We start from the raw sequence: 144,179 nt of genomic DNA, 5'->3' as shown, positions 1-144,179 counted from the left end.
TGGTGAGTGGGTTTTCTTTTTGGTGTTTGTTGGGTTTAAATCTGTACAGCTGTATCTCATGTTCAACAATAATGTGCTCCTGAAAAATTGTATGTAAATTGCATTTTAAAAAATGGAGTCCATTTAGAGTAATAGTAATCAATTTGCATTTATGTGACTTTTCAGTTATTGAGTTAATGAACTATATACTGAATGGTTAAAAGTTCCTTTGGAGTTTCTCACCTTTGGTACTACCAATATTTTGGGTTGACAAATTATTTTTTATCATAGGGGTTGTCTTGTGTACTGTAAGATGGCTAGCGGCATCCCTGGCCTCTACCAAAAATGTCTCCAGATATTGCTGAACGTCTCCTGGAGGGCAAAATCACCCCCAGATAAGAACCACGACTATAGGATAAAGTGTATAAATTTTAAAAGCGAGATTAGGTAAGAGAAATACTCTTTTAGTGTCTTAATGAGTAAAATAACTCTCAATTGCCAAAATTTTCTTTCACTGCAACTAAATAAGTATGTATTCATATTTCCTCAGTAACAAAGTTCAATGATAACAAAATCAGTTTGTGTTATACAGCATCACCCTTCAATTTCAAAAAACATGCAGTAGTTATTTGAACAAATTACGGCCATCAGTCTAGAATAATTGATCGTCTAATAAAAACAAAAACTCCCTCCATGTGTCATCAATTTTATCATTCAAATAGTCACAGCCCAACTGTAAGAAATAATGAGATTTTTAGTTCCCTACCACGCAACTTTCTGAATGGCTTGGAAAGTAGACTTACACTGGAATGAGAGTTGATGGCAAGGGTCCTGTGCATAGTCTTATTCTTTCTCTTGTCTTCCTGCATTTGACCTTTCATAACCAGAACTTCCTGATCCCTAACTCCTAAGAAAATAACATTTCTTCTTGAGATTAAATGGTGATTCCTTTGATGAATCAGAAAACTTATCAAAATTTACCGTTATGACTATGAAGAACCTAGAAACTACCTAGTCATTTGGGTAGTTTACCAAAACCCAGTAATTGCTTGCATTTCAAATTGCATTTAATTATTGGAGAACTACCACAAATTTTTCTCCTAAACGAATACTCCATTATTATGAGACACCTGGTAATGCAAGTTTTAATATGTTTACTATAGGCCATGAAGAAAGTGAACTCTGTAATACCCAGCTTGATGGAGCTAATGGCAGAAGACCAGTTAATAAAACTAACACATTCCAATTGTTTGATATAAGAGGTTGTTGGGAGTGTGACTTTTTTTTTTTTAAAAAGCCATTTAATTACATACCCTGATGTCTTCACTCAGCCATTCCCTAAAATATATTTTCCCAATTTCAGCATATACCCCTTCTCTACTCTCAATTAGCTATTGCATTGAGCCTTTGCTTCCAAGCCCCATAAGTAATAGTAACTTAATTTTCCAAGCCATAAATCAGGTAAACTTATGGTCCATAGCACGTGTTCCATTTGTTTTTAATCAGGGGCAGCCTGGTACTCAGAGGTCGGAAGCTTTAATTCAATGGGGTCCTGTGCCTTTTTGGAGGGAGAAATCTTTTGGCTTCTTAGAATTCCCTTTGTGACTGTTTTAAGTATCCTTTTGGCAAAAGTTTGAATATATAAAGTATCTCATACAGAATCTTTTAATTCACTCACCTATACACACTCCCTTTTACTTCAGCTCTAAGATTAAAAGAAACATTTAACAACATTTTTATACTCATGTATTCTCCTGATTTTATCTATTGTACTTAAGAAAAATCATACAAAAGAGACACAAGAGAAGAGAGTTAAGAGATGTTTGATTTCTGGAAATCATTTCAAGGAAATAGCTCTAACAAACAGCAACATCACTGAGATCGTTTAGGTTCCATATTGTCTTGAGAAAAAAGAAATAACCACATAAAAACGCTTAGAGTTTCTAAAAACTCAGAGCCCCTAGCACACCATTTTATGACTGAAAATCATCTTGGAGGTACTTCCTATAACCCCCTCATTTCACCCACAAAGACAGTGATACCTAGAGCGGTTATAAATCCAGATAGTGGTCACAGCCTATTACTGCCAAGCTAAAATCAGAGCTCCATTCTGCTGTTATTCTATGCCCTTTTATATTGTCCTTTTAATAAAATAATAGCTAGTAAGTATGTATTTAGTCATTTATACATCCACCTAATATAAAACATCCAAATATTTCAAAGTTTCTTATTTACCAACCTTTACCATTTCATCTAGACATATTGTAGTAAAATTTTAGAAAGAATCAAGAGAAAAATATCCAAAGCTATCAGATAAGGAAAAAAATAAAGATTACCTATAATAGAAGAGAAATCATATTGACATATGAGTCCTCATCAATATTGGACAGAAGAATACAGTAAGCACTTTAAATGCTGGAAGAAATTTAAATTTTAAAATGCTACAGGAAAATTTATTTTAGCCTGTAATTCTCTACCTAGTGCTATTATTCAAGCATGAGTTTGAAAGGAAGGTAGCTTTCTACATATGAGTAAGAAGACAAACTCCTGCAAACACTCTGAAGGTATTATAAGAAGATATGTACCAACAACAAGAAAGGTGAATCCAAGAGAAACTAATGAGATAGAAGAACTAAAGGTTAGCAATGATACTAGGAAAATGCGATGTTAAGTTTAATAAGCATTCATTGAAAAAAATCTGGAACTACATTTTCAGAAGATATCAATGAGGAATTTACTGAAGGGTAAAATGGCAGTATGAAAGAGTAGAAAGATTGAAGTAGCTACATTTGTAAACCAATTCGTAGGGTAAATTTGTGGACATTATTAACATTTAAAATGGACATTTCCTATGAACTAGCAACTCTTTTTCTCAGATGTTAGTTACCCTTAAGAAAAACATGCCTATGGCCAGGTGCGCTGGCTCATGCCTGTAATCCCCAGCACTTTGGGAGGCCGAGGTGGGCGTGTCACGAGATCAAGAGGTCGGGACCAGCCTGGCCAACGTGGTGAGACCTCGCCTCTACTAAAAAAAGAAAATACAAAAATTAGCTAGGCGTGGTGGCACATGCCTGTAGTCCCAGCTACTCAGGAGGCTGAGGCAGGAGAATCGCTTGAACACAGGAGGCGAAGGTTGCAATGAGCGGAGATCTCACCACCGCACTCCAGCCTGGCGACAGAGCGAGACTCTGTCTAAAAAAAAAAGAAAATAAAAGAAAAACATGCATATTTGCACAAGGATGTAGAAAGCCCAAGGATTTCATAGCAGCAATTGTTCCTAATAGGAAAAAAAATTTTAAGCTATCTTTCAGCCAAGGAGGATAGCTAAAAAATGGAATATAGCTTGTCATTGAATCCCTAGTAGTAATTAGAAAATCAAAAAGAAAAACCAAAACAGCACAGAAAGATCTGACTCTGAAAGACCTTTGGGGTACATTTTTTTTTCACTGAAACATTCACGTTGCATGCATGTGCCCACAGAATATATAAAGCACTGAATCTGATGTGTGTCTGTACATTAGTTTTTACACTAACTGTCTTATTTTACATATGTATGTAAATACACAGAATTACATGTGGATTAGCCACTCTTTAACATTTTCCAGACCAAGTGTGTTTTTCTTTAGGGCCACTGAATGAGGCATTTGTTTATGGATTTGTTCATTTTCCTCTGATATGTATCATATATTTATTGAACATCTTTTATATGCCATGTCTTACACTGGGACCTAAAAATGCGGTTTATGCTCACCTTGAGCTTACTTTATATTACAGGAACCAAACTATTAGCTAAAATTACAAGAGTTCACAATAGGATACATATAGGCAAACATCAAGGAAAAAAGGAGAGGAAGAAGTATCTCTATTTGAAGGATTATGGAATACTTTACAGAGCAGATGGCCAAACAGGTTGACCTTTGAAGCAGTAACACTTTGTCAATACCAGAAATGGAAGAAGAACATTCTGGAAGGAGTCATATAGACCGTGTAATGGAATAGTGACATGGATGTTCATAGCCTGGGTGGGAACATGTAAATATTCTAATGTCTGTGAAAAGCATTTGTTTAAAATTTTATATTTCATGCTACAGAGCAGGGCTCCCCCACCTTTTTGGCACCAGGGACTGGTTTCAGGGAGGATAATTTTTCCACCATTAGGCATTAGATTTCATAAGGAGTGCACAACTTAGATCCTTCCCATGCATGGGTCACAATAGGGTTCGTGCTCCTCTGAGAATCTAATGCTGCTGGCCTCTGATCTAACAGGAGGAGGAGCTTAGGCGGTAATGCTCACTTGCCTGCCATCATCTCCTGCTCTGCGGCCCCGGGGGGTTGGGGACGCCTGTACAGAGAATAGGGAACCACTAAAGACAAAAGGTATGAATATAATTAGATGTTTGTTTGCAGAATGGTAACTTGATAACATGAAAGACAGGGATATTAGAGGAAACTAGAACATGGCAAAGATTTCTTAAGAATCCAGGTGAAAGTGTCATGAAATTGGAGAAGAAATTGATGCAATTCACACTTCACAAGGATGAACTTGAAAAAAAAATGTTCCCCTGTAATTTGACAGTTTTCAAGTGATTTCTCAATTTTGGTTTTTGTGTCTACTCTATCATTTTCCCTTTTGTCTGAGTTTTTTTGGAGGCTGTGGTATCCAATAGATTAAAGAAATTTTACTGTGAGAATAATGAGTGGCCCAAAAGCCTGAGAGATACAGTTGTAGATTTTGGTGGGGGGGGAGGATCACGCATACTGGGAGCAAATGCCAGCTTGAATAAGATGCTTTCCAGGTTTCCAGAGCCCAGCGGTCTCTAACCCCAGTTGTAACAGCATCCAGGGAATAACCTCCCCGCCACACACACAGATGCCTTAGACACAGGATGGGGACTCCTGTAACTGGTTATATTTGGCCTCCAAGGTCTCACTGCAAGTTGGCAGAGGCTGTGTCACACACATAGAAAGACGTGTCTGTGGCATGATCCTCTCCAAAGTCCTGGTCTCAATGCGGGTGGTGGTGGCTCAGTGGAGGACTTACAGGGAGCTCTGGAGTCACAAGGAGGAAGCTCTGAAGGGGGCTGAGGTTTAGTTTGTGTTAACACCCTCAGTTTTGGCTACTGTGGTTACTTTACTAAACCTCAAAAGGGTGAATTAGAAGGCTGGAAATAGTATAAGAAGAGACCTCCTGGAGACGTAGCTTCCCATTCCTCGCCTGTACGCGCAGACCCTGATCTGGATGTGTTGAATTTCTTTTGTGCAGTCCCAACTTCTGGTCTATGTTGTGCCTGAACGACAGGGAAAACATAAAAATAAAGCTATTCTTTATTATAGAGAATCAGCTGAATGCCTTATGACCTTTTAACATAGGCCAAACAATTTATTTAAAAAGGTCAGTTATTGGTGCTGTGTGTGTTTTGTTCCTGCATCCCAGGAAGCTCGCTCCCCTCTGGTTGTCTTCCTTTGCAGGGGAAGAGGGGGAGCCCCATATGTGTGTCCATGTGACGCCTCTGCAAGGATATGTTCCCTTTGCATGTGGCTTTATGTCAACACATTGGCCCGACACTAGGGATGATGCCAGGATCCAGATGGGTGGCAGGGAGAAACAGCTGACAGGGCAGTCATCCCACCCACTTAGAACTCACTTTTGTGGCCGGGAGCGGTGGCTGACGCCTATGATCCCAGCACTTTGGGAGGCCGAGGTGGGTGGATCATAAGGTCAGGAGATAAAGACGATCCTGGCCAACATGGTGAAACCCCATCTCTACTCAAATACAAAAAATTAGCCGGGCTTGGTGGTGCACGCCTGTAGTCCCAGCTACTCAGGATGCTGAGGCAGGGGAATCACTTGAACCCGGGAGGTGGAGGTTGCAGTGAGCTGAGATTGCACCATTGCACTCCAGGCTGGTAACAGAGCAAGACTCTGTCTCAAACAAACACACAAAAAACCTCACTCTCCCATGACTCCTTGATCCTCTGCTGTCAAACGCACTAACACACTAATTCTTTCCTTCCTTCCTTCCTTTCTCTTCCTACTTCCATTTTTGCCTCCATTTATTGCATTTCCTGTTGCTTTTTTTTTTTTTTTTTTTACTTTCCTCTTTCCTGCCTTCCCCTGTCCTCTTAGTGTAGACACTGAAAGAGTATGAATGACCTGAGTAGTGCATCGATTTCTGTTGCTTACCTGTGTGTGGGTTTTAAAAAGAATGTGAGTTAAAGCATGTGTGTGTGTGTGTGTGCACGCATGTGTACAAGAAAGAGAGATCATAAGAGTGTGAGTGCTTCTGAGAGATGTTAAGTGGCAAACAAAATATACTATTAGAAACAGCCTGCGCGCGGTGGCTCATGCCTATAATCCTAGAACTTTGGGAGGCTGCGGTGGGCAGATCACAAGGTCAGGAGATCGAGACCATCCTTGCTAACACAGTGAAACCCGTCTCCACTAAAAATACAAAAAATTAGCCGGGCGTAGTGGCATACTACTGTAGTCCCAGCTACTCGGGAGGCTGAGGCAGGAGAATTGCTCGAACCCAGGAGGCGGAGGTTGCAGTGAGCTGAGTTTGGCGCCACTGTACTCCCGGGCGACAGAGCGAGACTCCATCTTAAAAAAAAAAGAAAAGAAAAGAAAACAAAACAAAACAAAAGGGAAATGGTCCTATTGGCAGTTCCACCTTCCAAGGATGCTCATATTATTTACGTTGGGGAGATAACATTTCCATATCATTCCTCTTTGCTTACAAAGACTGCTGGGGAAGTTTTGGCCAACCTAAGAATTTGACCACGGTAGAAAGTAACACCACCTTTGTTTTCTAGAACAACCTTAGTGAGTGTTGGGACAGCTAAAGTGGGCCAGGTGCCTTTGAAGTAGGGGATGGAGGGCTGCAGTGTTTTGCAGAAGAAATGAATGGCCAGCCATGAAGAAGAGGAAGCTTTAGGCTGGCCATGAGAAAAAGAAGGAAGTCAAAATCAGAGGCACAAGGCAAAGAGACAGCCAGTGAGAAACTTCCGAATGTGGATCGGCCAATGGAATTATTTTTGGTTTTGTTTTTGAGATGGAGTCTTGCTCTGTTGTCCAGGCTGGAGTGCAGTGGCGTGATCCCAACTCACTGCAACCTCTGCTTCCCAGGTTCAAGTGATTCTCCTGCCTCAGCCTCCCGAGTAGCTGGAACTATAGGAGTGCACCACCATGCCCAGCTAATTTTTGTATTTTTAGTAGAGATAGGGTTTCACTATGTTGGCCAGGCTAGTCTTGAACTCCTAGCCTCAAGTGATCTGCCCGTTTCAGACTCCCAAAGTGCTGGGATTACAGGCATGAGCCACTGCACCCCACCACCCCACCCCTGACAGCCAGTGGAATTTTAATGAAGTGAAGTGCTCAGTGGGTTACTCTGATACCCTGTGATGAAACTACTTTGTTTCACTGTTGCAAACTTGTTTAACTTCAAACTTCTGTATGCACTGATCATACAGAACTGGCTCCAGATAGTGGTAGTTGGAGAAAGTCAAGTCGAGAGGTTCTAGGTTTATATTGGGCGGGGACAGGAGAACACCCATATGAGACGTAAATGAAATGGAACATTCTGCAAGATCAGGAACTTGGAGAAAGAAGTGACTATGAGAAGCTTAAGTTCCTTTAGAAAGCCCACATATTTTAGGAAAGAGGTCCCTTGCCTGTCTCTAAAGGTAGGGTATCAAGGCAACTTATGTAGATACTCATGGAAAGGTTGGCTTTACACCTTTGTCACAGTTGACAAAGCTGAAGGACTTGGGAGATCTGAGAGTCTAAGGCATAAGTCTCTCTCTCTCTCTCTCTCTCTCTCTCTCTCTCTCACACACACACACACACACACACTCATAAACACATTCTTATTAAACAACTGACCTGATATTGATGGGGAGTCTTATTCACTGTTGCCAAATAAGTTGATTCCTGCTGCTACTCAACCAGAAATGCTGATATGGACAGAGTTGCAGAGTTAAGAGATGACTCCACTGGACACTAAGGACTGGTAGTAGAGACTGCCCTCTAGGACTTCAGCTTTAGGGTTATATTTGACTGCATTGGTTGTTTTCTCTGTTCCTGGCATCTTAGTAAGATGTGTCTCTTTCCATCGGATTTTCAGGGTAGTTCCTGCTACATGTCTTAATGTATGTTACAGATCCCTCAAAGCAAACGTGATTCAATCTAACTATTTGGGGGGCTTGAAAACTAGAGGAAAGAGGTTAAATTGTTTTTCTAGATTTCCTTATATAGTTTTTTGTTTTGTTTTTGTTTTTGTTTTACCATAATAGTAACAAAGTGAATGAGAATTTAGTAAAGAGAAGCCACTATCAGATCCCTCTGCCCACTTCCAACTTCCTAACCTTTTGCATGCCTGAATCTTATAGATGGATGAAGTTTTGTGTTTGCTGTACTGACCTGAAGTGAGGAACAACCACATACATCTTTGTCTTCACTCTGTCCAGCTCTCAACTGCATTGTTCCCTCACCTCTTCCTGCAATTATTTCTACACCTTAAGAATGAAAGAGTGAAGAAAGAATGACAAGATGTTCTTGTTTATCAGGAGATGGGGGTGAGCTGAGCTTTCCATAAGGTCCTGAATGGATGAGAAGGACCCAAAACATATGGAAAATATGGAGAATAGTGTATAAGTAATAAAAATAAAAATAAAATAAATAAAATAAATTGGGAATGCCAGTTTCTGGTAATGATTTGTTTTCACAGTAACTGAGAGCTCCCATAAACCTGCAATTAATCACACATTTATGGTGAGGGTAAGCTGGGAGAATTAGGGGGCTCGTTGGGACTTGGGTTATTAGTGCAGCTGCTTTTCATTGATGAGATCTGAGTTCAAATCTCAACCAATGTTACAAATGAAAATGTCATTTTGAAAGTTAATTAGCTCCATGCAATAAATACTGGTTGCTTGATTGATGTACCTAAAAATTTGTTACCCAGAAAAAAAAATTATATATATGTGTGTGTGTGTGTGTGTGTGTGTGTGTGTGTATATAGCCTGTTAAGAGAGTCAAGTCAGTCAAAAAGTCAGACATTATTTAAACAATTTGCTTTTCTTAATAGTTCAACCACCTGCAAGTAAATAGAATTTATTAAAAGAAGGTGGAGCTTCTAGTAGTCAGAGCATGTGAAAGAATGTCTGAACATAGTAAGAACTGTAGAATTTTAGAACTAGAAATAAAATCTTTAAAAGCCATCTAATCTAATCCTTGGGTTTTTTTTTTTTAATAGAAGAAGGAATAAAAACGGGAGGTTAAGTGACTTGCTTAAGTCACACAGTTAACTATTGGGGAAGCAAGGCTGGACTCCAGGTGTCCTGGCAACGCTATGTTCTCTCTGTATTAGTCTTACGGGCTCTGAATGTCGTCCTCCCTTCCCTGCTCTGGGAGCTTAGCCTCTCTCCATGGCTCATCCACATGGCCTTTTCTTCAGTGTGTTTTGTGCCTCAGAAGGTTCTGTCTTCTCATTACCAAAAAAAAAAAAAAAAAAAAAAAAAATGCAAAACTTACTTCTCTGCACTTTTTTTAAAAAAGAAGCTTCCATCGGAGTTGTCATCTCTGCTCTCCCAGGTAGAAATACATTAGCAACACACACAACTGTGTTGCCTTTTATATCAGACATGCTAAAATTGAATTCAGAACTCAGTGGGAGAATTAGGAGCCTCCTACATGAATCTAATAAAATTAGAGAAGTAAGAGAGCAGATGGCGATTCCACCTGAACCAATACTCTTAAGGACTTTTTTCCAAACCAGTGGAAAAGGTCAGCCATGGAGAAGTCCTTGGTCACGTTATTTACCTGTTTACAATTTAAACTGCTCTTGATCTTGAGATGCCTTCTATGTAGCATTTCATTGGGTGGCAACATAGCTTAACTAAAGACTATTCAAGGTGATTCTGGTGAACACTCAGGAAGAAAAGGGGAGGTATGGAGGAAGGCTCTATCATCTTAGACAATACATCTGTCACCATGCATGGGATGCTGCTAGAAACGTGGACGGTAAAGGCCATTCTGGGGAGATCTCAGACGGAAATGAAGAATGTGTTTTTGGAAGCTGGAGGAAAGGCGATTTTCTTTGTGGTAAGTTTCTCTCATAGGTAGAGAAACATTAGAAACCCACAGAACTGTGTTGCCTTTACATCAGACATTCTAAAATTGAATTCAGAAATCAGTGGGAGAATTAGGGGACTCCTGTGTGAATTGGATACAATTAGAAAAGAGAGCAGACAGCTATTCCACCTGTCCCATAAAGTGGTTATAGGTGTCAACAGATTTGGCTGAATTGTATTCTCATGTTTTGTGGAAGGTAAAACTTGCAAGTGATAGAACTGGATATTGAGCTGAGGAGATTCCTAAGCAAAGTATTGGATTGGCTTTGTTTCTCCTTACAGCTTAGAGGAAAATGTGAGAGGAGGGAGATATATTGAAAGCACTGTTAGGCAAAAAGGAACCAGTACTTGAAATTTTGGAAAATTTTCAGCCTATGTTGCAGAAAACAATAGAGTATGTTCTGAAGAGAGCAGTAAGGGTGTGGCTGAATAACCATTTGATAAGGATATTAGCATGGGTGTGACCCATAGGTCTAAGCAGCCATTGCAGCAGAAGCCAGAAACAGATGCAATCATAACAGCAGAGAAACTCCAGTTGGAACTAAAAAGGACAGAGAAAGTAGAACAGAATGAAGGGAGACGGTCAGACTTCTGAGATTCTACAAGACAGGTCCATAGAACTTTCTGGCTTTGAGCATACATTGTCCTTCAAGAAAAGGGAAGAATGACCTTTAAGGCAATTCAGTGGAAACCATAGAACTTCCGCTGCCCCCACAGGCCTGGGGGTAAGTCTGATTCCTCCTTGACTTCAGTGGGCCAGGTGTGGGGTTGAGGCCTCCTTGCAGAGCCAAAGGGGGTGGCTGTTCTATGGAGCCAGTGGGGTGACACTGTCACTCCAGTGGTACTGGAGGGCAGAGCATAGAACCAAAGAGGATTATTCTCAAGCCTCAAGATCTAATGAAATTTGCCTTGTCAGGTTTTGAACTTTTCTTGAGTCCCATCACCACTTTATTTCTTCTGATTTCTTCCTTTTGGAATGGAAACGTCTATTCTATTCCTGTCCACTACTAGATTTTGGAAGCATGTAACTTGTTGGTTTCACAAGTTCACAGCTGGAGAGGAATTTTGTTTGCCCCAGGATAAATCGTACCTTGCATATTTGCTTCAGATGACATTTATTTATTTTTTGAGATGGTGTCTCACTCTGTCACCCAGGCTGGAGTGCAGTGGCATAAACTCGTCTAATTGCAAACTCTGACTCCTAGGTTCAAGCGATTCTTCTGCCTCAGACTCTTCAGTCTCCTGGTCCAGGTACAAATGTGTAAAAGGAGAAAACAAAGGTATGATTATTTGTGGATGAGGTGATTATTTAGGTAAACATGATTCAATTAAAAATTGAAACAAAAATATGGGGAGAATTCATTTTAAATATACAGAATTAATTGTCCTTCTGTCTGTATTGCAATAATGTTTTTAGAAAGCAATAATAATGGAGGGAAAACATGATCTCATTGGAAATCTGTGTTTTATTCACCTAGTTTTTTTCTCTTCAGAATCAATATACCCATATACCAAAGACATATCCTGTTGATTTTAGAAGACACTCATTATTTCATATGTTCTTTAATTTATTCAAGAAACATTGTTGAGTGTGACTGCTGTTCAGCTACTATCATTCGGCACTAGGGAAACCATGGCAAATTCCTGTCATCTTGATGTAAGTATTAAATACAATGTGCTATCAGAGCATAAGAGAGGACATAAACTAGTCTTGTAGGTTAGGGTCACTTGATCCAAATGAAGTGTAGGGGTTATTTAAATCCATAGAGGTAAGAATAAAGGAAAAGGTACGTGTAAAGTCTTTGACGCACAGAGGAGCCTGATACTCTGGAAGAAATGAAGGCAGGTGGAGCTAGAGTTTAGAAAGCGAGAAGGAAAGTAGCCTCAGAATGTCGTTGGAGAGAGAGGAAGAGGCCAGGTCGACAGGGTAGAGTAGACTCCTGTAGCAATTAAGGGTTGCATCTTGACGACATCGAGAAGCAACCCAAGGTTTTGAGTAGACACAAGAGAGAGCAAGGAAGTGATTTACAGACATTTGGGAGACAGAATCTTTGACGCCTGGCCATTGCTTGAGGGGGTTGAATGGTGGTGCCATTTTCTGAGATAATGAACCCTGAGTGGGGGGTAGAATGGGAGGGTGGCCTGAAGCAGGAACAGGTCCCCAGGTAAATGTCTGTACCACTGTGGTTGAGAGAGAACATTCCCGTGGCTCTGACCACCCAGGTTCAAACCCATCTCAACCCCTTTGCATGAATATCTTCAACATCCAAATGGTTTTGGGGTTCTTCATTTGTAAAATGGAGATGATAATAACAGAACCTGGCTTGTGATGATTCTCTGAAATTACCCCTCTAGTGTTGAGCAGAATGTCTACTAATGTGACTGTCACCTTGTAGGTGTTCCTGGGGAGTATGGTTCACTGTGTTTAGACATATTTATTCCAAAATGTCTGCAAACTTCCTGGAGGGGACATTTAAAGGGCATTTGGTGGCTGGGTGTGGTGGCTCACACCTGTAATCCCAGCACTTTTGGAGGCCAAGGTGGGCAGATCACCTGAGGTCAGGAGTTCAAGACCAGCCTGGCCAACATGGAGAAACCCCATCTCTACTAAAAATACAAAATTAACTGGGCATGGTGGTGCATGACTGTAATCCCAGCTACTCGGGAGGCTGAGGTAGGAGAATTGCTTGAACCTGGGAGGCCGAAGGTTGCCCAGCTAATTTTTGTATTTTTCATAGAGACAGGGTTTCACCATGTTGGCCAGGCTGGTCTTGAACTCCTACCCTCAAGTGATCCACCTTGGTCTTCCAAAGTCCTGGGATTACAGGCATGAACCACAGGGCCTGGCCAGATATGTAGATGAGACTTTGGTCTTTAGACTTTAGACTTAATGCAGGAATGAAGTAAAACTTTGGGGGCTGTTGGGATAGAATAAATATATTTTGTATGTGAGAAAGACATGGATTTTGAGGGCCTGGGGCAGAATGTTATAGATTGAACATTTCTGTTCCCCCCTAAATTCACATGCTGAAACCCTAAGTCCCAGTGTGGCGATATTTGGAGATGGGGCCACCAAGGAAGTAATTAAGGTTAGATGAGATCATGGTGGTGAGCCCTGATCTGATAGAACCAGTGTTCTTATGATAAGAGACAGCAAATCTCTCTCTCTATCTCTCTGTCTCTGTCTCTGAAAGAGAAATGAGAAAGGTTATTGTGAAGACAGCAATAAGGAGGCCATCTGCAAACCGGGAAGAGAGCCCTCACCAGAAACCAAATTAACCAGAACCTTGATCTTGGACTTCTAACCTCCAGAACTATGAGAAAACAAATTTCTGTTGTTTGACCAATTCTTCTGCCTTCCCTTTCTACTGGTAAGGATTTATGTGATTAGATTGGGCCTACCTAAATAATGCAGGATATTCTTCCTATTTTAAGGTCCATAAGATTAATTCTATTTGCTGTGTTACTTTTTCCATGTAATGAATCACATTCAGCAGTTTCAGGTATTAGGGTGAGGATATTTCTGTGAGGTTATTACCCTGCCCACCACAGAGATAAATATCCATTAAAATTTTACTTTTTATGTTTAGTAATTATATATAAAATATTTAATATTGCACGTAGTTCTGCTCAATTACAGACTACTAATAACTACAAACATAACTCAGTCCGAAAAATATTTATGGTCACAGGAAATAAAACATTCACATTTCTATTTAAAATTTCAAATTAAGTACATTTTTTTGGTTGTTGTAGACAAGCATCCAATGATAATACAATTGTAGAAGCATAAAATATATTAGGATAAAAATATAGAAAGAGGGATAAAATATAAACTGAAAGAGAAAACAAAACTAAGTTTCCAAATCCTAAAGAAGAGGCTTTCATACATGAGGATGGCTGTCAAATAATAATTAGATTTACATAACACTAAAAAACTAAAAGAGAGTTGTATTTTTAAATGCCAATATTTAAAATATTGCAGCACTTTAAAGTTAAGAAAAATAATATTGAAATATGAAAGCATTTATAATTTGAAAGCACTTATAATTTCAGAAAGTTATTTTATTGGTAAATGAGCAAAGAATTGTAAAATTATTGCTTTAGAGCACATATTTTCTTTCATCTTTACTAACCCTTAATAGATTTTCGTAAAAAATTTTTTTTGCCAGTTTGACAGGCAACTATTATGTGATGCTGACTCAGTTTGTAGTTTTTGTTATTTACCTGATCATATGCTTTATGTACTTTTCAATCAGATTGTTTCTTACTTTTTATGTTGTCCTTTTAAAATGTACATATTTTTTATGTAAATGTTTAAAATGTCAATGCCTTCAAATATATCTGTACTTTCTTTGATGGCTTTTGCTTTTTGTTTCCGTTTTACAAATACTCTTCTTATCCTAAAGTAATATTTTAACACTTCCATTTGTTTTTGCTTTCTTTTTTGAAATGAGGTCTCGCTCTGTCACCCAGGCTGGGGTACAGTGGCGCAATCTCTGCTCACTGCAACCTCCACCTCCCGGTTCAAGCAATTCTCCTGCCTCAGCTTCTTGAGTAGCCGAGATTACAGGCAGCCGCCACCAAGCCCAGCTAATTTTTGTATTTTTAGTAGAGACGGGGTTTCACCATCTTGGCGAGGCTGGTCACACTTCCATTTGTTTTAATGTTTAAACATTCAATCCTTTTAAATTTACATGTTCAGGTTATGGGAAGAATCTTACTGTGTTTTCTATCCCTAATGACTAGTCAGTTATACCACAAACCATTTATTTAGTAATCTACCCTTTCTCACTGTTTAAAATACTTTGAATACCATGTATATTCTGATTTCCAGATGCATACTTCCAGCCCAAGTCTCTTTCCAGAGATCCAGGCCTTAATAGCCAAATGTCTGTCTGTCTGTCTGTCTGTCTTTCTTTCTTTCTTTCTTTCTTTCTTTCTTTCTTTCTTTCTTTCTTTCTTTCTTTCTTTCTTTCTTTCTTTCTTTCTTTCTCTCTCTCTCTCTTTCTCTCTCTCTCTTTCTTTCTTTCTTCTCTCTCTCTCCTTCCTTCCTTCCTTCCTTCCTTCCTCCCTTCCTTCCTTCCTTTCCTTCCTTCCTTCCTTCTTTTTCTTTTTCTTTTTTCCGAGATGGAATTTTGCTCTTATTGCCTAGGCTGGAGTGCAGTGGCATGATTTCTGCTCACTGCAACCTTCGGCCTCCGGGGTTCAAGCAATTCTCCTACCTCAGCCTCCCGAGCAGCTGGGATTACAGTCATGCACCACCATGCCCAGTTAATTTTGTATTTTTAGTAGAGATGGGGTTTCTCCATGTTGGCCAGGCTGGTCTTGAACTCCTGACCTCAGGTGATCTGCCCACCTTGGCCTCCAAAAGTGCTGGGATTACAGGTGTGAGCCACCACACCCGGCCACCAAATGCCTTTTAAATGTCCCCTCCAGGAAGTTTGCAGACATTTTGGAATAAATATGTCTAAACACAGTGAACCATACTCCCCAGGAACACCTACAAGGTGACAGTCACATTAGTAGACATTCTGCTCAACACTAGAGGGGTAATTTCAGAGAATCATCACAAGCCAGGTTCTGTTATTATCATCTCCATTTTACAAATGAAGAACCCCAAAACCATTTGGATGTTGAAGACATTCATGCAAAGGGGTTGAGATGGGTTTGAACCTGGGTGGTCAGAGCCACGGGAATGTTCTCTCTCAACCACAGTGGTACCGACATTTACCTGGGGACCTGTTCCTGCTTCAGGCCACCCTCCCATTCTACCCCCCACTCAGGGTTCATTATCTCAGAAAATGACACCACCATTCAGCCACCTCAAGCAATGGCCAGGCGTCAAAGATTCTGTCTCCCAAATGTCTCTAAATCACTTCCTTGCTCTCTCTTGTGTCTACTCAAAACCTTGGGTTGCTTCTCGATGTCGTCAAGATGCAACCCTTAATTGCTACAGGAGTCTACTCTACCCTGTCGACCTGGCCTCTTCCTCTCTCTCCAATGACATTCTGAGGCTACTTTCCTTCTCGCTTTCTAAACTCTAGCTCCACCTGCCTTCATTTCTTCCAGAGTATCAGGCTCCTCTGTGCGTCAAAGACTTTACACGTACCTTTTCCTTTATTCTTACCTCTATGGATTTAAATAACCCCTACACTTCATTTGGATCAAGTGACCCTAACTTACAAGACTAGTTTATGTCCTCTCTTATGCTCTGATAGCACATTGTATTTAATACTTATATCAAGATGACAGGAATTTGCCATGGTTTCCCTAGTGCCGAATGATAGTAGCTGAACAGCAGTCACACTCAACAATGTTTCTTGAATAAATTAAAGAACATATGAAATAATGAGTGTCTTCTAAAATCAACAGGATATGTCTTTGGTGTATAGGTATATTGATTCTGAAGAGAAAAAAACTGGGTGAATAAAACACAGATTTCCAATGAGATCATGTTTTCCCTCAGTTATTATTGCTTTCTAAAACCATTATTGCAATACAGACAGAAGGACAATTAATTCTGTATATTTAAAATGAATTCTCCCCATATTTTTGTTTCAATTTTTAATTGAATCATGTTTACCTAAATAATCACCTCATCCACAAATAATCATACCTTTGTTTTCTCCTTTTACACATTTGTACCTTTTATTTATCTATAACTTCCATATGATGTTAAATAATAGTGACACCGTTTTCTTATTTCCAGCCTTCATGAACGTTTTTCTAGCCAATCTGGATGATGTTAGGTATTGGTTTGGGGACATCATTCTTCAAGCTGAGTAAATGTCCACCTATTTCTAAATTACTTTTAAAAAACCAAGATGTAATGTATTAGTTCATTCTCATGCTGCTAATAAAGACATACCGGAGACTGGGTAATTTATAAAGAAAAGAGGTTCACTGGAGTCACAGTTTCACATGGCTGGGGAGGCCTCACGATCATAGTGGAAGATGAAGAAATAACAAAGGGACTTCTTACATGGTGGCAGAGGAGAGAACTTGTGCAAGGGAACACCCATTTATAAAATCATCAGATCTCCTGAGACTTATTCACTACCATGAGAACAGTGTGGGGAAACTGCCCCCGTGATTCAGTTATCTCTGCCTGGCCCCATGAGGGATTATTACAATTCAGGGTGAGTTCTGGGTGGGGACACAGCCAAACCATACCATGTAATACTGACATTTATGAAGTATCTTTTAGAAATCTCTCAAGATTACTTTTTTTTTTAGCTTGTTTTTTAAATGTATGCACTTGATGAACACTTTAACAAACAACCTAACCTTAAACCATCTTTATGTTTTTTGAATAACCCCTACTGTTACATAAATATTTTAAAACAGTCACGTTCGACTGTAGCTTAAATTTCCTTTCAGGGACTGATTCGATGTCTTGACTGAAAATATTGGAAGAAAAGTATTAACTTTCCGTAAAGGGAAATCTTTACTGTTGTCTCTTAAAATCACTCCCTGTTGGCAAAAGCACATTCCCAGCCCTTCTTCCTTCACTCTAATTTGTTTACATATGGGCTTGAAGAGATTTCTCAAATTTTGTATTCATACTAAAATGAATTCTTTCAATGAAAATGTTTAAAAAAATCTGTTTTTAAAACAGTGGTTTCAGGTCTAACTCATTGAGAACTAATTACCTTCCAGGTTTCAGGTGAGACTCATAATATCTGATTTGAGGTCTGTGTGAGTTGTTCACCTCAACTGGGAAGAGGTTTCCCTTTGTATAGAAAATCACCTCCCCCAGTTTCTGCATGCTGGGAACTCTACCTGATGGTGTGATGTGTTTTTCTGTTCTGTGGTGTTGCTACCAACAATCCTTTTTTTGAAGAATGAGCTAAGTAGTTTCCAGAGTAGCTATGGCAAATGAACAATCTCAGAAGTTTGTACCTTGAGAGAAATAAGGCTTTGCTTAAAAGAAATGAGGCTACTGATTTGAATGGAAATTCAAAGTAAACTCAGGATACCTGAAACTGTATTATTTTCATGCTATACATGCTGTCTAATATCACACAAATCGTCTAGATCATTTGTCTCCCTCATTCAGATTCCTGATCAAGATACATTTCCTGAGTAATTGCTTTCTACTCAGTTTACTCCCATAGCGTTAAGTATCATTAGGAACACTAGCTTAGAAATTATTCTGCTCAATCTTAAATACACCTAAATTTCACCAGTCCTCTCCCTTCCCAGTGTCACTGCATTAGTCCAGGCCAGCATCATTTTTCCCTTGGATTATTGTAATTGCATCTATTCTGCCTTAACTGCCTGAAGTCTCTTTCCTTTCCCTGCTCCCCTTACAATTTATTTTCTACATTGCTTGAATAATCTTTCTTAAATGCATGCCTGAGCATGTCATTCCCTGCTTGAAATCCTTCAATTATTCTCAATTGCATTCATAATACAATCCAAGTTCTTTAGCAACAGTCACTTTAAATCCTTTCTGGAACAAGGTGGGACGTATATACAACCATGGACACATGCTTCCCTGAGCCGCTTAGCAGGACATATAAGGAAGACCCTTTGGATGCTGGCCTATTCCTCTTTGGCTTTACCCTTCGCCGTTTCACCTCTCATCCTCACACACTGCAGGCCCCCGGTCTGCCTGCCTTCCTGTGGATAGATTATGCTGCTGCTCCCTCTGTGTGGAATTCACCCTCCTCCATCTTTCAAGCCTTAGCTTATCCTTAGCAGGATATAGTCTACACTGCGGAGCCTTTCCTGAGAGTGGGTTTGAGACCCTCTTCTATACTCACCTAGCATTCTGCACATTTTTCTGTTAAGCACTAACCCTATTCTTGTTCATTTGCTTGTCAATGACCAGATTGTGCATTTATTGAAAATGGGAACTAGCAGAGCATTTAGTGTTTGTTAGACACCCCAATCACATAGACAGTTGTCTTATTTATTTTAAAATACCGTACCAAATGTTTCAGATAGTGAAAAAAAATAAAATGCCATATCATTTATTCCAGGCTGTGGCTCATCTACAATAAATCAGACGCTACTTCTCAGAGACTCCTGCATAAAACCATATAGACTAATTTAGCCCAGCCCAGCCTTCCAGTCCAGGAACACTTCCTCTGATCTGTGGGCTGGTGGCCATCCCGCGTTTGCATGATGCCATGGCCTGAAGCTACTACATGTTACCATTCCTAGGGGGACTGCGGTGACTTTTCATTGACTCTACTCAGTTGTTTGCTGAAAGTAGCTTGGGGTATGGGTAATCTAGGGCTTTTGCTGTTCCGGAAGTGTTGACCATGGACTTTTCCCTATGTCAGAGTAGTCTGCAAACTTGTGAAATGGTTAAAATAGGTCTTGGGCAATTGTTTAGTTCTTCTTTTAGTTTTCTTGATGTGGTTTTTTTTCTCCTCCCAAGATCTCCGGTGCCCTAATCTGCCCCAATTTCTTTACTCTCACTTAACGTCCTACCACTTGGTCACTGCATGGGGTTTATATTTTTGCTTCCTGTAAAAATTGTCCTTTATTTCCTTGGAAATATTTAGAACAGGATAATTCATAGCAAGTAGTTGATGATTAATAAAGATTTAATGATTTGTCTTTGTGCTTTTTGCATGTCGGTCGATTTTTTTTTTTTTTTTTACTTTAACCTCCCCCAAAAAACCTTGCAATGGATTTTCAGACAGCAAAAATGGACTAAGGGTGATTTTACAGGTGATAAGACCAAGACAGGTTATACTTCTCAGCTTCCCTATTAAACCTGTCACCTAGATTTTCATGTATTCTACGTAAGTATTGATTTGTTACACAGAAGAAACAATTCAATGTAGAGCCTCTCATAGAGCAAGTTCAAGCCTACTGTAAACTGGTGGCTATATGCCAGGGTCTAATCTAGTGGAAGAAGCCTGGCAAAGAAGTATTTGAGGAGTAGGGACACTCAGGTAGTAGGTAGATACTGCCTGGCTGTCAGGGGATCCCTCTAGGATCCAGTCTAGGACCCATCCGTGATAATGACTTAGAGTGGAAAAGGAGTCCACTCTAAGCTCCTATAATAACTCTAACTTGGAAACAACAGAAATGTTCCTCAGTGGGTAAATGGGTAAACATTTAACCCACTCTAAGGAGCCATATACAACCGAGAGGCTGTTAAAGATCTCAGAGGAGGTTTTGCATTTTAGCTGTCTGTTGATTCAGATGGCAAGACTCATCTTTAAGGACAATTTAAACATTTTCCCTTTATAGATGTTTTACAGTCTGCCCCTTGGATTCTCTGTACGGTGTCTTCAGTGTAGCTAGTTATGAAGTGATTTTCCACACTGATAGGAGCTCAGGCAAAGCTTCCTTTTCTGGTTGCCAAGACCCTGAAGGCTCAGCTACATCCTATTGTCTCTCTTCTTTAGAATGGTTGAGGGAGAGGCTTCATAGAATCCTCTGGCTGGGTTGGGACAGCAAGACTCATTCCTGGGCCTTTGTTTCAGCTTGAAATACACCACAAATTAATTGGGTTGATGCAGGTAATTAAGACAGTCACTTGGATTGTGTGCCTTTCCTCTGAAAAATTTCCTTAAGTTGCCAGATCTAAGCTTGGTGTATTGAAATGTTAATGATTCATGGCGTTTAAAAGAAAAATTTTTCCTTTGAATGGGATTCAGGGCTAAGAAAGTGTTCAGACTGATTAGCACCTGTGCTGTAGACTTACATACTTCTCCCTATAATTGTACATCATTTGCCATAACATATGTCTCAAGGAGTTCATTGCCAAACTTTCTGTAGATTCCTGCTGTTATAATGACAAGATTTCTGTTCTCTCCTCTCAAATGGTCTTGTAGCAAAGAGAGAAATATTCTGGGATACTTTCTAGATCTGCAGTCAGAGAAGACTCAGCTTTGAATACAAACATGGTTTGAGTAAACACAGGCAACCAACAGTCAGTCAGTTGGAAAAGGAGTCACCAGTAAAGAGGGTAGGCTAATCCAAGTCCTTTAGCATTCTCTGCTGGTAGTTAGCATTCTTCAGCCTGATCATATTTGTGCTTATAGGTCTAATAACTTACGATATTGTCCCTTCTTCTACTAAGAAGGACCAGTGGTATTTCTGGTCTTCATTGGTCACCCATCTTCTGTGTTTTGCATTTTAACTCCTCTTTGATATGAATGCTTCATCTCTGATTCTAATTTTGATGCTTCTGATCATGAGCTAGTTGCCTGATCCTTATTCCTCATAGGTCCCTGATATGGTCTGGCTGTGTCCCCACCCAGATCTCACCTTGAATTGTAATAATCCCCACGTGTCAAGGGCGGAACCAGGTGGAGATAATTGAATCATGGGGCGGTTGCCCCCATACTGTTTTCATGGTAGTAAATAAGTCTCATGAGATTTGACAGTTTTATAAATGGGAGTTCCCCTGCACAAGCTCTCTTACCTGCCGCCATGTAAGATGTGACTTTGATTCTCCTTTGCCTTCTGCCGTAATTGTGAGGCCTCCCCAGCCATGTGGAACTGTGAGTCCATTAAACCTCTTTCCTTTATAAATTACCGACACTTGGGTATGTCTTTATTAGCAGTGTGAGAACAGACTAATACAGTCCCTTAGATTTAGAAGTTAACTTGGGAATGCACCCTATCTGACTTTGCAAAATTCCCACCATAGTAGCATGGCAGAGGCCCCTCATCTTCTTCTGACTGCTAAGTGTTCTTTAATTGTGCACCAAAGCTCTTCGGTCCTCCCTTAGAATTCAGATCACTCTTGGTTGGAGAAGAGTATTAGCATAAACATTTAAAAATAAACATTGTTGAATTATATTTAATTACAATAAATCACATTTATTTTTCCACTTTTTTTCTTAAAAAATGTCTTCTAAATGGTTCAGTAGATGGAAATGTGTTGTGACGAGACATTAAATAATAATTTGAGCTCAGCAGAGCAGCCTACTGTTACCTTAAGATAGCACTGATATTTGATATACAGTTTGGGGATTTTTAACAAATTTATATATTCATGTAAACATTATGCAAGTCAATATATAGAATATTTTCATCTTCAATATAGAGAATATTTTCATCTAAGAAAATGTCTTTATGTCCCTTATCAGCCAATCCTGCTCCAAGCAATTATTGATCTGATTTCTGTATAATGGATTAGTTTTGCTTGTTCTAAAATTTCATACCATGAATTCTTTACATCTTATTTTAGCATGAAGATTTTGAGATCCCTTTTTGTCATTGTATTTGATGGTAGCTTACTTAAATTGCATTGTATGAATATAAACAATTTGTTTACCCATTTACCCACTGAGGAACATTTCTGTTGTTTCCAAGTTAGGGTTATTATAAAGAAAGCTGCTATGAACATTCATTCATGTAGGAATCTTTTTGGAGATTTATGTTTCCAATTCTCTTGGATGAATATCCAGGAGTAGAATTCTTAGATCACAGAGTGGATACATTTTTAAATTTTGTAAGAAACTGCCAGTCTATTTTGCAAGGAGACTGACAGTGTCTCGTAATTTTTTTTTCTTCTCCCAGTTGCCAAGACCCTGAAGGTTCAATTATATCCTATTGTTACTGTCTCTCTTCCCTAGAATGATTGAAGGAGAGGCTTCATAGAATCCTCTGGCTGGACTGGGACCGCAAAAGTCATTCCTGGGCCTCTCCTACATTGCTATACGTTGTCACCAGCAATGTAAGAGAGTTCTACTTGCTCCAAATTTTTGCAACATTTACAACATTTGGTATTGTCAGTCTTTTACATTTTAGCTGTTCTAGTGGGTGTGTGGTAATAACTATAAAGGACTCCTTCTTTGTTTTAATTTGCATTTCCATTTTGTCTAATAAGCACTTTTGTATGTGCTCACTGGTCATTTATACATTTTTTGTGAAGTGGCTGTTCAAATTCTCCTTTTTTTTTTTTTTTTTTTTGAGATGAAGTCTTGCTCTGTCCCCCAGGCTGGAGTGCAGTGGCATGATCTCGGCTCACTGCAACCTCCATTTCCCAGGTTCAAGTGATTCTCTTGCCTTAGCCTCCCGAGTAGCTGGGATTATAGGCATGCACCACCACTTCCGGCTAATTTTTTTTTTTTTTTTTTTTTTAGTAGAGACAGGGTTTCACCATGTTGGCCAGGCTAGTTTCAATCTCCTGACCTCAGGTGATCCACCTGCCTCAGCCTCCCAAAGTGCTAGGATTACAGGCGTGAGCCACCACGCCTGGCCAAATTTTCCATTTTCAATTGGTGTGTTTGGCTCCTTATTATTGAGTTCTAAGTATTCTTTACATATTCTGGATTGAAGTCTTCTTTCAGATACATGAAATGCAAATGTTTTCTTCCAGATAGGTTTCCCATAAGTTGTTCTATCTCTGTTCACTGCACCTTGTTTAGATTTGTGGAATTTTACTCTGAGCACACATGACCAGAGACTCAAGCAAACCTCTATGCAGATTCCGGGTCTCTGCTGCATAGATTCCATCCTTTTTGATACTCAGCCACACACATTCCAGCCACCTCTAAACTCTGATTTTTGTCTTTTAAGCTCAAGGAAACCATTGTATTTTGCTTGTTTCCAGCACCTGATTCAGAAACTGCTTCCAGGCAGAAGGCCACTGTGATCACAAGTCTCATTTTATTTTTACTTTTTTCTCAGGGATCACAGCCATGTATCATCTCTTTGTTCAGTGTCCAAAAGCTGTTTCATATATTTTCTCCCGTTTGCTAGTTGTTTACTGTAGGAGAGCTAGTCTGATACCAGTTACTCTTGCCTTTTAGGCTGGAGGCTGAAACTTTCAGATATTACTTGGAAACAAAAGAAAATCAAATAGAAAAGTAGCAGATTGAGAGATTTTAGAAAATATAATTAAATTCAGCATTAGTACACTCTAAAGATATCTGCTCAAGGAATGACTTAAAACTTTATGCTTTATTTTTCTTACAATTGAAGGACATATTCACCCTATGCTATTGAAAGAATTATTAGTTTTCTCTTATTTTCCCAACGCATTGTGTTTCCAAAGCTACTTATATAAAAACAAACAAACAAAAAAACCCCACAAAACTAAATTAAAGTACTACAATTGAGTTGACACAGCTACTATTACTTGCACGGAAATGCCATTATTCCCCGGCTGAGCATAATGCGTCCTAGTCCTTTTTGTATCTTTCCAATTTTTCTACTTTCCACTTTTCTGCAGGCCTACCTGCACCGTATTCAGAAGTTGGAGAATCAATAAGGACCAGGTGTTTAATCGCGAAAGATAACATTTTTAATCAATTTTGAGGAGATAGTAACTATGCTAAGTGATCTATCTTATTTGATACTCATAACAACCCTGAAACAGAAGTATAACTTTGTGACCGTGAACAACTGATTTAATAATTGTCAGTCTCAGCCTTCACATCTGCACAATGGGAAAATAAACAGATAAGCAAGAGTGTGAGTCCAGGCCATCACACTTCAGAAGGTTGATGGCTTGCTAATAATTTAGGAAAGGATTCCCCTGAACCCTGACTCCTCCTTGTTTGAGCATACGTTTGCATACCTATAATACAACATATAGTATGTACATTACTTTTTCCATCAAAACCCTAATAACATAGCATAAAACAGTTTCAAAGAAAGTTTAAATCCACGAGGTTAAAAGATCAGGAAGGGTGAAAACAATGGACAAGAAATTTCTTCAACAGGTAGCTAATGGGAACTGGACAAGTAGTTTGCTAAATGACTCAACAGACTGGAGGGAGCTGAAACCTATGCACCTGTAGATAAATATGTGAATTAAAAATAAGCTTGTTTATGTTAATGAAACAGTGAATTGCAAGCAGTTGTTTCCAAGGACAGAATGAGGGAAGGCAAGAGTAAAGGACATGAAAATACTAAAAGATAGCATCTAACATTTTTCATCACATTCCAAGCCTTACCCTAACAGGAGGCAGGATTTACTTTCTGGAGAACACCAAACAAAACTGAAAGCCAGGAGTGATGTTTTTGCCCTATATGAAAAACACAGGACTAGGCTAAGGCTTACATACTGACATGTCAATAGAATACTGGATGCCATGTACGTTATCCACAAGCCAAGTTCCTCTAGTACCCTCAGGAGAGACAGTCAGTGATTCCCTGGAAAAATAAAAAGCCCCTGAGAAAGCTGGATATGCTGATATTCGGGGGTTTCCCTAAACAAAATGGTTAGGTTCCTTCCCGTTGATTCTACAATGAAGCCCATCATCTCAAAGCCTTTCTCGCAGATACAGGAATTGATAGGCAAGGATCTCCAGGCATGGACAGAAGCCTCCACTTCGACATGAAAGATGGGGGAAGAGGGTGGGGAATAGAGAAAGGGAGAGAGTGAGAGAGAGAGAAAGTAAAGCAGAGGCATAGGAATAATGCAGGGAGCAGAAGAAAATTTCAAAAATATAAATAATATCCCTAAGAAAATAGGAAAAATATTATATGCATAAAAGGACTATATAAATAATAGAGAGTCATAAGAGGATTTTGGATACACGCACCTCCTACATAATTATATATACTATATATAATTTTATACAAAATATACAAAATATCATCTACATATATATATGTGAGTCTGTCCTGTAAACTCTAACTGACCATCCTCCCCAGACAATCATATCTGTCTGTTCAACTCCAGGGGAATGCTAAGCTCCCTGGGTTCCCCCTTCCCTGTACTGCACTTTTGAGATTCTCTACAAGCAGTAAGTTGGGTCAATTATAGGGGCTTATTCTGTTGTTTTCCTTCTTTTGGGGTTCACTGTCCTTCATTGACTGATGTCTACTGTCTTTAAAACCATTACTTCATGTATTTTTGTCCCAAATTTTAAATTTGTTTCAGACAAGAAGGCAAATCTGGTTCTTTAAAAAAAATGTTTATTTTACTTTATTTTATTTATTGATTTTTTTTGAGATGGAGTCCTGCTCTGTTACCCAGGCTGGAGTACAGTGGCGTGATCTCGGCTCACTGCAACCTCTGCCTCCTGGGTTCAAGCAATTCTCCTGTCTCAGCCTCTCAAGTAGCTGGGAATACAGGCGTGAGCCACCATGCCCAGCTAATTTTTGTATTTTTAATAGAGATGGGGTTTTGTCATGTTGGCCAGGCTGGTCTCGAACTCCTAACCTCAGATAATCTACCTGCCTTGGCCTCCCAAAGTGCTGGGATTACAGGCCTGAGCCACAGCACCCAGCCAAAAATTGTTTATTTTAAATTTCTGTAAGCACATAGTAGGTGTATATATTTATATGTTACATGAGGTGTTTTGATACAAGCATGAAATGCATAATAATCCCATCATGAGGTATCCATTCCCTCAAGCATTTATCCTTTGTGTTACAAACAATCCAATTCCACTCTTTCAGTTATTTTAAAATGTACAATTAAATTATTGACCATAGTCACCCTATTGTGCTATCAAATACTAGACCTTATTCATTCATTCTATTTTTTTGTACCCATTAACAATCCCCACCTTCCCATCACACCCCCACTACCCTTCCCAGTCTCTGGTAACCGTCCTTCTACCCTCTATCTCTATGAGTTCAATGATTTTGATTTTCAGATCCTACAAATATGTGAGAACATGTGATGTTTGTCTTTCTGTGCCTGACTTATTTCACTTAACATTATGACCTCCAGTTCCATCCATGTTTTCTCAAATGACAAAGTCTCATTTTCTTTTTTTATGGCTGAATAGTACTCCATTGTGTAGAAGTACCACATTTTCTTTATCCACTCATCTATTCATGGTCACTTAGGTTGCTCCCAGATCTTGGCTACTGTGAACAGAGTTACAACAAGCATGGGAATGCAGACATCTCTTTGATACACTGATTTCCTTTCTTTTGAGTATATACCCATCAGTGGGATTGCTGGTTTATATGGTAGCTCTATGTTTAGTTTTCTGAGGAACCTCCAAACTGTTCTCCATAGTGGTTTTACTAATTTACACTCTTACCAACAGTGGACAAAGGTTCCTTTTTCTCCACATCCTCACCAGGATTTGTTATTTCCTGTCTTTTGGATGAAAGCCATTTTAACTGGGGTAAGATGATATCCTATTGTAGTTTTGATTTGCATTTCTCTGATGATCAATGATTTTGAGCACCTTTTCGTATGTCTGTTTGCCATTTATATGTCTTCTTTAGTGGAATGTCTATTCAAATCTTTTGCCCATTTTTTGATTGGATTATTAGATTTTTTTTTCTATAGAGTTGTTTGAGCTTCGTATATATTCCGGTTATTAATCCCTTGTCAGATGGGTAGTTTGCAAAAATATGGTTCTTTTTATTTCATTTTGGCTAGAAGTGGAACTCACACACATGAAACTTTGAAAAAATTAAAATTGCATAAAAAGTGGTCCAAGTCATTGTTAATAAATTCCACTCTTGTTGAAGCTCTGATGATAAAACCTTTATGATTTTCATGGACGAGAAACAACTTAGGTTTCTTCCAAAAATTTTACCTAGATAAAAATTTTCAGTTTCCTATTTATTGGTTGCTATTTTTGAAATAATTATCAAGTTAATCACATGATGTTGAAGATAAAGGAGACAGAGTCATTTGTCAAATGTCTACCTGGATGCTTTTTAGGTGAGGCATTTGCTATTGTTTAAATGTGCACTCTCTAAACCTCAGTTGTTGTCAATGTGATAGTATTAAGTGGTGGGCATTTAAGAGGTGACTAGGCTATGAGGGCTTCTCCTTTGTGAATGGGATTAAGACCCTTACAAAAGAGGCTTCACATAGCATTTGGGCCTCCTGCCCTTCCTTCCACAATGTGAGGATGTAGCTCCCACCAGGTAAATCTTGCCTTAATCTTGGACTTGCCAGCCTCCAGAACTGCAAGAAAATAAATTTCTGTTCCTAATAAATCACTCCGTCTCAAGCATTCTGTTACAGCAGCACACAATGGACTAAGACAGCATTTAACCTCTTTGATCTTTAGTTTCTTCCTCTGCAGAATGAAGTTGATACTGTCTACTTTGCTCTGTTATTATAAAGTTTAAGATACTTCGGAGAAAACTAGCACAGAGCTTGATTCATAATAATTTCCAAAAACTATTAGTTAATTTATTTTCAAGCAATTCAATCAAGGCAATATGGTGATAGGTTTATTTTGTTCTACACTGTCTTGTTGTCTTAAATAATTTCCTAGTAAATATAGCTGGCTCATGAAGCACATTATATTTCAGTACTCCATTTCCCACAAGCAACCAAGAAGCAGAACTTGGCACACAGAGAGGGCACGCCTGTGGTCAACAGATGCATCTGTAACAGTGATGCTTGGGGTGATGTGTCGGGCTATGTGTCTCAGACCCAGGCCAGGGATGAGGAAGTGTGCTGCTTTCCGCAACACCTCTCAGGCTGAGGGCCTGCAGTTAGAGACACATGTCCATGGCAGAAGATCAGCTGCTTTAGCAGCTAATTAGTGAGAGGGGTTATGCTTGACATTTGGAAAGTTCTTAAGTGAGCCATGCCAGAGTGAGAAGCTGAATAACATCCTTACGCTATCTGTCACATCGTTTATGTTCACTTCTCTTGGCCTGGCCTTAGCACACCGCATAAATCTACAGCTGCAGAAACCAAACTCTCATATAAAATTGAAGGATTTATTTTGAGGTATTGAAAGGTTTATAGCTGAAAAAGTTAAAATTTGCCGAATCGGCATTTGGAGGACTCTCCCTCATGCCTCACCCCTCTTGGCTTTCTAATACTGTTCTCTAAATTTCTGTCTCCACAGGGAGACCAGGTAGCCAGGGAGAAACAGTGACATGGAAGGAATTGTCCAGACTTCACCTACTCATGCCCTTTTGTGGCTTCATATTTCAACCTGAGTAATTCTCAGAAGCTGTCATTAGGATGCTAAGACCCCTATACAAGAAAAATATACCAGTCATTCAATTCTGCTCTGGTGCCCGTTGCATTTTGGACTCCAGGAAAATCAGTCCTTTTTCAGGACATATTTTGCAGGGCAGTCGTAAGTTCTCAATACCTTCTTCCCTGCATCTTGACTGCTTTCGTGAGATTTAGCTTGAGTCTTTAGTTCCTGCATAAAATAAAAACTGAGTTATCTCTCCTGTATTGAACGCAGAGTTTATTACTTCCTCCTTTGGAATCTGCAGACCGTCTCTAGTAACCTACATTTCCAGCTTGAGGTCTGGCTCATTTATTGTGCTAAGAGGGTTAGCTCTTCGGATATTAGAGTGCTTTCATATGGATGGGGTATCAAAGTTTAAAACTAGAAAAGTAAATATACACATGAAATACTATTGAGAGCCAGGTATGGTGGCTCACACCTGTAATCCCAGCACTTTGGGAGGCCAAGGCAGGTGGATCACCTGAAGTCAGGGGTTCGAGATCAGCCTGGCCAACATGGTGAAACCCCATCTCTACTAAAAATACCCAAAAAATTAGCCAGGCGTGATGGTGGGCACCTGTAATCCCAGCTACTCAGGAGGCTGAGGCAGGAGAATTGCTTGAACCTGGGAGGTGGAGGTTGCAGTGAGCAGAGATCATGCCATTGCACTCCAGCCTGGGCAACAAGAGTGAAACTCCATCTTAAAACATACCACTGTGGCAGAGGGTTGGGAGACAATGCAACATATTGGAAGACCAGTAAGTAGAAGCTGGAAGTCTTTATATCTGAGACTGAGTCTTCATATCGTTGACTTGTTCCATGACCTAGGTAGGGAGAAGGAGAGATATTGGCCTCCATCATTTTATTTGTAATGCATGAAATATCAAATCTGTCAATGAATAATGACACATCCTTTGTCTTCTAGGGATGTTGTGGGAAATCAAGGAGATAATACATATAGCCTTGAAAGCTGTAAAGAGCTCTAAAAATATGCATAATTACTCATGGGAATGCCAATTCCACTGTTTGGCCATTGCTGCTCTTCTCACCCTCTGCTCCTTCTTCCCAAATCATTTCCTAACCCCTCTTCCTTTTCTCTAGCCCTCTCCAAGTCACGAGATGGAAGAGTGTCCTTATATGAAGACTGCTGGAGTTTCATTGGCTAGTACTATCTTTCTTATACATTTCTGCTGCTCTTATAGCACTTGTTGGGGCGGGACTGTTGGGGGGCATAGTCACAGAATTAATTCCAGAGATGTGTTTTTGTTGGATCAACCCTGACTCCAGAGTGCAGTAGCAGCAGACCCTGACAAATGGAAAAGGCTTTTAATCTGCAAATGAAAAGTCTAAAACTGGCCCCTGGCTGCCCTCCTACTCCAGTGTTCTCTTCTGGGAATACGCCCACTTTTTAGTTGAAATACAACTATCTGGGCCTCTCTACAGACTTAAGCAGCCCCTGAACTGTGTGCAGTGGCTAAGGAGGCGAGGGCTCACTCTTACCATTTTGTAGGCATGCATGTCTGAACTCTGCAAAGGCTTGGTGAAATCTCCCTTATCCTGTAAGAAGAGAGATCCTTTTTACCTCTCTCTGCCCAATGCCAGTTCCAACAGCTGTAACTATTTCATTTTTAATTTGCTTCTTGCAGCCTTGTCTCTGCTTAATCCATTAAGACAACGTTGAATGTTCCCGGCTCATATATTTATAAAGGAAAAAAAAAAAAAAAAAAAAAAAAAAAAAAAAAAAAAAAAAAGAAGGAAAAAGACTTTGAGAAATGGCATCTAAATTGTAGCCAAATGTACTCAGAACTCTCCTAGGTTAAATTGCAAATAATTTTCTTTCAAACATCACAAACACTCTCTCTAACTTAATTCAACAAATTGGACCAAGGGGTTTCATTGCTCTCAGAAACATGATTCATTCTCTCTTTTTTTTTTTCCCCCTCTCTCTCTCTGTTCTGTTCTTCCCCCACCCCCCACTCTTTCCTTCCAGAAATGTTCTTCTGGTTGCTTTTTAGCCACACTGCATTGTCTCTAGGTTTCCTTCCTGAAGCTTCCATGAATAATTTGTCTGTTGAGAGAGAGTCATTTTGTAGACTAGCCCCATCCTTGCATTGCTGGGGGGTGGAGGAGAGGGAAAGGAGAGAGAGCTGCTTTAAATCAATCAGTTGACACTAATCTAATGTCTAATTAGTTCTGGGTGGGCGTGTGCTTTGATTATAGGAAGTGCCTCAGGCTGTGGCTGGCGTTTGAAGGGCTGCTCCACACATATCAATCATCCTTTGACAAGATCTGGAAGAAAAAAACAACAACAACAACAACAAAAGCCACCCCCCAAAAAGGCTATGTTTCTATCATCTGTTGATTATCTGTTTCCAGCAGTCCAAACCAGTTCTTTGAAACTCATCCGTTTGCTCTTAGCAATGAGCGCCTGACCAGAGAGACCAACTTTTCTAAGGTCAACTGAAACTGCCAGTGGTGTCAAATAATTACTTCCTGTGTTGCAAAATACCTAATCATATTTAATAACAGTTGTGCATTTCATTGTTTTTTAAATCTAAAATAAATGCAGAAGCTCTACTTGTGAGTATTGAGCTGAACCCTAAAAAGGAGCAATTCATTATTATGGAATTGTTCCTATTTGTAGTTTATGTTAAATGAGAGATGATGGAATAAAAGAGACAAAAAATTTAATTAAAATAAGAAATTGCTTTTTATTGAAAATGGCATGTGTGTAATTCTTTTCTGATTTTTTTTTTTCCTTTTTTGTCTGTAGTTAAATTCTGCTCTTTTCAGGGGACACAGATGGTTTAGAAATTTTCCTAGAAGTGCCCTTGGCAGATTTAAGTGCTTGCTGCTACTGTTACTATTTCTAGTAGAAAGGTAGGAGGCTGGTCTCATTCTCACTTGCTCTTTTTCTAAGACCTACTCTGCTATAACTGTGACTCAAAGTTGCAGAACGACGATTAGATCAGAATTAGTGAGGCAGTTTGATGTCCAGTAGCTTTTAAAACAAACAAAAAATTTAACTGAGGGTTTGATTTCCCTGTCATGCTTATTGGTTATGAGATTGAAAGCAGGTATTTTAAAGTAATGTTTTTATTTCAGATCTATTTGATTTGCTTTTCTGTGTGCTTTTATTTTTCTAATGATTCCAAGCTGTCAAATCTGTTGGACCCAGGGAAGTGGAATGATAGTAAAAGGTGCTACTTAAAAGAGATTTGCGTGCAAAGCCTTGTATAAAATACGATAGGAGGCTCTGCAGACTATCAGGCTTAAATCCTGGCCCTGCTGCTGACCAGCTGTGTGACCTTGGGCAAGGTACTTAACCTCAATGAGCCTCACCTGTAAAATGGAAATCATGATAGTGCCTATTTCATAGGGTGATTATGAAAATTAGATAATATGATGCACATGAAGTGTTTAACACATGGTAAGCACTCAATAAAGTGCTCAGTGTTATTGTTGGTATAGATAAGTGAGTGTTTTCCTAACAGCCCTGGCTGAGTTTAGAAATCCATAAAAGGTCTGTCTCTCTTTGGAGGCAGAGACTGGAACAGGAAGGTCCTTCATCATATTTCATGTGAGTACCAAACGCCGATACTTCTATCATTCTCTCAAATAGACGTACTGTGGGCTCACAGACACATTGCATTATTGGATGTGAAAGAAAATACTGAAGATTATTGACCCTCTTTGAGTTAAGGTATTTCTTTTTTAAACACATCTCATAAGACTAAATTTTCTTATTCTATGTGAAGAAATTCTAGTTTGACAACTTTACAAGGGAATTCACATTGGAATGTTCCCTGAAGTACTCCTGATCCCAGTGATAACTGCAAGAGAATGTCTGTCAGCCCCTTGCCCCCTCTTCTTCTTAATACAGGACAAAGCAGGGAAACAATGGTGGATGTATTATCAAAGGCGCTAGCTCATACTTCTACCTCTAAAATTTAATGCCTTCAAGTTTTTCTCAAAACTTGAAATATATATGAAATACAAGTGACTTGAAAATATCCTTTTATTTTTATCCATGTGATACATTTTAGAAGTTTTCATAAATGCTGACATGAAAACATATGCATTTTATTTTATTTTATTTTTTTTTTTTTTTGAGACGGAGTCTCGCTGTGTCTCCCAGGCTGGAGTGCAGTGGCGTGATCTCGGCTCACTGCAAGCTCCGCCTCCCGGGTTCACGCCATTCTCCCGCCTCAGCCTCCCAAGTAGCTGAGACTACAGGCGCCCGCCACCACGCCCGGCTAGTTTTTTGTATTTTTAGTAGAGACGGGGTTTCACCATGTTAGCCAGGATAGTCTCGATCTCCTGACCTCGTGATCCACCCGCCTCGGCCTCCCAAAGTGCTGGGATTACAGGCTTGAGCCACTGCGCCCGGCCACATATGCATTTTAATATGAATTATTCTTGTAAACTTAAATTTTTCAAATTTGAGAAAATGAGACTATCATGAAAGTGATTCATTCTGATTTTTTTCCTCACAGCACCTTCTTGGTAGGTGCCTACTCACCACTTGTTTTAAAAGTCCGGTAAGGAAGTTGTCAGAAGCAGAAACTTGCATTATGTATTTTCAGATTCCTTACTGAAAGACTGTTAAGTTTTATTACTCAGAATGAATTTTGAAAAGAGCAGTTAAAGGCAATAAAAACAAGTTTTAATTTGCAGAGACATGCTATTTCATTACTTGGAATTATGTATAACAATTTAAAGTAAGACGACAGGGGATTGTCAATAAAAGGTCCTGCCCGCTTACCTATTTTAAGTAATAAAAGAGTAGATAATAAAGATACACAACTAGCGTGTTTTATGATGAATAGTTTAAAGATTTGGATTCATTTTTACATATTTAATTTGTTTTTTGTTGTTGTTGTTTTTATGGGAGTCTCTTATGTTGCCCAGGCTGATCCCTAGCTCCTGGGTTTAAGGGATCCTTCTACCTTGGCCTCCCAAAGTGCTGAGATTGCAGGCATGAACCACTGCACCCAGCCAAGCTTCGTAAATGTTTAAATGATTTTTTCAATATAATGAAAATGAAATAATGGGCCGGGTGCAGTGGCTCATGCCTGTAATCCTAGCACTTTGAGAGGCCAAGGCAGTTGGATCACCTGAGGTCAGGAGTTTGAGGCTAGTCTGACCAACAAGGTGAAACTCCATTTCTACTAAAAATACAAAAAGTAGCCAGGCGTGTTGGCAGGTGCATGTAGTCCCAGCTACTCTGGAGGCTGAGACAGGAGAATTGCTTGAACCCAGGAGGCAGAGGTTGCAGTGAGCTGAGATCACGCGCCAATGCACTCCAGCCTAGGCAATGGGGTAAGACTCCGTTTCAAAAAAAAAAAAAAAAAGAAAAAGAAAATGAAATAATGCAATGAATAGTTTAACAGATCTTCAGGCCAGTTTGCATCATAATATCAAAATCTGAACTAACGGTATTGGAAGAATGTTGTTCTACTTTCCACATTGTCTTTACAACTGATCAAAATCCCCAGCAGAACCCACAAATAGCAAAAAGGAAAAGAACAACACTTGCCTTCAAAAAGACCACATCACCTTTTGTTTTGATAAACTGTGATATAAAAAGCTCAGCTAAAATTAAGACTATGCTACAAGATGCAATATCGAAGGAGCAATATTAAGTTGCTTTCCTTTCTTCAGGTGCCTTGAATGTGGTAAATAGTTCTCTGCTACTCTGGGAACACGTTTTAAAATTGTGGTGGGAGGGAGTGTGTCTAGACTGCAGAAAACACTTTCTAACCATAAGGGTTATATGTCATGGGAAAACAGTATTACAGCAGGGGTATAGAACTTCCTGCTATGGGGATTTTATAATAAGAGCCAGGCTGGTGTCATTTCACACAAGACCTGCCCGGAGGTAGGGGAATGGATAAAATGACCTTTCCTGCCTCCTCCATGGGCTATAACTGGTCCTTAATGAAAACCTGGTACCAAGGACTAGTTTGGTATGGAACAATGCTTTTAAGGCCAAAGTTTAATTTCATAGCAGAAATCAGATACTACAGATGGACAGATCACTCTCTTCTGAGATGGATAAAGTGACTTGGTTTTTAGAGCTCAACCTAAGGAGGACTTTAAGGAATATTCTCTGGGAACTGCATCCTGTGCTGGCCAAAACATTATTTGATGATTTCATGGATTCTTTCCATTTCCAGGCCTTATGATGTATTATTACTACCACAGAATCGTTATAGTCTAACATTTTAGTATCCACATGGTAACAGACACCAACCAAGGCATTTGGCCATCAAACTTCAAAATGTGGTCTTATTTCATTGCTGCACATTTACTCAAGACGGTGGCTGCTGTACTTCTTTCTTTCTCTCCTTTGAATTTGAGTGTGTTCTTATCGTCACCATCAAGATTTGTATGTAGAGTTATTCAGTTTCAGTCTGCATTCCAAGGTGGTTGTGTGAAAGTTTATTGGTATTACAACCTATTCTCTTGGAAGTTAAAAGTCCCCAGCGTCCTTGATCTTCGATCTTTTTATTTTCACGAAAGTAATAGATACAGTCTGCATGGGGATATCAAATATGAGTAGTTTCATATTAAGTTGTGTGTGTGTGTGTGTGTGTGCGTGTGTGTTTGTGTAACCAATTCACACCAATAACGCTCAATGGGCCATCCAAAGAAATGATTATGTTGTTGCCTTTTACGACTCTCACCTGGCATAACTCTGAAAAGAGATAGGATTGCTACACTTACTGTTGAAGTAGGCCACTGGGCAGGCTTTTCAGGGCGGTGGGAGAAGAGGTACAAGGAAGCTTTCTGGCTTCCTTTTTGTATGTGTTCCTGTTGAATGCCGGCGACTTTGACTTTTCTGTTGTTACTGAAACAGAATAAGGTGGCACACAATGGGGATGGCACAAAGGGAGGGGTGGTGGGCCGGTCCCCGCAACAGGTGCAGGCAACATGGCCACCCCTTTCCCACACGTATCAGGGAGTCTCAGGTGGCCATGTGTGCTCAGAAAATGAAATCGAAATGCAGATCAGGTGTCTGCCAATTAGAAGTTGGAAGCGAAAGAGCAACAAGGGGTTGTGAGGAAGGGAGGGGCTCAGGGAGAGGGGTGGTTTGTGTCCCTCTATCTTTGTTAGCCCCATATCCAAAGCTCGCATGTGAAATCCTATCTGTGTTATTTTGCTTCCAATAATCGTGCTCCAGGGAGGTTCTGAGATGGTATCTGGATGATGAACACAGAGAGACCTTCCATTGTTCCTCTTCTCCTTTGTGCAGAGGAAGCTGTTGGCTGGTAAGTGTCTTCAGGTGGGCCTGGAAAGTTCCCAGAGAGGAAGATACTGCAGGGAACCAGGCATGGGACTTCCCCACAACTGGCATCTTCTGTGCTAGCACCTCCGCCCTCTACCTCATATATCATTCCTATGTAATGGACTGATAGTGCCTGTCATATCCTTAAATCTGACCTGAAATTGTGATATTCGAGGCAATTTGAGATCAGACAAGTAGAGGACATGTTTGTGGTTAAGGAATTATTTTCAGGGGTTTGTTGAAGTGTTTCCATATGAGGCTAATACCATTTTTCTAAGAAGCACATGCAAGAGACACAATAAATATTATTTTGTTTCCTTTGGTACATTAAAAGTAAAAGATTCTGATCGTGGAAAGAAGGCATTGTCAGGGAGATTTTTGCAAGAGCAAGTAAAATGCACTGTTAACTAAGAAAGTGATTTTTTTTGTGGGGGGGAAGGGATAATTTTGGGGGTCCTATTTTTCAGACTTGAGGTTTGCATGGAGATCGCTAAGTGATTTATGTTTTAGTTAATTTTCATTTCAATTTTCTGCATAATGGGGAGAAGGAATATATTCCAGTGATTCCCTCTCCAAACTTGCTCGTTTGATCCCTGCATTATACCTCTTGCTTCAGCCACATCTAACTTGATATGTTCATTACAGGTCAAGAGCTTTCACAATGCTTTGGCATCTGCTACTCTTTATGTGGAGCCCCCCCCCCCCTTTTTTTTTTTTCCTTTTCCTCTATTTGATGAACTCTTTCTCATCCTCCAAGACTGGGACCAAATGTCGCTTCTCGGTCAAACCTTCTCCAACCCCCACAGGCATAATATAAGCCCTCTTCCTCTTTGTTGCCCTGAGCTTTCTGTGTGCATTAAGGCATGGCAATTATTTGTTAATATGGCTGTCTCCTCCCTGGGTGATGAGTCTGTCTGGAGCTGGGGACTTTCCTCCTTCTTTAATTTTCTCACTGTCTGATGTGGTGCTCCATAAATACTGATTGATGATTCCAGAAATGAATGGGACTTTCAGAGGTTAGAGTGAGCTTGACTGAAAGACGGGATTCTCAATCCTCTTTAATGATTTGCCACGGATGAGCACTAGAGCCCAGAATTAGGAAGGCAGTTCTCAGATCTTCTTTTGTTAGTAATAAGGATTTTAGGTCATCAGTAAGTGTGATATGTGATATTGAACTTACGGTCAGACTTCTTTATATGCATTTGCTTGTATATAACTAATGATGATGATGATAATATTAATTGCTGACATTTGTGAGTGTTTGACATATGCCAGGCACGGTGGTAAGCAGCTTTATGTTTACAATATCATTTTCTGCCTACAAGAATGATATGTGGTTTATACTATTATCCTCATGTTATGTGTGAGGAACCCAAGGTAGAGTGACTTAGGTCCTCACTATTAGTAAGCAGTAAAGCCTGGGTATGAACTCAGTAGCCTGGTTGCAGAGTGTTGATACTGATTATGTTAGTATCAAATGAGGGCTATGGGAAACAGTCAAGAATGTCTGACTGTACTGAGCAGTTGTAGGGTTTCAGTCTGTGTTTTCCTGCCCTACTAGAATTCCTAAGGCATCAAATACTTCCTATTTTCATATTACCTGTAATTTTTCTCTGATCTTCCAGAGTTCAGAAAAATGTTAAGTGCATATCCCGGACCAGTTTGGGTCTCCAGACTGAATGAAACCAGTCAGCTGGGATTCTGGTTGAGTCTCAGACTCAAAAGAAATTTGTGGGATTAAGTGGTTTTTCTGGAAAATATTGGCTGAAAACCACATTCACCCCAAATTGCTGTGTGAATGAAACACATGGGTTTTCTTTGTGTTTTGAATAATTCCAGTGGTGGCCTCAAGCTTCTATTTCCCTGTGTTTTTATGGAGTTAACCAAAATAGCTTTGTACAAATAACAAAAAGTATGAAAAAGTATATGCACCTTGTCATTGCTTTGCCAATTGGAAATACTCTTAGGACACATGAACAACAATAAAAAGCTGTGGCTTCAGCCTTTAAAATGCTGAAGACATGGCTTATTCCAGAATCTCTGTCTTACATTTGGTTACTTTTCAGTTTTTTTATTTGCCTATTTCAAGCATGACATTGTTCTACTTCTCACACAGAAAGTATTCAGTTATAATCTTCAAATATATTTAATTGTATCTGATGCTCAGATGTGCTACATTCTAACAAGGAGGAGAAATAATGTTGGTTTTAATTTGGTCATATTATATTTTTGTGGTTGCCTATTGGGAAATTTCTAATGTATTTCTTCATCTTGTACTTTTAAGAGATTAGAGGTTTTTGAAAGGTTTATGGAAATGCTGAAAATAAAGGTAAATCTCTTTCCTCTAAACATTACCAGGACTCATTCTAAAATGCAAAGCAATGGTCTACATCTGTATGTCAGTTATATTTTTCTGTGGCACAATGTATATAAACTATAATAAACATTTTTTTCTTATTTATTATTATTATTTTCAAGATGGAGTCTTGCTTTGTTGCCCAGGCTGGAGTGCAGTGGCATAATCTCAGCTCACTGCAACCTCTGCCTCCCAGGTTCAAGCAGTTCTCCTGCCTCGGCCTCCTAGGTAGCTGGGATTACAGGTGCATGCCACCATGCCTGGCTAACTTTTGTATTTTCAGTAGAGCTAGGGTTTCACCAGGCTGGTCTCAAACTCCTGACCTCATGATCCACCCGCCTTGGCCTCCCAAAGTGCTGGGATTAAAGGCATGAGCCACCGTACTGAGCCTCTTATTTATTACTTACTGACTTTTTTTTTTTTTTTTGTCTGGATGGCACAGCAGATGAAACGAGTTGCACTACCATGTTTGGTCTCAGATAGTTCTCTCCTTTTAACTATGTTTAATCAACCTGGATTTAGGGAGGCTATTAATAACAAGGCAGGACTTGAACATGCCTGGTAAAGAGCAGTTGCAGAATTGTTAGAAAACATTTGCTTGGAAAAACATTCTTGGTACTTTTATAAGCTTATTGGAAGAAAAGCACTGATGAAGCTTTTGTAGAATGAATCTACAAAATTTTGTAGAATCCTTGTCTGATGTAGCTAAAGACTCGTCCCTAGCTAAATTTTTTCAAAACCGCTTGCTGATGTCAATCTGTAACTTGGGCATTTTTACTTCGGTATTTAAAATACTCAAAATATTTACAAACATATCTATATATATGTATATCTATATCTATATATCTATATATGTATATTTATCTATATCTGTATCTATCTATATCTATATCTATATATCTAGCTATATCAAGACTTCAGTGTATATCAAGACTTCAGTGAGTTACAGGAGCCCAACATTACCCTGGAATATTGTGGTATATTGAGTCCATTTAAAATGACAGGCGAACAGAACTTTATATTATAAGATACTTTAAATAGACCAGGTGCGGTGGCTCATGCCTGTAATCTCAGCACTTTGGGAGGCCAAGGTGGGCGGATCACGAAGTCAGGGGTTAAAGACCAGCCTGTCCAACATGGTAAAACCCCATCTCTACTAAAAAGACCAAAAAATTAGCCAGACGCGGTAGTGCACGCCTGTAATCCCGGTTACTCAGGAGGCTGAGGCAGGAGAATCACTTGAACCTGGGAGTCAGAGGTTGCAGTGAGCCGAGTTCGCACTACTGCACTCCCACCTGGGTGACAGGGTGAGACTCCATCTCAAAAAAAAAAAAAAAATACTTTAAGTAAGTTGTCATACTCCGTTTGGGTTTCTATAACAAAGTATTACAGACTGAGTAGCTTCTTTCTCACAGTTTTGGACGCTGAGAAGTCCGAGGGCAGGGGACAGGAAGACCTGGTATCTGGTGGAAGAGGGTGCTCTCCCTGGTTTGCAGGCGGCCATCTTCTTGTTGTGCCCTCACATGTTGGAGAACAGAGAGAGACTCCTGTCTCTTTCTCTTTTTATAGGGGTATTAATCTAATTCATAAAGAATCCAACCTCATTACTTAATTTCTTCCCAAAGGCCCTATTACCAAATACTATCATATTGAGGTTTTAGCCTTCAGTTTTTGAATTTTGGGGGTTGTGGGGGCATAAATATTCAGTCCGTAGGAGCAACTACCTCTCACATGGTTCACCAGCTGATTGCAGATGCATGAGCAAAGCCAGTCAGAAGAGCCAGACTTGACCCAGAGCAGCAGAACTGTCCAGCTGACCTGTAGATCCTTGAGCAAAAATACTTAACACTGTTTTAAACCACTAAGTTTTGAGGTGGATTATTAGCATAATTATGGTAATAGACAATTAATATAGTCAAACACTAAAGATATGATTAAAGCTACGGTGGGACACAGAAATTTCACAAACCCCCTATAATATTCAACTTTACTCAGATATAGTCAAAACAGTTCTTGTTTTCAGTTGTTCATTGGCTCAATGCTTTGAATATCAGGTAATTATCCTTTTCTAGAAATTCCTATAGAATATTAGTGGAAGTTGGGCTTGGAAATCACTTAGTACAACCCATTAATTTTATAGGAAAGAAATCAAGGTCAGTTGAGTTTAAGGGCATGTTTATAGCCACTCTGCCAGTTACTTACAGAGCTGGAGCTCTACAGTTTTGCCGCTTTGTGTTGAATGTTTTGATCTTACTCTTAATGATATATTAGAAAAAGAAAAAATACACAAATGCTATATTATGTAGAGGTTGTAACTAGTGTCACCATATCTTAAAAAATAATTTGCCAGGTGCGATAGCTCATGCCTGTAATCCCAGCACTTTGGGAGGCTGAGGTGGGTGGATCACTTGGGGTCAGGAGTTTGAGATCAGCCTGGCCAACATGGCAAAACCACCTCTCTACTAAAAATTCAAAAATTAGCTGGGCATGGTGGTGCATGCCTGTAATCCCAGCTACTCTGGAGGCTGAGGCAAGAGAATTGCTTGAACCTGGGAGGCAGAGGTTGCAGTGAGCTGAGATCGCATCACTGTACTCCAGCCTGGGCAACAGAGCGAGACTCTGTCTCAAAAAAAAAAAAAAAAAAGGCCTGAGTACAGTGGCTCTCGCCTGTAATCTCAGCACTTTGGGAGGCCAAGACAGGTGGAACATGAGGTCAAGAGATCGAGACCATCCTGGCTAATATGGTGAAACCCCGTCTCTACTAAAAAAAGAAAAAAAAAAAATTAGCCGGGCATGGTGGCGGGCGCCTGTAGTCCCAGCTACTTGGGAGGCTGAGGCAGGAGAATGGCGTGAACCTGGGAGGCAGAGCTTGCAGTGAGCCGAGATTGCGCCACTTGTACTCCAGCCTGGAAGACAGAGCAAGACTCCGTCTCAAAAAAAAAAGAAAAAAAATTAAATGTTTTCCATGCTAATAACCATATTCAGTTACTGCTAGTAGCCAAATGTTTTCAGTCTTCATGTGGAGATGTCTACTGCACTTCAACACCACGGTCCGTCTGCTTGCATGTATTTTCTAAGTTATGACTGTGAGCAAATGATGGGTATTGAATAGACGCTGCTTAATGATTTTGGTGGAGAAATGAAACTGTTCCTTATAGATGAAGGCCTTATTTGCCTTGCCACTTAGACAGTTTTACACCTTGTGACATCCTCTGTCAGCATGCAGTTTCTTGCATTATTCAATGACTGTAAGTGTGTATCAGAACCTCCACACCATGCCTGTGAAACATGGCTCTGAGCAGTTTCCTACAGGGAGTAAACTGTCATTTTTCACCACATTAAATTTTATAAGTTTCAAGCAAATGGAAAATGGATTTTATTATTTTCTGTTTCTCTCTCTCTCTCTCTCTTTTTTTTGCTATGAATGTTTTATGGCTGCAAAAACAGAATTTGTGGTTTCAACTGTTCAAGTTTGATGCAGAAGGCTATGGAACCTCTTATGTAACCTGATGGCCTGAATAATTATCAAAATATTTTGCTTTCCACCCTTTCTAAGCTTCAGCAGCAGAAAAAAAATTAGTGTATGCAACCTTTTGACCACAAAATAATAATAATGAGAAAGCCCCTTTTACACCTACACTAGAGATGCTATAATTGGGGGAAAGCCAGTGCTCACTGGGCCTGGGACTGTGCCCCAGCTCTTATCAGGGACTACCTTTTGCAAGGAAGGAAACAGAATCTATGAGAAGAAAAGCCAGGGTTAAGAATAGAGGGGATAGGCTAGGTGCCGTGGCTCACGCCTGTAATCCCAGCACTTTGGGAGGCTGAGGTGGACAGATCACGAGGTGAGGAGATCAAGACATCCTGGCCAACATGGTGAAACCCCGTCTCTACTAAAAATACAAAAAATTAGCCGGGCATGGCGGTGCATGCCTGTAGTCCCAGCCACTCAGGAGGCTGAGGCAGGAGAACTGCTTGAACCCGGGAGGGAGAGGCTGCAGTGAGCCGGGATCGCTGCCACTGCCCTCCGGCCTGGACGACAGAGCAAGGCTCTGTCAAAAAAAAAAAAAAAAAAAAAGAATAGAGGGGATAGCTGGGCGTGGTGGCTCATGTCTGTAATCCCAGCACTTTCGGAGGCCGAGGGGGTGGGATCGCTTGAGGCCTTCGAGACCAGCCTGGCCAACATGGCGAAACCCCAGGGTGTGGAGGTTCTAATACACATTTGCAGTCATTGAATGACGTAAGAAACTGCATGCTGACAGAGGATGCCACAAGGTGTAAAACTGTCTAAGTGGCAAGGCAAATAAGGCCTTGATCTGTAAGGAAGGGTTTCACTTCTCCACCAAAATCATTAAGCAGGATCTGTTCGATAATCATTTGCTCACAGAGTCATAACTTAGAAAATACATGCAAGCAGACATACTGTGGTGATGAAGTGCAGTAGACATCCCCATACTACTAAATTCTACTAAAAATTCTATTTTTTGGTAGAATTTTTTGTATTCTACTAAAAATAATAATAAAAAAAACTAGCCAGGCGTGGTGGTACACACCTGTAGTCCCAGGTACTCAGGAGGCTGAGGCAGGAGAATCGCTTGAACCCAGGGGGCGAAGGTTGCAGTGAGTCGAGATCACACCCCTTCACTCCAGCCAGCTTGAGTGACAGAGTGAGAGAGTCTCTCAAATAAATAAATAAATAAATAAATAATAGAGGGGAAAAAAATGTAATGGAGACCACTTAGTAGAGATTCTTAACAACAAGGTCTCTTACCCCTTCTGAATAAAAAAAAAAAAATCACATTATTTTGATCTGAAAATATTAGGGGGTAAAAAAGTATATGTGTCGGAGTGCCCATGTGTGCATGTGTGTTTCTTTTGGCTTACATAAATATCATTTTTCAGTGACTACTGAGAACAGAATGTCCCTTCATATCCAATATGGTATCAGCCCTGACATCTCTTAAATACAGGTAAGCCTCAATTCATGAACTCTGAAATCCAGATCCAGAACATAATACCAGTAAGCCAAATTCTTACAATGAATTATATCAGTATAACCTATCAGTTATGTAAAATATTACATACAGTCTCTATAATTATATACTGCTTATTATAATTATGAATTTAATCACTCTACTTTAACTTCAGAAATTAACCTCCAATTAGAAGTAGTTTTCATTGTATATTTTTTCATGTTTCTTCGCCCTAACTTCTTTATGAGGTTAAAGATCTATGTACATCAACAAGTATATGAACTTTAAAGTAGGGAGTCCTGTTGTAATGTAAAAACTACCACCCACACCTCACATTATTACAAATGAAAGAAAAATGGAAACATTGTTTTTTTTCAGTTTCATTTTTGATTATTTTTCCCTTGGTCATTTTAGATATTCATAAATGTCTTAATTATCATGGTATACTCCTTTGGGAAAGAAAAAGAATCTAGCATGTTTTAGTTCTACTCAGAAAACAGTAACTTTTTTGCCATCCAATCCAATTTTCTTTTCTTTTTTTTTTTTTTTTGAGACTGAGTCTCGCTCTGTCGCCAGGGCTGGAGTGCAGTGGCCGGATCTCAGCTCACTGCAAGCTCCGCCTCCCGGGTTCCCGCCATTCTCCTGCCTCAGCCTCCCGAGTAGCTGGGACTACAGGCGCCCGCCACCTCGCCCAGCTAGTTTTTTGTATTTTTTAGTAGAGACGGAGTTTCACCGTGTTAGCCAGGATGGTCTCGATCTCCTGACCTCGTGATCCGCCGGTCTTGGCCTCCCAAAGTGCTGGGATTACAGGCTTGAGCCACCGCGCCCGGCCAATCCAATTTTCAACCACATTATATAACGTATCTGATACGTGAGAAGTGTAAAAGGCATTTACGAATGTTCCTGCCATGTTTTTCAGTGGAATAGAAGGTCTGTGAGAGCAGGGCATTTTCTATCCTGTTCTGAGATTTTAATAGTGGTCTACAACCATGCTACTAATCTGGCATGCAGTGGAAACTTAATAAATGTCTGCTGAATGATTAAACCAACACAACAAGCTTCACTTCTAATAAATGACATAACATTAGCAGATAATGACTTTTTTTTTTTCTGAATTAGAGATTGACAGAAAATAATAAAGTACCTACCTTTAAATCTTTCAGGTATCATGGGGTTGTTAGTTTTCAGTAGTAGAAATGGCACTGAACTTTATTTTATTTATTTATTTTTATTAGTATACTTTAAGTTCTAGGGTACATGTGCACAACGTGCAGGTTTGTTATGTATGTATACACGTGCCATGTTGGTGTGCTGCACCCATTAACTCGTCATTTACATTAGGTCTATCTCCTAATGCTATCCCTCCCTCCTCCCCCCACCCCACAACAGGCCCCGGTGTGTGATGTTCCCCACCCTGTGTCCAAGTGTTCTCATTGTTCAATTCCCACCTATGAGTGAGAGTATGCAGTATTTGGTTTGCTGTCCTTGCGATAGTTTGCTGAGAATGATGGTTTCCAGCTTCATCCATGTCCCTGCAAAGGACATGAACTCGTCCTTTTTATGGCTGCCTAGTATTCCACAGTGTATATGTGCCTCATTTTCTTTATCCAGTCTCTCATTGATGGACATTTGCGTTGGTTCCAAGTCTTTGCTATTGTGAATAGTGCCACAATAAACATACATGAGAAATGGCATCGAACTTTAATCCCAGTGATATTCTTGCAAGTTATTCAAACTCTTAAAGTCTGTTTCCTAAGGGAATGTGTACTTACTTCATGGAGCGATCCCCCCTAAAGAGATGATATAAAGAAAACAGCTATGTAGGATTCAGAGTACAATATAGGTATATAATGATATTATGGGACTCAAAAATTATCCTAAAGAGGACTAAGAGAAGAACATAAATGATACTAGAATTGATAACCACTACCAATTATTTTTAGCTAACCATCACCCAAGGCCTTGCAGTAGTGGCTCTTGCAAAGCCTCTCTTGGGTTTCAATAGCTGTATTCAGGCTATTGAGTCTGACAGATCTGGTATGGACTTGCAGCTTCATTAATTTAAGAGTTCTCTAAACTTGCATGAATTAGTTAATATCTTCATGCTCCAAATTCCCCACCTACAAGTGATAAGAATACTTCTCTTTTGAAATGTTTGCACATATGGAGTGACAATGTATAGCAGAGTGATTTTAAATTGTAGGTACTGGATTCAGATCACCTGGGTTCACATTATGACTCTTACTTAACAGTGGGGTAAACATGAGCAAGTTAGCCAGCTTCTCATGGCTTCAGTTTAGGGTGGTTTTGAGGTGATTGAGTTAATGAATAAATAATATTTACCATTTCCTTAAACATGGGACATGAATAAATTTTAGTCTCTATTTTTATTATTACTATAATAAACTATTAAATGGAAGCTATTTTAACACTTCTACTAAGCCATTCAGCAGTGGCAATTGTACTTAAAGAAGATGAATACTGTTTGTCTTTTGTTTTATTTGTTTTCAGTGAGATGCTTTTTCATATTTAGAAAATTATGCTAATGAGGGAAGTGGCTTATTTTCATGGAAGTTTCCAGAAGGTAAAGCTCTTTCAGTGCTGGGCCATGATAAAGTTCAGCCAGGGGACCTTAAAGAAGGGACTGGTACTATAGTGAGAGATCCCATTTCTTCTTATTGGATTAACCCCATGCCTGTCAAATGTAAATTCTAGTGATGAGCCATCCATGCTGCTTTGTTAATAACAGTCCTTCTATTCAGCACGTATTGAGTTTGGGGGCTGATGGAGTTTCCTTTTCAAATCAACTCTTTTGGAAATCCTTCCTAATGGAACTTTGTTCACATGGCCAGAGAACAATGCAACCAAATAAGCTACCAGCTGGAGTAAAAGAGATGGCAAAGCTAAAAGGCATATCTCATTCTGGGGAAAATTAACCTCCCAATTTTGCCCAGTAATTGATTCCATCTGACTGAGGCGTTTCAGCCTCCACTGTGACTGTCATTTGGGTAGCTGGGAAGCAAAAACCTGTAATTACAGTCATGCAACCCTGTTATCAGAGCCCGGGGAGGGCTTCCCTCTCTTCCTACCCTGTGTGATCACAGGTGAGGCTGACCAGAGAGGAGGGAAGGAGAGAGGGGCAAGCAGGCTCTGGTGATTCTTTCTCCATGGGAGAGAGCCCCCTAAGGCAACCCCAACCATGGAGAAAAGGTCAGAGGTCGCAGGGAGTCCTCTTGAGTTTTCATGATATGAACATGAAGAGGCCAGAGCTTCCTGCTTGCTGCAAATTCTTCTCTCCAGGGAGATGCTTTGCCTAGATAGAGCTAATAAAGAGCAGGGAGTGTGATTAATGGAGAATTAGAAGAATTGTTCTAGTACCACTTAAACTAGGTCATTACAAGCTGTGCAAATAATTTTGTTATGCTCAGATAGGACCTGTGAACCAACTGCATGAACATTGAATTTTACATGACACTTTATGTATTTATGGCTGTTTTTTATCTGCACAAATTTAAGAAGTAAAAGTACAATTTTCTTACATGGTCATATTTCATAGTGGAGAAGTCTGGGCTTTAAGTGTATCCATCACCTGAATAATGTCCATTGTACTCATTAAGTAATGAGATAAAATAAAAATTGGACTCGTTCTCACCTCCTACATGTATGTAAGCAGATGTTGCTGAAACTTAAAAGGATTGTTCTGTTATCACAATAAGACTAAGGCAATATTCCTGCTGCTTGTCAGCACAGGTATACATGCTTGTCTTGTTAAAGGCTGAACGGAGACTAGCAAAAGTGAGATTACCTTTGCTGTAGCTTAAATGTGTCCCCCTAAAGCCAAGTGCTGGAAACTTCATTGCCATTGTAACAGTATTGAGAGGCGGGACACTTACAAGGTGATTAGGCCATGAGGACTCTGCCCTCATATAGGGACTAATGCAGCTATTGAGAGTGTGGACTTCTTATAAAAAGATTGCCATTTGTCTTATATTTGGGAAGAGTAAACAAAATGTATTTTTTATATCAAAATGAAATATAAAGGAGTATATCTGTGTGTGTGTTAGCTACTATGAATCAACACAAGTACTTCTGGTATTCACCTAATTTCTTTTTTGGATGTTCAATATATTCATTTGTTAAAAAGAAAAAAAAAAGGGGACAGATGAAGACACCTTGCAGGGTTGCTTTGCGTGTTAAATGTGATACACGGCCGGGCGCGGTGGCTCACACCTGTAATCCCAGCACTTTGGGAGGCCGAGGCGGGTGGATCATGTGGTCAGGAGATCGAGACCATCCTGGCTAACATGGTGAAACCCTGTCTCTACTAAAAATACTAAAAAAAATAGCCAGGTGTGGTGGCGGGCGCCTGTACTCCCAGCTACTTGGGAGGCTGAGGCAGGAGAATGGTGTGAACCTGGGAGGCGGAGCTTGCAGTGAGCTGAGATCGCGCCCCTGCACTCCAGCCTGAGCAACAGAGTGAGACTGCATCTCAAAATAAAAAAAAAACAACTGAAAACAAAAAACGGATACACATGGTCTGACACACAGCTTAATAAGCACTAGTTTTCCTTCTCCCTGCTCTTCTCTTTTTAAAAATTATTTAAATATGCTATCTATCCATTCATGTTATATGTGTAAGTTTGTAAGAATTTTCAACCATAAACCAAGTATTAAATTATATCAAAGATATAAATGTATTTATGTTTTGGACAGGAAGAACATTCACAATTTCAAAGGCACATGAATGATATACAATGAAATTTTCTCTTCTATTCCCCTCCTGACACCCAGTTTATCTTTCCACAGGCAAATGATTTTATAGCTTCTTGTGACTCCTCCCAGAGATGATTTAAGTGCATTACAAACTTATATATATTTATATTTCTCTATCAATATATGCATATGCATACATATATATGTGTGTGTATATATATATGTGTCTGTACACACATGTTTCATTACATATATTTTTTTCCCTTTTTTTGCAAATATAACATTTCATGTATTGTTATGTGATTTGCTTTTTTTCCCTTTAATTTCCTGGAGAACATTCCATAGCTGCATACACGACATTTCCTCATTTCTTTTTAAAGCCATATTGCTGTATGTTGCATGGATATACTATGCTTTATTTAGCCAGTCAAGTACTACCATTAGTTTGTAATCGCTTTTTTCTATTACAAACTATGTTGAATATATGAACCTGCCCCACTGTTTCTAATATTTCCTCACAAGTGCTATTTTATCTTCTGAAGATAAAGCCTCCTGGTTATTGCAGAGGATCCAGGTAAACGGCCTATATGGCTATTTTCTATTTTACCAAAGGGGATTGGAAGGGAGAGTAGGGGACAAAGCCACAGAGTGGACACTGGGGCAAGTTAATTATTGAGGTCAGACAGCACATTGCTAGGATCGCTGGAAGGTTGAGTGATTGGAGTATGGAAAAATCCCAATTAGATGATTAATTTAGGTACTGGGTGTGCTTTTAGCCTATGGCCATGGAGTCAGGAAAAGAAACAATTACCTCTCCAAATTGCCATGCTGGGCTGATTAATTTTTAATTGAGTCTTGTTAAAGGCATGGAAAACTCTGACATATATAACCTGGAGAAATAGGCCTCAGCCAGTGGGAGCCACTCTTCCCCATAGGAACCCACAGATTTAACTGGAGAGGAGGGTGATTTAGATAAAGCCTGGAGGCAGGGGTTGGCAGTGATGTGGAGAGGACTCAGCTACTTGGGAGAGAAAGCTGGACTTCAAAGTAAAGTGTCAAAGGGACAGCCGGTCTTCTTTCTGACCTTCTTTAGCCTACCCCATGGGGCCTTGATGTGTAGAGGGCTGTTCTCATATCATTTGCTGCCTAAGATGGAAACAACTGGCACTGCATTTAATGAAGTATCTTAAATTGCATTGCTGTGTAGAAAATTTAGATGAGGCTGAAGCCCTAATCCTTGACTTCCCTTTGGCCCTGTATAATATGAGGAGAGAGAAAGAGAGAGGGAAAAGGAGGAGAGAGAGAATGAACATCACATCCTCAGTGGGTATTTGAACTGTTCTAACATGAGAAACAAATTGAGTGTTGGGTGAAAGGTATAGAGGTGGCACAAAATGACTTTAAGAGAAGTGTGGATTTATACCAAGATACTAGCTTGCTAGAAACCAGAAAGGATCCTCAGGTGACATCTTGGAATTTTTGAGTTTTCTAAGTATATTGGTCTGTTCTCACACTGCTATAAAGAAATATCTGAGACTGGGCAATTTATTAAAAAAGAAGTTCAATTGGCCAATGGTTCTACAGGCTGTACAGGAAGCATGGCTGGGGAGGCCTCAGGAAACTTACAATCAAGGCAAAAGGTGAAAGGGAAGCAGGCACATCTTACATGGCTGAAGCAGGAGGAAGAGAGAGAAGGGGGAGATGCTACACACTTTTAAACAGCAAGATCTCACGAGAACTTACTATTACAAGAACACAAAGGGGGAGACCACCCCGATGATTCAATCACCTCCCACTAGACCCCTCTTCCAACATTGGGGATTATAATTCACCATGAGATTTGGGTGGGGACACAAATTCAAGCCATATCACTAAAGTTTTAGCTCCAATAGATAATAGGACCTCATCTGCAATGATATCAATGTGCTAAAGATATTGCATTGAGACTTTCATAGGTGTTAGGCTTTCCTGGTTCCTTGGGAATCTCAGGGACTAAAGAGTGCCTGTGAATAGACCCTTAAGTGTTGGGCCAAGTGCAGCAGCTCATGCCCATAATCCTAGCATTTTGGAAGGCTGAGATGAGAGGATTGCTTGAGGCCAGGAGCTTAAGAATAGCCTGGGCAACATAGTGAGATCCCATCTCTATAAAAATAAAAAATAAAAGACCCATAAGTGCAAGTTGTTTACATGATTGTACCATATGCAATTTAATCTAAATTAATTAGCATCATGTCCCTGTTGGAAGACTTCCTCTTAAATCACTTTAATTAGTATCTTTAGTATCAAGGAGATATTACTAAGTGAAAGGAGGTATTTGAGGTCTGGGCAACAGAGCAAGACCCTGTCAAAAAAAAATTCACAACAACCAAACAAAAATGGTATCATCTCCATTTCATGGATGAGAAAACAGAAGCTCAGTGAGTTTCAGTAATTTACCCAAGATCACACAGCAAGACAGTGGCAAGCCTGGTGGTCAGAACCAGTTATACACACCTCCTCTTTCCTCTGCATTTAGATGTAATAATTATGCTATCTGTGCTGTCACTGTAGACTGAATCAGTCTTAGCCCTCATCTCACTGCATTTTCTTGGTCTCACATTTGGACTTTGAGAGTCAGACATATTAGTTTTGAATCACAGCCATGTTACTAACTTCCATGTAACCATGGGAACATCACTTCATCCTCTAATTTTCAGTTTCTTAATTTATGAAATAGGGATTTTACTTTCCTTAGCTTGTTGTGAGGGTTAAATGAAGCCAAGGCAGATGATATCTGTCAAGAGTTTGGTACATATCTGCTGTACAGTAAGCATTCAATAAATGATTCCTACATTAATTATTTCTGTTATCTAAAGGGAGATCAGCTGAAGCACTGGTTTATGTGAAAAAAGAGAGAGCTTTGAATAATGCTGTAGTTAACTAATACATGTGAATAATACACTAATATTCAGAGAGTACCTTCTAGGCCAGGATCAAACCAGTGGTTGAGTCAGAGTTACAGAAGCATGTGAAGCAGCCACAGTTTCAGGATTAACACATGGAAAAATGTCTGAAATATTAGTAATAATAAGGTGCTGTTTACAATAAATTAGATTCTTGTTTAAAAGTATTCACTCCCTTCTCTCACCTCCATGGGGAGGGTGCACCTTCAAGGAAATTGATTTTGGGTATGACCATGGGACTTTTTGGATTCTTGGTAGGTAAAATATACTTGTGACCGTCAATGTGGTCTTAGTCATTGACTTGTTTTGGCCAATAGGATCAGTAGAAGTGACACGATTCACTTGCATAGTTGGAGTTTGCTTTCTTGCTCTTCCGTTACTGTGAGATGACCATGCCTTGGTCAGACCTCAGGTCTATGTAGAGTGAAAGACACATGGAGCATATTTAGACTGAGTCTGAATCCTGGGCTGCCCGGTTGAGCTTGGCCTTGAGCTTGGCCTAGATGATTAACTCCCATCCCATCTGCAGATACATGAGCAAGAAAAAATACCATTATATGCCATTAGGTTTTTGTGGTAGTTTGTTTTGCAGGAATAGACAACTGATAGACAAATGCAAATAGTGTTAGGTGTATGGTAATTGTACACCCTGTGTCAGCCTTCATCTTAGGTTTTATCAGCACATAATACAGATTTCAATCATTTAAGGAGAGTATCTCCATATTTTCTTTTCTGGTTTGCATAAAGCTGGGGCGTACCTTGTATTCTTGGACAAGTCACCCGGGCCTTTCTATGTCTGCTTCTCCGTTTGAAGCAGAAAGATTTTACTTGCCACCTACCTTTCCCCAGGAGTCATAAATTAACAGTTGAAAAACTCTTTGAGATCTCCCATGAAAGGTGCAATTTAAGCAGAAGCATGCCTATTATTTATTTTTATTATCCATTTTAAAATTGAATACTTAGAGCAAATAGATTTTCCAGCCACCAAAAAGGAAGTTTCTTCTATGCCACAATGTATTATGGATTGGGCACTCTCCAACTATAGACTATATTTCCCATTTATAGCACTAATTTAGATGTTTATGGGTCTGTAAATGTATTCCATTTCTCCTGAGGCTTCTGAGTACCTATAACAGTCTAATATTTTGGAACACTAAATGATGCCTTGGGCAAAATATAAAACAGGAGAATAAGAGAGGCAGAGAAAGAATTGGGTAAAAATAAAGACAGTTTTTACAAAAAGTATTAAAAAGATAAATAATTTTAGACTCCTAGAATTACCCTGGAATATAGTCCAATTTGTGGTGATTGTCTCTCCTTCATGTTACAAATTATCACTATTATATCAAGTTTTTATTGAGTGCTTAGCATACAACTATTTGTGGAAGAGGACATATTTATACTAATAACTCACATTTATAAGTCCTTGCTCTGTGCCAGCTACTATCCTGGTGCTTTTAAATAACTATCTCATTTAGTTCTTTCGCAAACTAATGCATTGTTAGCATTAGCATTCTTGATGCTCCAAGAGGTTGAATGACTTGCCCAAGATCACACAGAGGTAGAATCAGTGTCTGAATTCAGGTTCTTCTTTTTTCGAGAAAGCCTAAGCTCTTAATCATTATGCTGTACTTCATAGTGACTTGACATGGTCCTTGTTTAAAAATTTTGAAGATGATGAAACCAACATAAAAAAAGCATAGATATTTAAGCATATGTAATGAAAATCATTGTGATGTCTTCAGAATAACTCTAGGGAGATAACTAGCATGGAAGAATGCAGAAATTAATGCCTGCTGTGACGTTCCAGTTTACCTGTGGCTTTTGTTTATTTTATTTTTGCAATCCCTGTTTTAACACTGAGGTGGATAATCAGGTTTTTAGTCTAAAACCTAAGATAGTTCTGTCTTGAGCTATATGGAATTTTTTGTGCAAGTGTTGTACAATAGATTGACTATGTAATTATTGTTCTTGCCACTTGTAATTTGAAAGATAGTATTATGAAAATTAGTTGAATGAACAAACATCTACTAACAAAGTTCAGAATCAGAGGAAATATCATGGATGAGGGATTCTTTCTAACTTGAATTTTTGCATGGAACTCTAATCTATGTCAAGGTGTAAAAGTCAGTCTCTTTTTAGGAACTGAAAAATTCCAGTGACATTTTCAAAACTATCTTGGTGTTATTGAAATTCCTAAGGGGAGGAATCATATTTTCATTACTGTCATCTATCTTGTAAAATTTGAGACCTGACGGGATCAGAGCTTGCTTTTAGGCATTGAGGTTCTGACGTACTCAGAACTTGGCTCCCTGAGCAGTGTACCCTGGGAGGGTCATGCTTTGTTAACTACTCTTCTAGTTTGTAAGGCCTGTGTTGAAGCCAGCTGGCTATGTCTTCTTGTTGGGGTGTGAAACTCCAACTTTGTCAGTACATTAGATTGGCATATACCCTGTCATGCTATAAAAAAAAAAAAGGAACATCATTTGAGGAAGCATTTTAAATTCTTGTATCAATCAGTCATTTGTCAGTTACCATCTCTACACAATGGTGTATAAAGAAACAGGAATCCTAACCCCTCTTTAATGTTGGGTTTAACATGTAAGTCCTCTGAAGCAGGTCCTCTAATCAAGATAAGATGTGCCCCAACTTGTGCTTATACAGGTAGTGTGAGAGAGTAGAGGGAGCTAGGGGTGTTTCCCTTCTAGATCTTAATCTCTTTCTTTCTCTGTAGCTTTCTAGCTGTGTGACTTTGGGCAAATTACTTAACTTCTCTGAGACTTGATTTCCTTAGTTATATAGCCTGGGTATAATACCATAGTGTGGTTTTGTTGGGAATATGTAATGGGTCATTGACCACACAGGGAATGGATTATATACTCTATCTATCTACCTGTCTATCTATCTATCCATCCATCCATCCATCCACATGCTGTCTTCATCAGTCTTTTATCAGAATAAGTGTTTAAAGAAGGTTGTGGAAAAACTGGGAGAGATAAATGTACCTCTGAGGAAGTTGGTCAACTCATCACAGAGCTTTTCATTTTTACCAATTATTTCAAGCATAAAGGATTACATAGTATATTAATATATAACTTGAGAGAACTTTTGAGAGTCTATAGAGTTTTCTTTAATGACTGCATAAAGAAGATGGTTATAGGATATGTGGATACTAACATGAGAGAAAAAGGAATCTATGGTTTTTTTTTTTTTTCTTCTCTCAACTCCTTCTGCTAACTGGATCTTGATTAGAGAAAAGGATTTCTCAACTATTCAATGACCTATCTAATGAAAAAATCTTCCTGTACTATCCATGGAAAGTTAGGACCTAGCTTTTCATTGACACCCAATGGGGGGCTTAAACATCTATCTCCTGTGGGAGCCATTCTGTTTATGGCCAGCCAGAAGTATCAGAAAAATTTCCCGATGCTGAACCCAAGTTTCTCTGATAGTATATACTTTTTAGTTATCTCAATTCTGTGCTCTGTAGCCACACAGAACTAGCTACCTCCTTAAAGAAAATCTAACATCTCATAACTAATGGCAAAAGTGGCTCTTAGGCAAGAAGACATATTTATGTTTCTTTAGAAAATAAAAAATAGTACTTATCCAGATTTCTTTACCAGACACCTTAGTAAATTGTGCCTTCCAGGGGCAGACGGCTGAATCTTTTGGTGGGTGCCAGATTATGTTGGTGCCACATTGAAAACCACATGCTTCACTGAAGGGGGTGATCTAATGAGTTTATTTCCCTGCCTGGGTTCCAGCGACAGGGCTATTGAGTGACTTCACTGCAATCAGTATTGCTGACTAATGCCTGTATCAACACCTACCGCCGCCACCACCGGCGCTTCAGTGATTTTATGTTCAGTTTGATTTCTCCAGACAGAACTTTTCCACATCATTGGAACTAATTGAGGTAATGGAGAAATTATTCTGGTGCCAGAACACTCTTACTTTCTTTCGCCCACTTCCCCCTTTGGTATTGAAAGACAACAGTACGTACAGTCTCTCCGTGTTTCTTTACAGTCAAAAGGGGAGAACTTGATTATGTCGCTATGGCACCCAGGCTGCTTCTGGACAATTAAGGCTGGAAAACAGACCCTCACCTCCATCTTTCTTTGCTTCCCAGGACTGCACGCTCTGGCACTGTCTCTGTGCCATGCTCATGAGCTGCTTCTCAGTGGGGATTTCAGAATCCCCTCTGTTGTTCTCCGACTGACCACAAGAAATCTAACATGCGCTGAAACAACTAGCAGATGGAAACAAACATTTTATGAGTACATATTCCACCTTAATTATATGCATTGTCTGCCAATGTTTATAGCATCTCAGAGGGAGTTTGGAGGTAAGACTGAGCCGGCCAAGTATGGTTTTGATTACAGGGATTTGTATCAAAAGTAGAACAGTGCCTTTTACTGATTCCCCACTCCCTTTCTGCCCCACACTTTATGTCCCTTACTCTAGAAGGTTTATGTCCCTTACTCTAGAAGGTTTATGTCCCTTACTCCCTAGAGAGGGTGGCATAGTGAAAGGGCTCTGGTTGTGCCCCATGTCAACAGTTAGGGGTTCAGTTAGTACTGGGGCTTAATTATGGTAGACCGCAGTGAACCTCTCCACAGAAAGACCCTGTCTGGTTTGGATTTAGGAGACTACTCTGCAGTGTGGGAAGGTAGGAGGTAGGATGGCCTTTCGACAGTCAGCAGAGTCTTCTGCATGGCCTGGAAACGCCAGTTCATCCTCAGGGATGGGAGGACAATTGATTAATGGGAAATATGCATGTTTATTTGAAGTTGGAGGAAAATATTTACTAAAATCTAAATAGCGATGACTTTAATAATAAAACTCAGCTTGCATATTATACTGGTATCCCTTTCTCTGCATTTTCCTTATCTTTCCAGTTGTTCTCCTTGCATCTTTTCCCCTTATTGATTCGTTCATTTGAGATGGATAGCAGGAATGATGCAATTTGAGCAACAGATTGCAAATCCATCTGAGTTACTACTGGTTAGCAGCTTTGCTTCGTGTTGGGAAGTAGTGGCTATTAGAGCACAGAACTCATATGGGTGTTTTGCATTACCCATGGATTTTATTTCGCCACATCACCTCTGACCCCTTTTGCAAAGTTAATTGAGAGTTGGCCTTTTTCAAATTGACTGCAGGAAATTGACCTTTGTGTTCACGCTATGTTAGGAAAGACCTGGATGAAGAGCAAATCAGGAGGCAAAATGGGAATGATCTGGCCCCTACAGTCATGCTACGGCACTATGTGAAATAATCACAGCATTCTTGGTGCAATTACATAGGCGATGTTGCCTTTAGAATTGTTTCCCTATAGAATCAAACCATAAATCAGAAAATCCCATTTTAATTTGTAACACAGTCTGGTGGTTCAAAAATTTAACAATCTGAAGGTACCTTTTAAATTAATGTCTAATCTGCTTATCCTGCTTTAGCTGAAGCCTGATTCCTCGTTCTTAATTATTGGTGGAGATAGCAGCTTGGGGCTACTTATGTGGAAATCCAATCCTTATCTGGCAGGCAAGCATATATGTTACTTTGGGAAGATGGAAGGGCAATTAGAGAAAGTACACTCATTTTGACCTCAGCAATCTTGGGTTCAAAACTAGACCCTGCCACTTATTCCCTGAGTTACTTTAGGAACAATGTGTAAAACCTTGAATCTTAATGCTTCATCTGAAAAATTAGAAGACTTGCAAGAAATGAGATTGTGTGAGTTTTCAATGGGTATTTTTAAGAGCTTAGTACGTAGATGCTTAATACCTTCAGTTGCTTATTATACATTATGTGCCTTGTATGTGCACTAGGGATCCAATGGCAAAGAGAATTGACAAGGGTCTTGCCCTCATGAAGGTTACACTCTTTAGGGGGCTTATAGTGTTTTTACTCTTCCGGGGACAATGAAGAACCTCAGTTAAACCAGCAATGTTTGAAATGCAATAGGAAATGAATTGTTATTTTAAACCAGAAAGCCAGGCTGCAAAATGGCTTCTTAAGACTCACAGCTGGACTAAATAATTCTGGGTCGGAATCTAGATTTTGTGGTCTAGTGATGAGGGCAGGCGGAACTTGCAGGCAGGGTGTTCTGATTCACTGCTGTACACCAGACATGCATCCTACTTCTATCTTAGTCTTTATTTTCATTTTGTTTTGCTGTTTTACCTGTAAAATTTGTACAATAATACTTTTAAAAGACCCCATAGGTTTATGAATATAAAACGAGAAAATATGTGAAGGCCACATACAATAAAATATATTCTTAGGTTCATTTTAATTTTATTAGTGAACTAAGGTGTGGACACCTTACACTCCAGGAACTTAATTATATTGACAAACCACTCAAAAACAAAACAACACTAGACAGCCCTGAAGGAGTCTGCAGATTTAAATATAACACAAATTAGATCTTGAAGGGAGATAAAATGGAAACCAGGCATAACTGTTTAAATAAAAGCACTTGCAGGGCTGGGTGCGGTGGCTCATGTCTGTAATCCCAGTACTTTGGGAGGCCGAGGTAGGCAGATCTCCTGAGATCAGGAGTTCAAGACCAGCTTGGCCAACATAATGAAATGCTGTGTCTCCTAAAAATACAAAAATTAGCAGGGCGTGGTGGCAGGTGCCTGTAATCCCAGCTACTTGGGAGGCTGAGGCAGAAGAATTGCTTGAACCCGGGAGGCGGAGGTTGCAGTGAGTTGAGATCATGCCATTGCACTCCAACCTGGGTGACAAAAGTGAGACTTCATCTCAAAAATTAATTAATTAATTAATTAAAAAAAACACTTGCTGGAGGGGAGAGAAGGAAAAAGAATTTGCCTATGGTTAGTAGAGCCTGTGGCCTATTACTAACTGCATAATGGAAACAGAAGAAACTCTAGAGACACAGGAGTAAGTTTAGACATGGGTTCAAATCTTGGCTCTTCCATTCTCTATTGTATCGAGTTAGCTACTGGCATACAACAAACTGTCCCAACCCAAGTGGCTTAAAAAAATATCTGTGGGTCAGTTGATAGACCAGTTCAACTGATCTTGGCTGGGCTTGCTCAGGGGTCTATTCTCAGCCAGGGTCAGGCTGGTCTAGGTTGGCCTCATTCCCATGGCTGATATCTAATGATTGGCTGGCTATGGCCTGAGTGATGGATGTGACTGGGCCACTTTGTCTCATCATCCTAACTTTGTTGACTTGTTTGCAGAAGAGCTGCAAAGAGAGAGTAGAGGCGTGCAGAGGATCTCAAATCTCAAGCTCTGAGCTGTTATTTTCTTTGGCCACATTCTTTTGGCTAAAGAAAGTCATGAGAGTAATTCAGATTCGAGAGATGGGGAAATAGGCTCGACTTCCTGGTGGATTTTTAAAAGTTAAATGTCAGCACATTAAAACATTAAAGAGTTTATTTGAACAGACAGTGATTCATGAATTGGGCAGCTCTAGACATGAAGCAGGTCAGGGCTGTGCCAAAGCAGCACCTGGGGAAGGCTTTTAGAGGGTGAATGCAGAAGCAAGGCAAAGAAAATATTTGATTGGTTAAAGTGAAGCAGTAACCTTATTTGGATCATTCTAGTGGAAAGTCCCTAGTTAAAGGTTAGTTAACAGTTTGTACTTGGTTAAGTTTAATTTCATTTTATCATTTATGCTGAGTTGGGTGTCACTTTGCTAACATGGGAACCCAGGGTACTGGAGTCTCTTGATAAATTATTTCAACAGGAGCTGCAAAGTCACATTGTAAAGGGTGTAGAAATAGGGAGGAATGGAGAATTAGGTTGCTTTTTAATCTACTGCATTTGTCTATGTGCTTAGATAACTTCTTTAATTTCTTTGAGGGTAAAAAGTATCTCATAGGACTATTATGAGTATTAGGGACAAATGTAAAACCCTGAATATGGTTTAAAATTTACAGGTAAATGGTACCTAAAAATGGTAGACATTATTGTATTTCCCTTTATTTTCAGTTGTACAAAACTTACATTTTCCGTAATACACATCATTACAGATTTATGTTTTTTTTTTTTTTAATTTTTTTTGAGACGGAGTCTCACTCTGTCACCCAGGCTGGAGTGTAATGGCACAATCTTGGCTCACTGCAACCTCCACCTCCTGGGTTCAAGCGATTCTCCTGCCTCAGTCTCCCGAGTAGCTGGAGGCACATGCCACCATGCTCAGCTAAATTTTGTATTTTTAGTAGAGATTGTGTTTCACCATGTTTAGTAGAGATTGTGTTTCACCATGTTGCCCAGGCTGGTCTTAAACTCGTTACCTCTGGTGATCCACCCACCTCGGCCTCCCAAAGTGCTGGCATTACAGGCGTGAGCCACCACATCTGGCCGCAGAATTATTAAAAATACACATAACTAAGCAAAATAGGAAAGAAAAAATAAAAATTATTGAAATCTCACTCTCCCTATCTATGCACTGTAAACATGTGAGTAACTTAGATTTTTCTCTTTATTAGCTATCATCATTCTTACTAGCTTGAATATATTGGTCTTGCTTCGGGTTGTACTGGTAGGTTAGGCTAGTAGAACACTAGTAAGTTAGCATTCCTTATTACATTACTGTAAAGTCTAAAACTGTATTCTTTATCTACCCACCTACTCCTGTCCTAAGCCTTATCTCACTCACCCATCTACTACAAGTTTCTTTTATTTATTCATTATTTTATTGATTTGCCTGTTTGTTAATAGACACACCTTCACCTATAACTTAGGTATATCTGACTTCTACATTCAAATTACTTTTTCCTCTTATCCATCCTATAGAGTGGTGCCAGAGTAAGCAATTCTATTGCTCAAATCTTTTAGGCACTTCGAGAGAAATGTAGATTCCTTCATGTGAAGGGTGAGCCCCCTCATTATCTTTTCTACCTGTTTCTTTCTAGTCTCACTTGCCTCCATTCTTGGACTCTATGCTTTATGCTCTTTTCATCCCAAACAGTACAGGCCTTGTCTAACATACCATGATCCGTGCACATTCTGCATCTGTGCCTGGCAGCTGCTTCCCAGCCATATCTTCAAAGCCAGTACTCTTCTCCTGCATTACGGTTTAGCTGGACTATTACCTTATCTGTTATGCATCACCCTCCATGGAGAGAGCCAGATACCCCTCTCTGGCATGCACGCAAATCTATTCTAGCCTTGCTCACTAGGTATTATTGGGTTATACGAATATTTCTATTACTAGACCCTGTGTTTAGGGGACAGAGTCAAAGTTATTCAGTCACTAAACAAGCACATGCCAAGTCTTACCTGTATAGGGGCAGGACATTTGAAATTACAAAGCAAATGAATGAGTAATTTATTCATCTACAAATTCTCCCCTTCAGCATCCCAGAGCCACTCATCAGCAGAACAGATGGTGAGTGTTAAAATGACAGAGACCACTGGACAGAAGGAAGCTGGTTGTCCCACATGGACGTAACGATGCCTTCTTCTCATGATACTCTCCTATCTCTTGGAGAGAACATGCATTGAGAAGTTCAGCCTTGGTCTCAGCAAGGCTCATCAAATCAATAATCAGACCTGAACAATGGAAAATACTCAGAAAAGCCATCTCATTTATGCTGTTGTAGTCAGTTCATGTCATATCAAATTCATTCTGTCTTGAAACAGGAGTAATTACCCTAGATGCAAATTGTGAGTGAATACAGGGGGAAATCTTAGTAAATAAATACAAATGAGAATATTTACTTCTTTTAAAATAAGATTAAAAATAATGTTCAATACTGGCAAGGATGCCATGAAATCAGTTATTTCAGAGTGTAAATTTGTGCACTTTGACAGTAGGTACTAGTATTCTTAAATGTTCTGTAACTCTGCCATCCATTTCTAGGAGCCTGTAATAAAGAATCCATAAAATATGCAGACAGTGGTGTAGGTGCAAATTGCTCACTTATGTGAGATGGTACAATGGATTTTTGTCAGCTGGGAAAATAATAATGATAACCATGGTATTTTAAGCAAAAAATAGTACACAAAATACATATGCATGTATATTTGTATATATGCATGGTGTATACACAGAGAGAAGAGAGAAGGAAATAGGAAGAAGACAGACCAATTTCTTAGGAGTGCTTATACAACTTTAATAATTGTATTTACTTTTTGTATTTTCTAAATATCTTACATAGAGAATACATACATTGTAATGTTAAAAAATAGTTAGCAATAGTTTAAAAGATAATTGAAGAAAATACCACTATTATATGCAATTGAATACATTCTGCTTTTCACCCTGAAATGTAGGAACTATAGGACTATGGCTAAATATATGCACAGTAAGTTGCTAAACGGACGTTTGGATGTTTCGTAGTTAGGAAAAATAATGTTGCTACTGCCGCTTTCCATGTAGAGAATTCCAGAAAAGTGTTAAAACACACATACACACAACTATTACAAACAAACAATAATATAGTTTTCTTTTAGAAACAAAACCTGTGTTTAGAATCCAAAAGTAATGTAATCACTCTGGAAACTATTATCGTAAGTAATTCCATATCTATTACTTCATGCTCCCATGTCTCCGGGACATGGTAAAGACTAGGAGAAACAAAGGCTTGGACAGGAGTGAAAATAATCTTAGATTCTCAGCCCCATCCGGGTCTCTAGGTAAGTTACAATTGAACAGTTACAGAAAATCCTGGAGAGTCTCAAACCTCTCTTAAATGTAGACTTTTTTCATGACCTCTGGGTCTACCCACACTTGTTTGACTTCCCAGTTGTTCCTCCTCTTTTGGAACCCACTGCATTTGGAGGAGTTGCCTTCTGGTCAGAATCAATTTTTACTCTGGTTCTCTCTCTCTCTTTTTTTTTTTTTTTGAGACAGAGTCTCCCTTTGTCGCCCAGGCTGGAGTGCAGTGGCGTGATCTCTGCTCTCTGCAACCTCCACCTCCCGCGTTCCAGCCATTCTCCTGCCTCAGCCTCCTGAGTAGCTGGGATTACAGGTGTGTGCCATCACGCCTGGCTAATTTGTGTATTTCTACTAGAGACAGGGTTTCACCACGTTGGCCAGGCTGGTCTTGAACTCCTAGCCTCAAGTGATCCACCTGCCTCGGCCTTTCAAAATGCTGGGATTACAGGTGTGAGCCACTGTGCCTGGCCTAGTGCCCATTTTCTAAATAATGTACCTTCCTTCCTCCTATACCTCATTCGAAACCCTCAGGCTGTATCAAGTCTGACAAAGGGATTGGAGGACCCACAGGGTGAGTGAAGCGGGAGAAAGCAGTGTGGTCTTTGGGCATGCCAGCTCCTCCCTGGGGGGCATCCTGGCCGTGCTGACCAGGCAGATCAAGCCTCCCTGGGAGAACTTCCACTTCTCTGGACTGAGATAGATGAAGGAAGATGGAATAAATGCCTGAAGTACCATGGTGACTTCTTGGGCTAGCTGGTGGGATGTTCCTTTATAGCTCAGTTACATACATGAAAAATAATAACAGTAAGAGTGTTCAATATCTTGCCCAGGAAACTATGTGATCTCCAATTCTATCTCTTAGACATTTAGTCACCATGCTTGGAGTGAGCTGATGACATTTAGTCACCATGGTTGAGCTGGATGCCGTGTGGCAAACTGAAGACAGTGTGGAATTTGGAGCCAAGTAGATCTGACTGGAATGTTAATTCTGCCACTTAGTAGCCATGTGGCTCTAAGCATTCTGTGTAACAGGAATAAAAAGACCTATTTTCTGTGCTATTTCTGTTTTTCGAAACCAGAGCATCCCAGTCATGCACAAAGTTCCAAGAGTAGGCTACAGAGGGCTCAAGCTGAGGATATGCTAAGTTTCATAACCCCTTCTCTCCTGACTGGCAGGATTGATACCTTCTTGGGACTCATCTTACCTTTCGGATTCTTATCTTGGCTTCTTATCAAAAGCCTGGTGTTGACTTCCAAGAAGTTCACAGTCACTGATCTGGTAGAGGTGGAGCAGCTAGGGAAATTTTCTTAAAGCTGGTGATGGTATTGCTCTTACTTAGATGTTATGTCACAGATTAATACAAATATAACAGTTTTCTAACTTGTGCTTTGGGTCACTTTTTTTCTTGTGTTGTTTTTACATGGAGAGGATAGGGGCTGTTGATGAAAGCCTGGAGGTTTAGATTCTTCCTTCCTTTCCTGCAGACTTTAAGGTTTCTATTTCCATAGGCACTCCCTGACTCTGCTGCTATTATGATAGAGTGCCTGCCTTCTGGTGTTCCTTAGAGAGGAACCTTCCGTCCAGCTACCATTTCTCTCTCCCCAACACCTGCCAAGCCAGTCTGACCTGGTGAAATGAGGGGAATGGAGAAGAATGAATCAAATCACCTACCTTACCAATATTTTAAAGATTCTGTGAGATAAAATGTGTCAAGAACTGGAGAAATGGTAGATGTATTCTCAGTTCTTCTTTCTTTCTTCCTTTCTTCCTTCCTTCCTTCCTTCCTTCCTTCCTTCCTTCCTTCCTTCCTTCCTTCCTTCCTTCCTCCTTCCTTCCTTCCTTCCTTACTCCTTCCTTCCTTCCTTCCTTCCTTCCTTCCTTCCTTCCTTTCTTTCTCTTTCTCTCTTTCTCTCTCCCTCCCTCCCTCCCTCCCTCCCTCCCTCCCTCCCTCCCTTCCTTCCTTCCTTCCTTCCTTCCTTCCTTCCTTTCCTTTCTTTCCCTCCCTCCCTCCCTCCCTCCCTCCCTCCCTCCCTTCCTTCCTTCCTTCCTTCCTTCCTTCCTTCCTTCCTTCCTTCCTTCCTTCCTCCCTCCCTCCCTCCCTCCCTCCCTCCCTCCCTCCCTCCCTCCCTTCCTTCCTTGACAGAGTCTTGCTCTGTCACCAGGCTGGAGTACAGTGGTGCAGTCTCGGCTCACTGCAACCTCCGCCTCCTGGGTTCAAACGATTCTTGTGCCTCAGCCTCCCATGTAGCTGGGCCTACAGATGTGTGCCACTATGTTCAGCTAATGTCTGTATTTTTACTAGAAACAAGGTTTTGATAGCCTTTATTCTCAATTCAGGTGGTAAGCAAAGAACCACATTTCATGAAGGGAATAAATAATGATAAAAGGTTGACTAATGTTAAAAAATTTTTTTTAACAGTTCTCTAATTTTTCTTAGTATTTTTTGCTGGTGTTTATAAGGCATTGGGATTAGGTCTGATCTGTGGCAGATTCCTTCTTTATTTTGTTCCCCGGTCACTTTTTCATCAATTCAATGCTATGAGTAAAAGAAGGGTGGGTCTTAGCAAATGTATTTGCCTAATTGGAGAAATTATCAAGAGTGGGTATTTGAGAGCGTGAGTCAGCACTATCATCTTCTCCTTGAAGGTCTTCTGTTATGACCAGGTACTGGAGATGAGAGAACAAAATTTGTCAAGGGGAACATCAGAGTCCTTTTTCCAATCTGTTTGATTTGTTTGTTTATAGTTGTTTTTCTGTAATTGATATGGTTTGGCTGTGTCCCCACCCAAATCTCTTCTTGAATTGTAGCTCCCATAATTCCCACATGTTGTAGGAGGGACCTGATGGGAGATAATTGAATCATGGGGGCAGTTTCCTCCATACTGTTCTTGTGGTAGCGAATAAGTCTCACGAGATCTGATGGAAACCCCTTTCACTTGGTTCTCATTGTCTCTTGCCTGCCACCTTGTAAGATGTGACTTTTGCCTTCTTCCATGATTGTGAGGCCTCCCAGGCCATGTGGAAATGTGAGTTCATAAAACTCTTTTTCTTTATAAATTACCCAGTCTCAGGTATGTCTTTATCAGCAGCGTGAAAACTGATTAATACAATAATTAATTCTGTGACCTCAGGCAAACTATCATATTTCTGATTTGCATGTGATTCCATTCTCTGTCTTGTGGCCACAGTTAGCCATCTTAATACACAAATCTGATCATGCTGTTTTCCTGTTTAAGATTTTCTTGGGTGTCTCCCCTGGTCCAGATCCCTTGTCCTGTCATGCAAGACCTTTATACTCTTGCCTCTGAATCACTCTTCCTTTATCTTCCCACCACGTGTGGTTCCCTAAAGACAGGTTGAGTTATCCATGGTCACCTCAAATCATCAGGCTATTGTCACTGCCAAAAACACCAAGTCTAGTTTCTACTTATATCCAAACATACCTCAAATGTCTCCTATTGGGACTTACCTCAAACCTTGCCCACTATTACCAAATCCCTGCACCCACCACTTCTTGAGTTAGGTATTCGACTTCTTTATAGTCCTCGTAGAATACAAAGCATACTATCTTAGAGCCTATCCATCATGCCATCTTGTCCTGATGACTTTGATTCCTTGGTCAAGATGAAAATTCTAAGACACCTAGAGGTTTAGCCCAGTTACATTTTTCATTCAGATTATATTCTCTATATTTCCAATTCATTATGATGTCAGATATTATCCTGACTCTTGAAGATTTCTTTGTCTTGAGGCAAGTGTCCATAACCACCTGGGTGACCTAAGATTCAAGGGCTGGTGTACAAGAACCTCATTTAAAGATCAGGGTAGGGAGTGGAAAGAGCAGCAGGGCTCTCTACCTGCACCTATGATCTTGTAGCCATGATTTTAGGAAGCATAGTGGGCTAAGTGAAGGTTCATCTTCTATTATTTCATTGTCAGTAGAATTTATAAGGAAATGTGACATCTAATCATAACCTCTTTGTATCTTATTCAGATAATCAATTAACAAGTTGTGATTTCTTATATATTCCTCCCTCTAGCCCAGATATTGACATTACCTATGGTCAAACAGACCTATTGCTTCTTTTTGTATAGCTTGTGCATTAAGAATGATTTTTACATTTTGAAGTAGTTGAACAAAAATCAAATGAAGAATAGTATTTTTAAACATGAAAATTGTATGAAATCCAAATTTTAGTATCTATACACAAAGTTTTATTGGAACATAGCCACATCTGTTGCTTGTGTGTTTTGCATGTTGTCTATGGATGATTTTACACTATAATGGCAGAATTGAGCTGATGTGACAGAGATCTTGGGTCTGCAAAGCCAAAAATGGTTACTCTCTGGCCCTTTAGTTAAGACATTTGCCAATGTCTGCTCTAGATAGTACATTCTTTTAGGTCAGGTTTGTGTTGTGCTTAACTCGATGTTCCTGGAATATGGTACATGCTTGGGGCTCATAGTAGGTATGCAATATACATTGGATGAACACATGATGCAATGAATACATGGATGAGAGGTGGTCGAACTATTTTGTATTTTCGTATCTATTCTACAAGTCTAAATCATGTGCTGGATGTCACTAGTATCTGGTCATTTTTTTACTGTGGTTTTATATTTATATTCTGATCATTATGAGCATTATTTTGGAAAGGGAGAGTTACAAATCACAATTGGCACCTCTTTAATAATGTCTTTTTTCCCTATTTGTTATTTTTTAGCAAGCATATTTTCTCTTTGATAAGCTATGGTCATTCAGTTTTAATATACTAGCAAATGAAAGAAGCTAAGTTATTCAAGATGGTAGGAAATGGGGAGGGAGCAAGTAGGGAGTGGAAGCTAGGGATAGAGTAACAGATACTTTTAAGAATCTCTCACTGTTTTAACGGTGCTACTGTTACCCCCTCAGAAAGGCCCACATTTGGGACCATTTACAGCTAATGGACATGTGTTGAGAGGTGTATGTAGGGTGATACGTCATGCAAAAGTGAAAGGTAAATGTTTTATTTTGCCCGACCAGAATGTGGACCAAAAAGAAGAATCCATGCCAGTTACTTTAAGTGCCTACACTCATAGCTAACAGGTGTCCTGGGCTCATTTTGGATGTTTCTATGTATACTGAAATTTTCCCTTTGAAAAAGAATTTGTCAAGAACATGAAGTCAAGACAATATTTTAAATCACTCAGGTTCTATAGGGCCCCAGGCTGGGCCAGGAAGAGAGCCACAATCATTTCAGCTTAGATGTTTAGATAGCCTTCCTCCAAATCTGTCTCATGATCTGTATCTGTCTGGTGCTTGCAAGTAAATTCTCATGTCTCTAGCAAGTGCTTGAAATCTAAGAATTCCTTATTTTGACTGCTGCTTTCTGGGGAAACTATCTCTCTAGACATGCCTGTGAATTGATCACTTTTGATGAGACCACCTCCCTAAGAAGAGAGATGCAGACATTTCTCCAACTTTCTTCCCCTTATACATTGCACCAATAGTAATGGAAGCTGACTGTCTTTTTGGTGCATATTTTGGATACTGTTCTTAGAGCTTTTCATATACTGATCCATTCACATGATTATCCTCTAAACAGCTCATTATATAGATACAGAAACTGAAGTATAGAGGGAGGTAACGTATTCCACTATCCATTTAACAGATTTCTTCATTGCATACCTGTGATCTGCCAGGTACTGTTCTCTCAGCATTTGAGATACCTTTATAAACAAACAGGTACTACCCCCTAACCTCATGGAGTATAAATTCTTGTGTCAAATATTACAAAGCTGGTAGAGTGGCAGAGCTAGGATTTGAACCAGGCTTTCTGGCACCAAAGTAGGCATTTAAGACCACAGCAGGGTAATGCCACTCCAAGCTAATTTACATCTACCCATTGACTCTGTGTCATGGTGTAACAGAATTCAGTGCAATGCTGCGGCTGGCTCCAACACAGTCCCTTGTTGATTTCAGCTGCATCCTTCTAGTTCTCTGAGGTCCTGGTTTGATGCCTTTCAGTCTATTTTAACTCTTGTTAAGGCTCAATTGCAAAAATTATTTTTCTATCAATTTATCGTCTCTCTTCACAATGAATATTTCTTTTTTTAATATCATAGTCACCAGAGGCAAAAAATGAAAGTAAACAATTAAAAATGAACTCAGGTAAGTGACTGATATCAAGGTCATTTATTCATCTGCTAGCTTCCTTGAAATGTCTGCCTTATCCTCATGCATTTAAGCAGTCCAAGGCAGATGTTAGATCTCAGCAATGTTTGCAAAGGTGTCCTAGATTCTGTTCCTGTTTCCCCAAATGCCTCTCCCTACATTTTTCTGCTCATCCCATGCCTGCTTTTGAGTCTGCCTCTGCCCTTTGGGGAGTTTCCATTTATTTTCATTGAGTTCCTACCATGTACATACCTTCAAAGACTATGGATCTTCCATTTCTCTATCCTGGTTATAAAACTAAAGCAAGGCCGGGCGCAGTGGCTCACGCCTGTAATCCCAGCACTTTGGGAGGCGGAGGCGGGCGGATCACAAGGTCAGGAGATGGAGACCATCCTGGCTAACATGGTGAAAACCCGTCTCTACTAAAAATACAAAAATTAGCCGGGTGCAGTGGCAGGCACCTGTAGTCCCAGCTACACGGGAGGCTGAGGCAGGAGAATGGCGTGAACCCGGGAGGTGGAGCTTGCAGTGAGCCGAGATCGCGCCACTGCACTCCAGCCTGGGCGACAGAGCGAGACTCCGTCTCAAAAAACAAAACAAAACAAAACAAACAAACAAACAAAAAACACTAAAGCACATTGTCTCCCCTTTTTCTTCACACAGATGCTGATATAATGAAGCTTGTGCATTTTTGAGAGCTTATACACATATCCTTCCTATGTCTTTTTGCTGAGAATGCCATGTTTGTTGGCATCTATATTAAAGATAAAGAGTTAAAAAAAATGAGACCCAGGGAGCATAAATTCTGTAATTAGCCACTTATAAGTTTTTGCTAAAGTTTGAAGGGAAAAGTTGTTGAAATTATTGTGTAAAATGAGGCTTTTGCTTTAAAGATTTCATTTGTCAGTGAATAATTCATTCCAGCAATTGACAGTGGCACATACTTTTTCATGGAAAAGACTTTAAGGTCATTGGATTATAAACAAAAGGTCAACCCCAAGTTATATATATATATATATATTTTTTTTGAGGCACTGTTGTTGCTCAGGCTGGAGTGCAACGGCCTGATCTTGGCTCACTGCAACCTCCGCCTTCCAGGTTCCAGCAATTCTCCTGCCTCAGCCTCCCAAGTAGCTGAGATCACAGGCACCCACCACCACGCCTGGCTAATTTTTGTATTTTTTTTAGTAGAGACAGGGTTTCACCATGTTGGCCAGGCTGGTCTCAAACTCCTGACCTCAGGTGATCCACCCACCTTGGTCTCCTAAAGTGCTGGGATTACAGGTGTGAGCCACTGCGCCTGGCCTTTTCTTTTCTTTTCTTTTTTTTTGTTTTTTTTTGAGACAGTGTCTGCTCTATCACCCAGACTGGAGTGCAATGACACAATCTTGGCTCACTGCACCTTCCCCATCTTGGGCTCAAGCCATCCTCCCAAGTAGCTGTGACTACAGGTGCATGCTACCGCACTGGCTAATTATTATTTTTTTTAGATGGAATATCGCTCTGTCACCCAGGCTGGAGTGTAGTGGCATGATCTTGGCTCATTGCAACCTCCACCTCCCGAATTGAAGCCATTCTCCTGCCTCACCCTCCTGAGTGGCTGGGATTACAGGCATGCGCCACCACGCCCGGGTAACTTCTGTATTTTTAGTAGAGACAGGGTTTCACCATGTTGGCAAGGCTGGTCTCAAACTCCTGACCTCAAGGGATTCGTTTGCCTTGGCCTCCAAAAGGGTTGAGATTAGAGGAGTGGGCCATCGTGCCCGGCTCCATTATCATTTTAATCAGAGAGGTCCACACCCAAGGGATGGTTGGCTGGGAATATTTCAGAAAAAATAAATTCCAGATGTGTATATTATAAGCATGTCTGTCATATAAATCTGTGCTCAACATCAGACTTTTGCTAGTGACCAGTTTGTAAATTAGTAGCTAGTAAAGGGACATTAAGAAGGGATGTTGCTTTAGAGTTAGAGCACTTGAAAGAGGTGAATGGGTTAAAACATTTTAAAGACCTGGCTACCCCTATGGGTAGAGGGTGTAAGAAGCCAGCTCAGACCTTCATATGGGCACTGAGAACCTAAGATGAATATCTAAAAGGCCTTATGTCCAGTCATCTGCTTTGAGCAGGGTTTCCAAACGTTGGTACCATTGACATTTGGGGCCATTTGTGAAGATGCTTATGAAACATCCTTGCTCTCTACTCACCAGTTACAATAGCACCCTCATTACTCTCTTTCTGGGTTTTGTCAACCAAACATGTCTCCAGACATTGTCAAATGTCCTCTGGGGGCAAAATTGCCCAGTTGAGAACCAGTAGTTTAGATAATTTCTGGTTACTGGGGACCAACTGTAAGGAAAACTGAGTTCTAGCCACGGGCTATTATTATGTGAACCTTGGGTAAAGTTTCATAGAAGGTGGTGGCCAGATACCCTCCAAAGACAGAGCATGGAGGCTTCCTTGAGCTCCCAGAACAGTTTCTGTAACCTTTCTTTGTGCCTACTTGCTAATACATGTTTATAGTAATATCTCTGTGTGAGACAGATTTGATCTGACACTTGGTTTAATTATAACTGGTAATGAGTCTGTGGAGAAAATAATTAGACCTCTCCCACCTTGAGCTTCTTGGTGGCTACCATTATCCACCACAAAGAACCTAAGAATAATGACCAAATTGCATCTGGCCCATTCTCAACAGACGTGGACAATGACAAATGACTGACTTAGTTGGTATAGGGAGCCAGTTAAAGCTCTAGCACAAAGTTCTAGGTACTTGCTGGCAGAGAAGCAGGGCAAGGAGACCTATGAAAGTGATGGAAACCCTTCCTTTCCCACTCCCAACCCTAACTTTGGTATAATCTTATTTAATGCCCTGAGCTCTCTTGCAATGGTCCTTTCTGTTTAAGCCACTTTCTACTAAGACTTGTTGGAAGAAATAGAATGATAGTAGCACTTTTTTTATTATTATTATTTAGTTAAAAGTCCTTTGGCTCGATCTCATCATTGGGTCTCAAGAAGATACAAGGCTGAGAATTTGCTTATCTCCCTGGAGTCTTTTTGGCGGAGATTTGGAGTCTTGGTCCACAGATTCCTGTGAATCTAAACACAAACTCATCATAAAATAAAGTGTCCGCAGAATTTAAGAAAGATCAAAAAGTCATCTGACCCAGACAGACGAGTGTCTGCAGCTTTGAAATGCCTCAGAGACTTTACACAGACTCCTAAACTAAATTTGAATTGCTCATTACTTCTATAGCACCGCCCCCCCCCCCCCCCCCCGGCCTTGGAAACATACAGGAGAGGTGCTCATGTGGCTGAATAGCTTGGCTGGGCAGTAGGGTTCCAGCTCTCAGAGCAGAGAGTGTCCCCAGCCCACTGCCTCTTTGCAAACCATTCCCCTTTGCAGCAGCTCCACCAGGCGGCTCTCAGCCCGGGGAGGAAGGAAGAGCGGAGTGCTACTGTCCCTTTGCTGTTCTCTTGATGGGAAAGTTAAGGATTTAATTGTGTCTATGTGGGATACATAATGAATGAGTCTGAATAATTCAAGACAGGATGTTAGTGAAGAGGATGCAGCCAACACCTGGGCTGCACAAAGATTTCTTTGGCTGCTTCGGGGGAGGGGGTGTGCAGTCTTCATTTTACCAGATTGTGTTCCCCGCTGCGAACAGTCTAAATGACAGGGACAGTCTCTTTCTCTTTTGAGAAGACAACTATGGTTGTTTGGATGTGTGTGTGTGAGAGAGAGAGAGCATGTATGCATATAGGCATGCATATGTTTGCGTGTGCATATATGTGTATGTGTGCATGTACATGCATGTGTGTGTGTACATGCATATGTGTATGTGTGCCTGTGTGTGTGTCCTTGCCAAGAAAAAAAGTCAGATGACCAGTCTGGCACTTTTAAAAAGATGCTGGTCTTTATCCCTTTACTCAACCTCAGACTTGGCCCTGAGAAAAGTATCAAGCAAGCTGAATTCTTTTCTAAAGTTTTATAATAATGATAATAAAATGGACCCCTACCAAGTTCAAAGAGGCTTTTCATCTGGCTACTGTGACCAGGATCTCTGCTGAGGGGAGAATGGGAATCTGCTGAAATTCCGCTGCTTTGGGAGAAGACAGGAACAGCAAGATCAAGCTCCTGGCTCACCTGAAATAACCCCAGAACTGAAATTATTTAATGACAGTGTCCTGGCTCTTTGTGGTTGAGGTGTTACATTTTAAGTAAGGGGCTGTATGTAGATTTTATAGCTTCTGGGAGTTCTATTATTTTGTTTTTCTTCTGTTAAATCTCAGAAAATAACAAGATGAAGAATTGAAGTCAATTCTGCAGACAATTATCAAAAATTTTATAGGAACAGCTTGAGAGACGTCAAAGTGTTTATTTCAACAGCCCAGAGAGGAGACAACCATGATATGGACCTAGACACTCTCTGTCTTCACAAATCCCCCAACACATGTTCTACTCAACCTTCCAATTTTTAGACAAAGATTCTTACCAGCTTTGTTAGCCTTATGAAAGCCCTGGATACTGGGGGAAAGATGGTATCATATTTTCAATTATGATCAACTCACCTAATCTGATGGAAGTGGTAAGAAAGAAGCTGGAGTGTATGCTGATTGTGATTTCAAGAATAAACTCCAACTACTAAATCACTTACAAAAGTATTTGCCTTTAGGAAATGCTGTGTCTGGGTGAGGTACTAGTGGCAGTAACACCCATTGCACTGTGACAAGTATTCAATGGAATGTAGGAGTAAGGTTGAGCTAAGGATGCTCCCAGTGTGGCAGGATTCACAGCAAAGTATACAAAGGAAAGACTATGAGTGGAAAGTGACTTGTTAGAATGTGAGCAGAGATGTGTTCAGAGCCTCTTCCACCTGCTCATGTGAAACCCTTAAAAGATCCTCTCAAGTCTCTCCACTGGCCCTGTCCAAGCAGAAAGAAGAGAGGGAATAAGGTAGAGTAGGAAAAGGAGTTCTTCATGCTTGGGAACGTGAAGAACATTCTCCTAAAGTAACGTTGTTCTTATTTCTGTTAATCAGCTGTGCATTGCTCAGGTGATTTCTGAGATGAGATGCATCAGAATCCATGCATGATATCTTTTGTGGTTCCAGATAACAGCCTGCTCCATTAAATAAAATCTTCCAGAATCATTAAAAGCATTAATTTTAAAACTATAGAAGGACTGTGGACATCTTGTGCTTTCAGAGAATGAACACACAACACATTTTCTGGTATATCAGAGCTTACAGCCTCTATCAATTAAGAAAGTAAGGCTCCACTCAATGAGTTATAAAGTGATAGCACAAGAAGGACTTTAGCAATCATTGAGCTCCCTTATCCCTTTGGACAGATGAGCAAACTGAGACTCAAACAGGAGAGGAGAGGACAAAGTCTTACCCTGGTCGCTTACTGAATTTGTGGCAGAGTCAAACGACATTCATCCCAGATTCTCAACTGGCATTTCCTTATACTGTTGTCATTTTGACCATTAGCTTGTCCACTTAAATGATTCAATTAATTCAGCTTTAAACAGGATCTTGTAATTCAAAAAAAAAAAAAAAAAGAAAAGAAAAAATACAAAATCAGAGTACCTTTCCATGATTCACTTTTCCAAAATGTTTTGTATCAATGTATAACAAACGAGGCAAATATATGAGTTGTAGCAGGACCACAGCCAAGATTCTCAAAGTGGGGCTGGTGGGGGTGTGTGTGTGTTCGGGAGCCCCTGACACAGAAGACTCGGTTGCAGAGTCTCTTTTAGTAAATCGTTGTTTATAAGTTCCCTCTTAAAGAGAATGAAAAATGAAGACTTCATGCAAACCACAGAACAAAAGTTGAGACTTCCAGTGAAGCAAGAAAGCAGGGACTTTTAAAAAATGAGAGTGGGGGGTGGGAGGAAGGAAAGGGATTCTTAATGGTATATTGTTTTCTGAGCTCTACCAATTAGCAAACATCTCTTATAAAAGGAAGAAAGAGGGAAGGAATTTCATGCACTGAAATAGCCCCAGTCAGCTGCAAACGCTCCAGGCTTCTGCAACAAGGCTTTCATCCCCCCTCCCTAACTCTGGCCATTACATCAGTCCAAGTGCATCCTGGGGCTATTGTCATGCTGATGAGACAGCCCCTGAGACTGGATTCTCCCACTGCCCGGGGAGACATTCCCACCACAGACTGGCTCTGGGGCTCATTCAAGCTGTGCTGAATTGCCCTGGAGAATAAAAGATGCAGCCTTAATTAACCACTGCGCTCAGCTCCCAATCACAGCTTGATTGTTTTGCTGGCTGCACTCCCTGCTAAAGAGGAAATGCCAGGGCTCCTGATGCAGACCCAGCACTGGGAAGTAGGGCTCTCCTTAGGGAGCTGGAGTTGGGTTATGTCTTGTTTTGAAAATAAAATATCGTAGGGTATTATATCTCTGTATCACTGGTGTCCTGTTTTGCAGAGAGAAACAAACCTCAGTGTCTGTTATTATTTCCCTGCTCCGCTCCTGGGATTGACCCTCATACATCTCCCACTAAGGGTCTTTCTTGCATTTTAGAACTCTGGCAGAGATCTCCAGTTTATTCTCAGCACTGTATTTCATTTTAATACTGGAGAAAAGAAAAGACCCTGATCAGTACTGGACAATCAATACTGGGAAAAAGAAAAGACTTTGATTTTTAACAATATACATTAATACACACATGCATATCTGTATATGCTTGCATGTATATACATTTTTCTAATATATAGTTTATACATATATATTTAGGGACTTGGGGCTTGATCTCTTTCCTGTTACTCTCTTTGCAACCTCTTCACCAAGAGATTGGGTAGGAAATCAATAATGGTCACCTCTTTTTACTCTGTGACACTTCACCTTTGCTTCTCCCTAAAATCGTAGCCATTGGCTTGATTTCTTACAGTTGAGCTATTTTCCCTCTAATTGCCGTAGAAAAAAAGGTGTTCTTAATGGTGTATCAGAAAAAATTGAATACAGAAGTTGCAAAGATGCTGCAGTTGGTGAGGCTTCCAATCTCTGAGTTCTGGATGCTGGTGACTGCAAAGACAGGCAGTGGGGATCAGGAGAGGCCTCCCCATTCTCCCTGGGAACCCAGGAAGAGTGTTGTTGGATTAAGTGGGAAGAGTCAGCCAGGCTTTGAGCAGCACTTGAGATGCTATCAGGAAGGAAGGAAAGTTGGAGTTGATTTAATTCCCCCCTTCACGCCACTTCCACTAATTTGACTCTCAAGTAAAATGACAGAGAGATTTTGAGGGCTGGAAATGGGAGATGTTATTTTTCTGGAAATGAATTCTTATGAGCATGATTTTAACAAGCAATTTTTAGGAGATCAGAGATCACGATGTGTTTTTACCATTTACCATCATTCTAGAGGAATTGGTCTGCAAGACCGGTGTCAAGAAGGTAATTGTTCCCCTTTGCCTGTTCTGGACACTGTAAGATATGCTGCTGTCCAGTGCATGATCCCACGTTCTCCTTCAGCCTGCAAGGCTTCCCATGATTATGGTCAAATAAGGGAAATCCTAGTACATTCCCAGTTCAGGGCTTCTTTTTAAGTAAGATAAAGCATTTAATAAATGATTCAGCATAAAAAATTTTCAGTATAATGAATCACTATGTATTTTTAAAAGATATGCAATTAGACCAAGACCTTAGAAGTCCTGCGTTCAGCTAGATATCTGATATGGTTTGGCTTTGTGTTCCCACCCAAATCTCATTTCGAATTGTAATTCCCGCGTGTTGAGGGAGGGCCCTGCAATCCTCACCTGTGGAAGGAGGGAGGTGATTGGATTAGGGGGCGTTTTCCTCCATGCTGTTCTCGTGATAGTGAGTGAGTTCTCGCAAGATCTGATGGCTTCATAAGTATTTGGAAGTTCCTCCTTCGTGCTGCTCCGTCCTGCCACCTTGTGAAGAAGGTGCCTGCTTCTCCTTCTGCCATGATTGTAAGTTTCCTGCGGCCTCCCCAGGCATGCGGAACTGTGAGTCAATTAAACCTCTTTCTTTTATAAATTACCCAGTCTCAGGGAAATCCTTTATAGCAGTGTGAAAATGAATTAATACAGTATCTTAGTCATTAACCCTTACCTAATGAAACTTGATATTTCTGTAGCTTGAGTAAAGTATGTGATTCCCCTCACCAAAAATCATAACCCGAATCGAAAGATTTTTTTCTGAGCTTTATACTTTAACAATTGTACCAGGCATTCGAGCATGTGGAATTTATATCCATATTTCGAATGACAGAGACTTACCCACCTCTCACATTTAATAAAAAGTTAGCATGTTTAATAAAAAGCATGTTTTATCAAGTCATAGGATTTGAAATCACACAACCTGTCTTCTGGTTATAGCTCAGTCTCTAATGAACTGTAATTCCCTGAGCAGTCATTATTGAGATTCCAAGATTTCTTATCTCTAAATTGGGCATAGTATTATCTACCTTAGGGGATTGTTGTAAGGATGAAATGGGATAAAATATGAGAAAGTATCCTTCTGAGAGTGGACAGGACATCACATAGGGGATCTGTAAGCTCTAGTTTCCTTCTCTCTTCTGTTTTTTTCTCATCGTCTGGAATTTCTAGAACCCTAATTGACTTCATTTTATTCTTCGCTGCATTCATGAACAGAAGCAGAGACAGACAAAAGAATTCACAGAGCATACTTTTATTCTTTCCAGAACGTTCACCCTGTGATGCTGCTGGTTTCCTGATTATGCAATCAAAAAGGGAATTATGTTTACATCCCAAATTTGATCACAGAATTTTAGGGCTGCAGTGGAATTTAGGGAAATAGTCCAAGTCCTTCATTTCATAACCTTGCTTAGTTATTCTGTGGCAGAGGCAAAAAGAGAAACAGGGTCTTTTGATTCTCAGCCCAGAGCTTGGGCTGCTACCCCCGTTTCCTTAATATTTTCTTTCTTAAATTAGTTCCTCTGCTATTGAAATTTTGCAGTTGGGTATTTCTCTGCAACAATTCAACATTGGTTATGAAATATATTGGAGTAAAAAAAGTCAAGTCTATCAGAGGTAAACTTTAAAAACACATGTACACTAACTAAAATAGAATTCAACATACTTAAAATAGCATCCTAATGTGATTTAACTACCAGGCAAAATTGAATGAAAAGATAGCTCAATTGTCAGAAGCAGACATGCTGACATGGCTAGGATAATGCTTTGAACTGTGCTTTTTGGTCAGCAGAATTTTAAAAAGTGAAATGTGTAGGGGAGGAAAGACTACTTTTCTCACTCCTGTCTAACTTTATGGTTGAGACCCCTATAACAAAAGACCCATTTAGAAGAAATAACAAATGCATACACATTTATTTAATAGAAGTCTTATGTGATATGGGAGCCTTAAGAAATGAGGGGAAGCTCCATTTATTTCCAAGAGATAAACAGGGAAAGCTGTGTGTCTTTATGCTGCTGCGTGAAGAAGTGGATAGTCGTGGAGAGATGATGGAAGGACAAAAGGGGGTATGACCTACTGTTATTCAACTGAGGGGAGCTTCAGCAAAGCCTGTTTGTTCAGATTCTTCTTAGTGTCTCTGTGTCTTTGCGAATAAGGATGTTCTTTTCCTCAGTACAGGGACTATGCTTCTGAAATGAAGGTCTCATGACCCACTTTAGAGGAAATCAGCTAGGTTTTATGGCTTGCTTCAGGGAAGAAGGGGTTAGGGGAAGATAAGAGTGAAATTCCTGTGTCTGCTCTTTTCTGAAATGCCAAGGGGCCCTGTGTGGGGATGCTGTCTCCTAGGCCCCATCAAATGTTGCATAGAACTCCCGTGTTCTGGAGCAGAGGGAAAAAACCATGGAGCAGAGTTTCAATTTCTCTACTGTCCTATTGTTCTACCCTCATGTCCCAACTCTTAACTCATGAGAGGCCCCTGAAAGAATGCTGGACTTTATGTAGAAAGTTGCAGTGTCTTTCCAACTATGATGCAGATGGATTGTAGATCTCTTCTTACCACCACCACGGGGTTTATAAACATCTTCAAACAAGGCTGTGATCAATTTAGCCTTATTAAGCATGAATCAGTCCCAAACTAAGCTATTTATATAATTAATAATACTCAGTATTGAGAGATTGTGAAGATAGGGTAAATATCAGTTAAATATCAGAAAATTAGAGATTCAGCAACAAGTTACTCAATGTATTTGAAAGATGGTGAAACAGATATGGAAAGGTATTTGTTAGATTTAAAACATCTGATGAAGCAATTGATTACACTTTCTGTTGACTTTCAGGTAAACTCCAGGAAATAAGAAAGAAATCAGACATTTTGATATACTATTTGAATTAATTAAATTGAAATGAAAGCATGGGAGTAGAGAGAGGCATCCTTCCAAATTAGAACCATAGTTTAAGTAATCAAATAGATTCTATTCAGTTAACGAGTGACTTCCAATACAACATGATTTCTCTGTGAACCGACTTCAAACTTCAAAATTTGGGTGTGCCCGGGACTTGGCTCAATTTAGCCCTAAACATTGATCATGGTCTAGCTCCAGCTCAGCTGTCCTGTATAAAACCCTGTTGTTTGCAGTGGGCACCCTTTCCTCCAGAGAACTGCAAAATTTGTGTCTCATGGTGGTTGGGTGGGTCACTATTATTTCTACCTTGAATTACATTCCAATTTTTGACTCTTTTATTTTTTAAATGAATTATTCTACTTTGTAAATTTTCCTTAATTCTGACGAATCCTTCAAGATTCAGTTCAGCTGTTTTTTCCAGGCGACGTCTCTGAATCTGTAGCTTGAATTAAGTATCTCTTTTCACTCAACACTCTGTAATACTTTACTGTGTTAGGTTTTTGTGTATTTTAGTCCCTGCACTTAGGGTATTACAGTTCAGTTAGAAAGACAATGACCTACTCATGCAGGTACATTAGTGCAGGGTCTAAAATGTAGTATGTATTCAAAAATGGCTTTTTGGAATTGTTCAATTTAACAAAAAGCACAACTCATGCATTACACATGCTTTCTGATACATATGTTTTTCTGGATATTCCTTTGTCAGTGAGAACATTAACAGAGTAATTTGGTTAACAGTTTAAACTCAAAATAGTGATTTCTTATAAAGCACAGAACAACTCATTTAGAGCACCAGATCTTTCCCCTATGGAAAATTAGTTGCTCTCTCATTGTCTTTCCTTAATACTTTAAATATGCTTCTCTTATTGCTTGGGTGACTGTATAATTTACCATCCACATTGAGTATTTCCAAGAGTGATAGTTGGCACTATTAGTCATTTCATCACAACAGCAGACGTGACCCAGGACTGTCCAAGTGATCCAGAATGAATGATCATCTTAGTGCGTTGAGTTTGTACTATGATATTGGTATTAAGGTGCCTCTTTCTCCCTAGGCTGTGTGTTTCTCAGGAGTCAGAATGGCATTTTATTTATGCTCAGTAGCATGCTTTTAACATGCTAGCATGTGTTTCATGTGTGCTGAATGAATGAAGTTTCTCACCGCTATTATGATCATATCATTTTCTTCACCAAAGTACACACTTAATGTATCTGACTCCGCACACTCCTTATTTCAGCCATGCAATAAACAGATGTTATGTCAGCTTCTGAGGAACAAGAAAAAATTGTGTCTGAGCACATGTCAAACATTCTTGAAACCCTCAGAAGTAACAGACTTAAAAAGGGAAAGGCTCGAGTCTACAGGATAGAACTCTTGGATCATGGTGGCAACTGTGACTCCAGCTGAATCAAGAGACAAGCGTGGTTGTATTGAGTTCCTTTTACATTTACTTATTCAGTCTTCTGTTGAGACAATAGGTGTTAGGTTGTATTGAGTTCCTTTTAAATTTACTTATTCCGTCTTCTGTTGAGACAATAGGTGATATAGTTTGACTGTGTCCCCACCCAAATCTCATATTAGCTACCATAATCCCACATGTCATGGGAGGGACCCAGTTGGAGGTAATTGAATCATGGGGGCAGGTTTTTCTCATACTGTTCTTGTGATAGTGAATAAGTCTCACAAGAGCTGATGGTTTTATAAAGGGCCATTCCCCTGCACATGCTCTCACATCTGCCACCATGTAAGACATGCTTTTGCTCCTCCTTCACCTTCCACCATGATTGTGAGGCCTCGCTAGCCATGTGGAACTGTGAGTCCATTAAATCTCTTTTCCTTTATAAATTACCCAGTCTCAGGTATTTCTTCATAGCAGTATGAAAATGGACTAATACAATAATACATGAGGTTATTGTGTACTCATCCAACTGAAGCCTTAGAATTTGGGTATTGATTACAAATGTTGTGAGCTAAGGTACTTTCCTTTATCTCTCTCTGCCTGTGTTTCAACATCTGTAAAATGGTGAAATAATACTTCCCTTCTGCTTCTCTTCTTCCCCTTCTTTGTCATTATCATGACAATAATATATTTTGATTGTCCTCAAGGGCCTAGGTCTTGTTCATCTTTGTATCATGAGCATTGGAAAGAATAAACATAGTAGGCACTCAATACATTTTTGATGGGTAAGCGAATAAATGAATGCTGTCCTCAATATTCTCATAAGAAATGCTGTAGGTAAAACCTTGGTTGTTCACTTTTCTCAAATGCTCGATGTGTGTACACATTTAGGAGCAGCTGGAAATGTCCATTTAAGAAATAATGAGGTGTAGCAACATCTGCCTTGCATTGATGTCTATGTATTGTCCTTGTGTTATGTTATTTTTCTTGTTTTTACAGCTAACTTGTTAACTCGCAGGTCAAGAGTTTTCCAAGTTGGGTCGCTAGACAGCCTGAAATGGGCTTTAGAGTTGGTTGATAAAGTGCTTCAATGATTAAATGAAAAAAAGAAAAAAAAAAAGAATGAGGAGGAACAGTGAGTTTTCTCAGGCTCAGATGTAGAAGATGATATTGCATTTGTATTCTCCTTCATTGGTATTCCAAGAGCCAAGTTGAGTCCATCATAATTGTCAGAGAACAAAACAGAGTTTCCAACATCTTGCCAAATCAGTGTGGTTTTAATGCTCTTTTAAAAGTTAGGATTCCTGCAGTATTTGGTTTATGGTGACTCAGACATTTTTAACCAAGGAAATTAAAGAAGCAAATAAATCTCCTGGGGGGATAGCTTAGTGGTCTAAGTCTCAGGTTGGAAATGGGGAGACTCCCTAGAACTGTAAAGTTCAAATTACAGCCACATTGACTCACCCTTTCGTCTTTTTTGAGATAAATTGAGTTGCACTTGGTTTATGGTGGGAGAGTTGTTTGGATAAGTACCCTAAACTCCCAAGGTTTGTTTGCTCTGTTTGGGACATTATAGAACTCCTGAGGCATCTTTTTCTTCTATTAGAGAATGGTTTGCTGCAATTCGTTTGGCCCCAAATTCTGGTACTCAGATGAAATGTTGGAAAAACAGAATTGGCTTCCCCTATAGTATATTAGACACTTAATAAAATAAAATACAGATGATTAGGAGGCTTCTTTCTGCTTCCCAGATGAGTGCTTGAGACTGGGTGGGGAATAGAAAAGGAATGGGGTGACACATTTTAAGATGATTCTTTAAAAGTAGGATTTAGCAGTATGGCTAGAAAAGTAGCTCTTGGGATTTTTTAACCTATGAACACTGACATTGGAAACCGTTAGATTATTTATTTCCAGTGAACTTTCAGAGGAAAAGCAATAGCGCTAACACTGTTGTATCTAGGCAATGCAACCAAACAATGGGTACAGAAATGATTTTTCGATTATTGGAAATATACAAGAAATAATCTCCGCTTTTAAAAGAGAAGCTCAAATCTATAAATAATGAGACTATTAAAAATATTCAAGTAAGATTCATATGAAAACACACTAAAAGAGGAGGGCTTATATAGAAATGTACACTGATGAAATGTTTGAACTTCAAAGATTCTTAAAGATTGTCTAAATGTTCAAGCAGAAAGCTTAGATTATATACAAAGGAACAAAAACAAGCCCTTTCTTCTTAGTAATACTTTACACTAAGAGATAATCCTGGAATTCTTAGAGACTTTGGGGTGGTAATAGACAATATCCAAGTATTTCATAACATGCCATATAGCCACTCATGAGCAAAAGCAACAGAAAGATTTTCTGAAATCTGAAAATATAGAGTATATGAACTTTTTGATAAAACTGCTTAGACTCACTCTAGGAATGTTAAAGGTAAGTGAAATTGATAGCAAAACATAGTATCAAGGCTGGACATAGGAATTAGAACCTGGTACTTCTGTCATGTAATACAGATGAGGGTAGAAACTCAGTAAATTCCTTACATGTGCAGGTATGTATGTATGTGTGAAAAGATGCAAAAGTCAAACTGAATTTTTTATTTTATTTTATGAGATACAGGATCTTGTCCTGTTGTCCAGGCCAGAGTGCAGTGGTGTCTTCATAACTCACTGCAGCCTTGAATTCCTGGGCTTCAGTGATTCTCCTGCCTCAGCCTCTTACAGATGCATACTACCACGCCCAGCTAATTTTTCTATTTTTTTGTAATTTTTCTATTTTTATGGGGTCTCACCATATTGCCCAGGCTGGTTTTGAACTCCTGGCCTCAAGCGAATCTCCCACATCAGCCTCCCGAAGCACTGAGATGATAGCATGAGCCATCATACCCAGCCTGAATATTTTTTAAATGTAAAATAAATCATGTCAAAATTTGGGAAGTGTCACATGTATGCATGTGAGTCTTGGGATCTATTGCAGCATTTACATGAAGCCATGCTCTCCCTAGGCTGCTCCCAGCTGATGGCTGAGCACAGCAGAGGAACTAGAATCAGGCCTTTTCTGCCCAATTCAGTTCTCTTTGTTCTATGGTTCCCCATGGGCTGGCTGAGACATTTTCAAAGCTGCATTGCAGTCTGAAGCCTTTCCTATCCAGGCTTTCCTTCCCTCTTTCCTTTTCCAGGCATCAGACCTGTGTTAAAGTACATTTCACTGCTTCATTTCCTCTTTGTCTTTCACCCAATCTCTTGTACTTCTGGTTCCATCTTGATGTCTGCTTCCTGCAGGACTTGAATTAATATAGGATGTTTATGTGTGTACTTGCTTGTGGTGAACTGGTGGGTGGAGAAAGTAAAGTTATACTAAATTAACATTCTTGGAGGGTAGCGTCAGAGGTTAGAGAAACTAATAAAACCATCAAAAAAGGGGTCACAATAGAAAGCATGGGATTAAATGATTAAGATATGACCAAACCATTGGTGATTACATTGACAATATTGACCATTTATAATATTGTAGATGTGATGTTTTGAAACACAAAATTCAGCTACCTGCTCCTCATACAAGACCCTTCTAAGGGTTAGAAAGGTAAACAACTAAGAAAACTGGTTAGATAATTTAATGAGCAGCCACAAAAGAGAACAGAGCAGTTGAATTCAGAGCAAGATGACAAGTAATACTTTGATAAGAATCTCATAAAAATTTGAAAAAGTTTTAGAAATGTTATCAGAAGCTGTAATATATAATGGAAATGAAACCTCAAATTCCAGCATGTAATCCCTGATGGCTTAGAAAATTTAAAGCTGGAGTCTTATGGTGGGTTCTGGATTAGCTGGACTCCAGTATGACTGTACACATTGATAGAATATTAAAAAAATACCTGTATTAGTAAATAATATCTGCTGCCTATGGCTCAGAATTGCCTGCTCCCCACTGCCACCCTAGCCAGCGGCTCCTTCTTTATGATCCAGGAGTTAAAGATTCAATGCCCATTGCAATTGGAGATTCCAAGATGCTACTCTAGGGTCAGTATCCATTCTGACTGTTCGGTACTTGTGCTTACGTGTTGTTAAATATTATAAATAATTACCCCTGGTATGTTTCACTTCACTTACAATGCATAAATATTTCTAAGGAGATGTAGAAAGACGAAGTCCTGTGCTAAACTCAGTTAGATACACTGTGAAAGAATCTTTGACTCTCATAGGGGATGATTAAGACCCTATCATATCATCATGTTAGAAAGACCACTTAGTAAAGCCATGCCTATTCATTTATCTTAGGTGATTGAAGTACTTAGGTGATTGAAATGAGCAACATTTAAAGAGATTGCTTTATCACTTACTCAAAATGCGATTGTTTCTTTTTCTACAGATGATTTATATTAATTCTTCACCCATAAATTAGGCTTTTGCAGTTGTGTTTTTGGCCTATTTGTATAATTCTTTACCCTTTTGGAGGAATTACATGATTTATAAAGACATAGCAATTGTATAACAGGTTGTAGATAAAATTGTATAACAGGTTGTAGAATAAAGCCAGCAAGACTTGGAGGTCATGACTCCTAGCCAGTCATGTGTCATTTAAACCAATTCAATGTCCATTACTTTAGTCAAGACTGTCTACACAATCTTTCTTTCTCTCTCTATCTCTTTCTCCCTGTTCCCCCCTCTCTCTCGTTCTCTCTCTCTCCCCCACAATCTGAGCAGCTAGAAGCAAAGGACTTCAAGATGGCAGGGCCATAGGGCAGAAGGCATCCAGGTCCCCAATATGGAGGAAAGCTGCCCAAGACCATCTACAGTGGACTTGCAAGTGTGAGGAAAAAACCTGGGCTGGGCTAAGCCACTGACATTGGAGGTTGTTTGTTTCCTCAGCCACCACTGATTACCCTAATGCAGATCTTAAACTTTTATTTCATCTTCCTGTTGATGCAAATTAAGAAATAAAACTTACACACATTACTCATTTTAATTTAAATGTTACTCTCATTCCATAGAAATATGATGAGATTTCATTGCTCCACTCTCTTTGAGAAATATAAGAATTATTTGGTTGTTTTGGACGAAACAACTCTAACACCAGTTTTGTTAAATACAATTATCCCTGCAGAATGACATTATTTGCTCAGAGATTTGGGAATTCAGAAGATTTTTTTAACAGCAAAATGTTAGTAATGAAAATTGTCTTAGTCTGTTTCATGTTGCTATGAGGGAATGAGGCTGAATAATTTATAATGAAAAGAGTTTATTTGGCTCACAGTTCTGCAGACTATGCAAGAAACATGGCACTGGAATATGTACCTGCTGAGAGCCTCAGGCTGCTTCCACTCATGCAGGAAGGTTAAGGGGAGCTGGCATGTGCAGAGATCATATGGTGAGATAGGGAGGGGAGGGAGTGTGGAAGGGAGGAAGGGAGAGAGAGAGAGAGGAGAAGAGGTACTTGGCTTCTTTTAACAGATAGCTCACAGGAACTAATAAGAGTGAGAATTCACTCATCCACAACTGCCTCAAACACCTCCTATTAAGTGCAATTCAGCATTATGGTGTTCATGAAGTACTCACCGCTCCCCTCCCCAAACACCTTTCATTAATTCCCACCCCCAGCATTGGGGATCACATTTCAACAGGAGATTTGGAGAGGACAAATATCCAAACTATAGCAAAGATCAAATTTCATGAGCAAAACTTCTTTTCCCCCAGTATATAAATCGCTAAATATCCAAAAAAAGAGTAACTTTAGTGGCTTGAGAAGATTTATCCATGGTTTTAAATTTATACAAAGAATGTTTGGAATATTTACTAAAATGTCCAGTTTTCTGTCAGAATTGCAGGATAATATAGACAATACTTTCACTAGTCTCTCAGATAAGGACTTAAAACATATCAGACCACATAAGTAGTTGCATTTTCCTCTTTACCCAGGAAAAAAACATTAGCACACAAAACATACCAAATTAGCATTTTGTTCTTGTTTGCCAGGAATGTATCATTTTTCCCTCTAGAAGTTGGCCCAGAACCTGTTAACCCCCACAGAATAATAAAAAATGAGAATTCCTGTTCTGAAGTATTAAGGCACTATATGAATTACGAAGAGTCCAGTCTTCTCTTGCTGAAGGGAACCCCTTGAGTTGTAAGCCTGTTTGTTAGTTAAGCAGAGTTGCATCCCATTGGTTGCTTCTATAGGTAATATTTTTATTCTATATGTTTGACATAGAGACACATTCATCTGTTGTTTTCTCTCTCAATCCTGATGTGCAGAATTGTGTAAACACCTACATGCTTTGGTAAAGGTTTAGTATGTTCACTTATTTCTCTATATGATTCCATACCAGATGCTTTGGCAGAATTTGGTAGGGAATAAATACTCTTTCAATGAACTAAGAAATAAATGACTATTTGGACGTGTTCGGGCTTGGTAACTGAAGAGAAACAAACAAACAAAAAAACCAAAAAACAAAACCCAACCAACCAACCAAACAAAAACAAAAAGCAAACAAACAAAAAAACTATGGCATACCCAAAATGGTGACCAAACCTGAAGTGTTACCATTTGGAGCTTCCTGATCGTATAACAGCTACTAGCTAAATGTAAAGGTCATCTCCCCTTTTGCCATAACATTATGATCAAAAACATGAACCCATGCTTTTAAAAATAACTCTTTTGGCACCAAGTGGGACAGGAGAAAGAATAAAGAATAAGAAAGTAGAGTCATAAGTTTCACTGCCCTTCCTGCCAATATATATAAACTCACATCCAAAACACATCTCATTTACATGCCTGTTTATTTTGTTTTCATGGCTGTCTGGAAGCTGGGACCTTTCCTTTTTTTCTAAATTGAGACAAAGAGATATTAAGATAAAGTAAACTCTGACCCTGCTCAGCTGTGTTCATCCCCAAAATGCCTTGCCATTGCCACCTGGACAAATGTTTTTTATCACTGAGGGACTCGGTGTATGAGTAGGTGGGTCACTGGAGATTTGGAAAGAATACTGTGAATTCTTTTGTTCATAAATTTTTAAAAATTTTGCTCTAGGACTTACTAATTTTACTTGGTTTCAGGAAGATTTAAGGTATATGAAAGGGACATAGTGGGAGACTAAATCATTTCCTAGAAATAGAAACTGAATTTGTAGAGATGTTAGAGTAGAATACATCATGCTTGAGCAACGATTATTGATAAATTTTTGTCATTATTATTAACAAGCTCTTACTCTGTGCCAAGCATTACTCTAAGTATTTGAGAAATATTAACACATTCAATCTTAATAACAATTATGTGAGGTATTTTTATCCTCATTTTACAGATGAAGAAATAGGCTCAGAGAACTTAAGACATTTATCCAAAGTCAAGTGTCTTGCGTGTCTGTTTACAGCAAGTAAATTGAAGATCCTGATGTGAATTTAGATAGTATAGCTCTCAACTCCTATATTATTCTACAACTACCAGCTCATTATCCATATTCCTTTCCTCATGAAACTCCCTCTTTATAAACTAAATATAACTTTCCTCTTTGGATATAGGATGCATCCTTAATCAAAATTTTTCTTTAAAGTTTCTTTTCTTCCCAACACTGAGTTACTGTCGTGTCTGTAGGCAAGCACTCATTGCCCAGTCCTGGGGCCACATTAGGTTAGGTTTTAGGAGTAGGAGAATCTGAGTAATTGAATCCTCCAAAATTCAGTTCCCTATTTTAGAGCGCACAGTTTTGTCTCATAGAGTTAGTGATTCCTCTCTCACTTTCTTCTGATTTCCAAAGGCTGCGTTCAGTTTCCAGTCCAACTTTCAGAACTAATTTTTCCATTCTTAATGATTCACTTTCTATCTTAAATAAAAATGATCAATTTGATGGTGGTAGAAAAGGCTTTATGGAGAATAACAGCAAGGAGGTTCAGCGTTGCCTCACTGAGTGAGAAAAATACACTGGTGAAAGATTTTCTATTTTTCAAAGAGAATAAGAAATCTCCACATAAATCTCTGCAAACTCAGCCTGGAACATAAAGTAGAAAGGAACTTTGAAAATGAGCTGTAAACTGGGCATAACCAACAACCTGTGCAGGGAATGATTCATCCTGGAATTGTTCTGCTGAAATGTAAACTAAAGGGCAAAATGGATGCTGCAGGCTTTGAGTTCTTAGCCGTGTCACCTCCATGGTCTGGGAGAGGAAGGCCATAAAGAAAACAATATTAGTCGTGAAAATCAACAGTTTCCAAGAGCTTCCAAATAAAACAAGCCCTTTATTCTCTAGGTTCACAGCTCCCCAACATCCACAGCACATATTACCATTGTCTACCCTTAGTAAACAGGGTCCCTTCCTTGGCTTTTTAGTGCCTTTAAAGTACATTGGTTCAGGTTGTCTGAACACTCATGACCACTACTGATCAATGTCATCCTTTGCAACTTTTTTTTTTTTCTTTTCTCAACTTTTATTTTAGATTCAGGGAGTACATGTGCAGGTGTGTTACATGAGTAAATTGTATGTCCCTGGGGTATGGTGTACAAATGATTTTGTCACCCAGTCAGTGACCATAGTATCTGATAGGCAATGTTTTGACCCTCCCTCTACCTGCTAAGTAGGCCCTGGTGTCTATTTTCCCCATTTTTGTGTGCATGTGTACTAAGTGTTTAGCTCCCACTTATAAGTGAGAACATATGGTATTTGGTTTTCTGACCCTGCGTTAATTCACTTAGAATAATGGCCTCCAGCTGCATCCATGGCTGTGCAAAATACGTCATTTCATTATTTTATGACTGCATAGTATTTCATGGTGTATATGGACCACATTTTCTTTATCCGGTACTGTTGATGGGCACCTAGGTTGATTCCTTGTCTTTGCTATTGTGAATAGTGCTGTGATGAACATGAGTGCATGTGTCTTTTTGGTAGAACAATTTATATTCCTTTGGGTATATACCCAGCAATGGGATTTCTGGGTTGAATGGTAGTTTCTGTTTTAAGTTCTTTGAGAAATGTCCAAACTGCTTTCCACACTGAACTAATTTACATTCCCACCAGCAGTGTATAAGCCTTCCTTTTTCTCTGCAACCTTGCCAACATCTGTTATTTTTTGACTTTTTAATAATAGCCATCCTGTCTGATGTGAGATGATATCTCATTGTGGTTTTAATTTGCATTTCTCTGATGATTAGTGATGAGCTTTTTTTGAGTTTTGGCTGTGTATATATCATCTTCTGAGAAGTGTCTGTTCATGTCCCTTGCCCATTTTTAAATGGTATTGTTTGGGTTTTGCTTGTTGATTTGTTTACATTCCTTATAAATTCTGGATATTAGATCTTTGTTGGATGCATATTTTGTGAGTATTTTTCTCCCATTCTATAGGTTATCTGTTTACTATGTTGATAATTTCTTTTGCCATGTAGAAGCTCTTTACTTAAATTAAGTCCCACTTGTTTATTTTTATTTTTGTTGCAATTGCGTTTGGATATTTCATCATGAATTTTTTGCCAAAGCCTATGTCCAGAATGGTATATCCTAGGGTTTTTTCTAGGGTTTGTACAGTTTTAGGTCTTACATTTAAATCTGTAATCCATTTGGAGTTGATTTCTGTATATGGTGAAAGGAAGAGGTCAAGTTTCAATCTTCTGCATATGGCTAGCCAGTTATAGCACCGTTTATGGACTAGAGAGTCCTTTCCCCACTGCTTGTTATTTCAGACTTTGTCAAAGATCAGAAGATGGTGGATGTTGCTTTATTTCTGGGTTATTGAACCTGTTTTACTGATCTGTGTCTGTTTTTGTACCAGTACCATGCTGTTTTGGTTACTGTAGCCTTGTAGTATAGTTTGAAATTGGGTAGTATGATGCCTCCAGCTTTGTTCTTTCTGCTTAGGATTACTTTGCTTATTTGGGTTCTTTTTTGGTTCTATTTGAATTTTAGAAGAGTTTTTTCTAATTCTGTGAAAAATGACATTGGTACATTGATAGAAATAGCATTGAATCTGTAAGTTGCTTTGGGCATTATGGCCATTTTAACAGTATTGATTCTTCTTATACATGAGCATGGAATGTTTTTCCATTTGCTTGTTTTGTCTCTGATTTCTTTCAGCAGTGCTGTATAATTCTCATTGTTTAGGTCTTTCACCCCCCTGATTAGCTGTATTTTTAGGTATTTTATTTTTTTGTGGCTATTGTAAATGGGATTATATTTTTGATTTGACTCTCAGCTTGGATGTTATCGGAGTATAGGAATGCTAGTGGTTTTTGTACATTTATTTGGTAGCCTGAAACTTTACTCAAGTTGTTTGTCACTAGTAGGTGCCTTAGATATAGACTATCGGGTTTTCTAGGTAAAGAAACACGTCGTCTTAAAGAGAGAAAGTTTGACTTCCTCTCTTTCTATTTGAATGCCTTTCATTTCTTTCTGTTGCCTGATTACTTTCACTAAGACTTCTAGTACTATGTTGAATAGAAGCAGTAAGAGTGGGCATCCTTGTCTTCTGGCTCTCAAGGGGAATATTTTCAACTTTTGCCCATTCAGTATGATGTTGGCTGTGGGTTTGTCATAGATGACTTATTATTTTGAGGTATATTTCTTCAATGCCTACTTCGTTGATGGTTTGTAACATGAAGGGATATTAAATTATACTGAAAGCTGTAAATACATCTACTTAGATGATCATGTGGTTTTTGTTTTTTAGTTCTGTTTATAGGATGAATCACATTTATTGATTTGTGTATGTTTAATCAAAATTTCAGGAATAAAGCTAGGATTATGCTGGATTTGCTTTTTTAAATGCTGCTGGATTTGGTTTGCTAGTATTTTGATGAGGATTTTTGCATCTATGTTCATCGGAGAAATTGGCCCGAGGTTTTCTTTTTTCATTGTTTCTCTGCCAGGTTTTGGTATCAGAATGATGCTGGCTTCATAGTATGAATTAGGCAGAAATCTCTTCTCAATTTTTTTGGAATAATTTCAGTAGGATTGGTATTAGCTCTTCTTTGTACATCTGGTAGAAGTTGGCTTTGAATCCATTTAGTCCAGGGCTTTTTCTGGCTGGTTAGTACTACTGATTTGGTTTTGGAACTCATTGGTCTTTTCAGGATTTCAATTTCTTCCTGGTTCAATCTCAGGAGGTAGTATGTTTCTGGGAATTTATCCATTTTTTCTAGGTTCTCTAGTTTGTGCAGAGAGGTGTTCATGATAGTGTCTGAGGGTTTTTGTATTTCTGTGGGGTCAGTGGAAATGCCACCTTTATTTCTGATTGTGTTTATTTCAGTCTTCTCTTTTTCTTTATTAATCTAGCTAGAAGTCTATCAATTTTGTATATTCTTTCAAATAACCAGTTTTTTTTTTTTTTTTTGTTTCGTTGATCTTTTATATGGATCCCTGCATCTCAATTTCATTCACCTTAGCTCGAATTTTGGTTATTTCTTTTTCTGCTGTTAGCTTTGGAGTTGATTTGCTCTTGTTTTTCTAGTGCCTCTAGGTGTGATATTAGGTTGTTAATTTGAGATTTTTCTAACTTCTTGATATAGGCATTTAGCACTATAAACTTTCCTCTCAACATTGCTTTAACTGTGTCCCAGAGATTCTGGTATGTTGTATCTTTGTTTTCATTAGTTCAAAGAATTTTTAAATTTCTGCCTTAGTTTTACTCTTTACCCCAAAATCGCGTAGGAGCAGGTTGTTTAATTTCCATGTAATTGTATGGTTTTGAGAGATCTTCTTGGTATCAACTTCTATTTTTATTGCACTGTGGTCTGAGAATGTGGTTTATATGATTTAACATTTTTTGAATTTGTTGAGAATTGCTTTATGGCTGAGTGTGTCATTGATCTTAGAGTATGTGCCATGTGAAAATAAGAAGAATGTATGTTCTGTTGATTTTTTTTGGGGGGTGGAGCATTCTGTCATCACTCTTAGGTCCATGTGGTCAAGTGTTGAGTTTAGGTCCTAGATATCTTTGTTAATTTTCTGCCTCAATGATCTGTTTAACACTGTCAATGAGGTGTTAAAGTCTCCCACTATTGAGTGATTATCTAAGTCTCCTTGAGGGTCTCTAATAACTTATTTTATGAATCCGAGTACTCCACTGTTGGATGCGTATATATTTAGGATAGTTAAGTCTTCTTGTTGAATTGAACCCTTCATCATAATGTAATGCCTTTCCTTATCCTTTTTGATCATTATTGATTTAAAGTGTGTTTTGTCTTAAATAAGAATAGCAATCCCTCCTTTTTGGTTTTCCATTTGCTTGATAGCTCTCTCTCCATTCTTTTACTTTTGAATCTATGAGTGTCATTGCATGTGAGATTGGTTTCTCGAAGACAGTATATAGTTGGATCTTGCTTCTTTATTCAACTTGACACTCTGTGCCTTTTAAGTGGGGTGTTTAGTCCATTTACATTCAAGGTCAATATTGGTATATGAGAATTTGATCCCGTCATGTGTTGTTAGCCAGTTGTTATGTAGGCTTGATTGTATAGTTTCTTTATAGTGTTAGTGAGCTATGTACTTAAGTGTGTTTTTTGCAGTGGCAAGTATCAGTCTTTCATTTCCATATTTAGTACACCTTTAAGGACCTCTTGTAAGGCAAGTCTGTTGGTAATGAATTTCCTTATCATTTGTTTGTCTGAAAAGGATTTTTTTTTTTTTTTTTTTTTTGAGACGGAGTCTTGCTCTGTAGCCCAGGCTGGAGTGCAGTGGCCGGATCTCAGCTCACTGCAAGCTCCGCCTCCCGGGTTCACGCCATTCTCCGGCCTCAGCCTCCCGAGTAGCTGGGACTACAGGCGCTGCCACCTCGCCCGGCTATTTTTTGTATTTCTTAGTAGAGACGGGGTTTCACCGTGTTAGCCAGGATGGTCTCGATCTCCTGACCTCGTGATCCGCCCATCTCGGCCTCCCAAAGTGCTGGGATTACAGGCTTGAGCCACCGCGCCCGGCCTGAAAAGGATTTTATTTCTCCTTTGCTTTTGAAGCTTAATTTGGCTGGGTATGAAATTCTTATTTGGAATTTGTTTTCATTAGGGATGCTGTGTATAGGCCCCCAATCTCCTCTGGCTTATAAGGTTTCTGCTGAAAGATCCACTGTTAGCCTGATGGGGTTTCATTTATATGTGACCTGCCCCTTCTCTCTAGCTACCTTTAAGATTTTTCTTTCACATTAACCTTGGAGAATTGGATGACTGTATGTCTTGGGGATAATTGTTTTGTATAATATCTTGCAGGGGTTCTCTGAATTTTCTAAATTTGCATTTCAACCTCTCTAATGAGTTTGGGGAAGCTTTTGTGGACAATATCCTCAAATATGTTCTCCATATTGCTTGTTCTCTCTCCATCTCTTTCAGGAATGCCAATGAGTTGTAGGTTTGGTCTCTACATAATCCTGTATTTCTTGGTTTTGTTCATTTTTTAAAATTCATTTTTCTTTATTTTTGCCTGCCTTTGTTGATTTGAAGGAAGTAGCTTTTGAGCTCTGAGATTCTTTCCTTAGCTTGATATATTCTGTTTTTAATACTTCTAAATGCATTATGAAATTTCTATAGAGAAATTTTAATTTCCAGAATTTCAATTTGGTTCTTTCTAAAATGGCTATGTCATCTTTCAAGTCTTGGATTGTTTTAGTGCTTTTCTTGGATTGGGTTTCAACCTTCTCCTGTATCTCTTTGAGCTTCCTTGCCATCCAGAATCTGAATTCTATGTTGTCATTTCAGTCATTTGAGTCTGGTTAATCACCATTACTGGAGAGCTAGTGCAGTTATTTGGAGGTAAGAATACACTTGAGCTTTTAGAGTTGCCAGAATTCTTGCACTGCTTCTTTCTCATCTGTGTGAGCTCATGTTTCTTTAATCTTTGAAGTTGTTGTCCTTTAAATGGGGCTTTTAGATTTTATGTTCTTTGATACTCTTGAGGGCTTGTTTGTGGCACAAGTTGAATTTAGGCAATTGCCTTTGTTTCTGGATGCTTTCAGGGAGCTAAGGCTCAGCTCAACACTCCTGGTTTGTGTGTTCTAACCCTCAGGACCTAGGACCAGACCTGTAGCTTTGTTTTCTGGCCCTTCGAGGTCAAAACCTGCTTCACTGGAGGGGCCAAGTTGTTCCCAGTCCAATGACAACAATACTTCTATGGGGGTTGCCAGCAAAAAGTGCCGTAGCGAGGTAGCAGGAGTCCATGGAGAGTGTGCTGCAGTGGGTGTTGGGGGGTGCTGCAGGCAAACGTGCACCAGTGAGTAGGCTGGGGAGCCACTTATGTGGCAGTAGGTTGGGGCCCATGGGTGTGTGTGCACCAATGGGATGGTGAGGAGGCTGCAGGCGTGTACACCCTGGTGGGATGGCGATGGGTCCTCATGTGTGTGTACCAGCAAGGTTGCAGAGGTAGGCCACAGCGAGTGTGTGCTGGTGAGGTGGCAGCTCGTTTCTGTGTATGTGTGCTTACCAGTGGGGAAGCAGTGGGAGGTTGCAGGTGAGTGTGTGCTGGTGGGGAAAGGGTGTGGGTGGAGGCATCCTGGTGGAGGTTCATCTGCAAAGGTGCTCCAACAGGAAGGTGGGGGCTGTCAGTGAAGGAACTATGGTGGTGGCCACTGGCAAGCATTACAGCAGGGCAGCTGAGGCTGTTCTGCAAATACGTGTGGCAAGGCAGGGACCCTGGGAGAGCCCAGCAGATGAGGTCGTTCAGATAAGAATGGCTTCATTGCATGGGTAAGACAGCCCTGCTCTTTCCCAGTCCACCTGCTAACAAACTCTAAACCCACCTGGAGGAGTATGGTGAGTCTTGGGGGATGGGTGTCCATGGCCATGCTCCATTGCAGTTGTGCCTGCACCAAACCCTATGAGCTCCATGCTGCCTGGAATTCTGTCTCTGCCAAGACTCTAGGCAGTTCTTCCTGTCAACTCAAATGTCCATGGGGGTGGTGGGGTCTCACAGCTAGGATCTCAGAGGTCTGTGATAAGAATGGGCTGCTCAAAGCCTATTTCACTTGCTCCTTCCTGGGAGCCACTTGAAGCCAGCAATGAGTCCTGGTGGTTGGCATCCTGGTGCTCAGTTCCCAGCTTCCTCCCCTTTCAGCCTCGGGATCTGCATCCTCCCTGTATCCACTCTCACTGTCTTCTTTCTGAATATCTGTTCCGAGAGTGCCAGTCTACTTGATGGTCTGGTGTCTCTTGGTGGGAGAAGCTTTTCTGGGCTGTGTCTAGTCCTAGACTCTTCCTCCCAACTTTCTCCTTTATACTTTAGGATCTTTCTGTATTTTAATTTCTTTCTGGTTCTCCTGACTCTGCTGTGCTTTTGGACTTGCTATTCTGCCTTTTGAAATTAGAGCTTCTTACTGTGCTTCTGCCTCATTTTTCACACAGCTACTTCCACTCATCCATGAGCTATCAACCTAGATTTTACCTCTCTTGGAAAACTTTCCTACACTGCCTCTCCATCTAGATCAGGTGACCCAAGTACCCTAAGCACATGTTCTCTCCCACCAGGCTTATCCTACTGCAAAGGAACATCAGTGTGGGCATTTAATTGCTCAAACCAGGACACTCTTAGGAAAGGGGGAAACTATTAATAATTACTCTGAAACAACACACATAAACCAGCACTGTCCCAGAAAAAAATTTGTCTGTCTTGTCAATGTTTCTGGAATTTTATATTGAATTGCATGCTTTCCCACCATCTATAGCTTATTGACAAAGTATAACCTCATTCATATTTTATTTTCTGCTTTGATATGGTTTGAATATTTGTCCCATCCAAATCTCATGTTAAAGTAGAATCCCCCATGTTGGAGGTGGGGCCTGGTGGGAGGTGATTGGGTCATGGGGGTGGATCCCTCATGGCTTGGTGCTGTCCTCATGATAGTGAGTTCTCACAAGATCTGGTTGGTTGAAAGAGTGGAACCTCTTCCCTCGCTGCTTGCTGCTGCTTTCACCATGTGATGTGCCACTCCAGCTTCATCTTCTGCCAGGAGTAAAAGCTCCCTGAGGCCTCCCCAGAAGCCGAGCACATGCCAGCACCGTACTTTCCATAGAGCCTGCAGAATGTGAAGAATTAAACCTCTTTTCTTTATTAAAAAATTAAACCTCTTTTCTTTGTAAATTAGTAAGTTATGAATATATTATTAATTTATAAAGAGGTTTAATTCTTCACGTTCTTCAGGCTTTATGGAAAGCATGGTATTTCTTTATAGCAACAGAAGGAATGGCCTAACACGTTTATTCATTTGTTCTGTCTCATTGCCTAATGCGTAATTGCAGCTCAAAAATAGTACCTATTATATAAAAAAATTATATTTGTAAATGTATAAATGTGTATACACCTATACAACAAAATAACATTTCTATGGAGGTGTGTAATAGCAAAATATAAAATAATATGTGTATGTGCCTGTTGTCTGTCAGGCAGTGAGCTTATTTACCGTGTATTGAAATATTGATTTTTATAATTCTCTATTTATGGGAATGCTGAGGCACAAGGAAGTATAGAGATAAGATTTAACCTCTAATCAATCAGTCAGATGCTAAACCATCAGTGTGCTCTGTGATAATTTTAAGTGGCAACTTAACTGTCAAGCAGATATGCCCAGCTGTCTGGTTAGACATTATTTCTGGGTATGTCTGTGTGGGTGTTTCTGAAAGAGGTTAGCATTCAAATAGGTAGACTGAGTAAGGTGGATTGCCCTTGCCAATGTGTGTGGGCCATCATCCAATCCCTTGAGAGCCTAAGTAGAGTGCAGAGGTGAAAGAAGGGAGGATTTGCACTCTTCCTGACAGTTTGAGTCAGAAAATCAATCTTCTGCCCTAATGCTCCTGGCTCTCAGCTTTCAGACCAGAACTAGAATATATATATATATTCTTAGTATACTGTCAGCTCTCCAGCTTCCAGGTCTTCAAAATATACCACTGGCTTTCTCATGTCTACAGCTTGCAAAGAACAGATCTCAGGACTTCTCAGTCTCTGTAATTGTGCAAGCCAACTCCTTATAAATCTCATTATTTACATATGTGTACACACACACACACACACACACACTGGTTCTTTGGAGTACCCTGACTAACACAGATGAGTTTCTGGTGTGTTTTCTGCTTTTGCCAGTCTCCTTGATCACAGTTGTCAGGAGTCATCTTAATGTTTTGTTCCCTTTGATGTGTCCTTTGAACTCTTCTTTGGGCTCAGTGGCCAATATAGGTCATTATTAATGTGACTTACAATTATTCCAAAGAGTGAGGGACCTGTGGAGAGTCTAGACACACAAAACCAAACAAAATCATTTTGGCAATGTTGAAAGAGATGTTGAAGGGAAAAAAAGTCATTCTGGCAAGGAATTAGTAAGTAGGATTCAACTACCTAAAATTGTTCATACAGTTTTAAAAAACACACATGCAGCATGTAACACTAACCATCATCATTACAATCTCATTGATGAGAGTCTTGTTAGTGTGATCTGTGAAATTATTCCACCTATGGGCTGATACTTCTTTTCCTTCTCCTCAGTTTCCAGAGTAAAATAAGTAAACACGGAATATCGAGAAATCTGAACAGCAGCATTTATGTCAAATAACTCTTACCTTTGTAGCTTTTAACTCAAGCTGATGTCAACATATAAGGATTCTATCATGCTTTATCTCTTTCTAGTTTGTGTTGAATGGTATTTCTTCTCTGGTCTTAAGACAAAACACACCCTGAAGCCTCCCTTACTTCCTTTATCACTCTGCAATGTTATGTATAGTCCATGTATTAGGATGTATTTCCATTTTTCACCTCTTAATACTACATTTCTTCTCATTGTAGCACGTCATAATCTGATTGGTAGGAACCATGATTGTCTGGTGCCAAGAATAACCAAACATAGCTCAAAATATCAGTCTGATATTATCCCAGGGCAAGCCAAGTTATAAACTGAATACAGCTGAAATAATTCTTTCAACTCAAGGAAGGTCAGTGGTGGGAAGGGCAGTGGACTGATTCCCTCAATATCTCAGAAGTAAGAATTTGCCTATATAGATACTATTTAGAGGGCAGATTTGGTGATTCAACATTTGTGTTTCACAGTTTGTAAGTCATTGACCAAGTATGTGAGTATTCCTCTATTTCTACTTTAGAGCTGAATGAAGTACAAAATATTAAAGAATAAATGACAGACTTGGGAAATTCTATGATATCTCCCAAGGATGGTAGCATATTTTAGAGTTCATATTACTTTTTAAGCAATTCTATAAGAGATATTGATAAAAGATATTGAAGTATTTTAATTATAGTTAAAGACTTAATCACCATATTGGGATAAAAAACTAAATTTGAAGTCATTGGAGGTTTGTGTAGTGCTGTGTTATCTATTTCTAAAAGAGTAAGTTTTTATTTTGTGGTAGTTTAACATTTGTCTTTCTTGATATTCCACCATGGAACCGTGTATCGTAAGTGGGGCTTTTTGGTATTATTTTTGTCAAGAGTAGAAAATTCTGGAATTTTTATGGTGAACAAATTAAACTACTTTAAAGAATAAAGGGAACTCTGCGGGTATTCTGCGTGGTGCTCTGATTCTACAAACTTTCACTTAGTCTTTTTGCATAAAGTTACCAAATCCTTCATGTAAAATTTGTTAAATATTTTCAGTACTTTTAGTTCCTAGAAATCCAAGATACTCAGTTCAGACATGTTTCAATGTTGATCAGAACCATGTAAAGCATTATTATTCACTTAATGCAACTAATATGAAAATTTTCAGCAAAAAAACAAAAACAAAGTAACAAAAACAAGAATTACGAAGGCTTACCACGTGTCAAACTCTGGAGAGCTGTGGATACAGGATGAATAAAATAGAATTTCTAACCTTGAACAAGTCACAGTTTAGTGGAGAGATAAAGATACACAAATATCTGTAACTCAATAAATGAGACATTTGCAAAGTTTTATTAGAACACAGGTGGAGAAGTGATTGATTTTTCTCAGGAAGTTGTGGAGGGTTACAGAAAAAAAGTGAACTTTGAGTTGGACATTGGAGGATGAGTCAATTTTCCAGGTAGATTATTGAGACAGATCATTACAGAGAGTGGAGAAATGTCCACTGAACATGTTCGGAGGAATGGGAAATAGTCGGTGGACACTAATCTGAACAGTGTACAGGGAATGCAAGAGTTCTCAGCAGGATCCCACACACCAAAAGATTTTCCTATGATGCAGAGTAGTTTAAACTTCAGGTGACCCTACCAGGTCAGGTATCATCAGATACTGAAAAGACAAAAGGCCTGGGAACCAGGCCACCTGTGTGCAAGTTCCGACCTTTGCCATTAGCAAGAAAATATCCTTTGAGGCAAGTTTTTTACCTTTCTTGCCTCCAAAATGAGGCAGTACCTACAGCACTAAAATTCTAATTTATAGACTGAGGATAATGTTTTCTCCAAAGAGATACTGAGTGGAAAAAATGAGTTTTGTTGTCTGCAAAACCTGAAATATATTTAATTCCTATTCTAGTTGTAGTCACTTTAGCTTACATATAGAACTGAATTTATATGGTATAACCAAGGAGAAGACACGACATATAGGCTGATGATCCACAAATACCCTCAGCAAAATGATATAAATGAAGAATGGGAAATTACTTCTTCAAAAATAAGAGAAGAAATAATGGCTTGAGACAAAGAATAGTTTTTTTTGTTTTGTTTTATTTTGAATAGACTTAAGTCTTCTAATCTTTGAGAGCATCTGGCCTGTATTGCAGACTCCCTGGAGGAGCGGGAAAGGGCTTTTCTGAGATTCTTGGGGCAGTCATGTGAGCTATATAATTGGGGATGAGGATGGAGGAGATGAAAGAGGCCATGTCAGTAACAGGCTAAAGCAGAGGAACCAGAGGGCTTTGAGGAAACTGGAAATTCATCATAGAAGTCTCACTCCCAGGGAGACAGAACTCAGAATTCCTTACTGCCTTTTAGAACAGTAACATTTATTGAGCACCAACTGTATATTTGCCACCATATTACTCACTCTACACATATTTACTACTCAGAAAAACTCTTAAGAAGAAAGGAAACCAACACATATTAATGCATATCAAATACTAAGTCTCATAGGTTGTGTTACATGGTTTAGTGAATAGGATCTCATTGAAATCTCAGAGTGGCCCTCCCAGGTAAGTATTATGTAAGTGTATAATTCTCTACCCCCTCTTTATGTGAAATGAAGCACCTGAAGCTCCAAAAAGATAAATAAAGCTGCCCAAAGTCAGGGGGCTGAGTCAGGCTTTGAACCTAGAACTCTTCCACTCCAAGGGCCACAGCTTGCCACAGCATCCAAGGAGGGTGTTGTCAACCAATTCCCAGTAGGACTGGTTTCTCGCAGGGCCATTGCTTATAATCTGCTGGAAGACTTACCCTAATAAAAACACTCCATTTGCATCTGCTCTTGCAGGTGGTAGAGACACAGTCTGTAAAGGTTGACATATGACCAGTGGAAGGGCATCCATTTTTCTTTCTTTCTTCAGTTAAAGTTCTGAATTGGATCCAGCTGTTCTTTGATGCAGAGGCCAAAAGACCCCAATATCCTGCTTTTTGTTTTCCTGGAAGTTATTGGCTATTGTTAGCCATCAAGGCTAGGTTGGAACCCCTTAAAGAACTAAAGTGTTGGTCAATGGGTGCTGGGAGCAAGGTCATAGAACAGCAGAGGTGATGGCATTTCAAGGTCAAGCCTCAATTTCGGGCCTGGCCAAAGCCAGGTGTTGACCTTAATGGGAAATAGTCTGTAAATAAACTTTAACAAGTAAGTTTATTTGACTGAGCAATTCTCACCCTTTACTTTAGAAAAAGTAATAATGTAATTTTAATAATGATTCTCATCATTTATCAAGTCATTATTACATGCTAACTACTGTCCTGAGCTATTTGTAAGCGCCATCATTGTCATCGTTTTTATCTCAGACTTTTACTGAGCATTTATTATGCACCATGCTCTCATACTAAGCACTTTAGCCTTCACTGCCCTGTGCAGTAAATGCTAACATAGTGCCCATTTTCAAGACAAAAAATTGAAACTTTGGATAATAAGCTTTTCCAATGTGCCATTACTAGTTAATAACAAAAGTAGGAGATTAAAATAGGAGTATTTATTGAGATTCTCAAAGGTCTGGGAATCGATTGCAATAGAATTAAAAGGAAGGGGCGTGAAGAAAGCAAAATTATTGAGAGAACTGAGAAACTTGCCAGCTCCTTATACCATGTCAGCATTGCCCCCACTGCCTCTTGTGATGCTTGTTCTCTTTTTATCTTCTGGTTTTGCAGCCAGAGGGGATAGACTGTTTGGATTGGCGTAATCCTAGGCACGTTTAGAAATGGGATTCCCAAATTTCTTACCAAAGAACAACTCCAGTCAATACCTTTATGGATCAGCTTGGTTAGAATAAGAAACTCACCCACAAAATTAAACTTGGAACTCACAAAGGATTTTCGTCTTCCAAATGTCAGATGTGATAGAGGGTTGTTGGTGAGTCACTCCCCTTTTCAAGGAACAGAGGCATAACTCCCAGTGGAATAATGAGCTTCAGCCCTCTGGCGCCCAAGGAACTCACACAATGGGCAGATGTCCGAATTCCACTGGCCATGTCCCAGACGCAAACAATAGAACACTGGCCAGCTCCTACTAAAGAGAGTTTCTGAAGCCATGGTACTGCCTTGGCTGGCCAAAAATGCATTACAAGGCCACAGTTATCCACAATAGTCTCACTTCATAAAGAAGGAAAGGGTTGGGGAGGGGAAGTACCGTGAGCTTACATTTTCTGGTGGAGTTTGAGAAAAAGGGCTCAGAAATTTTGCCTCTTTGCCCTTTTTGGATGATGGATTGCTTCAGTTTTATGAAATGCTGGGGCTAAATCCCTTCAGGGTTGGGACGTGAATATTAATTGGACCCTAATAAGAAGAGGGAGGCTTTGCTCATTGCCAGTCTGGAACAGTCATCATCACTGGTCTTTTTCAGACTCTTTGTTTTAAAGGAGATCCTTTTACAGGCAAATCCAGAGACAGACTTGGGAAGATTTCTATTAAGTTTTCTACAGTCACCAGTTATTTTGTTCCTGAAAAATTGCATCATGTTATAGGAATATAAAGACATTGGATGATCTAAGCAGATCCTATTTCATATCCTCTGAAATGGATGCAGATTATAGAATTTAGGATAAGCTTTTGTTTACAGTTCCTAGAATTTTGTCTATGTGTGTATTTATGTTCTACTTTCATATATATTATGTTCCCTCAAGATAAAGCAGGTATTGTTTTTCCTGTTTTACAAGCAAGATCAGTAATTAAATAACTTGCCATTGATAGATCATGGTGAGTGAGTGGCAGAGCTGGGGCTTTAACCAACGTCTCCTGCTTTAAGCCCCCTTTTCCTTCCATTTTCTACACAGGTCCTATCCAGTCCATACAAGCCACTCCTTGTTTCTTCTACTCATTCTATTAATATAGACTGCCCTGGCCATGACATCTTTTCCATACACACAAATAACATGGAGCCTAGACAAATTGCATTTGCATACTTTACCTGCCAAGCAGTGACTTTTGCTATTGTGCAGAAACAATTAGTTTTAGAGGAGTGATTTAACTCTAACTTTTAGGGAGAGAAAATATTATTTCCTAAGAGGTATTTAGAGGTGAGTGTTCTGCAATGAATAGATCCCTGTCAATCGTGCTAAGACAATGAAAAGTAGGAAGTGCAGATGCATTTGACTAAGATCAAAACCATAAAAACATTAAAAAAATCATATTTAGTCATTGAAAGTAGGTTTTTTCAGAGCCACTAAAAATCTATACATGGTTCCCTTGGGCATAATTCTGAAAGCTAAGAAGACTTTTGCTAAATTAGAGGAAAATAAAACAGAACTCCCCCTCATCTTGCAGAATATTCAAGCCAAGATTGAGGGTTCTAACCCTCTTGGATTTGGAATGGGGTCTAAACTTGGCAAGCAAGCACTAGCCCCTCCCTGCTGGAAATCTCTCAAGAGAGTCAGTTCCAGTTTTCCAAAAACTTGCAGCCCAAATATGTCTGGCTCCACATCTGAACTTTGTAGTAGTTGACATCTATTAGAAATTACCAACTCAACTTCAGAAACCTAAAATCAAACTGAACTGTGTTGGGCTTATGAAGTGAAACTGATAAGGTTACCATTTAACTTAAGCAAACAGAGAACCTGCCTTGAAAACCCACGTGAATGCTCAGTCACAGTTTTGGCAACGACTCAGAGATCTTTGGAGATATTAATGAGGAGGAAGCGGAAGGAGATCTCATTTTTCTCTTCTAATCCATTACTTCCACATAGCTACTGTATTCCATGACCTCAGAGGACAGAGGTTCTGAAACTAGCATAACCATGGCCCCTGTGAAATCAGAGTTCTTTCAAAACAAGGTGATAATTTTTCTTAATCTGAGTTAACTGAGTAGAGCTAGTAACAGAATAAGAAAATTACTCCTTTGACTTCACCAAGGGACTGGCAGCCTGTAAGCTGGAAAAACCCAGATAGGTTTACTCACAAAGACGGAACGGCACTTACAGATCAGATAAGATATTAATCCAATTTGGAACTCTCTAGTGAACAGAGAGGAAGTGGCCGATTAGAAAGGTCTGCTGTGGCCTAAAAGCTGAGAGGACACTTAAAGTGGCTGATTGACTCTGGTTTGGTTGGTTGGTTGCCCTCTTGTTTTTTATTTGTTTATTTTTTATTTTTTGAAATGGAGACTCACTCTGTCACCCAAGCTGGAATGATGCAGTGGCACGACCTCGGCTCACTGAACCCTCCATCTCCCGGGTTCAAGCAGTTCTCCTGCCTCAGCCTCCCAAGTAGCTGGGACTACAGTCATGTGCTACCATGCCTGGCTGATTTTTGTATTTTTAGTAAAGATGGGGTTTCACTATATTGGCCTGGTTGGTCTTGAACCCCTGACCTCAGGTGATCCACCCACCTTGGCCTCCCAAAGTGTTGGGATTATAGGCGTGAGCCACCATGCCTGGCCTGCTTTTTTATTTCTTTTGAAGATTCTATAATGTAGAAAATCTGCCTAGTCATTTTTTGTTCCTTGTAAATGTTGAGAGTTTGGTAACCTTGCAATTTATTTGTGAATGTTGAGGCTCATAGCAATGCTGTCTCAGGAATAACACATGTTGTATCCATCTGGGGCAACAGGAGTAGCAGGAAAACCCACAGATCTGGCCGAAACAGTCGCTTCCTAAACAGCAATGTGGCCTTGGGATAAATCATTTAAATCCTCTGAGCTTCAGTTTCTTTAATGGTAAATAGTTGTTATATCTTTTTCAGAGTGGTGAAAATCAAATGAAATAATGTATATGTAATCCTCTAGCATAGTGTCTATCATAAGCATGGGTTTTAGAAGTTATTTTATAAGGAAATGCAAATTCCATATCTCCTAGTCTCTCATCTCTCAAATTATTTCTAGGAGAAGAAAACCTAAACTTGTTTCTAGAACATTATTCATGATAATTATGCTAAGTATGGGACTCCTCGGCATGTAAATAGCATGGCTTTCCATCTTAAAATCAAGGGAAAGAAGATAAAACAGCATATATGTATCGTTCTTCCTTCTTTTTTCCCCTTCTACTTATTTCATTAGAAACTCTGCCTAATGATTTTTTCCCTTTTTCAAGACAGTATAGATTGCCATGCTTAGAATTAATGACTCTTCCTTGATTGAGTCAAAAGGATGGGCAATCTAAAAAGCAGTTTTTGACTAATAATGTATGATCCACTGAGACACAGATATACTCTATGTGGCACACAAAGTTTTTATAAAAATGGAGAATTCCCCCTGTCTCAACTCCCGCATCTCCTACCCTACAGACAGGGAGGCCTGAGCATCTTCTGCAAGTCCTGCTCTCAATAGGATATTAACATATTTGCTTTTACTTTATCATGTTTATATTTTGTAGATATCATGGCAGCAAACTGAGTAATCAGTAGCATTACAACAGTTTCAAACTACTGATGCATTGTAGTTTTAATTTGTAAAATGTAAAATTTAATTTGTAAAATTTGTAATAGCAAGCAAAAGCATTTCTTATAATACCGTTGCATTTTTTGGGGGCCATTGACAAAATGGTGATGACAGTATTCATGTCCAGTAGGTCTATGGCCGTATCAGGGAGAGTAGAGTTTTTGTTTGTATCCTTACGGGATTCAGTCTTTGAAAGACAGGTTCAGGTATGGTAGCTGGACAATTAGAAGGCAGGATAGGGTAGAGGTTTTTGGAGGTTTTGGTATTTGGAATCTGACAACCTCTTTTCCCAACCCGGGTCTGTTGCATATTAGTTGAGTGAAATTGGGTGAACCACTTTACCTAAGTCTGTTCTGCCATCTGTAAAAATGGGATTATAACACCTCCTGCTCAGAGTTGTTCCAAAGATTAAATGAGATTATGATAGGTAAAATATTCGGTAAAGAGCTTAGCATTGTGTTAAGTGACTGGTAGCTATTAGTGGAGCTTGAGAAACACTAGTACAGAGAAGACATTAAGGATTGGAGGGGCCCTGGACTGCAGCTGTGGCTTTCTATGTAATATCCATCATCCACCTGTGATTTCTCTGCTTTTCCCATGTGATACTGCAGAGCGTGATGTAAATGTGCTGTGGTGGGGCCATTGGCTTCCTGTTGCCTTACCTTTCAGCGTTCTTAAAGGACCAAGTAGCTCACACATCTGCTAGAGAGACCATAGCTGTGTATAAAAGGAAGACTGAGCTTGCATCTAGGTGAAATTCTTTTAAGTAAGCTGATCCACAAGTGATAAATGACTGTATTGATTTGTTCTCATGCTGCTAATGAAGACATACCTGAGACTGGGTCTTTTTAAAGTAAAAGAGATTAATGGACTCACCGTTCCACATGGCTGGGGAAGCCTCACATTCTGGCTGAAGGTGAGTGAGGAGCAAAGTCACATCTTACATAGTGGCAGATGAGAGAGTTTGTGCAGGGGAACTCCCCTTTATTAAAACCATAGGATCTTGTGAGACTTATTCACTATTATGAGAACAGTGTAGGAAAGACTTGCCTCCGTGATTCAATTACCTCCCACCAGGTCCGTCCCATGACACATGGGAATTATGGGAGCTACAATTCAAGGTGAGATTTGGGTGGGGACACAGCCAAACCATATCAATGGCCCTCTCTCCTTCCCTCTTCCCCTCCTTCCCTGTCCACCTCCCTGCTTTCTTTTCTATTCACTTACATATTTAACAATATATTTGAGTGCTAATTATGAGCTGTCATTTTTTGAGGCTTGATATATAAGAGCAGTAAACTGTATACTATCCATTCCCACAGCCCAGAACTGACATTCTAGTGGTGGTGGTAAGTGGGGACAGGAAGTAAAGACATATAGAATCAAACATTATGTACATAGAGGTGATAGTAAGTACCAGGGTGAACTGTGACATTGGAAGAGGCTGAATGGGGGATTAGGCTAGGGAAGATGTTTCTAGTAAAGGAACATTTGCGTAGGGACTAGAGGAAGGTGAAGGAGAGAGATATATGATTATCTAGGGGAAGTATTCTATGGAGAGAACAGCCAGTGCAAAGGCCTCCTGGAAGCTCTGTGAGGAAGCCAGTGTGGTTGGTGTAGAGTGCGACAGGGCAGGAGATGAGAGAGGTGGGCAGGACCAAAAGACATAGGGTATGTGAGGCATTGCGAAGACTTTGGGTTTTACTCTGAGTTGGATGTGACACCATCAAAGGCTGTTGAGTAGATGAAAGAGACAGTAAAATGTAACTTTTGAGAATGATCTTCTGGAGCCCATTTGGGACATGGAAGTAAACACCAGGTGAGAAAAGAGCAATCATAGGGAAAATTAGGTCTCAGCAAATAAAACATAACTTATAATGGAAGCTTCTGCCTTTTCCATTGAACAGTCATGTTTAGTTAAAAAGAAAGCAAAATAAAGTGCTAATATTTCTATCTAAAGATGTAGCTTCCAGCTTTTCCTTCATTCATTCATTCCCTTCCCTTTTTCCCCCTTCCCTTCTCTGTTCTTCTCTTTTCTTCATATCCTTCCTTCCCTATTTCCCCTTCCCTTCTCTGTTCTCATTGGCATATGAATTATTATTCCTGATGGCAAGAGATATGGTTTGGCTTTTTGTCCCCACCCAGATCTCACCTTGAATTGTAGTCATCCCCATGTGTCATGGGCGGGACCCAGTGGGAGGTAACTGAATCATGGAGGTGGGCTTTTCCTTTGCTATTCTTGTGACAGTGAATAAGTCTCATGAGAGCTGATGGTTTTATAAAGGGGAGTTCCCCTGCACATGCTTTCTTGCCTGCCGCCGTGTAAGACATGACTTTGCTCTTCATGAGCCTCCCGCCATGATTGTGAGGCCTCCCCAGTCATGCTGAACTGTGATTCAATGAAATCTCTTTCCTTTATAAACTACCCTAATGATAAATAATCAGTCTTTGGTATTTCTTTATTAGTGGCGTGAGAACAGACTAATACAGCAAGTAATTCCACTGCATCATGAACATTCATTTTATGTCAGTGTGCTACATAAAAAAGAAACCCATGTCCTTTTCAGTGTTCTAATCATATTTGAGGTTGTCTATGACTCAGTTTCCCTACCAGTCTCTTCTGAGAACCTCCAAGGAAAGCATCAAGAAGAATGTGTGCTTCATGATGGTCAGTTTGCCCTGTGTCATCTTGCCCTTCCTGTTATTCCTTTCTTTAGAAAAGAAAGAGTACCAATTTGAGAAGGTGGTTATCCTTCTTTAGTAGCAATACAGCTATAGTCAAAGTGTTACCTCTAGCAATTCTGATCAATTTATAGGTCATCATTCTAATATAGGTCATCATTCTAATAATCAGTGACAATATTTATTGAAAACTTACTATGTGTTAGGTTTATCGCTGAGTATACAGTATGAAATGTACTAGCTCCTTTAAGGGTCACTACTACTAGCATCCCATTTTGTAGATGGTGAGACCAAGTCTTGAGATTCAGTAATTTTTGCTATGTCATCTGCTTATTAATTTGTAAAGGCATAACTCTACCTAGGTCAGTCTGAGTCAGTCTGTATTTTCCACAACGAATATTACTTTCCAGCCATTTAGCTACTCACTTATGTAAATAGTTATTAAATGTGAAAATATGGTGCTAGGTCAGGATGTGGAATGTATGTGCAGTTGTATAAATCAAATCTAATATAAAAATGGTATTTCTTAAAAATATTGGTTAATTTTATGTCCACCAAAATTTGAACTAGTAAAATGGATCTGGAGTACATTTTAAAAAAGGATTTGTCTTACACAAAAAATATTTCAAGTATGATTTTTCTCTGATTAGAGACAGGTCCACTTTCAATTACTTCATGTTAAGCACCTAGGGTTTACTTACTGTTAAAAGATGCTTATGAATAAGATTCCATTCCTTTCCACCAAAAGAGACAAGTTTTTAGAAGGAATAAGAAATATCTTGTTTTTTTTTTTTGAGACTGAGTCTCACTCTGTCACCCAGGCTGGAGTGCAGTGGCACGATCTTGGCTCACTGCAAGCTCCACCTCCTGGGTTCACACCATTCTCCTGCCTCAGCCTCCCAAGTATCTGGGACTACAGGTGCCCACCACCACGCCCGGCTAATTTTTTTTTTTGTATTTTTAGTAGAGACGGGGTTTTACCATGTTAGCCAGGATGGTCTCGATCTCCTGACCTCATGATCTGCCCGCCTCGGCCTCCCAAAGTGCTGGGATTACAGGCGTGAGCCACCGCACCTGGCTGGAATAAGGAATATCTTAATGGTTAAGGCCAGCGCACAACAGCTTTTCCTTGCTAATGATGGAGAGCTAGGTAAGTCTTCCATTTTCAGTCAGAGATGAAAGGTTAGTAGGTTCTGCTGGACAAAACCATAAGAAAGATTTTCTTAGTGCATGGGGATATGTATGGTGTATTCTACTAGGATCTCCTTGCAGTTTATCTTTTTATCATCTCAGTGTCACTGGGAGGCATTCGAACATTTTTTCTGTCCCAGTTACGTAAAGGGAAAAGAAACCTTAGAGAGTATAGCAAATCTATTAAGATCCTGAAGGTACTTGACAAAAAGTTGAGAATATTAGGATTCTCCAGAGAGACAGACCAATAGGATAAAGATATATACATACACACACACACACACATACACACACACACACACACACACACACAGAGAGAGAGAGGAATGGGCTGATGTGATTATGAAGGCTCCAGTCAGCAAGTTGGAGACCCAAGAGAGCCAATGGTGCAGTTACAGTCTGAGTCCAAAGGCCTAAAAATTGGGAGAGCTGATGGTGTAGTTCCAGTCTGAAAGCCAACAAGCTTGAGACCCAGGAAGAGCTAATGTTTCAGTTGAGTCCAAAGGCAGGAAAAAAATGTTTTAGCTCAAGCAGTCCACAGGAGGGAGTTCCCCATGATTCAGGGGAAACTCAAGACTTTTTGTTCTATTTAAGCCTTCAACTGATTGGCTAAGGCCCACCCACATTAGGAAGGGCTGTCTGCTCTACTGATTGAAATGTTTACAACTTCAGCGTTAAACTTATCCCAAAACAGTTTTACGGAAACACTCGAAATTATGTTTAACTAAGAATCTGAGCACTCCATGGCCCAGTCAAGTTGGCATATAAAATTAACCATCACATTGAGTCTCTACCTTCATGTCTTATGCCATATATATTTGACTATGATCTCTTTTAACCCCTCCCCACATACAGTAATATAGTAGCAGCAAAACAAACATAAAAGATAAATAAACAAATTATTTTTCTAAAGTAATATCCTGAATGGCAGAATGAAATCTAAATTGAACATAAGACATTATCTAAATGGTTTGTAATATGTTAATATTTATCTGAATCCTGACCACACCTAAGATTTCGACATAGACATTTAAAAAAATGGAAATGGAAATCACAACAGGGATTGCTTGTACATTTAAATATGTCCTGAATATGAATCAATACCCTGGTAAGTTTCTGATTCAGTGCATACCATGAAGTGACCCAGAGGCCTTTCAGCACTCAGAGTGCATTTAGCTTGCTTGCCTTGGCCTGGATAAGAAAACCACAGCTCACTGACTTGCTTGATACCCTCAATAAGAAGGCAAAAGAGGGCTGGAAGGGAGGAAGCATTCCCGGCAGCACTGACTCCATTTAGAAAGCCTTGGGACAATGAAGGAGCAGTGTGTCCTGGCTTCTGACACTGTTAAATACGACCCTACTACTTTACTTTTCATTTCTCACCTTACTCAAATAGGAGGGAAATGAGGGGAAAAGAGAGATTTGGCAGGAATTCCACCTTGGAGACAGAAAATCTTATTGGAATAAAGGTACCACATTGAGGAACCCTCATTGCAATTGCCTTGGTAACTGGCGAAGTCTTTATTAATTTGCCTACAGACACTTGCAGAAGTTGCATGGGAGGAAAGACTAGCCATGGTTAGTTTGCAAGGTAAATGTAAGAGGGGAAATTGACATGAAATAAAAATCAGTGCATGTATCGGAAAGCGAATACAGGAGAGAGTGGAGTGCTCATAGTGATCAAATTCTGTGGCTCTGAACGGCCTCCTAACAGCGTCTTGAGCATGAAGTCCAATCCGGGCATCTGTAGATTCTCTCTTGAAGCCTGTTGCATCCTAAAATGCTTTGGGTTTGCAGTAGACTTGAGAATCCTATACCTTCTGTCGTTCTCCTCATAGTTAAGAACATGGAGATGGATGAAGCTAAGTTGAAAACCAAAAGCTTGCTTTCTGGTTGTAGCAGGGATTTTTTTTTTTTTTTTTTTTTAAACCAGGATAAGCTTATTGGACTACAAGAAAGAGAATAAAAATGGAGTTTCCATTCCCTTCCTGAACTCCTGATTAGAAGTTGAGCATTTTCAGAGACAATTGTGCCCTGAGATGGGAGCATGCATGTGTGTAGGTGTGTGACAATAATATGCTTAATAAGTACTAGCTAAAATGAATTCAATCTTTATTAGTCTAGTCACCAGCTGAGACTGGAAAGCCCAGTATAAAATGGGCTAAGCAGTTCTAGGGATCTTTCTGTGCAGTAGAATACTCTCCTAAGGGCTATGAACACCCGTCGATAATATTCTGTTCTGTCTCAAAACTTTCTCTTCTAATACTACTACCCACATCAATTTTTTTATTTGAAAACTTACTATATGACACAAGATTTACTTATATACTGTAGGGCATTGCCACAATATAAACTGCCTATAAGGAGTTCTTATTCTCTATCTTTTAGGGAAACTGAGATTTTTTTTTTTTTTTTTTCTGAGATAGGGCCTCACTCTGTCACCCAGGCTGGAATGCAGTGGCATGATCATAGCTCACTGTAGCCTCAAACTCCTGGGCTCAAGTGATCTTTCCACCTCAGTCTCCTGAGTAGCTGGAACTACAGGTGTGTGCCACCATGCTTACTAATTTTTAATTTTTTTTTCCATAGAGACTGGGTCTTGCTACATACATTGCTCAGGCTGGTCTCGAACTCCTGGCCTCAAGTGTTCCTCTCACCTCAGCCCTTTAGAGTGCTAGGATTACAGTTGTGAAACTGAGAAGTTTTTAAGTACTGGGGTGATACTTCTATATAAAGGTCAACATACGGGTTCTTCGTGATTTCCTGCAGAAGTAGGAGTTTACCAGAATAAACTGTGTGTGTGTGTGTGTCTGTGCGCGCGCGTGCATGCATGAGTAGAAGACAGAAAGATCTACTTGGGATGGGAGTTTCGCAGGAGGCACACAGAAGCAGTTCTAGTTAAGGCTGGCAGGAGCAGAAAACCAACTTTGTAATGTAAGTTATTTTAAAAGAAGTCAATTCAAAAACCATCTGTGCAAACTGACTTGAGCCACGAAAAGGAAGACAGGCAGCACACACGTGTGTGTGTGTGTGTGTGTGTGTGTGTGTGTCTCATGATGTTGCATGGGGTAGAGACAAAGCCCAGGGATTGGAGGAAATACAGTTGGTTGTTTACGTTACTTTTATTTCACACTTCAGGGAGAAGGGCTGGGGCTCCTAATGATACTCTCCTTAAATGTCTTTTGGGGTGTTGAGAAAAACAAGACTTAAGCTACATTAAAAGAAGACTCACAATACGTTTTTCTGGGTCTTGGTATTCCCAATTTTAGAATATTGGGGACTAGAGTGAGGCTGTGTGTCTTCCTTGGATTTTATTCATGACTCACATGTGTGACTCAATTTTTTAACTATTGCAAACTGGGGTCTGGCGAGCAGATCTTTGTTCAACCTTGATGATGGGTGTATCTGTCTGTAACTCTGTCAGTCTTACTATTTTAAATGTGCTTTGTCACCTTCGAAAAGAGTTTCTTCTTCTAAGTGGCATAATAATAATGATATCAATAACAGTAACAGCTTCTGCCATTAATTGAGCTTTAATTTTGTGCCAGGTGTAGCAATGAGGGGATTTAGAATTTGGCGGTCAGCAGCTCAGACTCTGTCTTCAGGCTGCTGGATTCAAATCCTGACTCCATAATTCACTAGTTATGGACCCAACGCTATGTGATTTAGACTGTAGTCTCGTCATCTGAAAAATGGCTATGATAATATTACTTTGTAGTCTTATGAGGGAAATGGCTTTGTGCTGTGCCACACACAAGGTGAGTATTTAATAATTTGAACTATTATATATATTTTTTCATTATTCTCAGTGTTTTATTTACACCTCACAGTAACCTCAAGGGATAGATATTTTTATCCCCATTTGACAGATTAGAAAGGAGAGACTTAGAGATGTTGAGTGAGCTATCCCGACATGTAGGAGATGTTGAGTAATATCTCCTAATTGGAGTTTGAATCTGCGTTCATCATTATGGTGTTTTTTTGCCTCTAGGTAGATTGCATTATAGCCTGTTGTGTGATTTGACTTGGAAGTCAGCACATATCTCTTGACAAATCAGCACTGCGGCAAGAAAAATACTATTTCCTTACTTACAGTAGTTAATCACTAAAAAGCCAAGCACTTTTCATGATTTTAAATTATTTCACAAGAATTCTGTGAAGCTGACATTCTTATCCCATTTTGGAATACATTAAAAAATAAAACTTTTAAAATTATGAAATCTTCTAGAACATGTAGGTTCCCTGAGAATGCCTGCCAAGTGCCTGTCTCAGGGCCTCTGCACCTGCTGCCTGGAATGTTTTCTCTCCAGATACTCACACGGCTGACACTCTTGGCTTTCAGGTTAGTGAGATCTTCTTTGGCCGTTCTGTTAAAATTAGAAACACCACCTTATCTTTACCAGTTCCTAAACCTGTTTGTCGTGTTACTATATTTTTCATAGCACTTACCCCCAAATGACACCCTATACATCCTATACATCGTACCTATTGTTTATAGATGATCTGTCTGTCTCTACTAGAAAGTTAGCTCTAGGAACAAAGACATTTTGTCTCTTTTGTTCATGTTGTAATCACTTTACATAGAAGAGGGCAAGGAAAATCGAAGGCACTCAAAACATTTCTTCAATGAATAAATAATTAAATAAGTGGTTATTACTCCACATTTTCCAGCAGTTGTAAACTCTGGGACCTAAGTTTAAAATTGCTATGCCTTTTTTTTTTTTTTTTTTTTTTTTTAAGAAGGAGTCTTGCTCTGTCGCCAGGCTGGAGTGCAGTGGAGCGATCTTGGCTCACTGTAACCTCCTCCTGGGTTCAAGCAATTCTTCTGCCTCCGCCACCCGAATAACTGGGACTACAGGTGCACACCACCAAGCCCAGCTAATTTTTGTTATTTTTAGTACAGATGGGGTTTCACCATCTTGGCCAGGATGGTCTCGATCTCTTGACCCCATGATCCGCCCACCCTGGCCTCTCAAAGTGCTGGGATTACAGGTGTGAGCCACCACACCCGGCCTGCTATGCCAATGTTTTTACCTATTATATGACCGCCCCCTCCTTAATCTTTTAGATTATTTGACAGTAGTCTTCATATAGTCCCTTTGTAATCATTTCCACAATGCATTTTATTTTTTTCCTCACAAAAGGATGTTGTTGAGGGTGAAGGATGGTGCACAAATAAATAACATAGTTCGGATATTTGTCCCTGGCCAAATCTCAAGTTGAATTGTAATCCCCAGTGGTGGGGGTGGGGCCTGGTGGGGGATGTCTTGATCATGGGAGCAGATGCCTTATGGCTTGGTGCTGTCTTCATGATAATGAGTTCTCATGACATCTGGTCTTTTAAAAGTGTGTGTCACCTCCCCGCTCCCCACTTTCTCTCACTTGCTCCTGCTTTCAAAATGTGACATACCTATTCCCCCTTTGCCTTCTGCCGTGATTGTCAACTTCCCGACGCCTCCTTAGAAGCCAAGCATGCTTAGATCCCGGGGCCATGCTTCTTATAAATCCTGCGGAACTGTGAGCCAATTAAATCTCTTTTCTTATAAATGACAGAGTCTTGGGTATTTATAGCAATGCAAGAACAGCCTGAGAGAGTAAACCAAGTGATCACTTGAAGTAGATCATGAAATATTTGTCATCCACACAAATCCAAGCACCTCCTGTCCTGTTACTCCACAGTGCCACATTCAAATAAACATCAATCCCAAACTGACATTCATGGAAAAGACATCTAACCTTTATCGATATCTATTTAAAATGGGTATGTTTCACTCACTCACTACATAGTCCACGATTTTCTAAAATCCTCTACTCTTACTCCATGGAGGTACTTGACTCACCAACAAAAACCTCTCTCACATTTCCAAAAAACAAATTCTCCCTAAAGCTCTCTTTTTTTTTTTTTCCTCCTCTGCCTCCCTCTGACCGTCCAGATGGAGTCTGTTTTTCTTTACCAGTGATTCTCTTCTGTCCCCACTGTGAATTCACCCAGCAGATCTTGATTATCTCCTTGTTCGTTACCATGATGATTCTTCACAACAGAGGGTCAGGACCTCTGGGAGACTCAGAATTTGTAAGAGGAAGCAAGGGAGTGAAAGCGGTAGTTATCAGAATTAACTTTTTTTTTCTTCTGCCATATATACTGAAGATAATTAAATTTCCTGAGCATTGTCTCTTTTTTTCATTTAGAAGAATGCAGTAATTTGTTAGGTCTCACCCGTAGCTTGTGTCCACCAGTTCCGTGATAACCCCTGCAATGACTGAAATGTTCTGTGAATGTACTTCCAAAGAAAAAGACTTGGAGGGCAGGTGGGAAGAAGGTTTGAAAGTGGGAAGATGGAAAGGAGATTATTTGTTTGCTTTATAATGTTCTCCTGTCCTAGAAAACTTCAAATGGTTTATGTGAGCTCAGACTAACCTAAACATTTTAAACTGTCAATCATAGCATGTTTGTTGATCTAAGATGGATAGATAGTAAGATAATTATTAGAGGCAAAAGTCCTACCCTCATCTCTGTTATCTTGGCATTAATTTCAGGGTTTTGTTTTCCAACCTGGCTAAATAAAACTGAGAAAATAAATGCACTCCAATCATTTTAGCTCCTTAAAGAGCACATGTGTGTTTAATGTTCTCTAATTTTTGTATGGTGAGGAATCATGGACTTTTTTTTTACTTATTCCCTGAAGCAGACTCTCTCTCTCCCATCTCACTCTTGGTTTTTACATCTCTGTTTTCTAGTTAGCAGTCTCTGTCTCTGAAGTTGTCTTTGTGTGGCTGTCGCTTTTTAAAAAGGAGGGGACGGCAATTAGTTAGGAAAGTCAAAGACACAATCTCTGAATATGTTTTGAATCTTGGCATGTTCTGGGATGGACTGAAGCCCCCATCTCACGATGTTCCCTGACTGTGCCTGCCGGGCCAGAGCACCATGTTGGTGTCCCAAGGAAGATTCCGGAAGCTTTTCTCATTCCTCTTGCTGATTTACCCAGAAGAGGACCACATCTTCCCATTTCTTGCCTTACTGGCGGAGATATGGGGGCCCTCCCAGATCCTATTCTTGGCAGTTTCTTCTCTGGACCAATACTGTTTAGGCTCATGGCTAGGGCACTTGCATACTTAACTTCTGAAATTCTGTGTTCTAAAGTTCCAAGCTTGTCCAGCCCACCTTATTTTGTTATCATTGTTGTTCTGTTTTGTTTTGTTGTTTTAGGCTTTCAGCAGCCTGAAACCATGTTCCTTACTTTGTCTCTAGTGGTCACTGGAAAAGAGGGATGAGGAAGGGGCTTTATTGGCCCAAACAGAAACCGAAACAAAGAACCCATGACTGCTTTCTCTTCCTTGGATACCCCTGTTTAAATGAAAAGCTCCCTGCTCCCAAAAGAAAAAAGCAAGAACCACATTTTGAGGAAGAAGGAGAAGGAGAAACCACCTTGAGGGATGATGTAGAGGCCCCTTTTGAGGTGGTGTAACACTCTGGTTTTCCTTTTTTTTTTTTTTTTTTTGAGACGGAGTCTTGCTCTGTCACCCAGGCTGGAGTACAGTGGTGTGATCTCAGCTCACTGCAACCTTCGCCTCCCAGGTTCAAGCCATTCTCCTGCCTCAGCCTCCCGAGTAGCTGGGATTACAGACCTGTGCTACCACACCTGGCTAATACCTTTTGTCTTTTTAGTAGACACGCGGTTTCACTACGTTGGCCAGGCCCGTCTTGAACCCTGGGCCTCAGGTGATCCACCCGCCTCGGCCTCCCAAGGTGCTGGGATTATAGGCATGAATCACTGCGCCTGGCTGCTTTTCCATTTTTAACCCAAATTCTGCCCAAGTCATCAGACACAAAAGGCTTGGCAATGTCCAGTAAGAGATGCCAGTGCTGTATGGCAAGTGTTGGACCTCAAATTAGAACTAATGGATCCTTATTCCAGATACACTACCCTCTGACTATGTGACCTCAGAGAAATCATTTCATCTTTCTCTACATTGATGCAATGGGACTAGGTGATCCAATGATTCAATTTATGACTCACTCTATGAAATGCAAATTATATGTCATTTTCCTTGTTCTACCATGGAGGGCATGCTTTCTCAGGAGAACACTATATACTCAGGAAGAGAAAGCTGACTATAATAATGACTTCAGGTTTTATTCTAAAACATCCCGTTTCCCTAAAATTTTAAGAATGTAACTGGATGCAATGCTGACCTAGATAAGGCTCTCCAGGGAAGCACTTCAACTTGGGAGTTAAGAGAAGGTATCTGGTCTCAGTTCTGGTTCCTTCACTAATAGTCGTGTGTTGAAGAGCCAGGACTTTAATCTGTGACCATCTGCTTCCTCAGCGATCTATCTCATAAAAACATTTCAAAGACTAAGTTCGTAATATAAAGAACTTATAACAGCCTGATTTATAATCTCTCAATAAATAGTTATTTTCTGGTTACTGAAAGTCTTCATGAAAACTGACAAAAGGCTAAGAGAAGGAGCAACAGGGGAATGTGCATGTAGTTTTGATTCATTCAATGTATAAGGAGTACTTTCCATGTGTTCTGTCTTCTGAGAGCAGTCAGAGATGCAGAGAGGAGTACTGTATGGCTTTCAGCTTCAAGGAATCTGGCAGGGGGAGAGGACAATAGGTAAAGAGCTATAGCACATACTGATAAAGGGGATAGCAGAGATATTCCCAGTGTACCAGAGTGCAAATGAATGAAAAATGATTAGACACATCAGCTCCCACTCCTACCTCCCAGACAGCAAGGGGACATTAACACAAAAACCCAAACTTTACCAATGGCCAGAGACACTGATATGATTTGGCTGTGTCTTCACTCAAATCTCATCTTAAATTGTAGGTCCCATAACTCCCACGTGTTGTGGGAAGGACCTGTTGAGATATAATGGAATCATGGGGACAGTTTCTCCCATACTCTTCTCGGGGTAGTGAATAAGTCTCATAAGATCTGACGGTTTTATAAGGGGTTTCCCCTTTCACTTGGTGCTCATTCTGTCTTGCCTGCCACCATGTCTATGCCTTTTGTGTCACTAGCCACATGGAACTGTGAGTCCATTAAGCCTCTTTTTTTTTTTTTTAAATAAATTACCCAGTCCCAGGTATGTCTTTATCAGCAGTATGAGAACAAACTAATACAGGTACTATGCATAACTATGGCATTTTAAACAGCTGATTCATTATGTCTGAAGTTAGTATTACAGGGGATTCTTCTGGAGGGCTTGAGGAAAATATGTAATGTAGTGACCTAGTATGAACCATTCAGAATTCACCACTTATTCGTGTTATACTGTTTCTCTAAAGCAAGAGTTTATTTATTTTTATTTATTTATTTATTTATTTATTTATTTTGAGACAGAGTCTTGCTCTGTTGCTCAGGCTGGAGTACAGCGGCATGATCTAGGCTCACTGCAACCTCCCCTTCCCAGGTTCAAGTGATTCTTCTGTCTCAGCCTCCCTAGTAGCTGTGATTACAGGCATATGCCACCATGCGCAGCTAACTTTTGTATTTTTAGTAAGGACGGGATTTTACCATCTTGGCCAGGCTGGTCTCAAACTCCTGACCTCAAATGATCTGCTCTCCTCAGCCTCCCAAAGTGCTAGGATTATAGGCGTGACCTACCACACCTGGCCCGCAAGGGTTCTTAGAGTACACACCTAGACAACCCATTGTGGTTTTGGGGGGAAAAAAAAAATCCACACAGTTTATTCTCAACTCTGAAGATTCTTATTCAACAGGTCTAAGAGTTGGGCCCAGTCATCTACACTTTTGAAAAAGTTCCACTGGGAAGTGTGGTGTGTTCCCTGGGTCAGGATCATTCTTTTAGGTCAGCCTTCCTAAAATATGGTAACGTTTAACTGGGCATGACTCATGTGTACAGTGACTGTGTACTCAAATCTCCACTGAAGGGACTCTTCCTTACCAATGACTTCTTCTAAAGAGACAGACTCTAGAAAGATATGTTTTATTATATCCTACCTTATATCCTTGGCAGAATTGAGAGTACCTGTAGCCAATGTAATCTCAGTACATGAATCTCCCAGTTCATGATATGATGCATTTGTAATGTATCCGCTAGGCTGAACTACATTTCCCAGAATGCCCTTTCTTTTAGAGTAACTGGATTTAGCAAATAAAAATGCAGAACACCTAGTTAAACTTGAATTTCAAATAAACAGCAAATACTTTTTTAGTATAAGCATGTCTCATGCAATATTGGGAACATACTTATTTTATTTTTTTTGAGACAGAGTCTCGCTCTGTCACCCAGACTGGAGTGCAGTGGCATGTTCTCGGCTCACTGCAACCTCTACCTCCCAGGTTCAAGCGATTTTCCTGCCTCAGGCTCCTGGGTAGCTGGGACTATAGGCACAGCCACCATGCCCAGCTAATTTTTGTAGTTTTAGTAGAGACAGGGTTTCACCATGTTGGCCAGGCTGGTCTCGAACCTCTGACATCAGGTGATCCATTCACCTCAGCCTCCCAAAATGCTGGGATGACAGACATGAATCACTGCACAGCGGGAACATACTAACCTAAAGCAATTTGTTGTTATCTGAAATTCAGATTTAACTGGTTGTCTTATGTTTTATCCGGCAAACCTACTTTCTTGTATGTCTTTAGTTATAGTTAGAGTGTACCACAAGGGAGGGTTTTGGGTGATTTGGAGGGATGAAGTAGCAGTTACTTAGCAGTTCAGATACAAGCATACCTTAGAGATATTGGGAGTTCCAGACCACTTTAATAAAGCTGATACTGCAAAAAAGCAAGTCACACAATTTTTTTGGTTTCCCAGTACACATAAAAATTGTATTTATAGTATACTATAGTCTATTAAGTGTGCAATAACGTTATGTCTAAATAAGTAATGTACATATATTAGTTCAAAAATACTTTCTTAACAAAAATGCTAATGCTTATCCAGACCTTGAGTGAGTCACCATTTTGTTGCTGGTGGAGGGACTTGCCTCAGTGTTGATCATTGCTGACTGCTGAAGGTTGGGGTGGCTGTGCCAATTTCTTTTCTTTTCTTTTTTTGAGAAGGAATCTCATGCTGTTGCCTGGGCTGGAGTGCAGTGGTGTGATCTCAGCTCATTGCAACCTCTGCCTCCTGGGTTCAAGCAATTTTCCTGCCTCAGCCTCCCAGGTAGCTGGGATTACAGGCGCACACCACCATGCCCAGCTAATTTTTTGTATTTTTAGTACAGACAGGATTTCACCATGTTGGCCAGGCTGGTCTCGAACTCCTGACCTCATGATTCGCCCACCTCATCCTCACAAAGTGCTGAGATTACAGGCGTGAGCCACCACACCCGGCCTGGCAATTTCTTAAAATATGACAACAATAAAAGTTGTTTTATCAATGGACTCTTCCTTTCTCAGAAGATTTCTCCATAGCATGTGATGCTGTTTAATAGCATTTTACCCATGGTAGGAATGCTTCAAAATTGGAGTCAATCCTCTCAAATCCTGCTGCTGCTTTATCAACAAAGTTATGTAATATTCTAAATCCTCTGTTGTTTCAACAGTGTTCACAGCATCTCATCAAGAGTAGAGTAGGTCTTAAGAAATCACCTTTTTTCTGCTCATCCATAAGTACAACTCCTCACTTGTTAAAGTTTGATCATGAGATTGCAGTAATTCAGTCACATCTTCAGATCCACTTCTAATTTTAGTTCTCTTTTTCTTATGCATTTCCATCAGAGCTCTTGAGTGATCAGGTGCATGGTCAATATGCAGTAATTTTAAAAAATAATCTTTATTTCTGAGCAATAGGTCTCAACAGTGGGCTTAAAATATTCAGTAAGCCATGCTGCAAACAGATGTGCTGTCATCCAGGCTTTGTTGTTCCTATGAAGCACAGGAAGAGTAGCTTCAGCACAATTTTTAAGAGCCCTAGGATTTTCAGAATAGTAAAGGAGCATTCTCTTCAACCTAAAGTTACTAGCTGTATTTAGCCCCTAACAAGAGAGTCAGCTTGTCCTTTGAAGCTTTAAGGCCAGGGATTGATGTCTCTCTAGCTATGAAAGTCCTAGATGACATCTTCTTCCAACATAAGGCTGTTTCATCTACATGTAGTGTACATCTTAGTGTAGCCACTTCATCAATGATCATAGCTAGATTTTCTGGACAACTTCTGCAGCTTCTTTGTCAGCGCTTGCTGCTTTACCTTACACTTTAATGTTATGGAGATGTCTTGTTTCCTTAAACCTGATGAACCAACTTCTGCTAGGTTCACACTTGTCTTCTGCAGCTTCCTCATGTCTCTCAGCTTTCATAGAATTGAAGAGAGTTGGAGATTTGCTATGGATTAGGCTTTGGCTTAAGGGAAATGTTTTGGCTGGTTTGATCTTCCAGCCAGAGCACTCAAAATTTCTCCATGTCGGCAATAAGGCTGTTTCGCTTTCTTTTCATTTGTCTGTTCGCTGGAGTAGCACTTTGAATTTCCTTGAGGACTTTTCTTTTGCATTCACAACTTGGCTCTTTGACACAAGAAGCCTAGCTTTTGACTTATCTCAGCTTTTTTTTTTTTTTTTTTTCATGCTTTAGGATTTCTTTTTTTATTATTATACTTTAAGTTCTAGGGTACATGTGCACAATGTGCAGGTTTGTCACATATGTATACATGTGCCATGTTGGTGTGCTGCACCCATTAACTTGTCATTTACATTAGGTATATCTCCTAATGCTATCCCGCCCCCCTTCCCCTTCCCTACAATAGGACCTGGTGTGTGATGTTCCCCTTCCTGTGTCCAAGTCATCTCATTGTTCAGTTTCCACCTATGAGTGAGAACATGTGGTATTTGGCTTTCTGTTCTTGTGATAGTTTGCTGAGAGTGATGGTTTCCAGCTTTTAATGTGCCTTCTTCTCTAAGCTTAATAGTTGCTATCCTTTGATTTCCCATTTGTCCTTATAAAAGAACACTGGCAATGAGCTATACTTTTTTTTTCTTTTTTTTCTAAGTAGGAAATGGGTTAAAGTGAGTGATGTGTGACCCTTCCTTTCACTTGGACGCTTAGAGGCCATTGTAGGGTTATTAACTGACCTAATGTCAATATTGTTGTATTTCAGGGAGTAGGGAGGCCTAAGAAGAGGGAGAGAGATGGGGGAACCGCTGGTTTTTGGAGTAGTCAGAACACACACAACATTAATCAATTAAGTTTGCCCTCTTATATGGGAGTGGTTGTGGTGCCTGTAAACATAACAAGAACAACATCACAGATCACTGATCCCAGATCACCATAACAGATATAATAACAATGAAAAAGTTTAAGCCATTGTCAAGATTACCAAAATGGGATGCATAGACATGAGGTGAGCACATGTTATTGGAAAAATGACGCCAACAGATGTGCTTGATGCAGAGTTGCCACAAACCTTCCATTTGTACAGAAAATGCAGTATCTGTAAAGCTCCATAGAATGCAGTGTGTCTATACGTGGTTGCTGATCTGCTGACCTGCCCCGTGGGTATGGAACAGCAGCCACACCTGCAATGACTCATCCTTCCCATGGACCCTCCTTTCGTTGTCCTACTCCTAGGCTAAGCCTGTCCATTCGGCTTTGTAATGAAGAGACCTGGCCTCTAGAGGAAAACCTCATCACTAAGGTCAGAGGCAAAAAGAACTGGCCTGAGTTTCAGTCCCCTTTTGTGAGGTTCCAGATCATGCTTATGAGTTTTTACTTAACTTTGATCTCCCCCAATATATACCCATAATCTCTTTCCCAACTGCCTGCCCAACCTCAATCTCCAGCCCAGGACCCAGAGATAAGAACCTTACAGGGACTGCTTTTCCAGCTCTGACAGTTGTGGAAAGCCAGTTCTCTGTAACAAATCAAAAGTTCTCATCAGGACCTCAGGAAGAAGTTCAGGCCAAGGATTCTCCTAAGTGTTCTTAGCTATTGCCTACTTCTATTCTACATAACTGGCTTCATGGTCCAGGAATGCTTCTTTTTCTTGACAATCACCAAACTGAAGTACTAAGAGGAAGACTGTTACCCTGAGGTCTAATGCATGTATCTCTGAGAATAAGACAGTTTTTCTTAGAGAAATTAAGCAGTCACACACAGAGCCCACTGAAGTTCGACCTTCTGTTGTGTAATCACACACACTTGCCAGCACATGTAGTCAAACTTGTCTGCCCTTGTGATTTTCTACAGATAAATGAGTAGGCCATTCTCTTATTTACCGTATTTATCCACAAAGGTACCATCAAGATAGAAAATATGAAAGTGGGACACAAATACAGAAGCATCCATTCACACTGCTCACCCATAGGAGATGGTGGTAAATCCTCAAGGCAGTTTCTTTATTTAACACATGAACATGTGGTCCCTGTATCATCTCAGGTCATGTCACCCCTGTGGGGTATTGAATCCTTGCTGTTTATTTATGCCTTATGACATTTATATGTTCGGCTTCAGTGTGTGGATTGTGTTCAGGGAAATGCATGCTTTAACACTAGAGGCATAGATGCAGCATGCTAAGAAGACACTTGGCTTTCAAACGTGCACTCCTATGACTATGGAGCTCTCTATAAGAAGCCACTGACTTGCTCCTTCCAATATGCAGAGGATCTCCAGTCCTTCCCTCCACCTGAAAGCTGCTGTGTGTGCTAACCATTAGTCCCTTACTCTCCTCCAATGGCCAACTTCACATTTGCAACAGTCCTCTTTCACATGGTATTTTAAATGTCTCCTATAGTCTGGGCCAAGTCTATATAATAACATTTGAAGGAAAAAAGATGTATAAAAAAGCAGAAAATAAAACCCACAGAGATACCTTAAATTCCCAAGAAATCAGAAAATGTCCGTTTTCCATATAAATAGCTATAAAACCGCAGGAGCCACAGTTACGCCGCAGACCTGTATGTCATTTGCTGGACCACAATATTTTTCACTCTTACTGAACCCTCTTTCTTAAAGATAAATTTTTCTGTTGATAAAGACATGAGTTATTTATCCAAAGTCTTTTTTCAGAAAAACACTTTATTTTTAGGAGTTAGAAAAAATCTAGGTAATTCTACCATAACATACCTTTTACTCCACCGCCCCCTCACCAGCCCTGATAGAGAATGGTGTCAACTTATATTTAACTCTACTGAAATTGGGAAATCATACCTACCCAAGAAGTGGGTTTGCAAGTTTTCAGTTTTCCTTGTTCAGTTATCTAGCTGCCAGTTTGGCTTCCCTTTTAGCATTCTTTTTGATTCTGGTCTTAGAACTTCAACCTTGAGTTTGGAAAGGAATCCTTTATTTAAATTTCCAGAGTCAAGTAGCACAAATATATGTTCTTGGCAAGACTAGATGTCTCTGCTTTGATCAACTCACCATTTATACTTTTTAATTAATAGGAGATTAAAAAAAAAAACCAACATGGCCAACTAAAAGCATTGTATTCTCTAATTTGTTTATGCAAGGAGGAACCTTTGAAGTAACTTTGAAAGGTGAATCCTATTGCTTTAATATGACAGAACATTTTGTAATTTGCATTTTCTTCCTACCTAACTGGCTGTCAGAGCAAAAGAAGCAAAACAAAATCACACCCTGGAAGTGATAGCAATAAATTAAGGGTAAGGAAATGCAATAAGCTGATAGAAACCACTTTTGAATTACAGCAAAAAGATCATTTCAAGTTTCAACTACATTGATTTGCCAGGGATTAGCATTTGTGCATCTGTGTAGTTTCACTTTGACATGGGGTACTGTCTGTGGCCAGAGTCTTCATGTAGTAAGAAACTGAGAGCATGAAGGTGAGAAGAGGTCCTGATACACTAGAACTTGACCTCAGACTTTGTGGAAAAGGAAGCAAAGGAAACCCAAAAGAGAAGGCACAAAGATGAAGAGGGAGCTGGGGAGAAAGACAAGGACTCCTTGACAGCCCTCTGCTTCACATCTGTTTGCTGCCAGCAGACAGGCGGAGGGCACCTTTGGCCACCCAGAAACCATGCATGCCCCTTTCCCTTCTTACCAGTGTGAGTAGAGATGAAAGTCTGCGTGGAGGTGTGCCTGGTCCAATCACTGCCTAAATTATAATTGAGAAAGTTCACATGCAAGTTTATTTTTTCAAGCTGGCTTTGTCTGTATCATCAAAATCAGTCTGGGTCATCCTTGCCTCCAGGGGGAGCTCCTTGGCCCCAAGAACTCATTGCACAGAAGGACACTTGATGTGATAATGGCTTGTGCTTCTTGACTTCATTCTTCCAAGGAAGACGCTTATGTGATCATGACATTGACAGATCTAATTTGTTTCAATATTGATTTAAAACATGTTACCATGTTCCATAGATGACACACATTTGTTTTTTAATGAATATGTCAATGTAATCTCAAACTATTGTCTAAGACATAGTTGTTCACTCTTGCCATGAAATAGAGGTTAAAGGAAAGCCTTGGGGGGGTTCTTAGAATGACACTAACGTGGCATTTTGGCAGGACTCATTAGTATACCAGAACTCTGGCTTAAACCACAGCCACCGATCACCACCACTTTTCAAGTATATGGATACAAATGAAGGACACTACCAAGTGGGATAGTACTACTTTGCTATTAGCCAAGAGTGTTGTCTGAATTCCAGTTCATGGTATCTGCTAAGGTGGATTGTAGAATATGGTCTTAGAGACTTTTCATCTTGTTAAGCTCAAACTTGAATCCCTTCACTACAGAATGTCTGATGGGATGGAAGAGAATGTAGGCTGCAGTAGTGCCAAGTGGACAGCTAAGAGATACTGGTTGCACTTCGACATCATTGGTGCAAGAGAAAGCCCTCGGAGAGACAATTACATCCAGATGTGTGACCATTTACACCACGGTGGCTAGATAACTAGAATTTCAGGCTCAATTAAGGCCTTGGAATCTAAGTCATAGTAAATTATCTTCACTGGGAGGAAAGAGGGAGAGGGTTAAAATCTTAACAGTCTCATGCCCTAGAAGCCTATACAGTGTGGTTTCTCAGAGAATTTGCTGGATGTGATCTTTAATCAATATTCTTGTCTGTTTTGTCAATATGTAACTATTCATCACAGACAATATGACCAACACTGTGGAAAATATTTTAAAATATAAATAATAATATGTACCCACAGAGTATTGATTATTTATCACACAAGTGAAATAAAATGTATTGAATTTCTCATAAGCTGTATTTCGATTCTTGAAAGTCCATCTTAATTTTTCTCGTTCTTTCTAACACCCTAGCAACCACCCTATATTCTGTAAGATTTTTTTCACATTATAATTTAGCCCAGTGGTTCTGAATAGAGGGCAATTTTGCTCCCCAGGGAACATTTGGCAATGTATGTGACTTTTTGGTTGTCACAATAGTGGAGAGGAGGAGGAGGTTGCTATTGGCATCTAGTGGGGCAAGGTCAGGGATGCTGTTAAACATCCTATAAAGTAAAGGATAGTTCCCACAACAAAGAATTATTTGGCTTAAAATGTCAGTAGTGCTAAGGCTAAAAAAGTCAACTTTTTAGCCTATTAAGTCATCTCTCTACTGTATAGACTCTCTCATAGATAAATCTCTGGACATTTTTATTCACAACTCCACGTATTATTTCTATGGGCATAATATAAATATATATGTAAATATACATGTATATGTAAATCTCTCTCGTGTGTGTGTGTGTATGAAACTATATTGGACTTTATATAGGTCAGGACTGTGAGATGGATTTATTTTTCTTTCTAGAAGTGTGCACCAAATTTAAACTTGGGAAAGGGAGAGTAGGAACAACTCAGTTATTTCAAGGATAAATTTGAACATTTCTAGCCAGTGACAGTCTTTTTTATTCCTCTAATCAGATGGCACAACTTCACTAGATTTTCTTCTAGTAATTATAAAATGCTGTTTTTATTATTGTTACTTTAGTTAGCACTCCTGAGTTTTCTGTCCACACATGTGAAAATCAACATTATTCATTCTTTGACAGAGTAAACGTAATGTTTGTCCCATCACCCTCACCTCCAGTAAAAAGATAACAGAAAACAGATCTGCCAGTAGCCATAAAATAAGTCCCGGCAGGTAAAAATGATCATTTCTATTTTTAGGAACTAAGCTGTCCTATGAGCTAGAAATATGCATGGAATCTTCAGTTTTATTTTGACATTTTAATTTGCCTAACTTATTTTTATTTTCATAAGCTTTATTTTAAAAATTTGTTTCTACGAGCAATTATTTTATTGTTTTCAAAAAATTGTGACTTGTGTTCATTATACAAATTCCAAACAGAGAAGGAGAAATCAAGGTAGACAAACCCTGATTTCCCCAAATTTCAGCATTACTATTTCACGTGCATCCTGACAACTTGCATACACACGAAGAGATGGCTGGGTGGATGCATCTGTAAAGAGAGAGGGAACTTTACTATGCAGGAGGTATCTTTATATATTACCTTTAATTTTCCGTGAGTGTAAGAGAAGAAAAACTGAAATAAAGCTTAATTAACCTCCAGGCTATGGATACCTGTTTCATAAACACCAGTGACATCAGTTCTTAGTATATTCCTCTTAGGCAGTAGTTTTCAGCCTTGACTGCACACTGGAATCAGCAGAGAATGCTTTAAAACCCAGTCTGCACCCAAGAGTGATTAAATCAGAATCTCACTGGATGGGACTCAGGTATTAGTATTCCTGAAATCTCTCAGGTGATTCCAATGGGCAGCCAAGGATCTGAACACTGATCTAATATTAAGAAAAAGGTAATTATGAAAATATTCGAGTTAAAAATCTGTGTATCTTTTCATTTTTGAACTCCATAAGTTGGTGCTATGTCATAGGAGATTAACATTCTTAATCTCCTCCCACTCTTCCCACTGCCTCCTTATTTTTTAATATTTTTACTTTGTCAGTGTTTATAAAACATCATGTGTGCCAGTAAAGTTGCCCCAGTCAGAGTAGTATCACCAGAGATGAGAGAGTATATTTTAGAACAATAAAACAGTGCCTGTATTAATCTGTTCTCATGATACTAATAAAGGCATACTCAAGACTGGGTAATTTATAAAGGAAAGAGGCTTCATTGACTCACAGCTCCACATGACTGGTGAGGCCTCACGATCATGGCTGAAGCTGCATGAGGAGCAAAGTCACACCTTACATGGCAGCAGGCAAGGGGGAGTGTGTACAGGGGAACCCCCCTTTATAAAACCATCTCATGAGAACAATGTGGGAAAGACTCACCCCCATGATTCAATTACCTCCCACTGGGTTCTTCCCAAAACACATGGGAATTATAGGGGCTACAATTTCAGATGAGATTTGGGTGGGGACACAGCCAAACCATATCAGTGCCCAGGTATAGAGAGCAGAGCGTATGAAGAAAGAGTAAGGAATGGCAGTGGGTTATCCATGCAGGGAGAAATCCTGAACCAGAGACTCCCATGTGACTTCTTCCTCTATAATCAATGAATTATATTTACTTTGGGAAAAAGAAAAATTATCAACTGTATCTTAGATATCTTTTTAGACCATGATTTAATGATCGTAATCTGTGGACGAAAGTGCTTCTCTCAGATTGTTTTCAACGACTTACAGGCCAGGGATCCTCTTAAATCTCAGGTGAGAGCTATGGGAATTCTCCTCAGGAAAAGATAATAATGACCCCAATGTACAGGGTCCCGAGTCAATTTGAAACGGTTCATAGACCTCGGGCCAAGAAGAAACCCTGCTTTAGATACTCTGCCTTACCTATTTTCTTCTCTGCTAATTCACTGATCAAACTGCATTAGCAACAATGAAACCTTCCCAATGTAGGAATAGGTTTCTGATTGAGGAGGAAATGTAGGAACACATCCCAATGAATGCTACTTGAGAATGTATATCTTTTTAAATTTATTTTTTTATTTTCTTTTTCTTAGTGTTGCTGCCTTGTTCTCATCACAAAAGATTCAAACATACACAAAACATATTGTTGTGTAGCCCAGGCAATTAGGACTACAATAAGGCAAGTGAAGAGGCTTTTTCATAGGGACTAGAATGCAACTTAGGATCTTGTATTAGTCCGTTCTCATGCTGCTAATAAAGACCTACCCAAGATGGCATAATTTATAAAGAAAAAGACATTTAATGGACTCACAATTCCACATGGCTGGGGAGGACTCACAGTCATGGTGGAAGGTGAAAGAGGGGCAAAGGTACTTCTTACATGGCAGCAGGCAAGAGAGCTTGTGCAGGAGAACTCCCATTTACAAAACCATCAGACCTCATGAGATTTATTCACTATCATAGGAGCAGTATGGGGGAAACTGCCCCCTTGAATCAATTATTTCCACTTGGCTCCGCCCTTGACATGTGGGTATTATTACAGTTCAAAGTGAGATTTGGGTAGGGACATAGCCAAACCATATTAGATCTCAAGGCATTATGTCTACAAAAACAAAGACGGGCCACTTAAGGGAATGCCTGTTAGTCTAGGGTATTTTCAAAGCTGTGCAGGCCTTTTCTGGGCATTGGAAGAAACTCACTTTTCATGAGATACCGGTTACACAACTAAATCCCAATGGGCAGAGGTCTTTGGTATCAGAATGCTGAAAGGCTTCCAACATTAATGCTACTGCCACTTCTTTTTGTTCTCTCTGATATAGTCCCTTCCATTCCTACCTTGAAGGCACTGGACAAGACTAGGAATTGACATATTTGGGCTCCATGGTAACTTCCAGACAATTTCCCTACCCTTTTTTTTTTTTTCTGAAGATTATACCATGAATTGATACTGCATTCTTCCAACCTTGAGGACAGTATCTAACCTTGCTTTGTACCTTCAAAGCTGTCGGTCTTTCCCTTAATCATAACTATTAAACTCATCTTTGACATGTTTATAGCATTCTGGGGTCAATGTTCCTTTATTTTCCTAGGTGTTTTGATCTCTGTTGTCTCTCTTCATGAACCAGTCCCAAGTGTGGCCACATCTTAGGTCTCATCATTATCAGAGACTGGCCCACTTAGAACGTCTCAGAATGTGAAAATCCCCTCTCAGAATGACCTCCTTTCCATTTGTATTTTCCACCCCATTACACATGCTAGGCATTCTATTCATTTTCAGAGTAATTAAGTCTCGGTTTAACACAACAGAAGCTCATTTCTCATTCACACAAATCCAGTGTGGGTTGGCAGGGTCTCCATCTGGGATCCAGGCTCCTTCTACCTTGTAACATTGTTGTTTCAACCCATACATGGCTTCCAAAAACACTTCAAGAGTGGAAGATTGGGATGGAGAAGACACAGCTACCTTTTTCTGCCTCACACTGCAAAGATGCCCTTCGTTTCTGTTCCCAGTTTTTTGAAGTGAATGAATCACCTGGCCTCCAAAAAGCTGCCATGGAGGCTTAGAAATGCACAGAATCGGCCGGGCATGGTGGCTCACACCTGTAATCCCAGCACTTTGGGAGGCCGAGGTGGGCAGATCATGAGGTCAGGAGATTGAGACTATCCTGGCTAACACAGTGAGACCCCGTCTCTACTAAAAATACAAAAAAAAAAAAAAAAAAAAAAAAAATTAGCCGGGCGTGGTGGTGGGCGCCTGTAGTCCCAGCTACACAGGAGGCTGAGGCAGAAGAATGGCCAGAACCTGGGAGGCAGAGCATGCAGTGAGCCGAGATCGCACCACTGCACTCCAGCCTGGGTAACAGAGTGAGACTCCGTCTCAAAAAAAAAAAAAAAAAAAAAAAAAAAAAAAAAAAAAAGCACAGAACCCAGTGGATATTTGTTGGATACTGACTATATCTGCTGCTCCCATTGTGCTTTCTAGTCTCCTGAGGTCTTCCCTACATGTCTCGTTTTAGCTTCACTTACCTGCCTTATCAGTCAGGACCATGTGGCTAATCAAGTCATGTCACAAAAATACTAATTCTCATAAAAAAGCCAACAAAACTTTCCTCAGAAATTTCTCTGTCCTCGCCTTATCAATCCCATGTTTTATATTCCCAGGCAACCCCTATTGCACTTTATCTCCTCTTCCTTATGGTTTTCCAAGTCTGGATAATGCCATAAAATCATATTAATTTGACTCAAGGAAGATTAATTCTGTGCAATTCCAGGAAGGTCACAATTCATCTCTTGTTGATTTCATATTCACTTCTAGTTGACTTTTTTTTATCTGTGACCATTTAAACCTTTTCCACGTTTTTAAGGTTGCTATCTAATCCATGTCTCCTCAATTTCAGCACATGGATGGATTAATATTCAATGTTAATGAAAGGGTGAAAGGTCTGTGACTAACTTGATGAGAACTTCCTCAGATCTTTTATTCTCAACATTGTCTGTATTTTCATCCGTCTCATCTTCCTTTGTCCCTATTTTTTAAGAAACAGTCTTCTTTCCTTGCTAAAACCACATTCCTTCATTTGTTCTTTTAATTTGCATATCTTCATTAATCATATGGTGCCTTATTCCATAAATAGTCACAATCTTGGGCCAGGCATGGTGGCTCATGCCTATAATCCAGGCACTTTGGGAGACCGAGGCAGGTTGATTACCTGTGGTCAGGAGTTGGAGACCAGCCTGGCCAACGTGGTGAAATCCTGTTTTTACTAAAAACACAAAAAAATTAACTGGGTGTGGTGGAAGGCACCTGTAATTCCAGCTACTCAGGAGGCTGAGACCTGCAGGAGAATTGCTTGAACTTGGGAGGTGGAGGTTGCAGTGAGCCGAGATCACATCATTGCACTCCAACCTGGGTGACAGAGCAAGACTCTGTCTCAAAAAAAAAAAGAGAAAAAGTCACAATCTTATTTAAACCTTCCCTTTCCATAGACTTCTTAACCATACACACACCAAATATTTGCTTGGTTCTGATTTTTTTTTTCTCTGATATCCCTTTAGGCTACAGCCTACTTATCACCTATTTTTTAGTATTAAATATCATAATGGAGAAGTTTGTATCTGATACTTCTTGCAAAATAGCTTCATCTCCAACCACCACCACCACCTCCTTTGTGTAAAAACTACATATTTAGATGGTTGTTAGTGGCCTCCTAATCACTGGATTCAACAATGTTCCATCATTCTTGATATCATTCAAACTTCAGCAAAGTTTAATCATTTTTACCATTTAATAATTCCTTTTGCCTAATTTTCATTACATTGTATGTGTAAATTTCTTGTGCTTTGGTGATGAATTCTACTTATAATTTTTAGAAATAATTGCTTCCCTCTCTCCTACTAAAACTCAGAATCTATTTGTTTCAAATAGAATAAAACTTGACAGAGTCATTATCCATACTGAGCTGTATTTCATGCTATACCTCTTATAGAGGATACTACCTAATGTATCCAATGCTTCACTGCCTGAAGCTAAATATAAATTCCTGCTCTTTCTGGTTTTTATTTCCCTGAAACATGTGGTCTCCAGCTAATTAGTAACAGTCTGAGGAAAATCCCACTATTGCATCCTGGATCTTGTGACCTTTGACACACAAGGGAAACTTTGAACCCATGATGTTTTGATGTTTGAAAACCAAATCCAAATAAAATAAAACCAAAGTGAAGAGCTCTATCTGGAGGTTGCTTATCAACTCAAAATTGTTGGAGAGAGGTTTGTCATAGACCCAAAGTCAAGTCTATGGAGGTGAAAGGAAATAGAAAATTGGTTGTTGTGTTGAAATGGGCTAATTTGTATGATCTAAGAAGAACAAGTGGAAATATGGGTCCAATGTGACACTTTACAGCTCCTAAGAAGAGTGATGTTGGCAATATCCATCTTCTTGAGGATTTTATCTATTTCCAAGCACTCGATCTGAAATTCTGATTGCTAGCAGCAGAATCTTTTGTGGAATGGCATTCTTCTTTGTAATTCAAGATTTTGTCAGAATTTATGCATCTGTGGATTCATTTCCGCTAATATTATTCAACACAGGTGGAACCTGTTTAATTTCCATTTTAAGGTGTTTAGGTTTGAGTTTCAGAAAATGCTAATTAATTATGGATTTGGTTAGTGTTTCTCTTGCTAGTGATTCCCCTACTTATTTTTTTTCATCTTTGGAAATAGCTATAATTCTTAGCTTCTATATCTATCTGTCCTCTCACCATTGTCCTTTTCCTCCTTATTTTAGACAAGCTTATCAAGTTTGATTTGAAATTACTGATTCAAAATGTCTGCATGTCATTTCTGCTTTTAAAAGTCTACAATGCAGATTTTCATTTTGCCATTGTACTTTTAGTTGCCACACAATCCTTCCCTGTCTCTTCTGGATTTGTGTGTATGTGTGTGTGTGTGTGTGTGTGTGCGCGTGCGTGTATTGTTTTGTTTGGATTTAGCTTGTTGCCTTTGTTGCTAATTCTTTTTTGTCTACTGGTTTCACTTTATTTGTTAACATGAGTCTGTCTGCTTACTTATGGATTTCAACTTTTGCCTTATAGAAGACAATTCTTGCATCCTATTAAGGATTATCTTCTGATTCCTGGATTATATCTTTTTCAGAAGCATATTTTTGTCTGACTTGAGTGTTTTTTGTTTTTTTGTTTTTTTGTTTTTTGTTTTTTGTTTTTTTTTTTGAGACAAAGTCTCACTCTCTTACCCAAGCTGGAGTGCAGTGGCATGATCTCGACTCACTGCAATCTCTACCTACTGGGTTCAGGTAATCCTCCCACCTCAGCCTCCCAAGTAGCTGGGACTAAAGGTGTGCACCACCATGCCCAGCTAATTTTTATATATTTTGTAGAGACGGGGTCTTGCTATGTTGCCTGGGCTGGCTCAAACTCTTGGGTTCAAGCAATCAGCCTGCCTTGGCCTCTCAAAGTTCTGGAATTACAGGTGTAAGCCACTGTACCTGTCATGTCCTGGGTTTTTATGAGGTTTTTCTTTTATTTTATTCTGAAGTCCTTCTACCTTTGGGCTCCATTTAGTTGTTTTTCCTTTTTATTCTTGTCCTTAGTTAAAGAGAGATACATCACTTAGTGTTTGCAAACTGACAGGGTGTATAGAATGCTCTTGTTTCTACTCCCGAGATAGTAAAGAACAAGCTATCAGTTGAGGACGCTGTACATGGTAAACTTTCATCTGTCGCAGCTACGCTGCACTGAGGTAAGAGATGCTCCTGTTGCGTTAGTCTATAGAACATATATCTTTGTCTAATGACTTTGAAATACTTTTTCTAAAGATACTGACTGTGTTTTAATTATCGATGCATTTTGTAGGGTATGATGACTAAGTCAACCACTGCTGTATGCATTCTCCATCCCTATTCTGAACACTTTCCCTTGGAAATAGAGTCCCAAACAGATGTACTAGTGTAGCATTTGGGAAGAGGGGGAAGTGGAGAAGAGACATACAGATTTCTTATTTCAAAGAAATACTACCTTAAAGTAAAATAATGGTTGTACAATTTTGAAATTGGTGGCCATTTTGCTTTTCTGAGGGAGTAGTTAAAATGGCATGAATATGATGTATGTATAGTCCCTCTTTTATTCAGGCAGGACTCTTCTTTTTCATGTGAAAACAGTCAGTTTTTCTTCCAATTCAATTTTATTCATCTTGTGTCTGATAAAATTTCCTTTCAATTTCAGCAAATTTTTGTCGAGTAATTTGGAGTCTTTATATTATTATGAATTTACTGCTTTATTGAAGGATGGAAGTGGAAGGTTTTTTCTTTTTTCCTTTTTCTTTTTTTTTTTTTTTTAGATATTTTTAGATATGACTGGGATGTTGATAGAAAGCATGCCAAGCTAAATAACTGTCATTTAGAAAGACCAATATGCTTTCAACCAAATGATATGATTTTCTTTAAAAAGTAAACCTTGGCACAGTGGCTCACACCTGTAATCCCAGCACTTTGGGAGGCTGATGCCAGTGGATCACCTGAGGTCAGGAGTTTGAGACCAGCCTGGCCAACATGGTGAAATGCTGTCTCTACTAAAAATACAAAAATTAACTAGGTGTGGTGGTGGGTGCCTGTAATCCCAGCTATTTGGGAAGGTGAGGCAGGAGAATCGCTTGAACCCAGGAAGCAGATGTTGCAGTGAGCCAAGATCATGCCACTGCACTCCAGCCTGGGTAACAAGAGTGAAGCTCTGTCTGAAAAAATAAAAATAAAATAAGTTATGGTTTCAAATGGCAGAATCTCATTTTTTTATGACTGAATTGTACTCCATTCTGTGTATACACGACATTTTCTTTATCCATTCGTCTGTTGATGGACACCTGGGTTGCTTCCAAATCTTGGTTATTGTGAATAGTGCTGCAATAAACGTGGGAGTACACATATCCCTTCATTAGACTGATTTTCTATCTTTTGGGCATATACCTAGTTTCTACTATGATAGGTACTCATTAGAATCATTAGAATATTAGCCGGATGAAGTGGCTCACACTTGTAATCCCAGCACTTTGAGAGGCCGAGGCAGGCGGATCCTTTGAGGCCAGGAGACCAAATTAGCCAGGGGTGGTGATGCATGCCTGTACTCCCAGCTACCTGGGAGGCTGAGGCAGGAGAATCTCTTGAACTCAGAGGTGGAGGTTGCAGTGAACTGAGATTGCGCCATTGCACCCCATGGGTGACAGAGTGAGACTCCATCTCAAAAAAAAAGAAAAGAAAAAAAAGAAAACTGAACGGAAGCTCCAGAGATCATTAAATCTATCTCCCAGGTTTCCGAAACAACTCTATCTAAATAGGCCTACGTATCTCTCTATAGAAATGAGGACTCCAAAGGGACAGACTCCCTCCCAGGTGACTGCCCCATTTCCCAAGACCCAGTTCTTTCTGGTGCTTGGTTTTAGGTCTAAAGTCTGTGGTCAGATAGGTGACGCCTGTGATCTCTGGAGTAGCCCCCTGTGGATCGTTATGCAAGGAGACTGTCCCCACCAATACCACCAAGCCTAGAGGCAGGTGAAGGTGTTAACCTTCCTGCTCCACTGCCAGCAGGCTACCAGCTCTGTCAGTCTTTTGCTATTTCAATGCCCTGGATCCCAGGCAGCTTGTTATAAGGGCTGGACTTAAAACTGCGCCTGGCCAAGGGCTGGAGCTTTTTGTGGGGTCCTCCTGGGAAAAGCCCTCAGTGGCTTTAGGAATATGAAGGATTTGCTCACAGTATCTCAGTCCTCTCAGTCTAACCAAGGGTCTGAGAACCAGACCCTGAAAAAATATCTAACTACGGAGATTTTATTTTCCCTAAAATGAATTTCAGTACTTTGATAAGTGTGATTATCCATTGACCCCCAACACACATATTTTAAAGTAAAATTTCAATGACCTGTGAAAAGATAGGCTATATTAGTAGTAGGAGCAGAGACTTTGCTATCTCTATATCAATGTGGTGCATGTGTATGTATGTTTTTCTTTCACAAATGAAGATTTTTTATAGTTCATTTAGACCAATTCTGCTTGCTTACTTTCCCAGAGGGAGAAATGATTTAGTCTGGATTAGTAGCATAAAACTTGATTTTCTTATGTTTATGTGAACCTCCTGGAGTTATAGGAAGAGGTGGTGATGTGCTGAGATTGGCAATGATTGGTGAAAGCTGTTCTGCAGGCGAGTCAAACTGGGATATTAATTTCCAAGACCGGGTATAGATATAGAACACTAAGTATCAATGTTTTCTTGTGAGGAATTTGAGGAAGCACCCACGTTTCAGATGAGGTGAGAGATGGCTTGTAGAGACCCATCACTGGGGCAGGAAGAGCCAGTACCTTCTAAGCACCAATCAAGCAGCTCGTTGGCAGACAAGAGCAGCTCATGTGTGACCTGTGGAGTTGGCCTGATTCTGTCCAGAGCTCTGCTTCTTGAAAAAAGGAGGCTGCCTCTCAGTACCCTTGCCAGGTCTGGCAGGGGCTCCTGGAATGCTGCAGATGAGATTGCTGGCAAAAGTGGTCCTGGGCTCATTCTCCTGTGACAAGAGCAAGTGAGGGATGGATGCAGAATGAACTTGGCCCTGAGTCACGCTGGCTTTATAGCAGCTATAAATCTTCTCTTTCTGTTTTTAGAAGCCAGGCCATTACTTGTTCTTTCTGTATCTTCTATCTCTTTCACTGCTGGTGATTTTGAGAGCAGCGTCTGATGTCTTCTTGCATCCTAAATTGATATGATGAAGCTTGGTAAAGAAAATACAATGAGAAAATATGATCATTCACCTGGACATTAAATACTGCTTTTTGTATTCCTTGGTCTTTGAAAGTTCTAGTGAGCAAGTGTCTCAAGAAATCTCACAGGAGATAGCCCAAATATAAACAAACAAACGAAACCACAAAATAACTTTCCTACCATTTGTATCTGTTAGAAAATAAAATTTTTTAATTCGTCATCCCAATAGACTAGTTTGATATTCAGCATGTTTTACCTGTATGTTTAAAATATTGTTTTTAATTGTATATTTGACAAATTTACTTATGTGGGTATTTGTGTGTATTTGTATATTAATGGATTAATTTTATCCTTAATATCTTTGTCTCCATCCTCATTTAAATTTTAAATTTAAGACTGAACTCTCATTCTAATTAATCTCATTAACATCTCTTTTTTAACCCTTTCATAATTAATATAACTGTGCCTAGGCTAACTACATTAGAAATTGAAAGAATATAGCAGATATTGTTGGTTAAATACATCAACCATCCCCTACTTCTTTTTTACTCCTTACAAGCAAAATTAATTCCGTTTTTCTCATCTGTGCTCTGTTTAGGAAATGATGTGTACAATTGTGGCCCACGTGAAGTGTGAGGAAGTGTGCTAAGGAGTTTTTAGGAAGGATGTGTGGGTAAGTAAGAGAAGGCATCTCAAGAGAAGCCTCCCCTGCCCCCCCATTGGTCATTGCTGTGTCTGCTTGTGATGCCTGGACCCTTAGCAGCTGTGTTTCAGTGCTAAAGGGGACAGGCCAAGGACACGGCCAGTAGGGTGAGGATGGAAGAGCAGCAAGAGGATAGTGATTGGTCCTTGACGGACATCTTCAATCTACTGAATTATTTCGTCCTGGATCTGCTCTACCTGAGACTTACTGACACATAAAATAACAAGGCTCTTTGGCTTATCATTTAACCAGTTTAATGTGAAGTTTTATTTTATAAGGTTGACAACATTCTAATTGAACTGAAGAACAAAACTTACTTGTTAAGCCCTTTGTGTGTCTGTGTGTGTGTGCATGTGCATGTGTGCGCATTCAAGTTCTAACAGGATTTAAAGTATAAAACGATTGGGGCAGCCCCTGCAGGTCAGGAAGTGTGAACACTGGATTTGCATTCAAACCTCAGTCCTGAAAGTATTTATTTGTCTGGATTGTTTCTGTCAACTCTAGGTGCCTCAGTTGTGTCATTTGTGGGTACAGGATACTAATACTGTCTATCCTCTTCCACTTAAGTTGTAGTCACTACATTGAGCGTATTAATTCAAGAAGAAAATCACTCAATTTCCTCTTTCTGTTCAAATGCACACTGTGGGTATCACACTTTTCTTCTCCTTAAATGGAATCTCAGGCATATCCTAAGAGGTGCATGTGTGTTTCTTAGATAATACAAGAACAATTTTCTAGTTATTTTGTTCATAAAAATTGTATCACTTGGCAATTAAAATATAACATCCTGTGTAATAATCACAAACCCTTCGACCCAAAATAGCTTATGGGGCTGGTGTCACATACGTGAAGAAATATGATGATGCTCTTTACATAGAATACGCCTGGGATTTTGGATTAACATTACCCAAGACTGAGACTAGGAAGAGAAGCAGCTCTTCTACTTAGCCATTATGCAGCAAAGCAGGTTTCTGCTGCTATCCAAGAAAACTAGGAAGCTCAAGCTGAATCATGCACTTCCTTTTGCATGGGTATTTGAAAGGTGGGAGTATATTTAAGTGTGGTAGTCTTTGCAATGGGTGGGGCTCGCTCTTCTTGGGATTTCTGTTGTGCTGATTCTGTGCTTTAAGACAAGGTACCAGGTGAATGACTTTTGCCGCACATTGTGATATGGTTTGGTTGTGTCCCCACCCAAATTTCATCTTGAATTGTAGCTCCCTTAATTCCCACGTGTTGTGGGAGGGACCTGGTGGGAGATAATTGAAGCATGGGGGCAGTTCCCCCCATACTGTTCCTGTGGTAGTGAATGAGTCTCGTGAGAGCTGATAGTTTTATAAGGAGAAAGTCCTTTCGTTTGCTTCTCATTCTCTCCTTGCTCGCTGCCATGATTGTGAGGCCTCCCCAGTCACATGGAACTGTGAGTCCATTAAACCTCTTTTTCTTTGTAAATTACCCAATCTTGGGTATGTCTTTATCAGCAGCGTGAAAACAGACTAATACACATTGTTAGTTGGAATTCACTATGGTAACCCACAGAGGCTCTAATAGTACCCAGGAGTTTGTATCTAGTTTCCCCAGAACAGGCCAAGTCACCCACCACAGTTAATAATGTAGCTTCCTGAGTGCACCTCAGAGTTTAAGTCACCTGTGTGCAAAAGGAACGGCTGCTACTCAAGAGTACTATGAAAGTGACTGAAACTGAGGGTGAATTGGGCATTTTAGTGAAGACCTAAACCCAATTTGGTTTTACTTTTTCTTGCTTTTAGTCTGCTCTTGAAAAATCGTCATAACTGCACAGCTTATCTAGGAGGTCTACATAACAATAAAAGGTAAAAGACATTTGGGAACGTAGGAATCATTAAACTATTTCTCAATTAAGTGTCATAAACTGCATTCTTTTACCGTAATACTGTTCAAGGGGCAGTAATCAAATTGTATCACATTTTCCACGGATGCTGCCATCAAGGTGTGAAATACTGCCTCCCTGGGGATTGGATGGACTTGGGGTTCAAGGTGAGGTGGCCATTATCCAAGACACCTGCCCCCACTTGAGCTGTATGCACATAAACTGTGACTCACTGACACTCTCTAGTAATCATTAATCTCTTACGTGCTTTTTCTTCTTTACATTTTGGACAAATGACTTTTTAGAAAGATGGAAGGAGCTGTTATCCATAGAAATACCTTGCAGTGATTATCAATAGCTTCATAAGGGAATGATAACCATATTTGAATGTAAAAATGATTACACATAGCTCAAATGCTGCAGAGAATTAATTGTAAATGTTCCTAACCTATGTCCAACTATCAGTCTTTTCAAAAGGCACAAAATGATGAAAAACCATATAGTATTACTGAAGATGAAGACACAATACATCTTTCGTAGTAGGTTTCTTTTTCTCAGTTTATTATGCTTATTTCATTTCATGTAGTTGTGTTGTATTACCATTTGTCATCTCTGGAAAACTGAGAACTTTTTCTGCAGAGATCCTTCTTTCTTCAATTCTACATTCTCAGAACTCAGCACAGCATTTAACAAATAAATAAAAAGGTTATAAGTAAATTGGCTGGGCATGGTGGCTGACACCTATAATCCCAGCACTTTGGGAGGCTGAGATGGGAGGATCACCTGGGCCCCAGAAATCAAGGCTGCAGGGAACTGTGATTGTGTCACTGCACTCTAGCCGAGGTGACAGGGCAAGATCCCATCTCTGAAAACAAGCCAAAACAAAATAAAATTATAAGCAAATAAGAAAGAATATCACTATAGAGACCACAAACACTAGCTTGAGAAGACAGTTTTATTTTTCTTTGGGGCCATTTTAAAGAGTTTTTATCATTGCATCCATGAAAGATTCTAAGAGAGGCCTATCTTGACAATATAGAACATTGAGAGGATATGTACATTATGTAAACGAGTTACTTAAATTTATGTTTAATTTGTACTCTTCATTGTCTGGGTGGTTAAATGTTTTATGTGTTTGTTGGTGTTTCTGCTTGTTTTCCTTTTAAATGCATTTTGTATGCTTCTAATGAAAAATAATGTAATGGAAGAAAACTGAACATACGTAATATTTTAAAACCATTTATTATGATAATGACATGGTAGTGATGAGAAATAAGAACTCTATTGATGAGAAAGTGAAAGTCAATAGAAGTAAGTGTGGTTTAGTTCTTGGCCAAGCTCCTCCTATTTGGCTGAAGATTCTGTGTTGAGCTGTGCCTCATTTTAAAAAAACTTCGTTTAAAATATGTATTTTTAAGAGACAATAGAGGTTGAAATCTAAGTTACTGTGGTCACTAACTCACGACATAGCTTCAGAGTTCCCGAAGTCTTTTAAATTCCACCTGCTTGTGTTGGCTTTACAATAGCATTACAACCGAATAGGACTGGTGTTCCCTCCCTATAAGCAGTAAATGTAAAGTCAAAAGTCAAACCCTATACTTTAGCTAAATTTACAAAATACTTTCACTTTCTCTTCAGGAGTTGTCAGGTTTCTTGCAAATGCTCTTTCTACTTTTTAAAAAAACATACATTTATTATGGAATTTCTTGTAATATCAAGACCCCTTAAATGGCTTCTGAATCAAGGTTGATTTTCTATGATTTTTGAGGACTGAGACTACTGCATTAAAAAAAAAAATTTTTTTTTATCAACTCTTAAAAGGTCCAGCTACCAAAAGGAAGAACATTTCAGCCTTTTGCTTTATGGTTACCAGCTGAAATACAGAACAATAGAATCCAATATATTTTTGAAGTCACTAATATTCAATAAATTATGCCACTGAATTTAGATATACAAAACCCAGAAGGTAGAAAGGGCGTTGCTTATGTCTCTTGTCCTGTCATTGATTCAGGGCTTTTTAAAGATAATAGTCACTACTAAAAAGAATACAAAGTAAATATTTATACTTCTATGTTTTCTAGAACATAGAAGTTTTGGGAATATATTCCATAATCATAAAAAATGTAAATAACCAGACAGAGATGGGTTGCCATTCTTCTTTAAAATTCTTTATGTAAACGTGGACTTGTATGGATAAAGGCCAGTTTGGTGGCAGCAAGGTATCTTTGAACCAGGAGTCTCCGGAGAACACAGCATAATTTATGTTTTTATCCATGCATGAGGAACTGGGAGAGTTGTTTGTGCCAAACTGTAACTGGGAAATGCAAGAAATATAATGTCAAGATAGAGAGGAGTAAATTGACAAGATTAAACATTTTCCATTCTGTAAAGTTTACATGTACAGTAATGCACATTGCAGAGCAATGTAAATGAATTCAGCATAATGTAAGGTTTACAGGTGGCGGCCATGGATCAGGAGGCCTTGGTTTGAATCATAGCTCTATGACTCAGTCTGTTTGAATGCTAGTAAGTTGCCCAAAGCTTTTTGAAGCCTGAATTTACTCGTTTGGTAAATGGAGATAGAGTCCGAGGAAGAAATGCAAGGCTTGTAAAAATTTTGGGTATAATAAATAATAGTTATTAGTATTGTTATTAGGTAAATACCTAGGTACTTGGGTATCAAATATGACACATTACATTTCCCTGATGGGAAATCAATGTCAATACAGGAAGTAATTATTACCCTTTTATCACTTCTATACTTTGTACTTCCGTTTCACTCTAAACAAAAAACCACCGTCTGCCCTTTTAGCTCAATCTAAATGTAATGCATGTTAAAGACCCCATGGTAAGTAAAATAAGTACTGATTTAGAGCAATCAGTAAAAATCTACCAGGTAGTAAAACCACAGCCTAGTTTCAGTGGGTATCACCTGTCTAATAATTGGCCTTCAAAACCATTTGTAACTTAATCTTGAATTCCACCAGATGCTGTATTTGATGATATAACATTTTTTTTCTTTAAAATTAAGTATAGCCCACGTACTTGGGATGTACTGTGTTTCCCTTTGCCTTCCCTAATCATAACAAGCCTATGGGATATGCAATCATGGCATAATCGAGGTTGCCCAGATGGTCTGAAATCCGTTACTCAGCATTAATTGTGGGGGAAAAAAAAAAAAAAAAAAAACACTATCAACTTTCAAAAAGTGGAAACTCCTTTCCAAAGCTAAGCAAAAAGTAAAGGAGCACAAACCATTTACTAGTTAAAGGAGAGAAGAGAAGAATGTGACTCACTGGTCTTAGGGAACAGAGTAGCAAGAACAACCTCTGAAGTGCAAAGATGTGTCTCATTTTCATATCTGCACAATTAAACTCTGGGGAACTTTTTGCATAGAATGCTCACATGTTATAGTTTGATTCAAAATGAGTTTTATTTTTGCTCCAAATCCTTCTCTTTTTGCATTGTTTTAGGTGTACTCGCCTTATATACCTGTCATCAATTTTAGGAGATCTTTGTCAATATTAATCCATCCTAAAGCCCAATATTATAGTCTATTGTCAACACAGTAGTGAGCACAATCATGCCAAAACTTCAGTGATACGATGCCACCGATGTGCTCAAACCCTTGGAGACTCCCCATCTCCTTCACTGTAAAAGCTCAGTGCCTGGTAATGTCTTCTTCCTCTGGTCCCTGGGTGGTGTCTTCCACCCTCCAGGATTCCCTCACTTCACTCCAGCTGCTTTATCAACCCCCACACCTGCTCATGGTTTTTGCCCTTGCTCCTCGCTCTCCCTGGAACACACTGCTCTGGGGCACCTGCTTTGCCCAACCTTCCACCGCTTTATCTTTTCAGTGAGGATGACTCTGAATACCCCATAGGAAAATGCAGCCCATTCCCCAACACTTCCTAATCCTATAGCTAGCTTTATTTTTCCACATATCAGTTATCACTCTAACATGTTATATATATAATTATATATAATATGTATTGTATAATACATATTGTATATATACTACATATTATACATATATGTACAATATGTATCATATACATATTGTATTATATACATTATAATTATATAATTATACATATCTAATATGTGTAATATGTATATGTATAATATGGATATATATACAATAATGTATTATACAATATGTATTATACATATTATGTGTAATATGTATAATAGTATATATTGTATGTTGTATATATTTAACATACTATATAGTATGTATAATATATAATTGTATGTAACATAATTGACAATAAAAACATACAACATATGTATAACAAAATATGTTGTCATATATTAATATATTGTAATATATCAATATTAATATATTATAATATATTAATATAATTATAGTAATTATATTTTATTATATCATATAATTTATAATATAATCACTATAATTATATTAGTATATAAATATACATTATAATAATATATAATATATTAATAACATAATATACAATATATAAATAATATATTAACCTATAAATATATAATGACATGTATTATATCAATAATATATTAATATAGCATATAAATATTAATACTATATCAATAATGTAGCATATTACTATCAATAATATCAATGTGTCAATAATATAGCATATTAATATTAATATTGTAAAAATAATACATCGATAATATTGATGTTACTATATCAATACAGCATGTTAATATTGGCATATTAATATTATCAGTAGCAGCATATTAATATCAATATTAGCATATTAATAATATCAATATCCATATATTGATAATAATGATATATTAATATAGCATATTAGTAATAATATAATACATTATTAAATATTGTATGTTATACATATCATATAATATATTGTATGTTTTCAAAAATTTATCGTCAATGTCCCCCACTGGAATCAAAGTGCCAACATGGCCAGGATTTTTATGCTTTTCTCACCACCTAAAATAGCTCATAGAAGACACTTACTACATATCTGCAGATTTACCTGATTAAGTAGTCACTTGTTCAGCCAACAAGTTTCAGGGAAAGTTGTTTTCCTCCGTGTTGCCTATGAACAGAAACTATGGGAGTGATCCTTTAGG

The sequence above is a fragment of the Macaca fascicularis genome, chromosome 16 (genome assembly GCF_037993035.2).
Source record: "Macaca fascicularis isolate 582-1 chromosome 16, T2T-MFA8v1.1".
In the NCBI taxonomy this organism is placed as follows: Eukaryota; Metazoa; Chordata; class Mammalia; order Primates; family Cercopithecidae; genus Macaca; species Macaca fascicularis.
Note: the sequence above shows the minus strand (reverse complement) of the source record.